Below are 144,179 nucleotides of genomic sequence, written 5' to 3' on the forward strand. Positions count from 1 at the left end.
CAGGCACCCTGAGACTACGGAGATTTCCAGGATACAGGAAACAAACGTTAACCATTACACAGGAGAGGAAAACAAGAGAAGGACACAACAAGCCGGTGGTGGTGGTGTGGGGTAAAAACAGCAACAAATCCCAAATACCTCTCCAAGCAACTTCTCCAACCTCTCCAAGGAACTCCTCTCCAAGCAAGTTCTTCCTTTACTGAACTACAGAGCCATCCTCTGTCACCTACCGTTTTGTTTGTGCTTGTTCAGCCGTGGAGAAATCTGTCTGAAGAAATTAAACATCTCCTCCCAGAAATGAGGTAGCTGCTAAGTGAGAGTACCAGCTTCACACAGTCGTCAGGAAAACGCCTTAGGAATGAGCTGTTCAACCTGCAATGGAAAACAATTTTGCTTTTTTTCTTACCACTGGGCATAAGTCTTCTCTGTCTCTCTCTTGTGCTAATGAAAGCAAATTTTACTGGAAACTGAATCCATTTACAAATATTTTGACAGATTGAGACAGTTGCTCAGGAAAAAATTATGTGTATGCAGATAAAATATAGCATCATGTGAACAGCTGCTGTACAGACCCATAGCCTGTGTGGACTTCGTTTTATTTATGCTTTTTAAAGGATACATGGGTGTCCCTGTAAAACAGAAACAAAGCGAACATTATTCCTATTGGTGATAAATTAAGGAAAACCCTCAGATGATTAATCCTCCAAAATGTGCAGCAAAATTGTACCAACACTGCTTTTGTATACACTCACATGTCTCATTCTGTAGATCTCGTCAGCAACTCCCTTTGAGGCTGTCTCACTTTCTGACTGGAACAGGTCATTATGTGTATGCCTCAATTCATCACCTTTGAAATATCCTGCAAAGACATTGCCATTAGAAGCCAGGGCAGCAAAACCAACTATCTTCCATCTAAAACATGACCTCCATTTTTGTGTCGTATCTTTTTTTGCTATTCCTAACATATTACCTATCTATATAGTTACCTTCCTGTAGGGGCATAACTCATGCTGTACCTGCTTTTTCTGCACCAATTACCGTTAAGACTGTGTAGAAATGTCTGCAAACAAACATTAGCTGAAAGTTCCTGACGCTTTCCCCTAACACTGTCATTGGAACACTATGACCATAAACCCCCCTGCCTATAGCAGTTATAATTTATTTTGTTTCAAATTCTGGACACCTGAGCAGTGAAACAAAGTGTTTCAAATACGAGGATCAGTCTATAAGCAAAGGGCAACAAATTTCAGATGCAGCTGTGGCACCGAGTGACATGAGCACACAAACTGCTTCTCCATAAATGCCAGCACTTACTATAACCTCTCTTTCCCAGGCTCTGTATAGAGAAATCACAATCTGTACAAAGCTGTGATGCTTACTGCATATACACAGACACATTTTCTCACCTTTACAGAACTTGAGATACATGCTTTGACACCCAAATTCACATACTTAATCCAACACTAGAAAAAATAACACCAGTGGGGGAAAAGTAACTCATTATGCATTGGTCTCTGGCAGGACAAACTATCTTTTAATACAGTAAGACTGTAATACATAGGTAAAAATATGCTACTTAACTGGATCACCATTTGAACTGGAAATGGAAGTGCAGGGTGCTCAGACAACAGCCTTGCACAGTCAGAGCTACATTGCATGTGAGCTGCCCCCCGCGTGACGTGATCCATGAATGGGAGAGCAAGCTCAGCACATTTGCTGACTCCTGCCTGGCCCCAGCGAGGGCAGGGGAGGTGATATTCTAGAGCCTCACAGGGCCAAACCTGGTCTTCAGACAATCAGCACTGTAAGCTGCCTTTACTCTTAAACACAGGAAGCCACACAGTACCCAACATGAGGTCATAAACAATTTAGGGGTGAAAGGCATACACTCACCCAAAGACAAACCTCGCAAGGATAACTTTGCTGCTTGGAATAGTGCTGAGAGTTTTTAAAGGGTGAACAATCCCATGGCTAAAAAAGCTGATAATAAAAATAATCTATAAATGCCCTATCCAAATATACAAGATGCCTCCTATTACTTGTTGCTCTCTGAACACGTCTCTTGTCAATTCTACTTTGCGACTGATAAAAAAATATCTAGTGTTTCATAATGACAGGGCACAGCTACTTCAAGGCTGCTGATGAATACGGAGACCTTGAAAACAGCTATGACAGTACGTTGTTTGTTTGCCACATCAGAAAACAAATGCCAAAGCACTTCATTCAGGGTCTTCTATTTATCAACTCCTTAAAAGAAAGCAGGAGCAAAAGACAGGGACTAGAAATAATACTATAAGGAACAATGTTCTCAACATCACTGCCAGTTTACTGGGGAGCTGCAGCTTGTGAACTGGTATGCCACTTGCAACCATGCACAGCTCAGGGAACAGGGACTGTTTAGCCCATATTTTCTTTTACACTGAAAGTTTGGTGAGCAACAGCTGAGCTTTTATTTAAGAAACCTGTTCATAGGCTTGGCCATTAACAGCTGGATTATATCTTTGTATTGTTTGTCTTTTGAAATTGTATTTTAGAACACAATACATTTTGCATTTGTTGCCCCCTGATTAAAAAGCTTTTTTGGATCAGTGTCAAAAGACAAAAATACCTACACATTCACACAGGATGATAAGAAAACATCACAGCAAGGAGAACAAAGGGAACAACAACTGCCTGCGTACCTGGGATTCTGCCACCATGCCAGCACTTATGGGAGTCTGCCTGGAGTGCAGACAGGGCACAGGAGTGCTCAGAGTGGTTAGCCTGTGAACCACAAACCAGAGTTCACCGTCTGGTCCCTTAAGGTGAAAATACTGCAACTTCTAACCTTACAGCAACAGTATCAAATTGATTTTATAAAGGAAGCTTTCTGAACTGTAGAAAATTTTTTTGTATTACTTTGTTTAGAAATACTAAGTGGGTGCATCTACCCAAAATTTCTTCATAATAAAATGTATTGCAACTTTATTAAGATGCTTATACTACCGCTAATTAAGATTAATAGTTTCAGGAGATTCTGAGAAAAGTAACACCTATACTCAAAAAACTTGATGACAAGATCTGATGTGTTAAGAGAGAAAAGTGATTACTCTAATGCACTATAATGCTTGATACATAGTCTCATGGCTCTCCCCTGCTGTGTTTTGTATAATCTATAAAGTCAACAAAGCACAGATAAACAAATCAAAGGTAGGACTCACATGATTCATATTTCAATAAAGAGGAATTAAAATAGATAAAGGCTCCCAGACAAAGAAGAAAAAAATAACATTTAATGTAGTATTTCAGCCCCAACCTCATTAGAACTTTGTGATACTGCAGATCCATCCTCTCTCTAATTATTCCACATAGTAACAGTTAAGACTCACCTGACTTCCATTTATGATTTACATCTACAACATAAAAACTCAGTACTGTTACATGGCAGTTGGATATAGAAAAAGTTGTATTCTTAAATTACATAATTCAGGAGGAAAAAGTATTCTAGGGAATTTGCAAATGTCTTTGCACAGCATTGCTAGTCCCCCACAGGCTGATGCTGTGATGTGGAAGATCCTATCAGTGGGGCAGGATTTTCCACATCTCTTGCATCCTTTCACTGTCCCTGGTTATTAAGAGTTTTGAAAATACTCTAACCACCTCCCCCTTCTGCCCACTCTGCAGGAAGCTTTATACTATCTCTCCTTTTCCCCTTGTCTTCTTTTTCTGTTCCTTTTTTAAAACAAAGACCTTGCTGTTACCAGTTCTAATTTTAATCAGAAGAGTTTTCATGAATGGTGCTTTCCCATCCATCTCAAACACTCTGGTTTTTCTTGTTTCACTGTGCAGCTGTGATTGCCCCAGCACAGTGACTTCTCAGCTTTTTAATGATGAACAGCCATGGGTGAAGGAACAACAAAAGATACCTGAATTGTCAGATTATTTTGATAGAAATTATCTATAAATGTACTCAGACTTCTGGAAAAATAATATATACAAGGGACACATCACAACACAAGACCACAGTTGGGGTGGTGACATTTGTTATGAAACCCAGAGAAGCAAGGTAAATTGCTGATTCTTTTAAACCTCTTTGACTTCATTTGCATGACCTCCTCAATCCATGGGTCTCTTTCCCCCTCTGGGACACACTTCTTTGGATTTTGTGCACAGCTATTCCACAACAATGACTCCAGGCACCCAGAGGCAACTTTATGAGGTAACCAAAGTGCCACTCAGGGAAGGCTGAACACTTCTGCGGTCTTTGGCTTACTCAGACACCATAACGGAGTTCTTGCTAAGCTGGAAAGGCAGAACTCAACAGCACAGTTATAAAAAGCATCAATCTCTCCCATGTCCTATGAAGTATGAATCATATCCATGGCAAAATGAAGTATTTTAGGTGTTTAAACGAACCTTTAATAGAAGAGCAAGAACTCGGACAGCAATGGGGCTCAACCTGAGGAATTTTCTAGGTGCACTTGGCAAGATTCCAAACCCACAAACCCCTGTTCTGGTAATGCACCATATGGGCAGGTAAGCATATACACAGGTTTTTTTAAAAACACGTAAAACAACCCCTCCAGACACACACACAGAGCCAGTTTCTACTGTCCTAAACATTGTATAAGTCACTCACATCAGGGCAAAGCAGACAGAAAAGGATCAGAGCAATTACATGTTAGTACTGTTACAGTCTTTGTGTCAGTGTAAACACCTTCACAAAATGCAGAAGAAAACCCTCCCCCTAAACCAATTTTTTTTTTAATCTATTGAACTGTGGGAGAAAAGAGAAAAACAAACCTGGCGGTAAATAACACATTTGAAAAACATGACATCCCTGTACAAACTGTCTGATGAATGTTTGAGAATCTCTGCCTTTTACTAGAGATCTGCATTTGCAACAAGCCTGAATGGTTGTCCTTAACCTCTCCCTCATCTGATAAAACAGCAAAGTCACTGCATTGAAAATTTCTTTCCATGCACTATTTTCACCTGCGTCCTTCTAACTCATCTCTCTGGATTGCAAAGAAACTGAAGAACTGCTTAAACGAATAGGTGAAGAACAGAATGTGAACACTTTACCAACACAACACGCTAACAGGAATCACATCATGTAGTCCTTTGTTTCTGTGAACATACAGATTTGCTTTGGTGACAGCAGCAGCACATTGCCGAAGCTGCAATGGCACTGACAGCCTTGTGTGGGGCACAAAAGCACAAACACTTTTCCTATGACAGACCTTGACAGTACTGCCCAGGAGCTCACAGCTTTGAGTACTATGAGAACTAGCTTGCTGCTTTTCTGTACAACAAAAATATTAATGGCTACCAGCTGTTGGTAAGCACTTGCCAAAGACATTAGCTTCGTTATTTAAGTGAGAAATAAGGAATTATTTCCCTGCAAGGCTATCTCTTTTCCAGATACAAAGAGGGCGATACACTTTTCTCTTACTCTTAGATGAATTATTTTGTACAGAAAAAAATTCTCTCACTGCTCACATGAATCATGTTGTCAAGAATCACTGAGAAAAGGAAACAAACACTTCAAAAAATACATGTATTTCTGACACTTGGGATATGTAGATGGTTGGTACAAAGATCCACTCAAGAAACTAAATAACAGATGACCAAATCAACCAGGAGGATACAATGGCATGCTGGTGTTCTCATATCTAACCACCTGAAAAACAAATCTGATCTTTTTACAAGGTATTCTACCTTGTGCATTCTTACAGAGAAAAATAAGGCACTTGCCAGCATTATTCTGTAAAGGTAACCCTCCACACATCTGCGACTATAGACATCCTGCAGGAGGGAAGCAGCAAGCCCTGTTGGTGGTGTAGAGAGAAGAGCTATTGCCTCCATAGCCCAGACCTCCACGTGGAAATTTATTTCTGGTTCAGAATCCTTTACCCTACAGATAACCAAGAACAGAGCAGCAAATGAGAAGACTTACATGCAGCAACAAACAAGAATAGACAAAGACTCTGTCCTCAAAGTTCAGGTCAGAATCTGAATCTGCCCGAAGTTCAGCAACATTCAACCCTAGAGTTTTCTTCGAGGCCAAATCTGGGAAAAAGAGAGAATGAAAGATCTCATTATATGTGTCCATTGTATGGAAAAATCTCTTCAACGCGCCATGTGAAATGCTTTATATTTTAGAAATCTATCAGCCAGATCTAGTGCACATTGAAGTTAACAGAAAGCCTCCCACAGGCTTTACTGGGCTTTGGTTTAGGTTATGTGTTTTAATACTTTTTCCCCTACAACAGAGAAGCACAGTAAATTATAGAGGTTATCCTTGCTCTGTTCCCCTCCAGGCTGCAGGCAGCATGCACAGAAGCTTCTTTCCATCTTCTTCCATGTTCATCTTTGATGGGGGCTCCATTAAACTCTCCTGGTTGTTACTGCTCAGAAGGATTTAATGACTGGTGTTCAACCCTGTTAGCACTTAAAAATAGCATTTACGTAAGGAATTTATGCTAAAATGGTCTTATGGCTTGCATGAGAATGTAGAAGCAATAATAATAATAAAACAGATAGCAATGCCTTTTTTAATTCAAACTCTGAGGCAGGCTGATGTCACTACTCATAAGACAAGTGAAAAATCATAATGTCCCATAATATCATTTTCACAATTAAAATACATGGGGAAAAAAGCTTTTTTCCTGTGTTTATCATAACAGAGATGATAAAACCAGAAATGTGTTGTTTAAACTTTTTTGCAAGTTTTAGTGAATGCCAGAAGAAATCAATACCAGCAGTATTCTGTGATCAAACCCCAACCTTTCCAAACTTCTGTGTAATGCCCTGGGGGCCAAGATTCCTGAATGTAATCAAGCATTTTTAAAGGCCAAAGACCAAAACTTTGGTGATTAAATACCCCACTTAGCCCTGGGAGAAGCATTCAACATATGCTCCTTCTGTGGCATTATAGATTAATTTTATTTAGTCACATCCATAGCAGGTTTTATTACTTCTAAGCAGCATCCCCTAATGTATAAAATTGCCAGACAGAGACTCTGAAAATGAGAACTAATATTTGGTGGGAAGAGACATCAGAAAGCCCATTTACTGTTTTAAAGTGCAGTACATGGATGACCAATGAAATAATCTATTCCAAGGCAATTTTCTTCCTTTACTACTGAAAGATTTCATTGCCCTGGATAAGGCGCTCGGTAAAAAAAAAAAAGTGCAGGCAGTTCTTCATGAGGATGCATTAACCAAGGTTTGGGGCATTGGGCTTTTTTAAAAAAAACAACAACCAAAGAGCACACACACACACGCATTTGGGCATTACCAGGTTTCTAAACCAGAGAAGACCAAAGTTTCTGAGTCACATTTTCAGGGAGGAAGTAGAGACAGTGCCTTTGTTTTCTTGCTGTCAAAAAGTATAGTATGATTAAAATATAAAAACAAAGCTTCAAATAGTTCCATAAAGCATGTCCAGTCTCATCAGCATTAGAAACATCGCTCAGATCAAATGTTTCAAGAGTCCTTATGCAAGTCCTGCCAGCCAGGCTCTCAGTGATCTCTTGTCAGCATCATGGGACATGCTACTAAAAAACTGTTCCATGTTTTGACCATTTTCAAAACCCTCTTGCCAACCCTCCCTTGCTTTAAATTCATCTCTACCCAACTGCTCAACCAAATGCTGCCTTCTCTCTCCTGCTCCATCTCATCTGCTGCTGTATCCACTCTTTTTCCGCCTGCTTGGGGCTGTTGCCACAGCTGTTCATACAGCCAAGGAGCAGTGCCGCTGAATTTTGCAAGAGAAGAGCAAGTGCAGCCCCTTGCTTTGTTAAGAGACCCTCTGCATTATTTGTTTCAGAGGCATCCACCTTCACTTTCAGATTTCTAAATGGGAGAGGGGAATCAGGCAAGCAGGCAGGCAGATGCCTATGTAAAAAAAGCCTTTCTTATAAATAAATCTTCCAGATTTTAGTTTACAAACTAGATTAATAATGCAACTACTGGATAGAATTTAGAGAAATTTTGAACAATGGTTTATAAAAATAAGATAATTTACCCTGTAGTATATGAAGACACTGTCTCAGTATTAGTGAGTCTCTCTCACCCTGATAACAGGAATAAGTTGGGTTTTCTTTTTGAACATATCAGGTTCTCATAAATGTAGACTATCATGCTATCACTTTAGTGGCATGGTTTATGTCCTCTAAACATCTGAGCATCTGCTAGGTACTTGAGGATTTATTCACAGGCTGCCACAATGAGGCAGTAGTAAGTTGTGGTGAATGCAGTATTTACAGCACAAATGATGCCAAGGTGCTAACTAGTGGTAATTTGACTTGGCCCATTTTGGACCTCTGACAATCACAGCTCTTCAGAAGCAAGCAGGTCTGACATACACTCATCTAAGGAAAATTTCGACATCCTATTTCCCCATCTATTATGATATTTCTCAGGGAAAACATTAAGAAATTCAAAATATCTGTGTTCTCCTAAAATAGTAGCCCAGGCCAGCTGCTACTGCAGATTGATTTCTAGAAGAAAATATTATATATATTTGGTTTAATGGGGATTGTCAAAAGTATTAGGGCAAAGCTAGGAAGAAAACATATCACTAAGTATAGGTTTGTGTGTTGAGTTACATACTGATTTGAAAGTTAATAAAAAAAGACACCCACACCCATCCCACTTTTTTTCCTTGAGATAAGCAAAAGCTGTTTCCCAAAGAGAGTTTCAGGAACAGGGGAAGCCAATTTCTCTGCTTTCATTCTCCGCCTTTTGGGCCCTGACAACTGTACTTGCCTTCCCCCCATTTTCAATAGATTAATCAGGCTAGTGAATAAAAACAGCTTAGAGATCCAAGTAGGTTCATCCTTTGAGAAACATGATGCAGTAAACTTTCTTGATCAGGAATATTTTTCTAGTAAGATGAGCTTCATAATGAGGTTCCATAAAAAAAGAGGACTTTGAAGCTACTCTCTGCCTCCAAATACTTGTAATTTGACCCAGAAGGCAATAAGTGAAAAATTCCGAACAAATAAATGAAAAAGCTGACACATTTTTCTGAGCGGTAAAGCTTTCGTTTGCTAACAAAAGGCTTGATTCCCACTGCTTTTATTATCTGCAGAATGACAGGCCAACAAAAGCACTACTCAGCAATTGACAGTGTATCAGAATAAGGCCAATTGAGTCATCACTCAGAAAAGAGTAAGTGCTCCAGTGATCTCTCAGGTGGATGAAATGCTGGGCAAAGGACTACTGGACATCTTCTATGGATTATACTTAAGTAATAATTTTAAAATACACTTTAATAATTTTAAAACCTCACTTAAATGCTTTAAATACCTAAATTAAAAAAAAACCTCTTAAATAATCCTGTTTTGTGTTAGATCAACTGCATTTGTGCTTTATGTCTCCATTGTAACAAAAGGAATAGGCAAAATATTAGATAGATAATTTCTGATAACTGCTCATCTGATCAAACTATTGGTACTAAAAATGAATGGCTCCAGAACCTTCATGGGGACGGGTAGGTGGGAAATAAATAAACAAACACTGCAACTTCTGTTACATTAAAAGTAGGAAAATACTTCTGTTGATTAAAAACCTACAGATCCTACAGTTGAGACTAAGCAATAAGTATACACTGAATTAAAGCTGAAATAATTTAAAAGACTACAGAACAGCATTAGGAATCGTGTAAAGCTCTTGTCCCATTTTTTTCTGCTAAACCTACCAGAAAATTAAAAAAAACCCAAAACCCCCAAAAACCCCTATGAAAGATGCAACAAGAAATTGTGGTGTTGTGAGTAATTCCTAAGAGACCATTCTGTCATGTGTCAGGTCATGTTCAAACTCACCTGCAGCTTTTACACTTAAACATTTCTCACATGAAGTTGAAGCCTGCACTCACAGAAGAACAAAGCACTGATCACCCCTTCTCAAATCACAGCAGAGATCATCCAAGGGCAAGCACAGCTCCAGCTCACCTTGCATTAGACTTGGCACCATACCTGGTTGTGTGGCTAACGCTTCTGCCCACTGCAGTTATTGACACCTAAGGGAATCCAGGATGAAGGGGACTGCAGAGGAGGGGAACACACAGAGCAGAACACAAGATTCTCTTTTCCATTGATTGTTAAAAATATTACTTATGCAATAGGTCAGGAACTGGCCAAATACCATCTGATAAAAATAGCTTTCTGAGATATTTTCTGAGATATGCCAATTCATGAAAATAAACATAGCAGCATGAATTTAAATCTAATTTCAGGTTTTATCCTCTCCCTTCTTTGTCTATTAATGCTTATTTTTCACCCTTATTCTAATGAGAACTGTAAAAACATCAGTAAAGGAGGAATCTTTTTATATATATACATGCACACACTGGTGATAATGCCCTGCAAATACAATGATGTTCTAAGGTTTTGTTGCAGTAGCTTTTTACATTTTCCTTTACTCGGACAACCAATCCTTCCTAATGCCACACAAGATAAAGACACACAAGCTGGAAACCCTGCTTTGCAGAGGATAATGCACTTCAGTTGTTCTTCACTCTTGTTTAGTTCTATTCCAGCTTTGTGTAGTCTTGTACCATCTATTTCCATGGCATAATTATACCTGTGGAGTTCCCCAATAGCAGAAATGGGGAGATCTTGTACATATCCTTTCTCTCTGCTGGTTTCTGAAGGATGAGATCACATTTTAATGACTCCAAAATCAGTCCAGTCTCCTCAAAAAGCAGATAAATATTGTGATAGTAGAAAGTCTTAGAAAATTTTGGTTTGCTACTTGTCTTTCAGTGACCATAGAAGACTGCTAAATTACTTTCCTTAATATATCTGATGGCAAACAAAGTTTTGAAGCTCTAATTTTAAGTGTGCAGATGTGAGAATTCAGTTGCAGCAAACATGACTGTTACCACAGGCATCTAAGAGCAGCAGGAAAGGTGATGTACTTGAGAAAACTTTCACAAAACACCTGTATTCGTCTACTTTTAATGTTCCTAATAGCATTCTTGCTTTAGAGTTGTCCTGTGCTAAATAACATTGCTGGGGCTTCTGCAAGTCCCCATTTTACACTAGAAGAAAGAAAAGGTGGCTTTAACTTGCAAAATTCCTGTTGTGACTTAGTAAGACACGAGCTTTTCATCCCTCTCAGCAGCAGGGGGCTCCTGGAAGTGAGAAATGTAGAGTTCACTGACTTCTCAGGAAAAACATTTTGAACGTGCTCTCTGCACAAGGACTTTAAAGGTGTTTGTCTCTGCACTGCAAGACAGGGACTCTGAGATCAGGGCTGGACTTTGAGCACTGGCCTAAAGTTTCTCTTCATCAATGAAAATCACTCACTATGCACTACTGGGATGAGCAAAGCCCTTCTGTGTACACCTTAACTAATTCTCTTCCATCTTTAAATCAGACAGTTCAGAGAAATGCCACTGTTAACTAGGACTAAAACTTTTTTCAAATAAAGATCCTACATTTACAATATAAGTCACATTTACTGTGGAGCTGCTTGTGCCAACACATTCTCAACCCCTTTTCTGCTTTTCACTAGTATCTTTTCCCCACCAGCGCTATGCATTTAGCAGGTAACATCTATTTCTAACACTGCTGATGAAAGCAGCACAGCTACTGCATAAGTGTACAATCCACACATATGCACGCAGGGTGAGTTAGACAATTAGTTGTCAAAGATGATTAAGAACTGTGGGCAGCTTAATTCAGGCAAGTCAAATACTGCTCTAAAAATGCCTCAGCTGAAAACAAAGCTTTAGAATAGGCTGATAAGTGGATGTCATTCACAAACTGTTGGAATTTTGGGATATTTTGTTAAAGGCATTTTAAAAGAGGCAATAAGGACAGTTAACCACGAAGATACTCAGCTCTCGATCCAGACTGCAGCCAGCCATTTGCATATGTAACTAAGTTTTCATGCACAATTGCCCTGTTATTCAAAGTATACTAACAACTGCGATGCATTTAGGGTGAAATTTAATGCTCTGAAGAACAGCCCATGCACGATCTAGGAGCTATTACATACAAGTTTGCTGAGGTGTTAAGTGATACATTTCTTAATAGATGAATTCCACTAGAGTCAAGTATTTCCCTTTGTTGATGCACCTCCAGGTTAATCAGCCCTGAAAAACTGGGTACAGAATATGACATCTATAGAAATAAAACCTTGGCACTGTTTCAGACAGGAATGATTCTATTATTTAAAAAACAACAACAAAACCACCACCAACAACAAAACAAAAACCCAATGCACCAAACCAGATTTTTAATTCCTTTTGTGTACAGGTGGGTTTTCCTCCAAAATATTAAAAAAGCATGAGGATGCTTTCAGACCCTCTTGCTACAGTAAACCTATTCCTGAAATCATACACACTGACCTGTTCAAAATGTGAATTTTTCTTCCATAAGTATTAAAGAACTGTTTTTTAACAGGTCTGCAAGAGAATTAACCAGCAAAAAAGCTTTCTATGGCAAAATATACTCTCAGAATTTCCAATATTTTACTCATGCATTAGAGGTTCCCCTAAAACAAGAGAGAGTTACTTCATGTATTCCAGCACTAGTGTGCCAGTGGCACAGGCTGGGGGGCCAGCCTTACTAACACTGGGGAAAAAAGGGATCTTAACACAATTAAAATATTGTTAAATATTTTTAAGCTAAACATCTTGTGCTTGGATTTTTAAAGAGCTCGGAGTGTGCATCAGATGGGGGATAATCCATAGCGATACAGTTAAAGTGCAGTTTCAGGATGACCTGCCTCCACATCTCCCTCCATCAGAGCAACTTTTCTTTTAAGCTGTCCCCTCTGCTTCTCAAATGCTTTTGAAGAAAGAAAACTGAAAGTTCTTGACAATGCTATTAAGGCAAGTAACTTGTTCTTCCCACTCCCTTCTCCTCATGCCAGTATCCTGACTCACCTCTGGATATATCTGTACACACAGAGAGAAGTGGTTTTGGTCCTCTTTTCTTCTGAAAGTACCTGCAGACACATCCTCATAGATATATCTATTTGACCTTCATGGCTGACACACACCAGGTCTGTCCATGGTCTAATGCAAACTGAAGCAACACAACTGTGTTAGTGTGATCCTAAACCAGTCCTAACACAACCATTTGAGAGAGCAGAGTATTAAGCTAGGCAAGCTGACCACAGCTACATGTTTTTTGCAAGACTGGACGAATCATATGCAGATTTTACTCATGTAAGCATGGGTTCAAGAAACCTTTTAGAGTTACCTATACACAGGTAATGCATTTTGCCTTTACAATGTGGTAAGGAAGGACTCCCCATTTTACTAGTGGGAAGGAAAGTATGGTCAAATTCAAAGATTGACCCAGGTGACACAGGAAACCTCTGGAAAAGCTCTCAGCCTTTTATCAGTCACTTTGGTTGACTGTAGAGCCTCCCTGCTTTCCGTGTATTTCCAGACTACTCTTTAGTATTACAAGCAATATCATGTATTTCTTCGATAACAGCAGTGGAGACTAAGCTGAACATTGTTGATAACTTCTCTTTTATTCTGTTGCTGTCAGTCTGTATAGAGCTTCTTGCCTGGAAAAAGAAACCAGAAGAGACCAGTAAGCTGAGGCCAGCACCCTCCAGTGTCACCAGTCTCCTCCAAGAGGAGTGTCTTGACTGGTCTCTCCAGGACCAAGGGAAAGCCAAACCATCTGCATATATTTTAGTGCTCACACACATTTATTGATCAATCACTCTGAAACCAAGTACAGCCTGTGGCATGGGGCGGTTGGGACTAGGATACATGGGGAAAGAGCTAACCTCTCTCGGTTTAGGATCTCAATTGTAGTAACGTGTTACACCAGCTCCATTTTTTAGCTAAAGTTTAATTTGTTCATAGCTTTGAAAAAAAGACCTGATTCATGAATAGGCACAGGAATATCTTAGTATGATCAATTGATATTTGTATGATATTATTTCTTGCTTAAAGGAAAAAGAGTAGCAGATTTTGATGAGAGGTTGGAGATGTTCCTCCAAAACCAAGAAGTGCATGCACCATGGGTGCAGACAGTATTGGTACTGGATAGAAGGCTGTACTTTGTAATGAATTTTGATTCATTTGTCTGCTTTCATTTCTGAAGTCTTGTTGAGCAGATGTCTCAGACACCATCCAACTCCTTCCTCCTTTCCTGGTCTGTCTATTTAGATTGCAGATCCATGAAACATGAACGTTTTATCCAACAGCACTATAGTACCTTGCATAATGCAAAACTTTTATCTAGAACCTGAAGAGCCACCTAAGATATACAAAAATGTACAGGAGTGAAGGCTACAATGGAAGCTGCTTGGCATGAAGACTGAACAGAATACTAAATGGGCAAATAAAGAAACGTCAAAAGCTTTAAATATCATCAGTTAATGGCATAAATGCCTCCTCCACAAAGTAATGCATACAGGAATGTATAAAATATCCCTCACATCATTAGAAGAGCTCTTATTCAGCTTTCACAGTACTGTACATCCTTGTTAAGCTTAAATGGATTTTTTCCCCATGAATTCAGAGAATTTTCTTTTAGCTCCATGCATAATTCTTGAAGTAATTACACACACAATAAATTAATGAAAATCAAGGAAACTGCCTTGGCTTAGAAAACCAGCTTAATTTGGCATGCTCTGCTGCGTACTTCTAAATGCTCAAAATCTTTCAGGCCTTGCTTAAACCAAATGCCTCCACACTGTGCAAGTAAGCTTTATAAAATAAACAGTAAATTAAATTTGGCACTAAGTGAAGTGTGAAATTCTTAAGCTGTCTCCTAAAAAAGAAGACATTGGGGTCAGATAGGGGCTGCCATCCTCTTGACTCAAAGCACACATGTTTATTTAGGAAGGAAAATCCACCAACAATCAAGTTAGGTGGAAAATAAGTGTTGTTACAAATCTCTCCTGCTCTCTGCAAGAATCACAGTATGTTTTTTAAACTGTTCTTTTGAAGTCCGCTCATTACATGGCTTGCACTGATTCAGGTGAGCTATTTCTGCTTCTTGTCTTCCTTGAACAGGCTGTTCTCCAAGGTGCCTCTGCTGACTTATGCTGCTTTGTGGATAACCCAGAGCTTGCTGTACCATTTATCTGTCTCACTCTGGAGACAGAAAGTGTCAAAGTTTACAGATCACTCCACCCAGTTCCTTTCAGTAGCTATCAGTGTACCTCTTCATATGCCTCCCCTGTAAATGAGCAGCAGTTGTGTCCTAACCAGGAGATTTACTGAGGGGACCTCAGCTTTGCAACACCTTCCCTCCCTACAGCCTGAATCTGCTGATCAAAAGAGCAACTGGTAGGAGTCCTGGGCACTCATGCTCAGTTCTCCACACTGGGAGGATGTCTCACAGGTGTTCAGCATCACAGTGAGGCCAATTCCTTGAAAGAAAAACCCCCAACAAAAAACAAAACACCCCACCCCCAAAAAAAAAACCCAAACCCACAGAAGGAAAGGTAGAAGTCTAATCTATAAGAACACACTATTTCTTGCAATTATAAATGTGCAAAGTCTGGTTTTGCCTAAAAGCAAATACATTGAAAGAGTGGTATAAAAATGGAAATAATTAAGGCTTATCTGTTGTCAAATCTAAAAATATTTGAAATCCTGAACCTCAAAAGACATTATAAACACATATTTAGACTGGAGAAATGAAGTAGCTCAGAAGTTTTGAAGCTCTACCACTTTCAGGACAGAACTTTTTCAGAGAGCTCTGAACTGCATCTATTAACATTTCAAAATCCATGTGAGTCTCCCTGGAGTACATGGAATCTGCTCTCCGTCTGTACAGTGTTTTCTACTTACAGGAGCTAAGGATCTGAGGACCAGACGCTGCACTGGCATGTCCACTTCATTTCAGGAGTCTGACAGTGTGGTATCACTTAAATAATGAAGCACACATCTGGCAGAAGATTGCTGAGGTTGGCTAAGTTTGTACAAGGTCAGTTCATCCTCTAAGCTTCTGTATGCTGAAAATTAAGCAAGAAGTTTACATGGCAACAAGCAGAACCAACTGATCGATCTCAGAGTTTGTTTTCCAAGTAGCATGCCTTTCTTTTTAAATCAGTCTTTATTGTATAAAAATAGAAGGGAATGATATTGTATTGCTCTGAGACATATTTTCTGAAACTTTTCATTAGTTAATGCATACCTCTTCTAAAATATCATCCTTTTCCTTTTATAAGGAAAGTAGAAAACTACAATGCACCATACATGGCTAAGGGAAAAGTACACATATCTCTTCACAGGTCTATCCCACTACTGTGCTTTGCAAGCTATGGGCTAGTCTTAACAAAGGGTGGATAATCCTTGAAGCAAGTGGAAATAATACAGGATCAGGCTTTGGAAATTTTATTTAGTTAGTGCTTTCATTAATTTTCACAGAAGGACAATACCTGCTCAATATGAAGTGTGATATCCAGTATTGTAAGAGAACAACCCTCCCCCTTGGAAAGAATAGATATTGTATATGTTTAATTAGCATGAATCTAGACTCTTTTTTTGATCAAGCACTCTTTCATGTTTTAATATTTAACCTAAGCTTAGGGATGGGATATCTTGGCCATCAGTGATTATCCATTTAATCAAGGACAAGCATTCTTTTTAGAAGAAAATTAAGGAGAGTTGGCAAGAGAAAATAGCCTTAAATTGTCCTTGCATAACACATGACCATATATAGATAAAAAGGGTTAGGGTGCTTCATCTGTAAAGACCACCAAAGACCCTCAAAGACAGAAAAGCATACACAGAAGAATCTGAAGTGGAGCCAAGAAGAGTGACTTAATGCCATTATGCAACCTATGTAGATTAGAATGAATATGTATTAGATAGAATATGTATGGACTTATTGTATTAATATAATGAGGTAGCTGGCTTCAGGGTGCTTGATTTGTTGAAAACCACTGAGCATGCAGGCTTGTGCAACCCTGAAATAAATTAGCAATGTCTCTCTTGAGTGTGTGATTATTGATTCATTGCACATTGGGCAACGAATCTGCTTTTCAGACAACAGTATCTTTACACATTGTTATAATCTTGCTTTACATCAGTCCTGATATAAAGTTTCACCTAGATATTCTTCCTATGTTAGAAGAAATAACAGACATTTTTATAAACTCAGAGTAACAATAAAATGAGACAAACATAATGAAACATTACTTTTATCACTCAATGAATGACAACTGATGGTCCACAGCATGAAAAAAAAAATCTAGCGAGTAAGTGGTGTAGGTTAAAACACAGTTCTAAATGATTTTTCACACTAACAATTATCCAAAGTAGCCTTTCTTCAGCAGTGGTGGAAATCAGTTCTCTGCATCCCAGCTCAGTGCTTTAACTGCAAGCAATCTCTTTGCCTGAGTCTCTGGCATTTAAAAAGAAAGAAATTAAAATACTTCTTGCAAGTTTGCTTATTCTCCATTATTTGAATATTTCAACTTCAACATCCTATTGTTCCTTTGGTGGCCTTTTTTCTTTCTCCATTTGGCAAACTTTGGTTTTTCATTAATGCTCCTGTCAGAGCATGAACCAGCTGCTACGTTCGATGAAGCCACAGAGAAAGAGGAGAGCTCGCCTTTAGATGGACACACATACAAACACTGAACTATCAGCAGGAACACCACTCACTCTCTCTCTGATCCTCTCCTCCTGTTAGCTTGTTCTTCTTTGAAAGGACAACGTCAAGTAGTTACCAAGGAAAGGGGTCAGAATACACCATCACAACTTGGTTGTACTTAGCTCCCCCTCTAATGGTCCACAACTGCAATGCCAGCAGACATCAGGGCTCAATAGCTGAGCTTGTGAGACTGAGGCTGGCTCCTTCCACAGGGTGACTCAATGCTTCAGTCACCAGATGTGATGCTTTCTGGTCTCATCATTTCTTGGCATCTATTTCCTGGGGTTTTGCCCTGAAGTGATGGAAAATCTAGAGGAGAATCCTAACATAAGTGCACAGAGAAATCTGAAACAAGACACGTTTTCCCTTTTAGGCTTTTCCCACAGGTCTCAGCTTTATATTACCATCTTGTGAGAAAGGCCAGACTCCTCTATGCCCAGGATACTGTAACAAGGACTTTAACACTGTAATTTCCCATGAAAACAATGGCCTTTTGAATGAGCTGCCCAGACACTTTTTAGAAGTAATCTTGGTTTTATGAGTCAGTTAAAAAAAACAAAAAAAGTAAAAAGCACCTCTGATGACCATGGAAAGTTCCAATATGTTGGCACAAGTCCATTAGAATGTCAAGTAACACCCCAGACTCAAATACAATCTGAAGTGTCTCTCACCCATGGTGTGCTTTGTTGTTTATCCCTGAGTACACAAAGAGAGCTAGTCAAGATGCTCTTTTCCTATGGGGCTCAAAAGCATCCTATATGTTTTACCACCAGAAAGATGTTACTCACGCAACATGTTACCATGGAAAGGAGCCACTTCACACTTTGCTCACATTGCACTTCTTCCCTTTGTTTTTCTACCTTGAAAACAAGGACACTATATTCTTCTATATGTGAAAAGCACCAAACACGTTCACTTTAGCATCACTTTTGTTTACTCTTTTTCTGTTCAGAGCAGCAAAGATATACTGTCAGATTAATTTGTGCTAACATTTAATTTCCTTCGTGCCTCTAACTTAGTCGGTCATTGACTAAAACTATTATTTTGCTTTCTTATTAGACACACAACCCCTCTTGGCAAGCTTATTGACAGGTCCATCTCTACTGATGTCTTTCCTCACAGAAAAACAACTACTTGGATGGGGAAAAACAGAAAATTACAGGAACAGGCTTGTACCCCTTTTGAAAAGGGGTGACACAATCTGGAGATTCAAGCACTCACCACACACTGCAATAGAAGTCCAGCAGCCTTCCCGCTCCTGAGCCCCACAGCTGTGCTATGGCCTTGCAGCCCTGGAGCCTCCCCTCTTCTGAGTAGGGGCTGGGGAGCTGGAAACAACTTCACTGTAGCAATGACTATCCTGTAAACATCATTAGGATAGGAACTTTGCATTGGCTTCTCCATAGTGCAACCAGGGACCTGGAACTGAAAAAATCAAGGGTTTTGCCAGTGCCTCACCTTTTAAGGCTTCTGGACAGTGACCAACAACCCCTAGGCTCCCCTGTCCATGTCTTCCACTCAGCACAAGAAAACCCCTGGGGCAAGGTCACAGCTCTGCACAGTTACATACCAACAGCCACGAGGTGGCATGCAGAACAGAACAAATTTGTCCTGTCTGGAGCAGCACCAGAAAACTGCAGCAGTACCATGAGGATCCAGAGAAGGACATCCTGGTTTTAGGCAGACATCAAGAGTCTGGACCTCTATTTGAAAACTTCATCTTCTGTGCCTCCCCTGCAGCTCACTGCTCATCTGTCTTGCTGGAGAGTGGACAGTCAGTGCAGCAAGACTGGGCAAAGACAGCAGAGGGGATTATCAGGGTGATGAGAGGGCACAGACCTGGCTTGACAGGAATGCATGCTGAATGGCTGCTGCCACCTCAGAGGCACTGAGAGGCCAGGCTTGTTCCACCTACTTCCTCAAAAAGAAAACCCATTTTTTTATGCTTCTCAAAGCTCTGTTTTGGGAAAAGCTAGTTTCACTTTGAAGCACAGTATGTGCAGACCAGCTGGCCATGACAACAGGGACAATGGAGGTAATAAATGATTTTTTTCCCCCTGAATTAGACTTAACAGCAAGGAAGAAAACCATATTCAAACTGTATCAAGAGAATAAGCCCCAGTTTTCCTTGGTGTCAGGTGTGATAGCCTGCTTTAGCCAAGAATCTCTTGTGCATAGTGTATATGTTTAATTACTCCAAGCTTCTCTTCCCATGCTGGACACTGCTACCTGTAAATCTGAAAAGCGAGAAGATCGAGGCTTAGTACCCTGCACTCACAGCCTACGCAAGTCAGGAGCAGGACCCAGACACCCTTACAGCCAGGCAGAGTACTTCACTACTGGAAAAAGTAGCCATTTCATTTTGCCAAACATGCTCACACTGGAGCAATTATCTTTGTCAATCTCTAACAATAATTTTAAAATTTTCTCTTTAGTATCATCACTGAATTCAAACTGTGATTTTTTAAAAAAACCCCACTGTCCTCCTTTCTAGCTCTAATTATCTGGACTGCATCTACACCATGAAGCGGAATTGTGACAAGAAAGCAATCACTGCAGAGATTTCCCAGAAATTTGCTTTTTAATTGGGTTGAAAATGCCTCAGCTTTCTGCATCACATTTTGAACATAACTGGGTTTTCTATGAACACAATCTATGAAATGCAATATTGTAATTATTTAACTGGGTTGTCACACCACAGGATTCTTTGGTGCTAGGTGCTGTACCTAAATTCAGGCAAAAAGAGCTTCTGTGCAAAAGGAATGAATACTTGAGGGTAAGATGAAAAAAAATACTGGAGAAAGAGATTAAGAAGATAAGCTTGAAATGAATAGGTGTTGCACTGTAAGCATGATTCTGTAATTCTATTGCAAAGAAAAGAAATATCATCTGTTGGTGAAAATCCAGAACTTTCCAGGCTGTTATATACAGGCATGCCATTTATGTCAACTAACTTCTCTGTCCCTTCGTTACTCATCAGTAGAATGGAAATAATACTTAATATAGCTCCCTTATGAAGCACAATTAAATTTTCATAGCGCTTTGCAATCATTTGTTTGACAATAAGGTTGTGGAATACTATTGCTAAAGACAAACTGTGCAATATTTATAGCTAATACAGTATTGGCTAAGCTCATCTTTTCTGCTTTTAAAGTTTTAACTAAGCAATGCTTAATGAAATTTGCTAGACTAACTGCTCATGTTGTCTCTGCTGGTAATGCAAAAGCAAACGGCTGTAAGTACGATACCCTGAAGGCAGACATTAGGAGTTTCTCTGCTGAATCCAGCAGAGAAGTTTCTTGCATCTCCGTTGAATGCCATCATGCTGTGATTAGTTAATCATTAAGTACATACTGCTTTTAATTAACTGCCAACTCTGCTTGGGCATCTGTTCTGAAAATCACATCCGATCGTGCTTTTCCCAGTCTGTGGCTATGGAGCTCTTCAATAATACAGTTGTTGCTCCCTTCTCCAGCTCTCTCTGCTGCCAGACAACTCAAGTCCAGAGTGTCCTACGTGAAATGAAATTTAAATTATTTTTCTTCCAAGGGAATAAAAGTAAATGGGAATTAAATAAACTTATTTACCTCAATGGGTAATAAATGTTGCTACTAAAAAGCAGATCAGACCAATTAAATTTTTTTCTGGAAGAAAGAAAAGGCTGGAAAAATATTTTTATTCTTCAGTATCAGCACACAATTTTATCAGTTAGCTTTTTTTTAAAAAAAACCAAAACACTAATCTTTAACTTTAGAAAATAATCTTTTCTATTTTATAAGGGGCAGAGAGACTGATAATAAATACAACATGTTCTGCAAAATAGTTCATTTGACTTAAAGTGAGACAAAGATACACAGTGCAAACATTCCCTTACAAACACTACATTTCTCCTTCTACATAGGTCAATCTCTGCTGGCTTCAAAAAGCTCCATTTTAAGTGTATTTTAAAATAAACTCCACAGCTTTGGAGCATATACCAGGGAAATAAGAAGATTGTAACAAATCTTAGGTATCACATTCTGTTTTAAAGGTCGTAGGAAAAAAGCAACATTAGAGCAAGGAGAACACACAGTAAAGCTGATAGAAGGCAGAGCATCTTCTGCTGGTGCTGAGAATCTGGTTGAAAACCAAGTCAAACGAGATCAGAGGATGACTGTGGCCATTTGATGGCATGCGATGAAATAATGGCAGACACCATCAGATCAGCAGGGGCACCGATTTTGTGACACTGTATTAGCAGTTTCAGAGACACTAAGAATTTGCTGGGTCATGCTCTGTTCCCCAGCCTAGGCATAGGGGGCTGGACCAACCAAGAGCTATGGCCTGCACTAGAACAGACTGACCTGCCAGGTTAACGACAGAGCAGGTGTTTTATGGCATGAAACATAGCTGTGCCAGTACCTGCCTGCTCTGTTATCATGGCCAGCGCTGGTACAGCTAACCAGAAAGCAATAGTCTCAGCCAATGCTCTCATGTTCCAGGTGAGATGCTCAGTCACACTGTTTATGTGTGCTGGCCATGTAAAGGTTCCTGGATGTATGGCAACACGCTGGAAAAAGCTGGAAGAGTGGTCACATGACTCTTTCTACTTAAAACTTCGCAGTATAAGACAAGGACATGCAGAAACCCAACATACAGTAGAGACGACTGCAGTACAGCAACTTCTCTGCTGCCACTCCCACACGGCTGTGTGCCATCTCAGACCCTCCAGCTCCAAGCTGTTACTTATCACGTATGAATCTGGGCTAGTAAAAGGTAGAATTCATAGTGCCCATTATTTCTATATAGAAATGTATATCAAGGAAAAGGGCACTCCTTGTCAAGTATTGAGAACAGAGAAGAATAAATTATCATTAAGCTTTAAACTTGTGGTTCTTTAAGGAGTGGAGCTAAGAAACTCGTATGAACCTTGCAACATGGAATAAAACACTGCAGTTAAACAATAGCCAGTCTATAGCAGATAGGCATGTAATGATTACGGTTAATGTAACAATCGCTCACCCTCAGATACACATTTTACATAATAACCCTTTTTCAACAAGTTCAAAGTAATTATCTTGTTTTCTTTAAAAATTCCAATGCAGATGTCAAGACGTACCAGCACACAGAAAAGAGGTATTTCATAACGATATAAAAACATGCATTTCTAATTGTTTCCATACTGAACTACACTGAGGGCAGCACTTTTATATATGGAGTTCAAGGTATTCCTGGGAACAGGCTGTTTTCTGATGACATCATAGGAACACTGTCACTCAGGCAACAACTTGCTGCTATGGCAACCACAGCTTTTACAGATGCTGAATGCCAATGAGGTTAAAAAAACTATTTGGAGATTTGCTAGTTAGAAGTTTGCCGATATTTGACACTAGAAGCAACAAAGAGTCCATTGCAGATGCACAGCATTGTGCAGTTCTCAACCTATTATTGGGAAGCTGTGAACAATCAGTTTTATCTTCCAGCCAAGGAGTTCCTTGGGTAATCACACTTTTAGATACATCTTTAAATGCCACTGCAGCTAGAAATAGGCCTGAACACTTTGTGATTTGAGGGGGAGCTGGAAGAAAAGGGCAGCTGCCTCATCTAAAAGAATCCTTAAAAATGTAGGTATTTGGGGATCTGGAGTTTTAATACCCTCAGAGCAGAGACCATACAGACTGTAAAGATAGTCTGGTATTATATGAAGATATGTCTTTGAAAAGAAGTGGGATTTTATTTGGTTTTGGTGTTGGGTGGTGGGTTTTTTTTGTTTGGTTGGTTTTTTTCCCTGACTGCAAAGAATTATAGGATGTGAGATAAAAACATCTAGTTTTGTAAGCAACTGTTATCTATGCAGAGACTACTGTCAGATTAAATCAGTCAGTTAGAAAATGTTTTAAAACTAAAAGCCATGTGTTTGTTTCAGAACTTTATACATTTCACTAACTGCAAGCAAATCTCAGAGGCTCTAGAACATCTAGAATGTCAGATTAAAGACACCAACCTGGCCTGTAACCTGCCCTCTGCAGGACATTAGACAATTTCCTAACTTTAATCACAGATTTGTTCAGCTGGTTTTGTCCCCAGCTGATGCAGCCGAGGCTTGCAGTCAACATTTCCAATAAATCAAATTTTCTGTATTAGAAAGGGTCATAAACACAAACCCAGTCAGAACCCACTCTTAAACTTGACTGAATGTCAGCAGAGTATTTTTTCATTTTGCAGCAGTAAACCTCAACTCCCTTAGATCCTCCAGGAGTTTTACTGTCTGCCAGGCTGGGGAGCTGCTTGGAGTGGCCTGGCATGGGGAGGAAGAACTGGAGGGGGAGAGGAGCTTACAGATTTGCCCTGGGACTTTTTTCCTTGGCAACACCTTACAGTGAAGTTCAACTAAAACTGTAATAAAAGTGAAATTTAAATGTGCACATTAAAAATGCAAAACCTAAGGTATATTGTTTATAATGAGTTTGCTGCTGCATTTGAACTAACTGGCCACTACTGGCATGCTCAGAGGAATAGCTAAAGCCAAATTATAACGCTTATTTGTGGGGTGGTCTTGCCAATGGGATACTGAGAGGCAACAGCAAGCTTTGAGAATCGCTTCTGCTCTGGGTCTATATGAAAGCACCCAACTCCAGGGCAATGAAGACAACATGATTTCTATACACCCACCTACTGTACTTCTATGTTTTTTTCCATATATATCCTACCAGGCATTTCACAGCATTCAGGACAACTCTTTTTTATTCAAGGAGAAGATTAAGGCCATTGCTGGTTTTCACATCCACACATTATCCACCAATCCTGGCTCCTCCATGTAATTCTCCCCCATCATCTGTGAGAACAGAGATGTGGAAGAGGCCAATTACCTTTTGGAGAGAAGGAAATTACTTGCTTATAATTGAGTTCTCTGAGCATGGTGTCCGCTATTAGAGCCACACTCATCCTCCCACCTCCCCCTGAGAGCTGGGGTTTTATTCCTATTTAAGTTCTAATTATTATAATTAGTCTGAAAAGGATTTGGGAGTTAGGGGCTATAATATGCCATATAGACCCCTCAAGGCATCTTTTTGTACTAACTCATTATGACCAGTTCTAAACTTTACCATTTAATCTAGTGATTCAGTACCCAAGGTCAAAACAGCTGAGACCCCCTGAGCATCAATCCACAGAGACTCCCACCTTCAGAGAACTACAATTAAAAGGTAAATAATTCCCTTGCTGCCTTCTCTGTGCTATAAGTCAGAAAACTGAATCCAACCTCAGCCTAATTACTACTTTGGTAATTTAAGCATTTGCAATGAAAGAGTTGGCAAACGCTTTTTCATTCATCAAAACAGAAACACAAGGCCAGCTACAGGTCATTTCAGACTGGATTTGACAAGCTTTACAACAGTCAAGTTGCAAACTTTGCCTGTATCACTCAAACTCAAAGAAATCATGAAGAGCTAGGCTCCAAGAAAGTCAAATCATCATCATAACGTGCATGGAAACAGTATTCTTCACCATGCTAATTAAAGATGCAATCCTTTTCTTTGTTTACTCCATCACAAACCTCCTGTTGAATCAGTACAGTACAAATTTTAAATTATTTGAATCAGGCTGTGCATAAAAGGATTTGAAACACTCAAAGCTGAATTGAAGTATGAGCAAGTACAAATTCTTAAGATACCGTCACCCAAGTTGACAGATTCCTAGAAATTCAACAGATGCTGGCATTTTCCTTAATGACAGCAGCCTCCAGGCCTGAAAATTGTAAAGCAAGGCTTTGAATTTCACAGGAAAGAGCATGAAATGGTATTAAGCAAAGTAGTATGTTACAGAACCAGCAGCTAGAGTCCAGTGCAGCAACAGTACATGGAGAACGAGGCAGTTTTAAATACTTCTATTGCTGATTTTTTTGAAAGATAAGTGAATTACATCTGCAAATCAGAAAAATGCATCCATATTTCTACCAACAAAATACACCATGCAACTTGCTAATTATACATGCCATTAACCACAAGTACAAACCTCAATGGCTGTATTGAATTCTTAGTGAAAAGGTGGCTCTTTGAATCAGAATTTATAAAGTGTAAATAATAATGGGCACCAACTTCCAGGTAAATAAATCCAAGTTCATTAAAAAAAAACAAAACTGCCGTCTAGATGTGTTTTTCTATGGAGCTAATCACAACTTAGTACACATTATTAGAAGACTGTTACAATGCAGAATGTCAAATTTCCATACTGGTTTCATAGTACATACTTACATCACGCTGGAAGATTTGTCAACTCCAAATCTTTGAGCAAGCAAATGCGTCTAGAGGAGGCAAAAAAAAATAAAATGCTGTACTTTTCTCTCATTTTCTGCTAGAACTACGAGTGCCAATTCTTCAGCCTGAAAGCAATCTGAATCTCTGCCCTGGGAGCATAGGCGTAGCAGCTTCAGCACTGTCCCTAGCCATACTATGTCCTCCTAAAGAGCGCACAGAGTTAAGGAGGATAAGTAATCTTTGCTCTGAAGCAGGGTCCACAAAATGAATTCTCTTACTCCCAACCGACATCAGTATCACACTAGGGACAAATGTGAAGAAGTTTGCACTGTTGCTGTCCAAGCTCTGTGTTTGCAGGTGACAAATAGACTTCAATTTCTAATGCTGCTGGTTCAGAAACAGCCTTCTAATTTTCCTTCTAATTATAGGCTACTGTCATATTTGTAGCCTGGCACATTAACTACAGAAGCAATACTTCAGCTGCTGCTGTTTCTTCCTCTAAAACAATAAAGTGGAAGAGCAAGTTGAAGGACAAAGGTGGGAGAGTAGGTCAAATATTGATACCTTAATCTGGACATCAAGACACTCTTGTAGCTGTTCAAGTGGCTGATGCCATATAAGAACTGTGGCAAGTCCCAGCCATCATGTTACTTACAGTTCCTGAAAGTCAGTTTTTACTGGTGACCATTCAGCTTTAACTACATTGTCAGACACATACAGACCTCTGGGGGCATCATTTACGGGAGAAAATACTTTTGTTTCCACCTGTTGACCGAGAAGGCTGTATGTTATGGGCTACTCAAAGGTTCCCAGCACCATATGCAAAAGTTAATTTCCCTTCCTAAAGGATAAGGAACAAAATAATATATTTTGTATTACCGCTGGCAGCAGCAAAACTCCACACAAGGGTGGGGGGAGCCCAGGAGGACACATAGTGCTCCAGGGAGGGTTGACAGCTCACTTGAATCTCCAAGCTGCTTCCCTCCTGAGCTGCTGACCCTGAGAAGTTCAGACCCCAACGATGGCAGTTAAAAGACGTGCAGGCAAGAACCAATCTGCTCTGTGCCTGGGATACAAGTCCGTGATCCCCACCCCCTTCAAGACTACACTTTCCCTTTCCTCTTCAACCACCAGTTCCCAGAGAGATGGCTGCTCCACCTGCCCAGCTCTCAAATGAATCCCTCTGCACTCCCACCTCTCCCCTCCTCATGGAAAGCACAAGTTCCTCTAGTCCATCTCCTTCTTCTGAGTTCATCTCCTCATTCTTCTCTCAAGACATACAGGCTTGTGCTGACAAACAACAGCCAGCTCAGTCCAACCCTGCCTGCCTCCATCCTTCCCCCTCTAAACATCACCAAAATCATGAGTTTGTGGGGAAAGGAGGAGAGTGTGGGCTCCATTCTTCCATCCAGCTCAGCTCTGGTGGGAAGCCAGGCCAAACATGGGCTACTGAGTCCCAGCTCTCTTAAACACCCAAAGGCTATAGGAAGCACCCTGCCCATGCCCATCCTCTGGGTACAACACTGCACTCCCCTCCAGTGACTGCTTGAAAGCAAAGGGTTATTTCCATCCAAGAGAAGTTACATGTGAAATGCCTAGCAGACACATAGACTCAAGCAGACTATAATTATAAATTAAAGGGGAAAATTAAAGTACCAAGTCTTTGATGTGTATTCCTGGCAGGGAACTGTCAATAACAGGGGAAGATGCATTTTTGGGTTTTTTCTCATACATGGCTTTTACAGAAGGTTTTCTTTTAAATCAGAAGACAAACATGGAGGAAGCATGGTTTAGTGGTGGACTTATCAGTGTTAGGTTAACAGTTGGACCTGATGATCTTAAAGGTCTTTTCCAACCTAAACAATTCTATGATTCTACAAATATTCCTACGGAAGCTTGTTTATAGTGTGTTTTCCCAGGCTTCATCCCCTCCTGTACTTAAAGATCACCTCAAGCGGAACTGCACAGATTCCCTCCCAGGTCTTTTCGTGAAGTGTTAATAAGAATCTATACCATGTAATGTTGTAAAAATACTGCCTTCCTCTAACAGTGTGGCTAAATTCTCACTTAATAACAAATACTTTATTTAATCTCTTGGGTCTGATATCTAGCATATCCTACAATCATAAAAAAGTGCAAGTCTTCCCCATAAAACTGCTCTCAGTACATTGTATCCCACAACTGTTAGTTCATTGCTCTTCCAATAGCTCTGGGAAAGGCCAATTGCTATTGATATCTACATCCCAGCGGAAGCACTTTCCTTTGAGCTACTCTGTTTCATCAGGCTATTAGATGACCTGAAGTCCCTGGGAGGCCCAGACCTTTGCAAAAGTATTTTATTCCTGATGTTCCGCCTTCTGAGAGGTGGTTGTGGGTGAATGATTTTTCTACTGTGTCAAAAGATGTATTGGTTTAATTTAACGTATTTCTGCAAACAGAGTCACATTTATTCCTCTCCACAAATAGCTACCACATGTGAACACCACTAACATGCCTCCCTTCTCCTTGTAACCACCAGTAACCAACCTCTCCTCAAAACTGCACATCATAGTGAGTGTGCAGCTCTGAATTCAGTGCTGCAGGACAGCATTCAGGGATGGAAGCACCTGCTGAGGGGCTCCTTGCACCTCCTTATTGCAGTCTGCCTCGGAGTTGCTCTGACTTCCCACACATCTCTCTATCTCTTCTGCCCCTTAATTTATTCTAACTAGTGATGGCAGCACTTGCAGATGATGAAATGGAAGTAAATTCAAGCTCTAACAAGGAACACATGCAAACATAGAGAAAAACATCACTGACTAGACATGAAAGAAGCTGCAAATTCTGCTTTCCTATGCCTCTTCCACACCTAAAGTTTAGCTAATTTTTCTTCTCTAGTAAATAGGGGCTCAGGTCTGACATAAAAATTGCCTATGCTGTACCTTTGGTCCCAATCATACTTGTAACAAGTCTCCAAATCTTGCCAATTGTAGTCCACTCTGAACATACAGAGATTAAATATAAATCATGCTGAATATGTATAAAACTGCTTATTTGTGGAATTTTTAAAACCTCTCTGTACACAGGACCCTAAAAATGGAGAAAATGACACTTTTATCATGGCCAGCAGCCATATGCTATTTTCTAAACACCAAACTACAGGTAGGAAAGCAAATCTGTTGTGTACCACATGGTAGTGAAGACATTCTTCTGTTAAAATGCTGGTTTACAGTGATTCAGCTGCAGATAAGGAGATAATATCTGATTGTATAAACACTGAGAAATTTGTTTCCAGACAGGATGTGAAGTAGAAAAAGTACTTGCTATATTATTTTGAGAAAAGTTTTATAATCCAGTAGCTAGACTGAAGGCTTTTATAGCCCCTCAAGTTTTCAGTGTGGAAAAGACAAACTGGGAACCTTTACGAGGCAACAGAAATAGAAATGCAGCTGCTTAAATTATTGCCCTCTTCAAAATGCTTTTCTACAGTAAACAGTTTTACAGTTGGCCTCAATTTAATGCCTCTGTTCTGGTCACTTGAACATGGCTAAGCCATTGCCCCAGTTGGAGCAAGCTGGCCTTGCCCTGCTATAGGGGTACTGCTCAGTTAACCCTTTTTGTCTGGTTGCCAGGACATTGGTCCATGGCACAACACAGTAAAAGCCAGTTTATTTCTTCCAAATTCTGTAACTACCTACCACCCTCTCTAAAATAGACCATCAGTAGATATTTTCATATAGGACTGTATATATTAAATTTAGGATAACAATGTTATCATTAGGTAACATCACTACCATTCAGTTGCCATTCACCACCATCAGGACTTTTTTGCCTCAGCAGCTCAATTACCTTTGAAATTAACATCCTCCTCTCCTCACTTTTATGAAATCTGGCTAACACAGATTAGAATACTGTAGTCAGGGATGTTACCGGCCAGCTGGACAGTAAAACAGCTAAGACATGGAGAGTCTTCAGTACCAGTGAGTCATTCCAAGCATGGAGTAGACAAAAAATGGGTACTTTGTCTTTCCAACATCTAAACAGGAGGGGAAATAAAGAAAGGGGTGGCGGGGGAAGAGATTAACTGATTTTCTCATATACATATAATCTAATGGAAGAGAAGATCTAACTAGCCATAACGTGTTCGGAATTGGCTTAATAATAGAAATGACACTGGTTATAGCTTCAATTAACTAAAATCATCAAACCTTTGTTTTCCTCACAAACATACATATACTGTCACAAGTAATTGCAGAATGCTAACTTACTAAGAGTTGTGATGCTTCTTTATTAATATCTAGTTTAAGAAGACTAACAGAGTCCTTGACGCTGTAAAGAGCTTGAATGACAACCTGATAAAGCAGAAGGAAAGAAAAATGAAATGATTCCTAGCAAAACAAGATAAACATTTACCTTTATCATCATTTAAGAAAAAATCCATAAATAATAATAAAATCCAGTGTATCTGCCTACCTTCTATCAATGTAAAGAGCAGCACACTGATAAGGTAGGCAGCTTCTAAATGACTATTTATTCTGCTATTCAATTTAAAATACCTACTAATAAGCATTATATGTCTTACACTTACGTTCATCTTGGTTGATAACAGCAAGCTATTAAGTACTGCTTCAGTACAGCTGAATTACTAAAAAACCCTGGTACAATTTACATACATTATCACCACTCAGACCATTTTAGTTTGATGACTCTCAATACCCAAAATGATTTATAACTCTGCAGCAAATGGCTGCTAAGGACCAAACTTTCCTCCCTCTTTTCTCATGCCTGACAGAACAAATTCCTTCTCCACACACCCCAGGCCTGTCTCAGGACTCCTTGACATTTGCTATCTAGACAGGACTTTTAGTTACATACCACCTGCCTACACTAAACATTAAGAATGCATTTCCAACTAATGTAAAGATGCATCAACATTAGAATAAAATCATTATGGGAGTGCTGGAAATAACCATAAGAACCCTTAGTGCTATAAAAGCCCAAACTGCAGAATTAACCTTAAGCTTATAAATAAACACCCTTTACCAGCATGGAAATGAACTGTTTTGACTCACAGACAATATTAACTATGTCCCTTGGTGTGGGATGATCAATTTGGAGCCATTAATGTTGGAACAGAGTTGGTGAGAAATAGCTTCTGTTTTAAAAAAAACCAAAATTTTTACCCTCACTCATTTTTTTCAGACCAGACTGGAAGGAGGTGGCAGACAGTTTGGAAAAAAGCACTTTTACATAAAATTTTCTGAGGAAAAAATATTATTAATTAGACCTCTGCAGATGAAAGCTTCACTATCGAGAACAATCCAAAGTCATGTCCTTTGTTCCCTGCACAGCTTTGAATATTATTTTAAACAGGACAAATTAGAGGATTCCATCCTTACAGCTAAGACTAAGACTGTGAGGGGAGAAGACCATTTGACCTGGGGAACTAAATATTCTGAAAGGCATGTGCTTAATTAATTTTTAATCTGTAAACTGAATAAAGACTCTAGTTTAAAATAAGTGTTTTGGAATTATAAAAACATAGTATTGTTCAGATGTGAAAGAGAGGTTGGTCAGCCCTAATTTACATGCAAAACAATTAATTCCTAATTATGAAACCATGACCAGTTCTTAGATAGGACATTTTCGCTCACCCCCAATTCAAGTACACCTTTGTAGCATTTGCTTCTACTGAGGAACGAACACAAATTCCTGTTTGCTGTTTGCTGTCAACAGCAATTAAAAGGGTGGCTGCCATTCAGACACTGCCAGAGGTGAGCAGGATTTAAAACACAGTAATAAGAAAAAGATAAATTCCATCCCAACTATCCTGCAGTTAAAGCTACAAGACAGGCCTGTAATTTGTCCAAGTAATCAATACCACTTTTTGATATGGGTGAACTTGATTCTAAATTTTGTCCTATTTTATTCCTATTTGATGTTATATTCCCTGGAACAACCATCTTAAGCATTTAGTTTCTAATTATAGGATTTGCTGAAAACTGGTTAAAAAAGGTTTATATGACTATGATTTGTATTGGCAGTAAAAAGTAACGGAAGGTGCCACCTAACTACGTGAACCAAGAGGCCAACACATTACATCGAGGTTCCAGTGAAATCAATTCAGTGACTATCTGCCCAGCTTAGCTTCCTGCAGTTATCAACCAAAAGAGCAGCTTCCAACAGGGGACTTTATAACGCTCGTACCATTTTTGTGAGGCTTGACTTACCAGATGAAGAGACAAATCCATCTTCCTACTACAGCAATTACACTGAATTTGAAGAGCATCCCCCCTCTGCTTTATTGACACAATCCTTTGAATCTAAATGATAGTTTTAGAAAGCATACCTAAGCAGTAAAATATTAGCTTTTCTTCTTTCATTTTAATATAATTAAGAGATAATGTCAACAGAACAGAACCTTGCCAGGAGATAATGATGTCATGCTGACAGACAAATAGTAAGGTGGAAAAAAGAATTTAATGAAAGCATATTTTTAATCCAGTGATTTAAATTACTACTATATCAACTGATTAGCATCTAAGTACAACAAACCGGTGAAGTGACAAAGCTGGTATCATAAATATCTGTCAATTCACATTCTCATTGTCTTTGGAGACTGCCTGTAGCAGCCATGGTGAATGCTTTCCTCCACCTCGGTGGAATGTTGTTCCTTGGCATGTACAGGAACATGTAGGAACATGTACAGGAACAGGAACAGGAGCATGTACATGTACATCTAATAAGTTCAAACAACAGAAACCAAGCATCTGGTCATCGAAACATTGATTTGATGATTACCAAATTTCTGTATTCTTGCATCTGGGAAGAGGAGGACTCCTGGATGGCCTGGCCCTACCTCCTGGCTCAGCAGAGACAGACCAAGTGACCAACCTTTTGAACATGCACACTGACAGCCTTCCACAGGACATGCAGAGTTACCAAAGGGACAGCCCTGCTCTTTTTTAATTATTTTTTTTCTTATTAGTTTTCATGCAATTCAGCCCTGCAATTTCTGAAGATCCTGAGGTTTTCTCTCAATATGTAAATAGGACGCCTTTTCCCTATTCAATATAATAAAACATCCACTACAGCTGCTGTTATCAAGCTCACTCTTATTCCTAAGCTACCACCAATTCAATTGCTTTTTTCACCAATTCAGCCTTGCAATTTTTGTGTTGTTAGGCCTGGTGCTTGTCAATAAATATGACACAAGAGATACTGCTCTGTCGCATGCACTGGGCACGTTCGGCTATGCGAGCAATAGGAAATGCAGCAGGTCCCTTTAAGAAATCTGCCAAATATCTGTGAAAGATCTCCTAGCCTGGTGCTCACCATCATTTCTCTTACAAGACCACTTCTCCACAACATCTGATCCACCACACTGAGTCTGTTCAACATCAGTATGATATTTTTTATTATTCTGCTGTAAGAAAGACTCTAAGACCTACCAGTATCATGGAAAATCAGGTCTTCACACTGAATATTCAGCTTCTGTCATCAAGGACCTAGCAGATTAAAGAAAGTGATGATTCATTCTATCTTCAGCTTTTTGTGCATAGCTTGTACTAGTAATATCAGCTCCTCGACTTTTCAAACCTGTGGGCAAAGCAGTGGCGGGACAGGTGAACACTTAGTGGTGTGGATGTATTTGCATTTCTTAGACACCATATGCAGGTATTTGGGATAAAAGTCTCTTTCACTTTTGAGAAGTGACATGGATTTGCCACTACATAGTCATCTTTCAATATCTGTGGCCTTAGTGGACCTTACATATCGTCCATATTTAGACAGGCACAAGATGGCCTAAAACACTGATGACTAAGGTCAAATTAAAAGAAAAAAGAAACAGAATTCTATACAAAGCAAATTGAGACCAGTAAGAAAAAAAATGCTTAGAGTCTAACATATGAATTATAACTATAAAAGTAGAATCAAACACCGCTAGCACTGTGGTATGAAATACACACAAAGCCAGAAGAAAAGATTTAATATTTGATAGTAGTCGACAAAATGGGAGCATACAATATTAAGTGCAAGGGCACAAGCTAGTATTGGTCTTGGACGAATTACAGGGAAAGTGAATATTAAGTAGGCATTAATAGCACTGCCCTGCTTAGTGATACAATACAGCTGGATCAGGTGCCTGGAGTTTAGGAAATGTGTTTAAAATATTAGAGGAAATACAAAGAGGCAAGAGAGGAATTAGAGGGTAAGATGTGTGAGGAGAGACTGCAGGAGATAAACTTACATAGTCTCAAAGAAAGAAGACTCAGGGGGCCTCAATCACAGTCTATAAATACCTTCAAGGTAATAATATAAATGAAGGAAGGGAATTTTTTGGTCTCAGAAGATAGCAGGACAAGGAGCAATGGCCTGGAGCTAAGGAAGCAGGAGCGTGTGGTAGGTTCCAGGGAACAGTTCTTCACTCTGGCCTCTGCTCCACTGCAGGGAGGAGCAATTGCTCTCCTTCCACTGACTCCAGGGCACGTTGCCCACATACACGCACGTGCTGCACTTGATGCATCCAAGACAGTGCTAATCAGCCAAAGACCCGGGCAGCACCAAGTCGTAACATCAGCACGGACAAAGAGTCACATGTGGTGTGGGCTACCACACTCTGCGGCTGACTCACAGGTCTCCCTCCAAGCATGGGATTGTTAATATGGAGTGATTTTAGCATGAAGGCATTCATTAACCTGGCACCATTTTCCTGAGCAGAGGAACAGCATTGTGTTTCTACATGGCTGCACTTTGCTACACTGGGATTTTTCTCCTTCTTAGAGAATTGTTACAAAGGCTGATTTTGCACATTTTGCAAAGGGTGAATAAAGCTCCAACCACGTATTAGCTACTACATGTGGTGATACGACTTCCTTTTATCCACTTGGTTCACTGGAGAGCAAAAATTCAGAGCATTGACCAGTTAAACAGAATGAGTCCTCATGTAGCTTACCTAGGATACATTCCACATACAAAAACAGTAAAAACAGGACTCCTCCATTTTTCAAGGAACATCTTTCTTTGTCCTGGGAAAATACTGTCCCAACATTTTCATTTTTTGTGCTAGTTTATAATCAAATCCCAATTTCAGGTTCTCTGGCTATTTTCTTATCCTCCAGTCTACTTGAAATTGTGATGGTGGCAATTCACAAGCCCCAGAGCAAAAAAGAGAGCAAATTCTGCAGATGCAGAGTGGCACCTGTACCCAGAAGAAGCCAAAGCACTGAAAACGAGGAAGGACTATGGAGATTGTGACAATAATTTGAAGTTTCTGAAGTGGCTTGACTGGCTGACATGGCTGGTGGCAGAACAAGAAAGCAATCCAGTGAACATAGGCAACGTACAGCAAAAAATAATTATTGCACCAGTCTAAAGTACTGTGCATAGGGTTCAAAGAAGAAGAGTAAATGAAAATGCCTCTTGCTCCAGTCACCCACAAAGAAGTCACTGCAGTTTCTGTACATTAATGGATGGCTTCCCAGCAAATCAGCTTCTTTCCTCTGGACAGGAAGCAATCAACCTCCTCCACTTTCCAGGAAGACCCTTTCAGCTTTACTGGAGTCCTAACATAGCACTTAAACACAGAACAAAACAAAATCCCCAACACTTCATGACACCTCATCTGTCCAATCTGGTTATGTTGCCCTTGCTCCAATGACAGGGAAGAATTTCAAGCAAAGGGATTTGATGTGTATGCTGTAGGCACTGGCGATATTAATTTTATTTTATTTAACAACAGTTGCTCTGCTTTATTCAAAAAACACCATCCCTCCTGCATCAGGATCTCTATCTACCAAGCTAACAAATTAGTCCAGCGTCAGACAGGAAACTAGGTTGCAGCTAACCACAGCATCATTTTATACACACCCAGATCACCCATCTGTAACTTGGTAAGCCACGTTCCTCCTTAAAGGAACGGCAGAAAGAGGTCAGGAGACACTCTGGCTTTGTATCAAGGTGGCTTTTCAAGCTCCTCTATGTTTTCTTATTTGACATCTCCTGAACTTGTGCTTTATGTTTGGAACCTTGCTGGGAACTTGCATCTTTAATACCTCAGCCTGAAAGCTACCATGCCTGTCAGAGGAAATTTATGTTTAAGAATGCCAAAGCTGTTATTAACGACACAGAACTTAAATATGGCTGGACACTTTATATATAGTGCTCAGAACCTTTGGAAAAACAGATATCTCAGTACAGCACTGACATACATGTAAAAACTCCATAGGCAGACTATCCTGAGACGGTAACCTGTGAAGGACTCATTGCCTTGTTAAACATAATCACCTCCCTAAAAGGGTGTCAGGATAGAGCTCCTGGACAGAGATCTATTTGTTTTAAAAGGTGGGTTTAGTGCTACTGTGTCCCCCCAAGTAAATACTGTTGTTATAAAAAAAGATTTGAGCTGCTGCTAAGACAGATATGTTTCAGGGTTTTAAAAACTGTTTTCTATGTTTATAATTGAACACACATAGCAGTAAAAGCTCCGGTGAAGGCTTCCTAGCTTGTATTTGCATGCTGCAAGTTACAGCTTAAATGTGCTGAATTATATATTTGTACAAGCTACCACACCACATATTGACTGAAAGGCTAGGCAGCTTTGTAAATACACAGTGAAAAAAATTATCTGCCTTATTTGCGTGTTGTCAAGAGACTGGAATCACTTCTGGGTAAATAAGATGCAATTTTAAAATTACCTAATTATCTACAGTATCTAACTTGAAAGACCTGTAGCCATTTTAGCCTCTTAGGAAAAAGAGCATACATGTTTTATAATTCTAAAATAATGATTTCTAATAAAATATTATTATTAGGAGATATTACAGCCTTTAAAAATAATTAAATAGTCCAAATTAGAAAGACTACATCAAGCAAGACATACATGGTATCTATGAGAGTTTGGTTGGTAATACCAATTTTCACTGTGAATTGCTTCTGTAGTAGCAATTGTTTTCCTTTAACTTCTTTTTTCCTGTATTTTAAAATAATGGTAGTAAGTAAAAGTAAAATAACTTTTGCTTTGTATAGTGTAAAGCAGACAAAGAAAATCTCTAGTTTTGGTATCTATCAGAACGTGTTACTAGTGACCACTATTAACATTTATACTTAGCAAATCCCAGGGCTTTTCAACACACATAGAACAATACATAACTCGATAGTAGCTCTTAACAAAGGGCAGCCTTATTTTTTTCAAATACCAATCACTGAATATGTGTCTGTCCTAAGTAGTTGCTCTGGACAAAAGACGGCAAGAGAACAAGCAAGCATTTTGAGGTGAAAAACAGCGACCCATTATTAGAGGTCTTTATTATTATGCAATCCTGCTTGCTAACAGTAGGGATCCAGAGACCATCAAGTGGTGCAAAGTGATGCAGAACTATGTCACTGTCCTTTGACATCCATTACTACCCATCCTTCTTCTTGGAGCTGTTTCCTCTGTACATCCAGATTGGATTTTTATTTTAGACACATTTCTAAACTGACATCTACAGTCAGAGGCTATCTATGTCTACCCTCTACAGTGCAGGGCAGATTTCTCAAAATTGGGAAAAAAAGAAAAAAAAAAGAGGAAAGTAACAAAATGGGGAAGAAGGGAGAGGCACAGAAAAAGAATATGGCCCAGTAAGTACTGAGGGAATCTCAGGCTCTAGAGACATGCATTCAATTCTCTGCTCTGCCAAATTCCCTGCATAATGTGAGGAAATCAATTTGTACCTCATCTGTGAAACGGGGATACTCAATTACACACAGGGGGATTACAAGACTAAATAAATAGTCACAAATTTCAAGTGATTTAGACAGTGTAGAAGTAAAAGCCAAGCCAGTACCAACAAAGAGAGAAGCATATTAAGATTTCTGTTCTCCACACACAGAGCAAAATTACTCCAGTGATTTTACCCCCTTCAACAGAAACAACTTCTCTACACCATCAGATTCAACTACCAATTCCAGTGGCACAGAAAGCATCTCTCACCTTGTGTCCCAAATGACTAACACCTCCAGGATGGGCAGCAGCATCAAACAGTTTTAACATTGATAACAGTAGCTTACCCACCCAAGAAGCTACAGCAATGTTTCCTTCCTTGCAAAAGTTATCAGAAATGGGAAAGAAGCTGTTGTCTCCTTAGCTTCCTTAGGCATGAACCAGTTCCTATATCTCCAACTGTATCTCTTAAAGAGCTTGCAAAGAAGAGAAATTTAACCAAAGACCCTAGCTCCAATCAAACCTGAAGAATTACTGAGCTGCAGGGTCAGACCATTGTTTCTGAAAAAGGAGAACATATCCAAGATTTATAGAGGAAAAAAAAACAGGTATAATGGGTGTCATTAACAACTCACCAGCTCCCAACAGCGAGCATACAATGTTATGTGAGTTACTGTATTTAGCTTCTGGAGTTATCCTGGGAACCAACCTACACAGCAGCACCACGTGCTGCTGCTGGCAAATGATATTTTAATGCTAACAGCTATACGGGGTTGCTTCCATTCAGCTACAGCATTGCATAATGATGATAAATGATAATGAAAAATTATTACAACTATCAGAAGTATTAGTAAATATTCCTACTGCTTGGTATTACAAATCTAGAGAAGTCTTTAAGACTGATGTCAAACCACATGACGCACACCACAGTTAGTTTTGCAGCTGATAACTTGAATTTTGGGAGCAAATTCAGCACTACTGGAGCAGGAATCTGTTAATTCTTTAGCATGTAATAAGTCATCAATGAAAGATGTTTAAACATAACCTATGGTAGTATCTTGACAGTAAAAAATAGTTGAGGATTGGTGCAGAGTGTGACAATTTCTCTTTCAAGAAATAAGAGTAATTTATGTCCTCTTGTTCTGTCATTCAACCTCCAATGGCAGAATCACACCCGTGTTTCCAGTGACAGCTTTTAAAATCTTCTTTGAATTAGTGAATAATTTAGGTTAGAATGGATCTCTAGAAAACATCTGGTGGAAGAGAAAGAGCTAAGCACATGCACTCCTATAAAGATTAAACCAAAAACCCCAAACCAACCACTACCTCAACCCCTCTCAGCTCAGGAACCTTAGGAAGCCACGGTGATGACCTGGCCTAATCAGTGATGCTTTCTGCTCCTGTAGTGCCATGGAGGGCGGGCTCTGGCTTTGTGTGGTTACCCAACCTTTGCTTACACACCTTGTGCTTTTGGGGCACAGGTGGGATGCAGTGAGAACACCTTCTAGATAGCTGAAAATGGTTTCCCTTAATAGTGTTGTTACTAGGGACTGTAATCTAAAGAGCCTCTGTACCGGATTTTTACCTTCCAAGAAAGGTTGTTTAATACAAATAAATCATGATTTTTTTTAAAAGTAAATGTCAAATACTCGGCTGACAAAATGTTTCCCTGATCTGCACTGGCAAATGATCAAACTCAGGCATCCCTCTGCATACAGTGCTGCAAAGAATTTCAAGTTTATACAAACTCATTCTGGTCATAGTCAAAATCCTCTAAGCCAATGGCTTAGTTCTGTGCAAAGGTGCATTATTCTATCTTCCATGCCCACTATAAACCATCAGTGAGGTTTGAGGCCTGTTAATGCTTCTACAATATTTTCCATTATTCTTAAAAATCCTATTCCATCAAAGGATAATTTACCCTGCCTGAAAGGTGGAATTGTGTTTTGAGTTTAAATGCTTTTAATAAGGTTTCCCAAATCACACCTTCCCTTCCACTCAGTCTAGTTCTTTTCCTGCTAACATATCATCCCTCATTGAATTAGCTATTGCTGCTCTTAGACTTGATTGCACCCACCGTACTACCGCCCACCCATAAAATTACTGATGCTGCTCAATATACATAGCAGTTGCTACTGCAAGGCCACATTAGCTCCCTCTGTCCTCTCTCCTCTTCTACTTGCAATTTTTCTTCTGATCATGGGTTACAACCACCTGACGTTTCACAGCTCTTTTTTCACCTAGTGACACAAAAAGAGGCTTTATAAGGCACCAGATGACAGATTCTGTGGTGTTTCCTTGGTGGAATGATGAGCAGATCTCAAAATCTGTGACCCAAAGTAGGAATGGGGCCACTTTTGAACCTGATTAGTCTTTGCATCAAAATTAGCTAGTGCAGATATAAGGCACTTCCAAACTTAAGTCTCATATATAGATTGTGTGAAAGGAAAAGTAAATAAAAACAAAATCCATGGTCCATTTAAAAAAAAAGGTAGAAAAGAATTATTTGTATTATTAAACAATGCATTGCTGTTACAAAAAAGAACAGCTCTAATTTCAGCAGCTACCAGAATCAATTAAAGAACAAACAAAAACTTAATATGCCACTGATGCATTTACTTAAGGCTAAACCAGAAATGGACAACTTTGACCCCTAGAGAGACATTGGTGTTATTTTTGGTTTGGAGACCTAAAATCTTAATGGAAAGCAGTCTTAACTACACACAGTCTAATAGTTACAGCCACTGCATTTAACAGTTCATAAGCAATTCCATTATACAAACGTCACTTACAAACTTCCACTTTCATTGCAATATAAGCAACGTCATAGTTGAAACAGGTCAAAAGAGAATGGTAAATACTGGCACGGAAATTAGTCTCTCTGAGAAATGTGAAGTACTGCTGTGTGATGTTAATTTAACTCAGCGTAGTCAGAATTGAAATCACACCCCCCCCCAGCCCTCCAGCAAAGTGGGAAAAGGGTTAAGTTTACACAGTTTGTACAGCGCAGGAAGATAGTGCTGAAGGGAAAAGAGGGAACTCATAAAATCCCCATACACAGAGCTTCATGAAATAGCTTCTCTATGGAGATTCACAGCAAATTCACAGCACCAGATAGCGTAAAATGATCTAAATATTAGTTCAAGCGAGGATGCAAAATGCGTGGTTAACTTAGCTATCACACAATTTCCTGATCTTCTAAAATGTCCTCAAACAGAAAATCCTTTCCAAGCTGTTCAGAAGAACAGCATGCACTGAAAGAGGTCCTCAAATTGGTGTTATAATTAAAAAGTAAAGCTGAAAGCCATGCAGTTCATTAGCAAAATCTAGAAGAAAAAGAAAGTGATTGAGCTAGAACTAACAGAACTGTAACAGAAGACCTGCAGAAGAGCAGCTGGCACATTACTGATTAACACTATATGCTGTGCAAACTTCCTGAACTCTGTATACAGAACTCTGAAGTATACAACATCCATTTCCTCCTTGCTAAAGGAATCCAGTCACACCTCTTCCCCTGTAATTCTCCCTAAAATGTTAGGGGTAAATGCATTCCTCCCCAGAGATAATGATGCCATATTGGAACAAGAAAAAACATGAATGCAGATTAACAGCATGTCGCAGTCCCCATTCAGAAAGGGGAAAACAGGCAGCCCAGGGTTCATGCTGGTACCTGCAGGACCCCAACAGCACCCACGCTTCATCCCCCTCTTGAACACACCAAGACAGTGTGGGCATTCTCTGACTCATATCACAAAAGAACAAACTACTTACCAAATACCTGAGCATTTGTAAGTGTAATAGACTTATAAATTACATTTATAAAAACACCTAATAAACCAGTTTTACATTAGTTAGACCTAGAGCCAATATGGGCCATACAAAGCTATATACAGCTATAAATACCTAAACTTGAAGAAGAGTATAAAAGCATGCATATTTTGAGAAATGAATGAGAATTAAACTCCTTCCTGTGGAATAATAAGGAACTGAAACTATTATTTTGGATGCTCAATCCCAACCGAGCTCTTCATAACACTAGAGAGGCTCCATGCGAGGCTGGAGCACAGGAACTCATAAACCCCACATTCCTGCAGCTTGGTCCTCTACTTGTCCCAAACCTCACATATCCGCTGGTTTAAGCCAGGAACAGGTTGACCTTGCTGAGCTGGCAGGCCACATACTGAAACCTGCCTACAAGGAGAGCACCTGGCAGGCTGAAGGGATGGTGGTTTTAGCCCACATGCAAGAAAAGGCCACCAGGACCTGACCCAGTCTGGTGTGGGCATATGGCTGGGGCCAGCAGTCCCTACCTCTCCCCTTTCTCCAGGGCACCCCAGCAGTCAGTGTGTCAGCTCAGCCCATCACAGCCATGAGATGTAGCTCCCAGGAACTGCATGCCACCTAGCTTTTGCTGTGATGGGGCCTCCATGCAAAGGTGAAAACCAAAACGTTTACCACACTGATGGCAAAATTTTCCCCTGGAATCACACCAAAACAGACACTGGTGTGACCACCCTTAACTCTTTAATGATCGCTACTAGCCTTGAAGACAAATCAGCCTAGACCAGCTTCAGAGGGAAAAAACGATGGAGATGCCCAACTTGAATTTCATATGCACAGTGTGTCTGTGCTACCCTTCCAATCACTCTTGTCCTCATTAGCTGCTGCACTGCTACCCTCTTGTACAACAAAACGACAGGAGCTTGTGATAACTAAGTTTTTCCAGGAAGTGATTGAGTCCACAAGCAAAAGCCAATTCAGTATTGTTTTTCTAAGCTGAAGAAATTGTTGACATTTATTTCAACCAGAAACATGAAAAAGTTAGTACACCCCAAGCATTTGCATTCAAATTCAATCCCCACAAAACACACACAAAAAATATCTGCAAACATTCCAAAAATTTTTCATTCTTTATTGAGATAGCTATTAGTTTGTACTGTAAAGCTGAGTATTTTTTAAAAGTATAGAAATTATATTACACCTAGATGCATATATATATAAAATTTATATTAGTTAAATCTTTGATCTTTTGAAGATTCAGAGTTGTTTGTTGTTTCTTTACATCACCACCAGATGGGGCTCACTTATAGCTGAAATCATTGGACATCAAACAATTTTATATTGCATACACAATGTATGTTATACACTTACATACATTTCTATTGCATGCATTCATTTTTGCAGCATATTTGCACACTTTTCATCTCATGAAAAAATCCACATATGTAATTTACCAATACAACTGGTTATGGATCTTTCAAACTTTTTTTAATAACAACATTAATCTCAGAACTATTTTTACACTTAATGCCCAGTTTAGATCAAGTTTATAGTGGCAAGAGGAGGGGATGTATTGCTCAAGAATTACAGTGTCAGCTTTCTAACTAGTTTCCAGGTTGAGGGGTTCTGTGATGAGGACTGTCTCATTACATGCCTTAGAATTATAGACTGCTTTAAAACATGCTGCATCCAGCTCCAGCGTAATCAATACTATCGAAATAAAATACAATTCTTTGAGCAGTACTTCAAATCTATTAAAAGACCTCCAGTATTGTTTTGATTACCAACATCTCTCCCTCCCCCCCCTTTTTTTTTTTCTTTTAAGGTCAATAAGGAGGAGTGAAACCTCTTGCTGTACAGCCTGGAAATTCAGTCAGGGAAATGCCCTATTTTACTCACCTACTTTCTCTCTTTCTGAAGGCTTTCCTTGCTACATTATTTTCTCCCTTCTTCCCAGTTATACATGAGCAGTAATCCCCCTAGAAAATAACTGAGCTTCCATTTTAAGGAATCAAATTTCTCAGGACAGAATTTGTGAGTGAGGGAGGGCTTTCGCCCAAGTAAGCAGCGCTGGGTACTCTATGCTTGATGTCAATGCAAAATGTACTGTTCTTTGGTTAAGCAGCAACAAGGACCCCCAAACGCCTATGTGATAGAGAGTTGCCATAATGGCAGACAAATAAAGGAGGTAAGAATTGCAAAATGGGAGAGAATAACTTAAAGTCCATCAGACGCTTAGCCACAGTTGTGAGAATATAAAACTAAAATTAAAATGTGTAAATCCATTTAATTATTGATAGTTTAGAGCCATAGACAATACAGTAAATAATTCTGTGACTACATCTTTGAAGACTCCAGGAGCTTGTCAGACCTGGTTCCTGCACAGGCTAATCCCAATTCTGCATTGAAAACTGTATCTCCGTGCAGAGTGCCTCTGGCTACATGGTTTGGCAGCACCTACCTGATTCACATGGTGACCGCTACTGTAGCATGTCATCAATATTTTTCAACAAACATAATCACAAGAGCATCTTTGCAGGCAGTGAAATTTCAGACAGCAATTGATTAGCTATCAAGAGTAATCGGTCTTTAAATAAAATCTGTATGCAGAAAAGAGTCTTTCATACAACATCACCAATATACAGTGACAAAAGTCGGCCCTAGAACAACGAATGTCATGGTGCCAGTTCATTTCTCTAAATGGGTGCCTGAAGTTGAAACTTCTCAGTCCTAAGACAGGACTCAACAGAAACACACAGCGTTCGCAGATCACATCATTTGTTAAGGAGACTGAAAAGTTAAGATTCCAAATAATTGGGCACTTGACAAAAAATATTAGCCTGCTTCTGCAATATTTTATTTTAGTAGATGCTGGATTTTCCTCTGGTATTTTGATTTTTTCCCCACACTAACATACTTCTGAGATAAAAATATCTGAAACTCTAAAGTTAGGATAATATAAACACTATGGAAAACAACTTAAGACTTCATGATGATGCTTCCTAATTTCTGCCTTTTGCAAAATATTGCTAGAATTGCCCCGCTTTTAGAGATCTTTTTTTCCTGCCCAATGCTGGAGAGACTTTTCTGACTGCTGAGCTAGAAGGGAGATCAGCCACGATTTCTGGACAGCCACTCAAACCCAGTGACCCTGGCCCTGGCTGCATGCCTGACTGAGCAGCCCCATCGGGGGAGGCAGGCACAGGAGCAGCGTGCCTGAAGTCACCAAGGAAAGGAGGCAGACGGCTAAGCAGGCACACTCTGCCACAATGGTCACCCAGTCCCACTCCTGGGCTACAGCTACAGCTGGGTAGAGGGAGCCAAAAGCAAAAATATGGAGCAACAAAACAGAAATGAAGGGAACTAAGGTCTGCTACTCCAAAAGATATGAGAAGGAGGGAAGAAAAGGAGTTGCCTCCTGCTCAACCAGCCCTCACAAGCAGGCTGAAGTAGTGGACAAAGCTATTTTCACACAACTAAAGAACAAGAGGAATCAAGTGCACAGAGCTGGCATAAACAAGCAATGAACATCATCACATACAGCATTGGAATATGTTCAGAAGCTTCAGACCACTTGGGTTGTACTTGCTTTTTAAATGTTTATATGTACCAGCCCCAGCTTCCCAAATCTTCCAGGTTCTTCCACTACATGGCCAATATCTAGTTATGTAGGGTAACATTTGTGCTAACACTGACTTGCAAATATTTTGTTTCTTCCAACAGATCCAGGATGAGGAACAGAATGATTTTAAATGAGAAACATGGCCAAAAGTTCCTGTATGATTCCGAGAGTCCGATTCCCCTTACACATTTCAACTTCTTTAATCCTCTGCCTATCCTGAGGAGTTTAACAGTGACTGTCCCCTTCACTAGCAATACTGTTTTATTTAATATGTTGTTATTAGAATAGATTTAGAGGAGGAAAACCAAAAGGTATTCTGCAGCCAGTACAGTAGCAGACAGACATAGCCAAACACAATAAGTACTTAATTGTTCATATATTCAAAACCAAAACTAGCAGCAAAACAGCTGCTATTGAGCAACTTTAGAAGCTGGATGAATTCACTCCACTAAACACCTTCAGTTCATATCCCAGTTTATTTACTTCTGACTTGAGCCACTGTATCCAGTATCAGAAGCACACTTGCATCAGAAGGCAATATTGCACTTAAGTCTCAATTCCTTTCTTCTTTTTTCCTCCAGACTGGCACAATAGAGACCAACAGATACATCTTTGAAATGTGGTTTCTGTTGTGCTACTGGAGCATGCCTAAGCGGTCATCAGATCCAATTGCTCACATTTTCCCTAACATATAAACATGTTTTTCACCTTTCATGCTGATACCATTGCTTCCTTAACCCTATGAACAGTACAAATCAATACTGTTGGGTCCCATGTAATCTGTCACAAATTTGTGTTTCACATTTGCACAACCAAGACATCATTTCTCTCTCTAAAGCCTGCAGAGTCCTGGTAGATAAGGTCAGATCCAGACAGCCATTCTTAGCCCCAACTGCATGCTTCAGTGTAAGCTCGTGTCTCAGATGCATCTGAAAATGGGTTATCTTCTGCTGCAACAGCCCTTTGGTAAGGTAAGCACCAGGAAAATGTTTGACCACTGTTGCAAGGCTTTTACATTGCATTCATAATTTGGCAGTTAAGGTTGGTGGACGTAAAGAAATCTCTGAATTTGCTCATTCTTCTGGATCCAAAATGCAGAAGAATAATGTTGGCACATCAAATAAACTTTAGTAGACTGACTTGAACATTCATTTATTCTTACAGTGCACCAGCAGCTATAAAGAAACATATTAAAACATAAAGCCCTTCCCTGAAGAGCTTACATCTGAATGCTTGACAAGACCATGACAAGCAGTAGGAAGGCAGAGGGATGCACACTGAGAAAAGGAAGAATCACTGTAATAGGATCACATGACAACTTCACTTAGCAAGGGTACAGTTTGCAGACCTATGAGCTTTCCAAGAACTAATTACTGCTTTTGTGGGTGAAAAAATAAAAGTGAACACTTAAGAGTTTTAAATGGTGCTGCATAAACATGGAGAAAGAAATAATGTTTGATGCAAAGTGTGACAAGAAAAAAGTCTCAAGGCTCATATAACTTACAGAGGAGGCGAACAAGAATTGACAGGTCACAGAGATAGGCCAGGGCAGAACTGTAAATGGTTTTGGAGAAGCAAGAACAAGCTGCAGTGTTTCTCTCGGGGCAGAATCTGAAAGGGTCAGAAAAAAAGGTGTAAAAAGCTAATTTCGAGACAACATAATAAAACATTAAGAAGGCAAGTACTGAAATGTGGCATTTGTACTGAACACACTTGACTGTCAACCCAAATGCCATAAAGTTTAACATTTTAGTTTGAACAGATGCTTAATTGTATGCAGTTAATGAACCATCATAAACCAGGAAGATTCCTGATATGGTTGTAAGCAATGTGTTACACTGCATAATGGCAAGCACAGATAAAGGACTCTCAACCTGATTACAGTGAACAAGGTATGGCAGACACAACCAACCAAAGAACTGCTAAGGTCCTGATTTTTAAGAAGCCTTTAAAAGATTTAAGCAGACAAAATTGGTTTGTCTAACAAAGGTGATGAATGTCCTAGAGTACAGAAGGCAGCACTGGCCTTCAGCAAGGTAAGAAATGTGCACTCTATTACCTTTAATGGAGTCCAAGAATAGTTATGGCACAACAAAGTGGTTCAGAAAAGCAGTAACCCTAGAAAGAATTCCCTAATCATGAAGAAGTTCTCTTTAGTTATATTCCACCCACAATGAGAGGCATACTAAAGTTAGGGCTAATCATACCTTTTAAGGGAATAGTGGAACATTCTCAGAAAAGTACCCCTTATCACAGATTACATCTAGTTCTTTTCATTTACAGAAAGAATTGGAGGACATAACTCCTTCCATTATTGTAACCTGTCCTTAGTGTCCTCTGAAAATTTCACATTCAAATCATAGAATCATAGAATCGTTAAGGTTGGAAAAGACCCTTAAGATCATTGAGTTCAACCGCTAACCTGTCACTGCCAAGTCCACCACTAAACCATATCCTCAAGCACCACATCTACCCTTCTTTTGAACACCTCCAGGGGTGAAGACTCCACCATCTCCCTGGGCAGCCTGTTCTAATGCCTGACAACCCTTTCGGTGAAGTTTTTCCTAATATCCAACCTAAACTTCCCCTGGCACAGCTTGAGGCCGTTTCCTCTCGTCCTATCGCTTGTTACTAGGGAGAAGAGACCGACCCCCACCTCTCTACAACTCCTTTCAGGTAGTTGTAGAGAGTGATAAGGTCTCCCCTCAGCCTCTTCTTCTCCAGACTAAACAACCCCAATTCCCTCAGCTGCTCCTCATAAGGCTTGTTCTCTAGACCCTTCACCAACTTTGTTGCCCTTCACCAGTGCTGAGTACAGGGGCACGATCATGTCCCTGCTCCTGCTGGCCACACTATTCCTGATACAAGCCAGGATGCCATTGGCCTTCTTGGCCACCTGAGCACACTGCTGGCTCATGAGAAAAAGTATCTGCTTTGGTTTTACCCATTTTACGTACTGACCCCTTTCAAATTTAGAACAGTTTGTTAAATTAAGGTCATGCCTAAAGGAAAATTTTTAATGACTCAGAGGCTCATGTCATTATGGCCTGCAGCACCAAGAGAAAAGCAAGCATAGAAGCATACAAACAGCCATACAAGCCCTAATCTGGACCTGCCCCCTTCAACAGGAATCAAGCAGATAAAATACAGCAAAGGAAGATACTTTAAACATGTGGAAGGAAAACCAAGAAAACCTATAGCTGCTGCAAACAAGAAAATAATGGAAAATGCAAGATCACATGCTATTAACATATGAAAGCAATGGGCACTTGAATGTCTCCTGGGACTTGAGCCACGGTGCATCACAATACTATTAATCTTTGTGAGGAAGGTGTTGATAAGGTTTCAAGGGCAATGGACAGGTGCAGGCATCTCTGGCTCTTCCATTTCCAAAACTCTTTGCACCTGTGAAGTCAAAACCTTCTTCTAGAAGTTTTTCTTATGGCATAGACACTAAAGGCACGTGATGGCAGTGATGTCTGCCTGCTCTGCACCTCCCTCATGCATAGTCCGTTTACCCCAGCACAGCATGCTCTCTTCACACTCCTCCAAACCCGTGAGCCTACACGTACAACTCTGCTCAGGCACTTTGCTGGGGAGATGTCTCAGCAGCCAACCAGGAGAAGAAAGAGTGCAGGCAAAGAGGTGCACCAAATGTAGCACTTCCAAAAGGCTCCATTAGCCCTCGAAAGCACCTGGGGAATGAGTGGCCTCTGCTCAGCATTCCATTTCCCCTCCTCTGCTAAAGGACAGGCCATGCTGTACTCCCTTTCCAGTTCTGGGGAAAGGGGATGCACAAGGAGGTGAGATGAGGTGGTACAGAGCAAGCTGAAGCCCATGAGAGTCAATTCACTATAGGTTTCCTGGATCAGCAGTTATTAGTTTCGGTGTCACCTAGGTGCCGTTTTGATATCAATATATTGCATGTTGCTGCATGAGGACATTACACAGCACCTCAGGGCTTGATCACCAAGACCTTGATTTTTCCAACCTCAGTTACAGAAAGTATTAGATTTATATCATGAACGCATGCACATTATTAACAACTACATTAATTATCTGAAGAGGAGTTAATCGAAAGGATACATGCTACACTCTCACTGACATTGTTTAATCTTTATGTGCAATATGCATACTAAACAAATCTACAGCTCCTGCACCAAAGAGCCAGAAATCCAGTACTCTAAAGATAAGACTGCTGAAGTAAGATCACTTCTCATACTTGAAGTTCCCATTTTCTGAAATCTTTTATTTTTTTTTAAAGGATCCAACTATGGAAACACAGTTTGTCAAAGTGCTATTGATCTGGAAGTATACCCCTCCTCCCCCTTAAATGAGCTGCAAGGGGGAACTGAGGTGCCTGTTAAACCTAAACCACTTAAATATATTTAAAGGTAACTTGTGACATGAACTTTAAGGAATGGTTGCTCTGCATGTTTCCCAGCTCACAGCTCCTTGATGCTCGCTGCCATGCTGTAGGTGGCATCCAATCAGAGCAGCCGCCACTGAGGGCCAGGGAGGCAGCTGCCGGGTTTTATTTTATATTCCAGCCACAGTGCAGGGAATGTAAGGCAAGTGTGTACAGCACGAATAATGAATTGTACTAATTCACAGAAATTTACTTTTTTTGCCATCACACACTGCTTCTTTTTCTATAGACCAAGACTTCGAAAGTTAATTTTTATGTGTCATATACTTCCCCAGAGTGTAAAGCCTGCCAAAAATACCACCATTCTTCTCCTCTGATAACACATTATTTATGCAAAGGCAGAAGGTAGTTGCAAACTAAGGTAGTTTCAAATGTTACCTTCATAAAATACAGCAAAGGTCAATATTGTTGGCTAAAGCTCAACATTGAACACAAGTTTCCTGAACTCAGGATACTGGTAGGCTTGTTAAAGGAAGGAAATTATTTTGCAGGGCATTTGATTTGAAAGCATGAAGGGAACATGACTGGGACAATGAGGTTTCAGTAACCAGTTACCTCATTCAGCCCTGAAGAAAATGAAGTAAGAGATGTGTGGTATAGAAATATGGTAGCAATTAAACCAGTCAGAAATATATGTGGGGGAAATCCTGACAACTGGCATCAAGAGGTTAACTCTTCTTTTCTTTTTAATCAGTAACTAGTTCTGTCATCTTTCGGTTCAGTGCAAAATCTCCCCAGAGAAGCGCCTCCATTCTTTGAATGTCCATAAGGCAATTAGGTTTTACATTTTTAAAACTGAAGGGTTTTACAGGATGAGCCAATTTATATGTTTCTGTAATAAGAAAAGACTCAGGGCTACTGAAGTATCTATTTCAAAATGGCTTAGGTGGTGCATTATTGAATCCTACAAAGCCAAGGGGCTTCCAGGTCCCAGAGTCTTTAGCAGTCATTTTGTGGGAACTACCTGGGCAGAATACAGAACAGCTTCATTTTTGGAAACCTGTAAAGCAGCCGTTTGCTATTTGAGTTCCTTCTACATGAGCAGTACAGAGCAAAGTAAAGAGAGGTCCTGGCTTGAACACAGGCACCCAGAGGTAGAAGGGTGCTGCCACAGCACTGGGCAGTTATGTTTCTTTGTTCCTGAGCCTTTTTATTGTCTTACTAAATGCTGGTCAGGTCTCAGTCATAAAAACAATCACGTGGATATAGCTGTGAGCAAAACTGGGTGATAGCTTTCAAACTGGAATAGTATAACAGCTCTATCTATCAATTAAAGCCATTCAGTGAACAAATCTGATGATTAACTAGATATGTAATTAAGCCTTTATTATTAGTCTAATTGGATGGTTAGGGGAATTATTAAAGCTGTTAAGATTCTGTGTAGCAAGCTGAGTGTGCAGTGCAGGCAATATGAAATTCAGCTCATTACAAGCAAGGCCAAATGAACATATTTGAGTAGAAATTCAAGACAGCTGCATCCAAGTCTTTCAAAACAAACACAAACAAACCTTAAAGCCATGACTTCAGCTCAGCAGAGCGCTCTATAATGCCTCACTCCAACATGCATGGCAACAAGCCAAGCACAGACCCATTCCCAGAAGGCTGAGGGGAGGGGAAAGCTTTTTCTGTGATGCTGGTTAAAGCATCCTCGGGTCCCCCAACCCCCACCCCCATCATTCCTGACACCAGGATAAGGAGGAACTTTGGCAACAGAAGCACCTGACCAGCTAGGCAGGTGAAATACAACTCCTGAAGCATTAAGAGGAGCAAAAATCTGGTTAATTCCTGAAAGAACTTGGTGCTCCAAATCTGGTCTTGAGAACATAAAAGAATGAGGAGGAAAGTACATGCAGACCACTGTGTAGGCCTAGTAAAACATTAAGCTTTCCAGGACCATTTAGTCCGTGTTCCACTTGTCCCAGGTCAAAGCCTGGACTCAGAACTAGTAACATGCAGAGTTGAGAACCAGGCCTCCCACGTTCCTTACCAACAGTAAATGTCACTCAACTGTCACCTTTCCTTACCAAAAATTAATAGTAAAGAAACTAATAAGAAAATTCCCAGGTTTCCCTGATGATTGAGAAGGCAATTTATGTAGCATGCAGGCAAGGGGAATTATGGCTACAGAAGAGTTATCTCCATTGGCCTCAGTGAAGTAATGCCTTACAGTTGTTGGATCAATATAATGCTAAGTGGCCTGATACAAGTCTGTTGGGGAAAAAAAAAAAGAGAAAACAATAATAAATTTTTTCCCAACAACCAAAGCAAACTCCTCCTAAATTAGTATGTTCACTGCACATGTCATTGATTGCCCTTCCCATCAAAAAAGTGCAATAATAAGAAAGTATTCTAGAAGTACAATTCAAATAAGCATAGATGGAGAACAATTAGCCAAGAATAACAATTGCTGAGGCTGAAACAAGCACTGATCAGCCGTATAACAGCAAAACTAGAAGAGTGCACATCCTTACCAGAGGAACTTCCAAGGACTGCACCTAGCTGAAGTACAGAAGTACACAGTTTTCCCTGGCTTACATATCCTTCTAGACCCAGGTGCAATCTCAGTAGAACAGCAAAAGAGGTCAAAGCTAGTGTTATGTGTGCACACAGAGATTGTGCCAAGGGAAGCCCCTCAGTTCTGTATATCAGCAGCACAAACTTGTAACAAAAATCTGACAACAGATATATAGATATATTTGGGCTACATTTGCCAATAGCCATCTGTTACACCTCCAATTAATGTCAATGGAAAACCCTACCATCACACTCCAGTTGCAATCAAGCTGTTTTAAGAACTCCAAAAGCGAGATGACACATGATCACAATGCTGTTGCACACATACAGAGTATATCTAACTCTCTGTGGAAACCAGCAATAGATCTGATATGCTTTAACACTCCGGATAAGATAAATCTTGTAAGCGACTGTAAAAATGATACAAAACGTTACAGAAGCCACAGTGTGTGTTTTAGATCTGATTTAAGTTCTTCTCTTCCCCTGTATGAGCTACATGCTATTACTACTATGAATGAATTTCATTCAGAGGCAATTGCCTCAACTCAGAATGATGTAACAAATAATACTATTCTCTATGAGAAAGCCTGGTATGGACAGGGTACTGACACCTCCAATTAAGTAAATGTAATGAAAAGAAAGAAAACAAGATATGAGTCTATTAACTCAAAAACTTGTTTTCTAGAATAATACAAAGAAATTGTAATTAAAATATATGGTAACCACAAATAAATAAGCAAAAATTATAGAAAAGAGCATACACTAATATTAAAAATCAAAATCTAAGACAACTCAACTTCATACATGTGAGATTAGTTTTGTGCTGGTACAGATCTCTTAAACCAAAATAACATGGTGAGGTGAAAATCAGTAATTTAAAATAAAAGGGAATGTTAAGTATAAAAACCAAAACAGACTTTCAGTTTCCCTTTGCTTTAAGTAAACATATAAATAAAGATCTTAAAAGAAAATAACCTTTTCTATTATCCATTAAATCACAACAGCTACTTTCTACTTTTATGTGTCAAAATGTTTCCTTATTCTGTAGAGTATCATGCCACAAGGTTTACTTAATAAATAAATTAAAACCATTACCCTGTTTTAAATTATTTACTTCATGGATTTAAAAAATAATCTAAGAACAAAACTTCACAAATAATCCAAAGATTTTCTCAAAAACTTAACCATAATGCAATTTGAGTTTTTATATTCAAATTAGCACAAACATAATTAAATATTACACTTTAAAACCAGAATACTTTGATATCACAAATCATGGAAGGAAGGAGTTCATTACAGAAAGGTACTTAGTCACAAAAATAATACATTAGAAGAGTAAATACTAGAAAGGCACTTGGAGCAGCTGCAGTTCGAAAAACAAAAGTTCAAGGGAAGTATGCTTGCAGGGTAATATGGATAGAGCAGCATTTACACAGAAAGAAACCCTAAAGTATCTCATACCAGTGTCTCAAGAAAATGTCATATTAAGATTTTCAGATGTATGCTACTTCTCATTGTCCTTGATAAAATCTGTTGCACATATGCACATACTCATAGGTGGGCAAACCACACTGCCTGCAAACTTAAACAAGAGAGAGCTGATCTGGGCCAGATCTCCAGATGTATCACAGAATCACAGAATGGTAGGGGTTGGAAGGGACCTCTGGAGACCATCTTGCCCAACACCCCTGCTTGAGCAGGTATACCTAGAGCAGGGGGCACAGGAATGCATCCAGGTGGGTTTTGAATGTCTCCAGGGAATAAGACTCCACAACCTCCCTGGGCAGCCTGTTCCACTGCTCTGTCACCCTCACTGTAAAGAAGTTTTTTTCTCATATTGTGGTGGAACTTCCTATGTTCCAACTTGTGCCCATTGCCCCTTGTCCTGTCATTGGGCACTATTGACAAGAGCCTAGTCCCATCATCCTGACACCCACCCTTTAGATATTTGTAGGTATTTATGAAATCCCCCCTCAGTCTTCTCTTCTCCAGGCTGAACAAACCCAAGTCTGTCAGCCTTTCCTCATAAGAGAGATGCTCCAGTCCACTGATCATCTTGGTAGCTCTCTGTAGTAGTTCCTTTTCTTTCTTGAACTGGGGAGCCCAAAACTGGACACAGCACTCCAGATGTGGTTTCACTAGGGCAGAGTAGAGGGGGAGGATAACCTCCCTCAACCTGCTGGCCACACTCCTTTTAATGCATCCCAGGATACTGCTGGCCTTGGCCACAAGGTCACATTGTTGGCTCATGGTCAACTTGCTGTCCACCAGCACTCCCAGGTGCTTCTCAACAGAGCCACTTTCCAGTAGATCAGCCCCCAGCCTGTACTTGTGCTTGGGGTTGTTCCTCCCCGGGGGCAGGATCTTGCACTTTCTCTTGTTGAATTTCATGAGGTTTCCCTTGGCCCAGCTCTCCAGCCTGTCCAGGTCTCATTGGATGGCAGCACAGCCTTCTGGTTTATCAGCAAATTTGCTAAGGTTACACTCTATCCGATCATCCAGGTCATTGATGAATATGTTTAACAGGACTGGACCCAGCACAGAGCCCTGGGGAACACCACTAGTGACAGGCCTCCATCCAGACTCTGCTCCATTGATCACAACCCTCACAGTTCTGTTGTTGAGCCAGTTCTCTACCCACTTCACTGTCTGCTCATCTGGCTCACACTTCCTTAGCTTGCCTGTGAGTATCCTATGGGAGACAGTATCGAATGCCTTACTGAAGTCAAGATAGACAACATCCACGGCTCTCCCATCATCAATGCAGCCAGTCACGCCATCATAGAAGGCTATCAGGTTGGTCAAGCATGATCTTCCTTTGGTGAATCCATGTTGACTGTTTCTGATAACCTTCTTGTCCTCTACGTGCCTGGAGATGAGCTCCAGGATGAAATGCTCCATCACCTTTCCAGGGATGGAGGTGAGGCTGACTGACCTATAGTTCCCCAGGTCCCCTTCTTGCCCTTTTTCAAGATTGGAGTGACAATCCTTGTGTTACCAATTTTCCCAGACAACACTGGAAAAAAAGATCTCCAAGTTATTGCAATGTTTCAGTTTTTTTTATTTTTTCCAGTAGTTAAACATTTCGTTTTTATAAAACCCTTTGAAGCTTATATAAAATAAGCAACAGACTTGTGTGAAAACCACTGTCACAGGGTTAATTATAAGCAGGTACCGAGCTTTTCCACAAAGAAAATTCTTTTCAGCTCTTTTAGACTCTGAAAGGAAAACTGCAGGCTGATGAAAACCAGTTGGTTTTTTATAACCCCCTAGTCCAGCAACTGGGTGCACATATCTGTACTGGCATATCTTCATAGACCCTCTCAGCAATGGTGCTGAGGGAGCACCACGGTGCATCTGCCTCCAGTGAGTTGCCAGGATTGAACCTTAAACAACTCAGAAAACCCTTCATCATCTTGTAGAATGATAAAACCAACGAACCAAAAGAAAAAAAAAAAAAAAAACACAAAAAAACCAACCAAAGATTTACGTTTTGGTGACAATTCATCATCTCTGGGGTGGGGTAAGTGTTTCTGAGGTCAACCTTCCAGGACACTAACGCAAATTGGAAGTCTTCTGCACATTTTCGTAACATGGCACATAAACCTCGGGGGGGGTGTGTGTGTGGAAATTCTTAGACCACTGGAAAAAGAAGATACCAGTAGTATAAAGATGACATTGTAACTTATGGAATATATTGTAACATCCCTCCAAGACAACGGTGAATCAAAGCTGATATTTTGCTACTTTCTTCCCCTATAAGAAAGATGAAGACCTGTCATTCATCAAAGTCGGCTATTTGATTTTAAAGGAAAGTATTAAAAAACCCTACCACGTAACATTTCAGAGCAACAAACATTTCAAGTGTCATCAGCCAGTTTTTCTCCTAGAATCATCCTTACCTTTATTACAAAGCATGCACAATACAGACTTGTGTAACAACAGAAACAATCACTTGGCATACTTGCACAGAAATGGCATTGCAGCAAGCCCATGCTTTCTGAGCTGACCAAGGGACCACAGGCACAGACAGCCATGTGCTCCCAGATCCAGAAAGAATTCTGTACTGGGCCTGCTGTAGGCAGTACCTACATGTCATTGACAAGGCTGGGCAAGTTCCTCCTGCAGATTTCTGTGCCCCCCCCCCCCCCCATTTAATAGTGTATAAGAGACTGAGACTCCCTAGTAAACAGCAACTTAATTATCACTATCATTATCATTTAGAAAACAAGGATTATAAATTCCATAGTGCATATTTTAGCTTGCACCTACTTTATATTACACAAAAGTTTTCTGAAGTGGAAAATTATTGCGTAAAAATATTATATCCTCAAAGAGTTAATAAAATTTTATTCTCTGTAGAGTTTCTATCAAAATATTCTCAGTGATGCAGATATCCATGGCAAATAAAGCATACAGAACCAATATTTCTAAGGCTGTGCAAAATATCAGACAGGGCACAGGGCCAGCTGGAGAATGCCATTAATTAGAAAATATACATGAAAATTCACTGTCCCAAAGGCTTCTATAGCACTTCTAATTTTAGTAAAGTTGAAAGTGATTTAATTCATTTCAAGTTTTGGAAGAAAGCTGTAGGTGGAAGCAGTGCCTTAAGAGAAAAACAGAAAATTAAAAAAAAATAAGTCTATTTTCATTCATTCATCCTATTCCTAATTCATCTTTTTCCACATAGGAGCCTCTAAAAAGGACTAAGAACAAATAAATTACATCCTTCCACTGTATACTGCTCTGCATTGCTTTCTGCATATAGGTTTGGTCTTTAGTTAACTCCAAACTTGCTCCTTCAATTTTTCCTAAGAAAGCCTAATTTCAAGGTTTTGCTGTAGTGTTGAGAGCTACACTAAATGTCATTGTCAAGGTGCTGCACACTTGCCTGTATTTCTGTCCCATTACACTGTAAGGAAAGCACCAGTCACCATTATCAGTCATACAGATCTCAAAAACAGAAGCATTTCAAGTATACAAAATAACATGCTTTAATCGATGCACATGGCCAGCTTCAGATTTTTCACAAAGTCTGATCAGCATTGTGTGATACACAAAAAATTTTAAATATTTGAACTTCAAAGTGACAAAACAGCACCTGTCTGAATGAATGCCCCTCTCTAGTAACTTAATGCTTTGGAAGTATAAAGAAACAGAAGATCTTGTGTTACTGAGATTGTGACATTAGGAAATTTTGTCACTTGGTATATAAAAGGAAAACATTCCTCAAAAAGCTTTCTGTAAAAACAGCAAACAGTTTAACCAGAGAATAAAAGTACATTTACCTTCTAGGTAAATTTTACCTGCTTGACTAATAATCTACTAGAACTTTCTGTATTTGGAAATCACTATTTGTAGCCATAAAAAAAGCACAAATCATACAGAGCTATAAAAGGGTGAATGGGACACAATAACCTAACAATTACCCTGAGGCACTGAAGGACTGGGACGCTGATGAGAACTGATTACGAGCTCATACCCTTTAAAAAGCCCAGTCTCTGGGCGGGAAGGCTATCAGAGAGATATTCTTCCCCAAAAAGCATGAGAAACTGAGCAGTGAGAATATAAAAGCAAGCCTAACAAGGTAATGCACACTTCTTAAAATAAACCCTTTAAAACTGAGGACTAAATTTATTTTTTATGAAGTAGAATTACAAAAGAAGAAAATTGAAATATTAATATATTGTGTCAGTGCTCAGTATTTCTGAGTATTTCAATAAAACTGTGAAAGAGATGCGAAATCACTAGAAATCCAGAAATGGCTTCTTAATCACTAGATTTGTGTCATTAACTAAATACCAACTATGTGTAGATGCCAAAGGAAAAAAAGTAACATTTATTCAGTCTGCAAGTATACTTAAGAAAGGGTGGTCACAATTATTTTGATTGACTCTACTTCTCAGAAAGGAAATATTGCAAACCTTCAAAACCTAGTCAATGTTAATTACTCATGTAGACAAGGTTTTATTTTGGTGTAGATCTTGAAGCCCCATTTACTTTCAACACAGCTTATGTTTCTCACTCAGGACAGAGCCTTTGGAAAATTTTCCATTGACTGCAGACTCCTCTGGTCTAGCCATCCTGGGACCCTAAATTAGTGGTCCCAGCCTTAGATGCCTCCTGGGAGTTGTGACCTACATCAGCAGGACTAGCAAAGTCTCCTGAGGCAGCGTGTCAGCTGCTAGTTAAACAAGCACTCATCACATCCCTAAAGGAAAGCAAGAACCAAAACCAGGCAGAGTAAGACTGAAGAGGAGTAGGACAACCAAAACACTTTATAGATATTTTGCAGCTGAGAGACTGAAAACTCTCCCCCGAAATAGCACAGTTAAATGCTGGTAGCTGTGGAGGGCTCAAGGTAGGGATTTCCAGGATGCTTCTGGTTTGACTGTGCCATTCTCATCCCAGCCTCTGCATCTAGCACTCTTTTCAATAATTCTTTTCTCAGGCTGAACTCCAGTAAGATAATTATTTTCCACCCCTTTCTTCCCAATGTCTTAACTCAGTAAAGCTAGAGAAGCCTCTGCCCTTGCTGTCTGCTCTGCATCAGTTTTACATCTCAAGAGCAACTGATGACCACTTCTCCAGAAGGCTTCAGTGGAAGCTCAGAATTGAACACACTATTCATTAGGTACCAAACTATATTAAACCTCCAGTACAGAGTTCAAAAATTTAGCTATTACTTGTCATCTTCTAGTTCAAACATTCAGCCAATATGTCAGAAATGAAAAAAGTGTCTATAAAAATGAAACCCTTGTGTACTGAAAAGCTTCTGTCCTGCAATGTGGTGTGCATATATAGGAGAAACTGTTGGAATAAATAGATATGATTCTGGCATCATGTAAAAGAGTACGTTTGCAAATCAGAGGAGGTACATGTACGGTTCATGCATGCATATACTGTTTCTGCTTTGCTGTAAATCCATTTTTTTACTGCAATTCTTACTAACACATGCACAACAGCTCTCAGGATAAATACTTTTAAGGGAGTGTAGTCTCCAAGTCTGAAAGTGAAGAAAATCTAAACATTACTGTGAAAGAAAGACCTTGCAAGGTCAACTGTAGAACAAGAACAAAACCAGCAGCTACACGCAGAGGCATCAAGCTGCAGTATGTGTGGTTCACATGCAGGACTCTAAGGAAACTCTGAGAACAGTGGGTCAAAGAAGAAAAAGGAAGAAGTATTACAGTATCAGCTATGTCATGGTTTTGCAGCTGAGCAGCAAGAGATATGTGAGGATTGCTGCAAATGAAGGGGGGGCGATGGACCCAAAAAAAAACCCCCAAGACAAGCGCTCTGACAGCTCTTGAATACAGCCTCAAACCCATCAGTGTCTTGTGTCTGTTAAAGAAAGGGCTAAAAAGTGCTTAGCAACCACAAACACCAAACACAGCACTGAAAGGTCAAGAAACATAGTATAAAAATAATCATCTAAATGTAAAGGGCAATTCTCATTTGTGGTTTTTCTGCTGAACAGACCCAGCCCTTACTCAAGAACAGTTCAAATAAACATACAGGTCAGCTCCAATTAGACAGTCTCAAGTCAGTTGAAATTCCAGAATAACCTTGGATATTTTGCCTTACTTATTCACTGAAACTACTTTTACAAAGAAACCTATTTTCCTTAAAGATTTTAAGAAATCTGGTGTGTAACATGGTGAGGAAAAACAGAATTCAGGGATATTCCCTAGTGTTTAGCAGCAATAATACTTAATGTTTCTATGTAAAGCCGTCCAGACCTATGTCAATGTGCTTCAAGAAAGGCAGCAATGGGCATAACTACTGTGACGTGAGAGTGCTGCACAGAGATACAGAGAAACATGCCCAAGATCAGACACAAATACACAGAGAACCCAGGTCTTCTGACTCCAAGTATGGTGTCACATGGATCAGGTCTAAGCCATGCAAAGGAGCATGTCTTCAAATCAGCACAGAGCAAGCTGATTCCAAGCACAGGGAATAAAGACAGCAGCATGTTGTCCTGTGTGAAGGTAGAGCAATGCCTCTGGAGCACAGTGCTGTGGTAGCATACCTATATTGATTTGGGAACTTGAGTTAGAAGTAGTCTATATGCCATGATGTAGAGACAGTATGCTTAGAGCCCTCCCCAGTCACACTGCACCAAACCACACTGACAGTCCCTACCTCCTTGCTACCTAACAGAGACACTGTCCTCATTGTACGTGCAGTGACAGAAGTTACTAGTAGTGGACAACACTCAAAATATGAAAAGAAGCACCCAAGAGATCCATGCTATCCATTTTGAAAACCTGAGTGAAATAGTTTCATTTGAAAGAAAGAAAAAAAAAAAGTACCCCACCGTTCTCAATGACTTCAACATTCACTTATTAGTTCAGCATCATTTACAGAAGATATTTCAATCCATGGGGAGTTTTATGCCCTGCAATTTTTTTTTTAAGGTCTTGATCATCTTCCTCCCTAGCCTTTAAGGTTAAACAGCTTAAATGCAGCTGTTAATCATCTCCCTTGATGAAGTTAATGAGTATATCACACCCTCACCTGAAATCCCATCTCCTGAGAAGGAATCCAATGCAGCACCCAATTCAAGGCTGACTATGTAAAACTATACCTAATTTCTGCCCCATGTTAAACTTCACAATCCCCCAGTCTATATACTCAACCTTTGGCAAAAAAGAAGGTAAGAACAAATGAATGGGCAATTATCTGTGTAGATATGAACTATCCAAGTAAATCTGCAAGACCCCTCCCATACCCAGAATTATATTCCTCCTAAATACCAACTACTTCTATCCTTCCCAGGGAGAACCTAATCTGTTTCTATAATTTACCCTTACTGATTATTCAAAAAATACCTAACTTCTGGTTACATGTTTAGCTGTGAGCTTAGAAAACAGATAGTCCTTTCACAAGACTCTGAAAGTACTCCAGAAATACTAAGTGAATAAGTACATAATTAAAAAAAAGGCAGACAGGCATTTAAATTCACATGAAAATACATAACTAATTTCCTTGTAACACTGTGGCCAAGTAAAAATTAAAATTTGCATTATCAAACAGGTGTACAATATCTGCATTAATTACATACCAGAGCAGCCTGATTCTAAATTATACCAACTTCATAGCCATACTAAAAGAGGGGGTTTTGTCATGCCTGTAAGCATTAATCAGTTTTGAAGCTGTAACGTGTAAATATACACACACACAAATGTACACATAGCTATTTATGACATAACCCAAATTATTGCTATTTGGCCAGAAGGGACAGTGAGGATGTTTTAGTGGGCAAGATGACACACATGCTGCTTGTGTGCAAAAGCCTTACGTACTACAACCTTGGCCCTCTTATATTTGTTAACACATTTTATTTAGTGACAGGAATGTGTACATATTTGTAACAAACAGATTTGGAAGCCCTTTTTTTTTTTTTAAATTTATAAGTCTCTTACATGAGGTCAGTACTCCTCATACATGTAATAGTCATACAACTAAATAGATTCCTATTAACTAAATAGATTCCTAGATGACCTGACTAAGTTCCAGAGACCGCATATACACACGCGTGCGCAAAATGAAGATAAGGTAGGTTTCTTCTGTCAAAGACGTATTTGAGATTAATGGCAAGCTGGCAGACTGAACGGGTTCCACTGCACTGAGGCAATTACTGTAGTAGGTAAAGCAACTGATAAAGATTTATTTAGTGCAAGACTGATATTCATTAATCTCTTTAAACCCAGCGTTAAGTTGTTTAAAGTACTGTAGCTCTTCTCCGGAAAGGTCTGTTGAATTTGAGACAGAAAAGGCAGACCTGCATAAACGCGGTGCAGGTCTCCACGGATTATGACATTTCTATACCTCCACAGGGAGGCAAGTATTTTAGATTAGTTTGGTTAGCACTGCAGATGCAGCATGCTGATTTACTAAACTCTGATGCAAGTTCCAAAAATAATTAGCTTATCAAAGATCCACTTTCCTTCCTTTCTTTTATTAGTGTGCTAAATATGGCATTGTTGCAAGGAAATAATTCATTTCACTAGCATTCAGACACAAAGCACAGACTTGTCAAAAGTGAGTCTTTTTTTAACAAGAGTTCATTCTCAGTGCTGGCTTCTTTTGAAAGATGCTTATGTTACGTGACTAACTAAAGAAATGTCATTCAGCTGTATGACTCCTTCCATGCTATTTAAAAAAAAAAGAATTAGTAAGCATTTCTGAAAATCAGGTTATTTTATTGGTCCAATATCATCAGAGCAAGCATCACAACAGACGACTAAACAGACACATGGCACACAAGCTCTTTATGCACAAGGTTTGAGGTACCACACAAGAAACTTGTTGAATGGAGAAGAGGCAAAAATTTCATACTTCTATGGTAGATGTTTTGTTAAATATTCGTTTAGGGGGGCTTTCTTCCAAATAAAAAAAATTGTTTTGATTTGTCATACAGAAAGTACTCCCTTTGAAACAGGTTCCTTCAGTGTTTTATGAGAATTGTTTCACAACACATCAGTAAGAAAGAATATTATTTCAAGAACCATGGTCAAGGTTCCCAGATACTACTGGCGTGCATATAAATAATCAGCAAGACACCCACTACTCCACCTAATTTTTTATCTTCAGAAAGCATATTAAAATGATTTATTTCTAGCTTGCTACTCCTAGTGAATGCAAGTCAACCTCTCCTTACCTTGCCAGTGACAGGGATATCAACAGAACCCCAGGTACCAGCTCCCCAGTGAACTGTGCCTGGGGCAAAATCAGCTGCAATAATTCCAGCAACTGGAAATAAAAAGGAATGTTAACAGTAGAAGCTAATCCAGCACACATTGAAGTTACATCAACTACTTACACTATGTAGCAGATAAAAATAAAAATCACCAATTCTAAATGCAAAAATGCATTCCATGAGAGCACACAAAAGCAGTGAAACACATTTTAATCAATTTCAATTAGAAGATATTTCAAGTCTATATTAAAACTTTCTCAAACTACTAGAATCGTGCAGAAGCAGAATTATAAAAGAGAAGTTCATGCATAAAACCAGAGCAAGTCAGCAGGTGTCATCTTCATTTTAATAGCAATACATCAACCATTTGTTGGTGGTGCTGGGTTTTTTTTGTTTGTTTGAAAAAAAGGTTTCATGCTGTAGGCTTACTTAACACAAGTTCGCAAAAATAATGGGGTTGGTCCAGTGTTTCTCTAACATTTTTTCACCCATACTCTTCCTTAGCTCTTCCTTGCTTTCCCTCTCTCTATGTGGCCTCTACAGTTTCATATCTTCATTGAAATGCCTTCCAGAAATGCCTTTTATTCTAGCAACATGTGATGGTTCCATTGTGCTGACAGACTTGCCTTTTCCAAAAGAGCAAAAACCTCTAGAGACTGGGGTTTCTAGATCTGAATGCTTAATTTTATATTCCAGCCCAGTAAGTGCAAGGATTCAAAAATACTGGATCAGGTGATCAAACTACAAGAGCTAGTTACGTTGAAATGTTCCCTCGTTTTCCAATGCTGTTGCAATATTAACATCAAAATATTTTTTAAGATCTGTATTGACATTTCACATAAAATTAATATCCAGCCTATCAGTAACCCTACCCACTACTCACAGAACTCTGTGCCAGTTGTTAAATGAAACCAAAAAGAAAGGATATCCTTATTGCATTAAACATCTGGTTTCCAAAAAAAAAAACCCCAGAAACAAACTGACAACCCACAACACTCCAAAACAAAAAAAAAACCAAGTGAGCCCTGCACAAACACCACCCCCCCCAAAAAAACCCCAAACCAACCCAAACTCAAACCCCAAAATCCCACGCTTTACCAGTCAAACAACAGCAAATATTCAGCAACCACCAGTTTCTTTTATCCCAGTTATTACTTGCTTTGCTTTCCTTGGCTATAAGGTAAACAAACTACCTGTTTCAACAAACAAAATTAAAAGAAAACCAATACCAAAACACTTTGCTCTGAATTTGGGCGGGGGGGGGGAGGAAATCTTAGCATCACATACATCACACCAGTGTTACAGCTAGATTTAACTGACAACTTAAGTTTACATTCAGCTTAGAGAATTCCTAATCATTATATTTTTCACAAGTCTTCTATGCTAATTCTGATATTTGAAGAGGACCATTATTAGTTTCCAGGCCAAAATCTAGAAATAAATTTATCTGACTGAACAAGAGTTATAAAAAAGAAGTATTAAAGTCTCTAGTGAGACAAATACTTCCTCCTCTTTCAGGTTATTTCTTAAATGCTAGAAGTATAATGTATATCAATGGAAGGAGAATTATGTCTTTCATGTCATCTATATTCAGTTTCAAACTGTATCTCCCATAAAAACAGGATTATAAAAATATTTCCATGAAATAACTTTACTCTATGTGATTGTTACCGAATCACAAAATATTCCTGCTTCTAAGTAATAGACAAGCAAGGCACTCAAAATTTTCACAGTCATCATTGCCTTCTAAAAAACAATATAAAAACAAATTTCCTAGACAACTTACTGATCTACATAACACAGGGCTCTCTCCTACCTTCTCAATACCAATGACAGGGCAGCTTTCTTACTTGAAATACCTCTAATATCATGATTAACTGTAGGTAAACAAAACATCAAGGCCAAACAAAACCTAAAAACTATTTTTGCAACTATTTTCATCAGCTCAACAACAACAAAATATCAAACCCCCAAACAAATGTATTGCACCCTCTCCTCACATGTATTCACCCCAACATCACATCTGTGCTCTAATGTGTTTGTCCTTGCAAATGAATACATGAAGGCTCTCCTTTTGTTCAGGACAGCTTGGTTTCACAGGAAAGGTCTTGAAAGGGATTGCCATGGAATGTACACAGGCTGTGTAGTTTAGCTCTCCTCAGGGTTGTAAGGTCAGGAATGAGATTGAGATGGTGGAAAGCAGATGCAGACCTGGGGAAGCAGACACTGAACTCTCTCTGACCTATTCATCCCACTCAGCAGAGCAAAGGAGGCAGTGAGTGCACTTGTGCCACCGAGCTCAGGGTGTCCCGATGCAAGATTCAGACACTAGGTGCATGAGAGGGCTAAAGGGGACTGCATTAGAGATCCTGTCTGAAGAGGACTGTTTAAGCCTGGCTAACAAGGACAAAGTGCTCTGGATCTATGCTTTCTGCAGATGGGTACAGAGCAAACAGCAAAAGCAGAACTTTGCCTCTTGTCCTGTCACTGGGCACCAGCAAAATCAGCCTTGCTCCTACTTCTTTGCACCCTTCCTTCATGTGTTTGAAGGTACACTGGTAAGATCTCCCTGAGCTTTCTCTTCTGCAGGCTGAACAGCCCCAGCTCTCTCAGACCTTCTTCAGACGAGAGATGCTCCAGTCCCTTAATCATCTTCATGGCCCTTTGCTGGACTCTCTTCAGCAGCTCCATCCCTCTCTTGCATACACTACCGGCAAACACAAGAAGGGGAGAATTCATGATGCTAGAAAGTTGTTATGAGAAATTAAACATGGTCATGTTACTCATAAAAGGTGAAATCATCTGTGAATTTATTAATATTCATTAAGAGTGCTTGCCAAACCACAGCACCAGACAATCACATTTTCTGTGTGAACCAAATCATTTACAGAAAAGCTATTTTAAACACTGCCTATAAGAATTTCCAATATTTTCATGTCCCAGTACCTCTCATGTCAGGCTCCCTCAGTGCCCTTAGTCAAATGATATCAGCTTCAGAACAAGAGAAAGATTTTAACAAATACATTTTAGAAATCTCAAAGTGATTAAAGTAGTTTTTCTATGCATAGTAATGAGATGGTTTTCAGGTTTGCTCTTAAAGGGCTCAAAGCAAGTTTCAAGGTATGATCTCAGAGCAGAAAGTGACATGCCCACTGGAAAGCTGGTAGTGCCCCCTTTACATTATTATGCAGAAGCTTAATGTTTCTAACCTAGTGGATTTTAAAATACCTGACTTTAAACTCATCATTACCACTGAAACTGACCCTAGGCATCAGGCCAAGGTACTTTAGTTGGAAATTTCACCCGAGGAAAGTGGAAAACATTTAATAGTAGGTAGATTTTAAAAGCCTAAATAAATAGAAATTAATCATTTAAAGGCAGAGCTGAAGGTTAAAATAATCCTAAATGACAATAGTAGAGTCATCACTCACTAAAGGAGTCAAAAGTTTTTGATGACCATTTTTCATGTGGCTGTGTAATTAGTGATATTTCTCTGCTGCACAGGTATTAAGTATTTATGCTAGAGAGAGGTATCACTGTGCAACTATATGTAAAATATACTTGATCCCAAGATTCAAAGGAATTGAAAAAAATCTTGTTGCTAGAATTAGTTATACTTTCTTGGTACAATTTTTGGTATCCTTTATTTAAAAGCAATTTCTTGAAAATGCTGAAAAACTAAAATAAGAAAAGCCTAAAAGATCCTAAGAAAACCAGGACAACCAAAGGCTTTTAGGTCTAGCTGTCAAGGACAACTGATATCATTAGACTTACATGAACTCAATTTGAGTTACAGTAGGGAAATCATGTTAGGAAATATGGGTCAAGTCATCATGCAGTAATAAAGCTGTTACCTCCAGACTCAGTTTTTGAAATATTATTTAAAACCTGTCATAGTTTAGTATTTCTAACATTACAGTCATAATTGAACACTGAAGTATGCCAGTGGTTATAAAGGGCCACTTAAATATTTATTCAGATGTTTCAAAGAAAAAAAGAACCTCAATGCCCTCTAGCAAAAAAACCTCCCACCAACATGTGAATCTAAATAATGTAACAGTTTAGTCCTCAACCATGTTGACCATAAACATAGGTGGCAGAAAAAAAAAGAAAAAAAAAAGGAAAATGTCTTATGCATACTGAAATAGGATAAAGAGCTTAAATGTTGTGTGGGTGCAGGTGCAGACCTGGACTGGTATGACCACTACAGCAAAAATAACAAGGACCAAAGAGACAAAAATAATAAATCCCATGTAAATATGATTTACAGTGCCAAATTCAGACAAGGTGGTGAAGTGACATAATCAAGTAGATACAGCGCTAAATCTAGGGCACTCAGTTGGTACCATCACAAGCTCAGTATAAAAATTAGGTTGCAACATTCTCAATGTATATTCTCATTTACAGTTTAGGGAGGCATTTCCAAAGCACTCTGTGTTGGTGTAACTACTCCCACTGAAGTCACGAGGACCTTAACAAATGACTTCTAAGGAAGCAGGGTTAGGCTGAGCACCTTTGAAATCTCACTGTAAATGATGCTTGTATGGCATCCTTAGGATTATAAGCACCTCCAAGGGCTTAAAAAAAACCCAAACAATTAGAAACAAAGTGCTCAGTAAGAGCTTGCAGAAACCCTTGGATATTCAAACCTGCTTAGCTAAGAAGGAGAACATGCACATATAAACTAGCCCCAGTTTTTAATAACTGCTGCTCATATGAACAAACTGGTAGTTAAAGATTATCAAAAGACAGCTACAGAGGGACAGCCAAGAGCTCCATACGCCATCCCTACAAATCTTCAGTCCTCTTGCCTATTCCCAGCTCAAACACTACTTCGTCCCTCTTGAAAATTCATGCTTCGGCTCTAGCTTCTTTCTTACCCTCTCACCCCTGCATGGGGTGGACAGAGCAGCACTGCCTGCAGAAGCCGCTGCACAGCAGATTAGGGGACAGTCACACAACCCTGAAAGGAGGACAGGAAAAAAATATGATAGTGCACTATACTGCCTGGCCACGGCATGGGTTTAACAGGGATGCAGCCACAGCTCAAAAGATTTAGACATGTACAGAAAGCTTCTGAATACTCTAAAATTAGGGATCAGAAATGCTGACATTGTTTCAGTCAATCACAGGAATTAGCTGAATTAGTGTATCTTTTTGTATTATTTTAGTTTTGTACTTTTAAACACATGCTAAATGTTACATCTTTTCCAGGTTTAGTATGCAAGCACACGCACAATTGTTCTATATGTTGCTCAAATTTAGGCCTCGAAATAATAGTTAGATCTTTTTCAGGAGCTAAATACAGTGGAAGCCAATAAAATGAATAATGCACTTTTTTTAATGGATCAGCAAAGTAATATAAATGGGGCATGTTAATTCCCAGGCATGTGAAATTTTTTGTCACTTAGGTACCCACAGGGAATAATGTATGCATCCTTGATTAAGAAAATATTTTTAAATTGAATTTGCATATTTTACTCATTAAAACTAACCCTGACACAATCCTTTTTGGAGGTGCCATGCCCTCAGGTGGGAATTTACAAAATGTCCACCTAACAGGAAGAAATACTGAAACAAAGATGCACATGTGTTTTCTAACAAGAAAAATAATGTGCGTTCTGGACAGTATACGCCTTTGGTTTACAACGGTCTTTGACTTTGCCTAGTACAATCAAAACCAGGTTAGATTTTATTCTTCTTCCTTTAAAGGAGACCTTTATTCAAGTGCATGAAATCAAGCTAATCCAAAGATAGCATAGTAAATTCCAGCACAAGATGACAACTTAAAAAAAATTAAATAAAAAAAAAACAAATTGCAAAACACAGGGTCAAATTGAGAGAGAAAAATCTTTCAGTAAAACTAATGTCTCCATCATGTGCCATTACAACCAAATACACACACCAGTGAACTCACATTCAGTCTTCACAGCTTTCTTCTGACAAGTCCAGCAACTATGAAATTCTGAGTTTTATAAAACCAGATTTTAAAAGTGTTCTTATTAAGCCAAGTCAAAGTCAATATTATAACTCTGGTCTCTAAAACATTCAGAAGCACACATACTAATGAAGTTTTTTTTAAAAAAGGGCCATTTATATGTCAAAACTACATCTTGCCAAATTTCAGGGTTCTCCTGGCCTCCGTCTAGAAGCAGAGAGGGTAGCAACACTGTAAATAAAAAAAGTCCCAAGACCCTTTGCATAAAAACCCTTTCTCTTCCACATCTGGGCTCTGCTCCTCTTAAACCAATGCCCACAGGTCTTGGTGCCATGTACAGGTGATGGCCAGAGCCAGGCAGCAAGGCTGAAATATGAAAAGGCATATTAGCCCACAGTAGTACATTGTTTCAAGATGGAACGTACTCACCCTTACATACTTCATAGAATGTCCTTAGCCTTCATGATAGAAAATATAAAGGGACATACCAGGGGGAAAAAAAAAAAGGTCTTCAAGGAGCCAGAGATCCCTAGATCTGGCCACGCCTCAGTGCCAACATGCACTGTCAACCTGTCAACTAAAAAGCAGAAGAAATAGGAGGTTTCAGAGAACAAATAACTAATAAAATATAAAATGTAGATTATACACAGTGCTTATGCAGTCAAGGACCTTAAATGCCCGAAGGCCATCTTAACAGTAACCTAGCACTTTCTGGGCAGCCAACGCAAAGGCCAGAAGCATAGCATGATGGCTGCCTATACCAAAGAAGAGAACACTGCTGCAAGCTGTTTTCTGGGAATTAAAGACATTCAACTCCAAATATGCAAGGACAGCCTGCATATTCACTATTCACAAGCATTTCTGAATAATCCCACACATTCTCATCCACACACAGCCCTCTCCAAGTACATTACCCGTTATTTTAACTACCAAAAAGAAAGGAAGGAAAAAAAAAGAGAAAGAAAAAACCTGCCATGGAAGATGAGATGAAATTGCAGGCCACCTCAGATGCTTCTGAAGTTTACATTTTAAAGCTCTAACTGTTTTACTATGAACTTCCTAAAGAAAGAAGTGGTAGCACTCCTTAGTACTGTATCAGCTGTGTTATAATTTTACAGGCCTGACAGTGCAACAACTGTACTAGACAGAAACTAGGTAGACTCTTCAAATCACATCATTTATCAGATCCTCAGTCTTAAAAAACTGTCAGTTTAACAGCTTATTTTATAGGGAGGGCTGCAGATTTCAGAACTCCTTACAAGCAACACAGCTGAAATGTCATGTGGGTTTCAAATATGGTAGAATTCAACTTGACTACCAGAACGAGTCAGCACTGTGTCGGTTACAGTGTGAGTGCTAGAACACTATTTAATTCACAGGTTGCAATCAGACCCATGCAGGTGGGCTCTGGCAAACAAAAGAGCCCCACCATAGCTGCTATGGCTCTGTGAAGTGACAAACCTGTCATGCATCAGATGAGATTACAGAAATTGGGACTAACTCTCAGCAAATTAACTAGGACCTCCTGGATACCTTATGCAATTCATAAAAAAAAAAAAAAATGAAGAGCATCTATTAGCAACATTTAAGAATTACCTGAAGAGTGCAACACTGGCCCTGCTAAGGATACTTCAGTTTCACAGCCATAGTATGAGTTGGAAAATCCACTTGTACTATCCTCATGGCTGTACTCTACCAATTATAGCTTGTGTCAACTGCAACTAGCCCAAAACTTTCTCATAACTTCTTCATAGGCCACATCTCCCTTTCGGAATTAAATTCATACTGAAGTTCATGAACATGATAGTGTTCCCACAGTGCTGGGTCAGCTGCCCAGATCCCAGAAGGCCTACTGCAGGACAGAGGAAGTATTTCTACTAAGTCTGTACCTAACTCTGTGCCTCTATAGCTAATTTGGCTGGATATATTAAGATCACAATGGCAAAGCCAGGAGGGTTTCATTAGAGGCAAACAGCTGCTTCTTCCACAGGACACCTTTCAACTGAAATACATAGAGTCCTTTGGGAATATCTCTGTTTGTATTACAGGTTCTCAGTTGCAGTTTAGAGGTTAAAAAGCTCTGCAGAGTTAACTAGCTGTTTATACCAGTTTAGACAGAGCAAGGTAATCTTCACTTCTTGTTTACTACAGCAGAGATAGTATAAATACCATATTTTTATGTGTATGTGTGTGTTTTATACATACATTGCTGCAGTTCAAAGCTTGCTTTACTTTTCCATAGAAGTTTTCACTTTCCTGTAATACACACCTGCCCAGGATTTCTTGTTACATTTGTAATAAACACTTACAATAGAAGGATGAAATAGACTTTAGAAGTCCTACCAAAACATTTATAAAAGGAAAAAGAAGCCACATCAATGCAAGAAATCATCTCCCACAGGATCAAAGGCATCTCTGCTTTAATCTGACAGTTTCCCTGCAATGGAATGGAGTACACTGCTGGTACATCACAGATGCACAACACCTGAGCTGGCAGGGAGGGGAAGAAAAACGCCTAAAAGAGGGTGTGATAATCAACTGCTGTCCTTAAAATGGCTATCCCAAAATACATACCTGCTACACATGAAGACCTCCTTAAGAGTGCAGTGCAGAGTTTAAAACAAGCATTTTCTCAATGAAAACTCCCAGACTACACAACTGCTGCACTAGTGTGCTGGTTTTGGTTGAGAAGGGGTTAATTCTCTTCACTGTGGTGGTCAGGGACCTTTCCAGCTTGCCGTGCTCTGCTGTGTCGGCAGAAAGCTGGGAGGGGTGGGGCCACAGCGGGACAGCTGACAGTGAGTGGCCAATGGGATGTTCATTTCATACCATGTGACACCAGGATATTAAGGGAGGCATTTGCAGCTCAGGGAGGTGTGGTGTTGGGTGGTGAGTGGCTGTGTCATGTGTGGTTTGTTTTGGTGGTTCACCCCCCTTCCCCCACTGGGTTTTGTGCCTCTCGTTTTCCTTTGTATTGCATTTTTTTGTTGTTGTTTCTTTTAATTATTAAACTGTTCTTATCTCAACCCATGAGCATTACCCTTCTGATTCTCTCCCTCATCCCACTGGTGGGGGAGGTAGTGAGCGAGCGATTGTGTGGGGCTGAGCTGCTGGCTAAACCACAACAGTCTTTTTTGGTGCCCAAAGTGGTGCTCAAGGGTTGGAGATAATAACAGCTACTGGTCACAGCACCATGTTGTCCTTTTTGCAGTTGGTGTTAAAGATTGGTGTTGGTTTGTTTAGTCTGCTGTGTTCTGGTGTGATTAGTAACGTTTTGCCTACAGGATTTGTTATACAAACACTTGTTTTCAGCTTTATCTGGTATTTGGGGTTTTTGCTGAAACAGTTACTGTACTTTGGATACCACCTTGTTGAGGCAATTAGCAATTATACCTCTTCTTCCATATAAAGTCTCTCAGAGGAGATACAGAATAGTATCATTGCAACTTTGTTCTGTTATGTCTGCCTCTACTACAACAATGTTTTTGTATCTTGAACATCTTTGAGTGGTTAAGGTACACTTGTTAGTTTTTGGGCATGTTGTTTTGGTTTTGACTAAGCAACTTAAGAATATCACCCAGAAATCTGCCTCGAGGCTTGATAGTTACGAGTGGCAGGGCATGTGGGATAGCATGGGCAAATACCTAGGGCAGTGGGCACCCCCAGTGTTTTGGAATTTCACCCCTGAACAAGTGCAGAATCCTGAAAAACTAGTAGAATATTTGGAGAAAGTATGTTGTTACACTGGGAACTCCAGAGAGACACAGATAACTGCAACATGCTGGGGCCTGGCCCATGCGTACAGAGCCCTGCTCAACAGTATTCAGTGCTCCCAAGGGGAAGAGAAGGTCTCTGGATTGAAAAGCAAAGTGACTGGCACTGTGGTCACTCAAACCCCCATGACAAGTACTGGAGCTGGCTCAGAGAATCAACCTGTACCAGTATCAGTCGCCCCCATACACAAGACAAAATATTGGAGGTGGACGTCAACTCGTTTAGAATGGGATGATGAAGAAGCAGGGCAGTCACGAGGAGAGGAGGGAGAAGTAATAAATGAAATAGAGACCACCTGATCCCTGTCGTGTTGCAAGAGATGCAAAAAGATTATAGCCATCGTTCAGGTGAGCACATTGTCACCTGGCTGCTCCGATGCTGGGATAATGGGGCCAGTAGCCTGGAACTAGAGGGAAAAGAAGCCAAACAATTGGGATCCCTTTCTGGGGAAGGGGGTGTTGACAAAGCAATTGGAAAAAAACCGCAAGCCCTCAGCCTCTGGAGGCGACTCCTGTCTGGAGTGAAGGAAAGGTATCCCTTTAAAGATGATGTTACATATTGCCCAGGAAAATGGACAACTATGGAGAAAGGCATCCAGCGTCTAAGGGAATTAGCTGTGCTTGAGGTGACTTATGGTGACCTGGACGATCAACGGTCATCCAAAGATCCAGATGAAGCTGAGTGCACACCACCCATGTGGTGGAAGTTTGTACGGAGCGCACCATCTTCGCATGCAAACTCATTGGCAGTGATGTCCTGGAAAGATGACGAGACACCAACGGTGGCAGAGGTGATTGATAGACTCCGGGATTACGACACAAATATCTCTTCCTCTCTCGTCTCTGCTGTGGAGAAACTATCCCAAGAGGTCCAGCAACTCAAAGAAGATCTATCCTACACCCCACCTCGACAGAGTAGTGTCTCAGCTGTTAGGAATAAGCATCCTTTGGCTCAAAGGAGGGGATACACACCACCGGCCACACTATGGTTCTACCTGCGTGACCATGGAGAGGACATGATGAGGTGGGATGGCAAGCCTACCTCGACCCTACAGGCACGAGTACATGAACTGCAAGGAAGAACAGTCACTCAGGGAGGTTCTTCCAGGAAAGCTGCTGCTCCAATTTCCAGTGAGCAAGTCCCCAGACAGAGGAGTAGAAGCGCAGATTTTATTTCTAAGTGTAATAGAGGGACTCCTGATTCACATTTACAGGAAGTTAGCTGTGACTGCCATGATCAGGACTAGAGGGGCCCTGCCTCCAGCCGGGTGGAGGAAAGGGATAACCGGGGTTACTGGACTGTGTGGATCCGATAGCCTGGCATGTCTGACCCACAGGAGTATAAAGCTTTAGTGGACACTGGCGCACAGTGCACCTTAATGCCATCAAACTATATAGGGGCAGAACCCATCAGCATTGCTGGAGTGACAGGGGGATCCCAAGAGCTAACTGTATTGGAGACCGAAGTGAGCCTAACTGGCAATGAGTGGCAGAAGCACCCCATCGTGACTGGCCCAGAGGCTCCGTGCATCCTTGGCATAGACTACCTCAGGAGATGGTAGTTCAAGGACCCAAAAGGGTACACGTGGGATTTTGGTGTAGCTGCCTTGGAGATGGAGGAAACTGAACAGCTGTCTACCTTGACCGGTCTCTCAAAGGACCCTTCTGTGGTGGGGTTGCTGAAGGTCAAAGAACATCAGGTGCCAATTGACACCACAACAGTGCACCGGCGGCAATATCACACCAACAGAGACTCTCTGATCCCCATCCATGAACTCATTCACCGACTAAAGAGCCAAGGAGTCATCAGTAAGACCCACTCACCCTTTAACAGTCCCATGGGGCCAGTGTGGAAGTCTAATGGAGAGTGGAGACTAACAGTAGACTGTCGTGGCCTGAATGAAGTCACTCCACCACTGAGTGCTGCCATGCTGGACATGCTAGAACATCAATATGAACTGGAGGCAAAGGCAGCCAAGTGGTATGCCACAATTGATATCGCTAATGCATTCTTCTCAATCCCTCTGGCAGCAGAGTGCAGGCCACAGTTTGCTTTCACATGGAGGGGTGTCCAGTACACCTGGAATTGACTGCCCCAGGGGTGGAAACACAGTCCTACCATTTGCCATGGACTGATTCCGACTGTACTGGAACAGGGAGAAGCTCCAGAACACCTTCAATACACTGATGACATCATCATGTGGGGTAACTCAGTGGAAGAAGTTTTTGAGAAAGGAGAGAAAATAGTCCAAATCCTTCTGAAAGCTGGTTTTACCATAAAACAAAGCAAGGTGAAGGGACCTGCACGAGAAATCCAGTTCTTAGGAATCAAATGGCAAGATGGTCGTCATCAGATTCCAATGGATGTGATCAACAAAATAGCAGCCATGTCTCCACCAACTAGCAAAAAGGAAACACAAGCTTTCTTGGGCGTTGTGGGTTTTTGGAGAATGCATATTCCAAATTACAGTCTGATCGTAAGCCCTCTCTACCAAGTGACCCAGAAGAAGAATGATTTCTAATGGGGCCCTGAGCAACCACAAGCCTTTGAACAGATTAAACGAGAAATAGTTCATGCAGTAGCTCTTGGGCCAGTCCAGGAAGGACAAGATGTAAAAAATGTGCTCTACAATACAGCCGGGGAGAATGGCCCTACCTGGAGTCTCTGGCAGAAAGCACCAGGGGAGACCCGAGGTCGACCCCTAGGGTTTTGGAGTTGGGGGTACAGAGGGTCCAAAGCCTGCTATACTCCAACAGAAAAAGAGATATTGGCAGCATATGAAGGGGTTCAAGATGCCTCAGAAGTGGTTGGTACTGAAGCACAGTTGCTCCTGGCACCCCAGAGAGAATTGAGTCAGACAACAGGACTCATTTCTGATATAACCTCATAGACAGCTGGGCCAAAGAGGACAGTATTGAGTGGGGGTATCACATCCCCTATAACACACCAACCTCTGGGAAAATCGAAAGATACAATGGACTAGTAAAAACTACACTGAGAGCAATGGGGGTGGAACATTCAAGCACTGGGATACACATTTAGCAAAAGCCACGTGGTTAATCTGCCAATTAAGCTGGCCCTGCCCAGTCAGAAATCCTACATACTGTGGGAGGGGATAGAGTCCCTGTAGTGCACGCAGAAAGTATGCTGGGCAAAACAGTCTCAGTTCTTCCTGCCTCAGGCAAAGGCAAACCCATTCGTGGGACTACTTTTGCGCGAGGACCTGGGTGTACTTGGTGGGTGATGCGGGAGGATGGAGAAATCCGATGTGTGCCTCAAGGAGATTGGATTTTGGGCAAAAACAGTCAATGAACTGAACGGCACAATGTGAACTGCTATATAATATTGTGTGTCATCTCTGTGTTGTATCAATGATATCAGAGTACAAGCCTCCCAATCCATGGAAGATAAACTGTGAAACAAGCCAAGTGCAGCAGTGATGGAACGATGACTGACTCGGTATGCAGCAACCCAACACCACACACACCATCTCTCCCACCCGGAAAGACTGGTACAACAGATGGAGCCCAGAGTTATGGACTGGGTGAACTCAATGGACATTTTAATGGACATTTTACAGGGAAGGTCCATGAACTAAGGGAATGATGTCTGTGTATTATGTTAAAGGATGGGAAGGGGAGGGGTGGTGGTTGGTAAGGTTGTCTTGGATGGTATGGGACCTGGGCATGGTGTAAATGGTATGGAATAAGGGGTGGAGAATGTGCTGGTTTTGGCTGAGAAGGGGTTAATACCACTGTGGTGGTCAGGGACCTTTCCAGCTTCTCGCCCTCTGCCGCGTTGACAGGGGGCTGGGAGGGGCAGGGCCATGGCTGGGGCAGCTGACCCCGACTGGCCAATGGCATGTTCATTCCATACCATGTGACACCATGACCAGGATATTAAGGGAGGCATTTGCAGCTCAGGGAGGTGTGGTGTTGGGTGGTGAATGGCTGTGTCATGTGTGGTTTGTTTTGGTGTTTCACTCCCACCCCCCCCCGGGTTTCACACCTCTCGTTCTCCTTTACATTGCATTTTTGTTGTGGTTTCTTTTAATTTTAATTATTAAACTGTTCTTATCCCAACCCACGAGCGTTACCCTTCTGATTCTCTTCCCCCATCCCACTGGTGGGGTAGTGAGCGAGCAACTGTGTGGGGCTGAGTTGCCAGCTAAACTGCGACAATTAGGTTGAAGATTTCTTCCCTCCTCCTGCAACATACCTCATACAGCATGTGCCACAAGCTATAAAAACCTGATATTCCAAAGAACAGTTTCATAAAATGTGTAAGATCACTGGAAATATCACCAATATAAAAGAATTGCTGAAAACACCTTTTACATATTATTTCATATGTATTACAAAAATCCAGGAATCAAACCTGATTTTTCACATACATAGACACAGAACATAGAGGTTTTGCTGAATCATTGTGCTTGATTCTTAGAAGTGCCCTTTTAAAGAGGGACTCTTACTAAGTATATGCAGCTTAACCTCAATTCTGAAGTTCTACATTTCTCCATACCATCCTTAGAGTATTAAACAGCTTAGTTTGAATAAAAATGTGCGACATTTTCCACCTGGCTGAAAGACTGAAGGATTTAAAGCATTTTATTTTGATAAATTTAAAAAAGGAACACTTAAAATAATTACCTGTGCTTACTATTTTCAAAAGCAGGAAGTCAGTTATGATGAAACTTAGGCAAATAATAAGAGAAGTCCATTCTTGTAAAAAAACCAGGAAAGTAAAAAACAATGCCAAGAAATAGCACTACATGGTACCAGACCATTCCTGTCTAACCCCTATTGCTATATTGTGGAGACACTCATTAGCAATGGCATACTAGCAAGTATGGAGCCCATCATCTACGGAGCACCTTGCCCCAAAAGATGCTGCATGGCACATGAAGCACCGCTGCCTCCTGTTAGGATTCCCCAGCAGCGCTACTAAAACATCCTGCTCAATGCCACTATACCTTGCCAGCAGGACCCACTTCTACTGGCAGGTCACCACTCGTCAGGAAGAAAAGTGGCAAAATCAGATGTCCTTGCATGCAGCCAGCTCAGCAGTATCACTAGTTGAAAATATTTAAAATTTGTTTATAAGCCTCTTAGAAACCATTTACAACTTCTATAAATCCCACAGCAAATTTTAAAACATGAGTAACTACAAAAATTTACATCAGCCACAGCCCAAAAAGTTGCATTTTTAACATTTTAATCTAATTCTTATGTAGACTCAGATGACAAACTGAAAGCAGAGATTCCACTTCTTGTTATTAATGATTTATAAAGTCTGATGGCCCAGATAACTAAAATTCATCTTTTCTTGTACCTCTCAGAAAAATCACCTCACACATGCTGAGAGGACAGAAAACATGAAATCTTTGATCAGCTTCAGTACTGGTTTCAGTTAAGAACACAAAATCTTTTTAATCTTACAGAAGTTATGTAGTTCCAGCCTGATTCCTTAAAATATTTATATTCTTAAATTGCCAACTCTCATTTGAATGAATCTGTTGAGTTTTAAAAAATAAAATCTGAATTACTCAATTTCAAGTACATCATTTTGCTGAATTTTAATTTAACAAAATCTTCATTGACATTTTCTTGTTGCTCCTGTTTGCTGTACATGTAGGACATGTCCTTTATAAACAGGTTTACTACAAGTCTACAATCACTTTTACAGGAAGCAGGCTGAATGAAAGGAGAAACACACACACCAGCCCATCCCTTCCCCAGGAAAGCAGGTCTAAATCTAATAGCAGTGCAGGTCTGGTCCCAGGTCAGCAGTTCACCCAATTTAAAATGTCAATATTGCAAAAAGTTTTTATGAGAAACAGAAGATTTTTTTTAATTGCTTAAGGAGTCATAAGCACTTCAGCATTGATACTGCCAGCCTTCTAGGTGCTAAAACATGGTCTGGACTCAATCTTTGATACATGTTACACCATTTGGGGGATTTAGAGTTAAGTTCCAGCATTGTATATAGCACAATGTTAAATCACACACAATGCACTATAAGCAATCCTCCACTGGCCCAATCTACTAAAATGATTTATGCACAGAAAGTTTAACTGTGCAGCAGGGAGACTGCTGCACATTTGCACCTTCACAAAGAACCCTTGTCAAGCAAGTCACTAGTATAAATGCCATTTGGGCAGGTTTTATACTGGCATGAGATTTAGAGCTTCGAAATAAACCCACCTTCTTTCAGTATGAAAGGACAACCAACATATTATATGGAAAGTATGCAGCTTCTTATGCACAAACATATAAATACATTTTATGGCAGTCACATAAAAAAAAACCACAACAACAACAAAATCAAACCCACCAGCATTAATAAAAGACCTGCCATAATGCAACCTGTTGTTACTCCTCAGAGTGATTAAAATACGACTTCACCATGCTGAAGTGTCTCTCCTCCCCCTCACACCAGCAAACACTTTCTTCTGCATTTGTTACACATTCTCATTTCTATTATCTGTCTAGCTGTCCGTCCTTAGACTGTCATCTGCTTAGAACAGGCACTTTTCCTTCTTGACCATTCAATGAGCACTGCAGTTGGTGATACCATGGACAAATATAAAATGAACCTCTCTGAAAGAGACAACTGTAAGAAGGAATTCTATTGTATAAAACACATGTTCCCATGGAAGAGAGCTAAGGTACTTAACTGAACTAGTTCTTACTGAAAAGACTATTCAAAATACTGAAACACTCCCCTGCGCTTTGTTTGCTTGCATGGAGACATACACGGTGCATTTTTAGGGGCCTCATCCTGACAGCCTTTCAGAAGCACAAGCTTCCAATGATATTTTAACAGGAAATGTGACTCGGAACTGTTTGGGGAAACTTAATCAATGCCTTTAAAAGTAAGTCAACACCAGAAATGGGAGTTGGTTTGTGATTCCTCCTTAAAAACCCGGTTATAGAGTAAGGGAAAGATTTTTAAGCAAAACTGTATTTCATCTTGCAAAGGGAACAGTGCATGAATGAAAAACAGGGGCTACAGTTTGACAGTATCTCTACAGCACCTGCTTTCTGCCCTGCTGTAAATTTAGGTAAGCTTGCAGCATGCAGTAACATTGAAATTAGAACCTGTCAGAAAATACTTTCTATATTAGTTGCGTTAGTGCCTGCAAGTTTGGCTTTTCTGCTTGAGGATCTCTGTCTACTTTTATAAAATTTGTCAGAAAAATTATTTCCTTGAAACTTCACTAAAGTGGCAAAACAATTTCACAATTAAAAACCTCATTAAAAACAAAAACCTCAAGTTGTATTCAGGTAGAGCTGTGAAGATGGTATGCACAGTTTGCTGCGAAGCTCTACTCAAACCCCCTCAAATCCAGTACCCTTTTGCCCTCAGCATTCACCTTCTCCCCTGTTGAAATCAAGAATGCAGGGTGGATACTGAAATTAACTAGTACAGTAAGTGAACTGCAGAATTAGTGCCAGTCTAGCAAATTAAACAAGGGAATAACCTAAATTTTTTTTCCATTTTTCCTTTTTTATTTCCAACAAATTAGAGGGCTCCAGTAGATTTTATCAAATACTGAGCTCTCCTCTCTCTCTCTCCAACTGTAAAAATGCCTTGAACTCCCAAAAGAGCATCACCATTCCTTAGCCCTATGTAGTTCTCTTTCATTTACCCACTTCCACAGCACCATTTTCAAAGACTTATTTTAGCTAAAGGGAACAAAAGTAGAAATCCTGAAAGGAGATGTGCAGATTTTTCCAGAATTTTTACTCTGCCCCCTCCACCAACTGTCCACAAGACCTCAACTCCCCTGCTGGGATATCCTTTATGGATGACTCCTGAGGCACTTATAGATTAAAACAAAGGACGAGCCTCACAAGTCTTCCACCACAACGCAAGCCACAATAGTTTAGTCGCCCTCTCTGAACACAAAAGAGAAGCCTAGCCTCACCTTTGAAGTTGTAAGCCTTAGTCCAATTCCAGAAAACAGCAGACAGACATGACAATATATTATATAATTTATTTTGTGAACTACACATAGGCACACACATACTATGTGCTCTGATTGGACGCAAGCGCTAAACATAGGTATCAACTACTAGGTTGAAAGTGTTTTCTTTAAAAAGTAGTACTAAACTAAACAAACAAAATTTAGAAATAGCCTCATGGAACAACACTGTAAACACTTAGAAAAATAAGGGAAATGTCTCTCTAATGCATAAGCCATTCAAAAATGGGCCCCAAGCGTTGTGCGAGGTTAACTACAATAGAGAGCCTGCAGGCTGCTTCAGAACTGCACAGGCACTGAATGCAAAAAAGAACCACAGCACTTCCACGGTGGCATCAATTCCAGTTCAAGCACAATAATAGGGCAGAGTACAGTATTCTTCACTTGCATCACAAAAGGAAAAGTTCAGCGATCTCAAATTTTGTTGTGCCCTAAAATGGATGCTAAAAAACCCACAACAAAAAACTACAACCCTATTTTATACAGGGTTCCCTCCCACAAATTACAAACCTCTACTTTATACATGCAACTGATTAATGTATTGCAAATCTTCCTTCCCTAAGATATAATTTTCTTCGCTTTCAAATAAACCATAATTTCCAACCACTCCCATGGCACAGTTTAACCTAAATAAATCCGTTCAGGTATGCTTCTGTCATCAGTTATTTTCCAGAGTACTAAATTCTAACGATGTATTATGGAGTGAATTTTGTACATAGATATGATGTTAATTGGTGATACAAATAGAAGGCCAGTTTCAGTGATAAATGTATTCTGGTGAAAACTGAAACCTGCAGCTACTTCTCTACAACTCTGGAACAAGACCGTATGTTGTGTCAGTAACTCTGCCCATAGTGGTATCTTTAGAAGAAGCCATCACTGGTACCTGCTCTGTTTTGATGATGCAGCTACACAGAGTATGTCACCCTGGAGTACCCTGCACATGTAAAAGGAGAAGATTTTAAAAGATGACAAATCTGACCATGTATCAAGCTGATCCTACATGCTGTGCCTCTAGAATGGCAATATGCTTCAGGATCAGGAAATAGCTTGCTAAGTCACAAAAATGCAGATCTTGCCAAGATGACAAGTGAAGACTAATAAATAATGGAATGTCTTTTACCAAGTCTAAGTTATGCTATAGAGATGCAAGTGAGGCATCTCTTTAATCTGCGGAAAAGCTCATCTTTATGAAAGAGGCAGAGATTATTTCTCCTTTTAGCAAGGAGTCCACTGGAAATGGGAGTCCTGGAAAACAACTGATGAGGTATGGCCTGATGGAAGCCTCTGATCATTAATTTGCAAAGAATCCCGTAGTTTGTTTTGAAACACCCTGTAAGAAAAAGCATATCAGTGACTTTATATCCACGTGCAACAGTTTAGCACATGGGATGATGTCTTGATATAGCCATACATGTGTTTTTTAAAGCTAAAAAAGCATTTTGGCCATTCGCCCCGAGGTCTTAGATGAAAAAGGACATAGACTTTCACTCAGTAACACCTGTGTTGAGCTCTCTAGATCTTAGATGCATTGGAACGTGTCTCAAGAAAATTACAGTGTTTAAATCAAGACTTCAAGTGACAGAGAACCTACTGGGGCAAAATGTTCCAATGGTTAATTACACTATGTTCATTACGGTACATAGGGCAAAACTACTCTGCTCAGGAGACATATTACAGTCACTAGAGGACAACAACCTAATCTGCTAGCTCCAATTTACTTTGTGAAAGAAACTCAGGCTAAAAAGACAAGGCATACACACTCTTTCTTAAAGCAGGAGGTGGCATATTATATTCCACAAATGAGCGTAACCTTCTCTTATCTCCTTCTGGCCAACATATCATCCACATCTGTTTAAAATATGCACCCCTTCCTGTGTAACCCAACACAAAGTCTCAGGTTTGAAAAGACTGTAGAGTTCATCGTTTCAGACAATGCAAACAAATGCTTTCATCTGAAAATACTGAATAGCATGCAAAATAATAATCTAATAACCTAATGCAATGCAAGTCCTTAGGAGCTGAAACACAGCAGCTTTTTAGTAATATGAACTGTTTAGGGCAAGAAGAGATTAATATTTTATCCCAGCTGAATTTCATGGGGAATTACAATACGAATGTAATTTCCCAAGCTGACTAACAAGCCAGGCCTGTGATGAGGTGTAACACCTCTTCTGTACGTGAAGCAGCCTCAAATTTATAGTTAACACACATGTTAAAGAGTTCAGATTCACATATCATCCAAAGTCAGCACTCCAGCTACACACTGGCTCCTAACACTATTCTTGGTGCTGTTTATAAGCAGAGTACCATACAATTTTGTCTTGAGCATCATCTAAATGCTTTGCACAGGACATTTATCCTATGGGACATCCCAGATGCTTATGCTCATCTTCTAAAATCTGGCAAGATTACAGGACAATAGCATGTAGGATGTACAACAGAAAAGAAATTTCAACTGGCTGCGTAAAATATCTATTCAGACTTTTTAATCTTTAGTTTCTACACACTGTGTATGCGATATGCATTAACAATTAATATCATCAATTCAGCAGCATTGTGTTTATAATATAAACAGCCTCTTGTTGAAACCTTGAGACAAACAGATATTTTATATAAGATATTTTGATCTGAAAAAGCCCTCTTCAAAAGAAAATTAATACTTACACAGAACAAATGAAGTGATTCTTTCATATTGCTAATTTTCAAACAACAGGTTTACTTCCTCTGAAGCTTGTTTTTAATTAAAAACCACTTTTCTGTCACAGGCACATATGCATTAATTAGAAACACTGTATGAAAAATACATTTTTGTTTGATTTCTCTGTAATCATGATATATGTCTTCCAAGAAGTTTTAGCGTTATGATTACAAATAAACATTTAACCTAACAGAGTACTGCAATCTCTGTACTGAAGCCTTTTTCTACATTACAACCATTTACAGTGATGCAGGTTTATGCATTAAGTTACACAAACACATACTCTTAAATTACTTTAAGAGAGTAATTCGGACATAAATTCATTCTAAAAAGCTTTTCATGCACATTTTAGGATATTCAGCACAACATAAAATTCACTCAGAAGCATGATGCAAAGCACTGCACTGGCATCAAATCACTCCAGTGGATCAATATAGTTCAAAGAGTTTTTCAGAGGGAAACCTCACAAGGATCATGTAAACTGTAATCTTCAGCCTGTGCATCTGTTAGATAGCCCACAGCTCTTTGCATCAGTTTATTCTTATCCTCTTCTTACTATTAACGCTTCCAGATCATTAATCACCCTTGATGTTCTCATGGTATTACCACACTGGGGCCCCAGGTGTTTCCTTAGCTACCTGCAAACCACCATAACCCCAAACAAACCAGCCTCCAACAGCTCAACACCAGCACAGCTCCACTAACCAAACAGAGGCAACTGTAAGAAAGAGGATGTGGCTTTTGAACATATTTCTCAGTCTAATGAGGGTTCTGGCAGAGCAGGATGAATGAGTATGATGGTTTTCTCAAAAGGAGACATCTTAACTAAGCTGCCTACCATTATGCAAGGGGATTGGCACCTTATAGCACACAGTGTAAGTGAGCAGGTAAGATGAAATGCAATCTGGGATACCAAGCAAAAGGCTCATTGCACATGATCCTACCCCTTATGAGATGGTAACTTGCTGTGTGCTCACAGGTGATCTGGAAGAATTTGTAATGCCACGTGAACTGTCAACTCACTGATGTTGAGCTGCAATCCACTAACAATCTGTAGAGCATGGACATACAAGCTTTATATTGGGGTGATGACACTGAAACACTGGTACCAGTGCCAATGTCTATCACATTGAGCTGTAGTTTACACTCAAAGAAAAAAAATCCTAAACAACCCCATGGGAACAACCCACACATGGGATGCTATCCAGTAAGCATCAAAGCACACCAAACAGAAACATTATGTGCTTGTTTTGAAAGAGTATATTCTGTTTACCTATTCAGTTTTGCACAGAGGTCTAAAATTAAAGGCTAATTTCTTGGCTGGGAAAGGAGATTGTCAGAAGAGTGTCGACCTCATAAAACAGGCTGTCATGTATCTGGAATTTCTCATGTGTAAGTTTTTTCAGACAGAAAAGCAAAGTCATCCTGTATTGTAGATTCAGCTAAGATTTCCAGATATCCACATGATACATACAGCCCAGGAAACACCAGACTTGCTCAGATACATTTTTGTCCAGGTGATCTGAATATGTGCAACACATCCAGTATACCTGCAGCATACAACATTTCTGACACAATCAGGTCATCAGTAATGATTTGTCTTTAAAGTCCTAAACACATAAGAAGGCTTTATTCTAAGAAGAGGTAACTAGGTGTGCTGGTTTTGGTTGAGAAAGAGTGAATTCTCATCACTGTAGTGCCTGTAGTAGTCAGGGACCTTTCCAGCTTCCCATGCTCTGCTGCAAGAGGCTGGGGGGGCGGGGCCACAGCCAAGACAGCTGACCCCAACTGGCCAACGGGGTGTTCATTCCATACCATGTGACATCATGACCAGTATATTAATGGGGGCAGTTGGCACGCAGGGGTGGTTGTGGCTCGGGGAATGGCAGCATCGGGTTGGCGGGTGGTGAGTGTCTGCGTCATGTGTGCCTTGTTTTGGTGGCTCATTTCCCCCTGCCCCTGGGTTTCACCTCTGATTATTTTCCATTCCATTGCTTTATTGTTGCTGTTGTTGTTTTATTTTAATTATTAAACTGTTCTTATCTCAACCCAGGAGCTTTACTCTTCTGATTCTCTCCCCCATCCTGCCAGAGGGGGAGTGAGTGAGCAGCTGGGTGGGGCAGAGTTGTCAGCTATACCACAACACTAGGCCATCCTTGATCACTGGAGGAATGATCCTGCTCAGCAACTTTTTCAAAGATGAGATGTGTGGAGAACAAATTACTTTGAAAGGCTATACACAAAAATCAAATTATGTGCACACTTCTGTATTTTGTATAGTTAAGAGTATTCGGGTTAATTTCTTCTCTGCAAATTGGGTGTTTGCTGTCCACATCAGATCATTATGTGGAAGTGTAAAGAATGATTGATTAATACAGTTACTTGAAGATAAACCTGAAAACTAATGGTAAGACACTACTGGTCATGTACAGGAAGTCAAGGGAAACAACTACATGAGAATAGCTTGCCCAAAGTGTGAAGCAAACTGAAGCATCAGCTTGCTGGAGTAAGAAATGTGCCACCACTGCATGGACAGATTGTGCTTTGGGTCAGACATGCCAATGTCAGCATAGACAGTAAAGACTTCTTCTGACTAATAAATAAAGCATGTCTGATTTTAAAAGAAACCTATCCTAAAGCTGCAGAAAACATCTGCTGGATTCACTGGTCCCAGAGAAGCAATATTTCAGATTCCTTTGGATGCAATGTGGGAACCTCAGTAAGAAATGTGGATGGTAAAGCCAGAATTCAGCTTTGGAGGGGGTAAGTTCCAGGGTCTCAAATTAAAAAGGAAATACCTTTGTGATAGACATGTGAAAGTTGGATGCAAACATTGGAGATATTTAACACAAATAAAATCTACCATCTGATAATGATAAAATCTGTAATACTTCATATCAATCCTAGACAATATATTCCTGGATATCTCATAAATCATAGCGAGTGCCATGACAATAGGCAATTTTACAAGTTGCTAAGCTTCTGCTGAGCACAGAATATCTGTATTAAATAAAATCTATGCATTATAATCTATTTTTAAAAGCATTTATCTCTCTCTTTGATAAGTTATTTTTTTTGCACCAGAAAGAAATTATTACCTATCCTTCTCCTCACATATCCAACAATGTAATGAAAGGGAAGCTACAGTGCTGATCTAGAATTGAGAAGTTCTGCATGAACTACATTTTAAAACAAATCTGATTTCAGTCTTTATCTATTTAGGAAAATTTTATGTATTTCTTTACCACATATAAGCTAGTAACCTACCTTCCATATAATACACTGCAGAGTTATCATTTTAATGAACTGAAAGGACAGCTCAAAAAAACCCAAACCCCAGATTTGGGGAGATACCATAATTTAATAACTCAGATTATAAAACATTAAAATTATTATTGTAATTATTACACTCTTAGCTACATAAAGTTTTCACAACAATTTTCAATTAGAAGTCTATATTGAACAGGAAGCCAAAGTAAACGGAGCGTGTCATTCTGACATTTTACTTAGACCTGTATAATTTTCAAAATTCAAAAGCAGCTACAAAACAGACATCTCTACAGGAAAAATAAAAACAAAATAAAAATTCCCCATGGCTAAGATCCAGCCATCAGACATAAATTCAAAGAATCAAAAAACATGCATTTGAATTGCTCCTTTACAAGTGGCCAGTAAGGCACTTTGTGAAAATTACTGGTTTTCAAATGATATTTAAGTCTGACTTCGAGAGGAAAAACTCTTTCAAAGAATAATAGATATTTTTTTATTCTATCTTCAATAGTCAGATTTCCATAATATGAACTGCTTGATAGTCACTTTCCCTTTAAATTATTTTTTAACCATACAGGCAGTCACATCTGATTTCTGATTCTCCTTACCTTACTTTTCCTTTCAATTACTTCAGTTCTTAATACGAACAATAAGAGCGCTCATTGCATGTCCTCTGTGGGACTCCTAGAACTTAGATACTCAACAGACAGGTGCATAGATAAGGATTCAAAGTCTTTGTTCCACTGTCCAGACAGAATATGTTTAATCTTTTTTCTACCTTTTCTATGCCATTTAAACTTTAACCTAGTAGTAACTTTTACTGCCTTGATTCACAATTCAAAGGTATAAAGATGAAAAGTCCTTGCCTTGGAACGTAGCTTGAAAACTTCATTCTTAGTCTCTATTTCTTTTGAACTTCTTCTTGTGGTTTTTGTCTTTATTTTTCCAGGGTGCCAACTTTACAGTATAGGACTTGCCAAACCTAACAGCAGGGCTGCTTGGAAAGAAGAAAAGTAGAGCAAATTTGCCCAGAATCAGCTCACCTTAATGGAAAATATTTAAATTACTGACCAGGGTTGATTAGAGGATATTCAGTCCATTCGCCCCCCATCTTTTTAAATATGCCACTAGTGACAGACTCTTGCATATAATCGTAAACATACAGATTAGCCCAACAAGCATGGGACAAAGACCCAATATAAAAGTAATAGAAGAGCCACGCCCTGTACAGCACAAAACACATCATGATTAATTGTACAGAAATAATAATTTACAGTAGCAAGCACGATATATAAGTAATGTAGCTGGGTACCTAAAAAGAAGCCTTTTGAAATAGCTGAGATAGATGTTAAAGTATATTTGTTTCAGAGCAGATAAATATACAAATTTCTGGAAAATTCAAATACCTTCCAGGAGTGTGAAAGGTGGTGCTGCCATATGTCACACTGATTCAGTCATGATTCGGTGATCATGCTGATTCAGTAATGCACCAAGCTGCTAAGTGAGGTGCCAGAGGTATGGATATACATGCTGATCTGGCACCCTACTCCAAGGTAACTAGCCACCAACCAGCTCAGTTTGCCAGAGGTCACCTCTGAGATGCCATCTTGCTATTTCAAACTTTGTGCGGGAGCTATCCTAAAAATTAAAAGGTTTCTCTGATTCTTAAAATGTACTGCCTTTCACCTCTCTCTTGGTTTAGGGAGGAAAAAAAGCAAAGTTTGAAATGGTGTATAAAGCCTGTTGTCTGAACTGCTTTTCAAAGCTATTACCTAGAAGAGCTCACTTTTGTAGCTCCTTTAAGACTTGCTAACAAGACTGTCACTCAGCTATGAAAAGCAGCATTGCCTGCCCACTGCTAAGGGAAAAAACCCAGCAAAGCCAGAATGATGCTCTGCACCTCTCCCAGCATCGATCCCTGGAGTCCAATAACCATATCCTGCAGTCAGGCTAGGTGAAGAGCAATCTGCACTTCTGGGCATGGGGCTCACCCAGGTGACCATGCAAAAATAAAACCAGCTTTATATAAGCCAAAGCCAAGTGGTTGCGTGTTCCTTGGAATAAGACAACCTGCAGAGATGGTGATCCAGGTTGGCTGCAGAATTTTCTAGGGCCCTACAACACTTTCAAAGACTGAGCTACATCATTTTCATCCATACAACACAAACAGCATTCACATATTTACTTATTATGCAAGGATTTTAATAAGCACAAAGCAAAAAGATAGTTGTGTCCATCCAGCACCCTTTAATCAATTACTATACTTTCATATCAGGAAATGATATCCTATCCCCCCTCTTTAAGGAACTATCACTACATCTAAAAATCATATATTGTGAAATCTAGCCCAAGTATTGCTTAGCATCTTATTCAAACTACTACTTTGTGAATAAAAACTGAAGGTCAGTATGTTGTTTCAAGAAAATACCCATTGCTTATAGATGATAGCACATCATTCAAACTACTTCAGAGTTACTACAGCACTGTTCTTTACTGAAGTTATGTGTACAAATTAAAAAAGAGATCAAATGAATGCCCCCTTCAACAAGGTGAAAGCCATTAAGAAGGCAGGATTATAGCATGCAGACTGTCAGGTAGCAATGTGATTACCAACATAAATCCTAGAGCTATAAAAACCATTTAAAGTAATTATGTAAAGGATATGCCCTCACAATGCTATCATTTAAAAACCATTTAACTCATCATTTAAATTTACTACAGATGTAAACTCTTTTCAAACACAGAACTGATGTCCATCACTGCATTCTCCATGCCTTTAAAAAAATTTCAATTTTAATTTGTAAAGCCATACAAAATTCTGAAGTGCTTCGTTCACCATTCAGTCTAGATTTATAATCAGGCAATAAAAAAAATTAAAGGGCATACATATACTGTACTTACCAACTTCTGTCATTAAAAAAAAAAAGCCATCAGTAGAGATCTTCTCTTAAGCATGAGGGACTTAGAGAAGCACCACAGAGAACAAACAGTAGCTCTGGAGAAGTCAGAAGAACTATTCCAGCTATCTCAAAAATCATAAGTCTTCAAAAATCTATTCAGAACAATTTAGAGTAGGACTTAACTCTGTCTTCACTGAGGGGAGGTGAATCAAAATTTATAAAGAAAAGGTGTGAAATATCTGGGACAATAACAGGTTGAAAAGGAAGAATGCTGCAAGGAGCTGGGCATACACTAGATCTTGGACCTTGCAGCGCTGCATGTTCAGGCATCCTCCACAACCAGGTCATCAATTGTGAGATCCTCAGACTGCCAACTCCTCTCTATGTTCGTGCTTTTTGAAGGATGGTAAGGGCTCTGAGTGTGTTCTAACCTCCTCTTTCTTGGTCCTGTTATTCAAATACCCAACAAGCAGGTGATGCTTGGTGAACTAAAGCGATTCCAAGCACCATTTCTCTGGTTAAATGCTGCTTCTCTTACTGCACTTCCTGGCTCTTTCTTATTTTTAGGACTCTTCTACATAAATTCCAACAAGAGAAGTTATTTGGAATATAAAATACAATAAATTGCAAAAAAAAAAAAGAGAGGGGAAAAAAGGGAGGGTTACCCCTTTTTTTGTTGTTACTCTTGGTACTCAACATTGAGCCAAACAATTGGTATTTTTAGTACTCAGGTACCCACAGACCTGACTGTAACCCATAAATCAGAATGCCACATTTCCTATGAAAACTTATGTTAATTAGTTTCACTTAGTTTCCTTTTCATTTGTAACTTTTAGCTTGATCTGAAAAAGCTGTTCTTAGTTATTACAAACTAATATACAGTCCATACAGACTGTACAGAAAATGGGGTCTGAACATTCCTCATTTAGAGGTATACAATTACCTGAGAAACATGGAAGTTTATACAAGAGTATTGAATGAACTCTGGAAAAAGACCACAGGGACATTTTCAATGCTCTAGGATGCCTATAAAGAAGGCCTGACAGTTTTTTAGTCCCGTTATCTATTAGACTTATACCTGAAAAAATTTTAGGTATGTTAAGCCTATTCTTCCCTGGTTTTCCTGCTTGATTTACAGGTGATATGCATTCAAATGTATAACAAATAATACCCAAAGATATGCTTAGATATTTTATGCACAGATGTGAATCAAAGAAATCAACAAAACTCAGATTTTTAAATAACTTATTCCCTTGGGCATACTCAGTCTTTATTTTTGTTATGCTCATGCTGGCACCAATTCTTTAATTTTCCAGCTTTCACACTCTTCTCCAGATCCCCTCAAATTCTAACACAAAAGCAAAAGGAACATCTGTGACAAATCTTACAGGGATTTTTTACTACATAAAGAAATAATAAAAGAAATAAAACTATCTTTAACCTTATTGGACCCATTTGAAAATAAACTTTTTTAAAAGTTAGTTACAGGGGGAAAAGAGTCACTCAAGTAATACAGTCACTTCTAAAGTAATTCTGAACATTGTAGAAATTTTTAAACTGTATAAATCTAAGTAGAACCTTGAATCCAGTAGTCAACATACGAAAGCTAACCCTGAAAATATACATATTTATTTGTATTTAGAGCCAGATGTGTCTTTTTTTAAAATAAATTGTTTTATTTGGTAGTCTTGAGACATCATATTGGAATCAAAGAGTACAGCATATTTTGTCTAACAATGTATCTCATGGCAAGTGTTCAACAGATTAAAAAAATGCTTCCTTTACCCTTCTTATGAAAGTAAGTGAAAAGTCCTGATCAATATATTCCCACCCATATTCATCCAAATACCAGACACTGTATCTCAGGCACAATCATGACTGCCTTGAATACAGAGCAAGTCTGAAGTTGCTGTCAATAGACTGATTATTTCGTAAAGCTAGGATATAGATACATGCACCCTACACTTTACAAACTGCCACCAGCAATATTGATTCTGTAGATTTCTTTCAACAGGTTAGTGTTCATTCTGGCTTCATCTGTGACTTTCTGCAGGTTTTGTTGCTGCGGGCACTAAACTCACAGAATATCCCAGCTGGACGGAGTAAAACAGGTATGTCCTGTACTTTTAATTCAGAGACAGATATTTAGCCTTTTACAATCTATCCTCAAAGGTATAGCAGAATCACAGTTGCCTTGTAAACTTACAACTGTTACTGTGTTTTCTTTGCATCACCTTAGCACACAGCAAAAGTGATGCTCAGGGCTTAACGCGTTGAACACCAACACACACAGAAAAAAGAGACTGCCTCCCTGTTAAAATATCAAGTGAGTGAGACAGCCAGGCAGTGACCAACGTAGTTTCTCAATTCCTCCAAAAACACTTTCACAAAACCTGCATAAAAGGAATGAAAACCATATCTTAACCTCAAGATGATTTACAGCCCCTACATATACAACAGAATTGGGTGGGTAGTTATGACAGCACTTTCAAGGACAATCACTGCTATTTACCAGTGTGCTGAAACTATGTTTAAAAAATAAAAAAGAAGCCATTGCAGAGGATCATGAAGTTATCTAAAAGAGACTGCAGATTTAGTACTGTTAATCTGGTTAAATTGGGTAAGAACTGTACACAGAGACAATTCAATCTCCTCAGAAGTAATCACTGACCTGAAAAATTACAGAACTTGAAACAGCACCTTCTGCTGTCCTCTTTTCTTTGGTGACGTACACATTGGAACTAGTTAAAATTCTGTAGGTTTTCAGATGTTAACTAGATGTAATATACCATAATCCATAAAATGTAAACTGTGGGAAGGGTAAACAAAAGGAGATATATACTGCCTTTGTCTCCACTAAGCATCTACTATTGCGCGCTAACTACTAGAACAGACAGCACCTTTGGTCTGAAGTTGTAACTTATTTTTTAAAAGTGTATGTGTGTATATATATAATATATATATTTCTGTGTCCTTAGTAATGCTGAAACCAGGTGAAAGTGTTGGTGTGATCAGCTGTGGTCATTATTCCTTATCGAAGGTTACTTACCTGACATAACTAGACTTAGAAGCATAACCAACAGACTCAGTCCCTCATCCTCATCTGTTAGTGATGTATGTTTCTGATCTCAACCAGGAGATTGAGTTAGGGAGCAACCTCATATATAGTCACACCTGACATGAAGGGAAACTTTCCCTTAACAAATATATAGTGCTGATCAGCAGGGCTTGCTGAGGGTGGGGACTTTTAGCAAGCAGTTTCAGCTGTATTTTTGTGATTCATTAAGTCTGCCAACTGCGGAAGGAACAGTTCTCTGCTCCTTGCTATGGTCAGTGTACCCTGACTAACAGCTGCTGCAAATGGATCAGACAGAGAGAGGAAAGGAAAAAGTCAAAGGCAAAGGACATCATTGCCTTGGGCAGCTTCTGATGGGTGGCATTCAAACAAAGCATATGGAAAATTGTAGAACAGTTGGGCAGAGGTCATAAACTGATAACTGAGATTAAATTTCTCTACTACTACAAAATTATAGTCCCAAAGAACCCTATTGACTGCCTTCTCTGCACTTTTATTCTCTTGGTTAACGTGATCAATGTGTTTAATACTTCTTAAAGTCTACGAATTGTAGCTGTTCTTGGAGTAAAGCCAGACTGGCCAGTGTGGGTGAGCTGGAAGGGCTGAAGACAGTTTGCTAAGATTTTCACTCATATTTCACAGACTAGTTTAGTTAATTATATTGCTCAGCAAGGCTTTTTGATGAAAGATTTGATACATCTGACATAAGAGAAAAATACACAGCACTTGCACCCAGTTCTGGACAGCTCCTGAAAAGGTTTCTAACAGCATTCACCGTAGAACTTCTGGTTATCTCCAATTCCAGCTCTTTTTTTTTTTTTTTTTAAACAGAAAGCATCAGTTAGCATCCATTAACAGGATTTAGGTGTCCTTTCAAGGTGAACTGCTCTGTTAAAAGGGTCTTCTATTATGCACGGCTTATAGAATCTGTGCTGAGACAAAATTTCTCTTTGTACACAGAATAATTTCTGTTGGGCTCAATGGCCTCTCCAAAGGGGCAGAAGGAATTAAAGAAAAAAAAAAAATCCTTCCAGATGTGGATTTACACTTACTGCTTAATCACATGCAGAGTAAGTAAAATGAAATTAATTGTATTGTGGTTCCATTCAGATGGATCGGATGATACAGAAAATCAGCATTTATTTCATAATGTTGCATACAGAAAGCATTTATATGATACCTTAGGTGTGACTCTTTCCAGGGTCACTTTAAAGTGCAACCTTGAGTATATAGCTATTGCTTTAAGTTGGAGGTCTAGCACCTCTTGGGCACCCCCTCTGGCTGCATAGGAACTCAGGATTTGAACAGAAATGTCCATCCCAGAAGCCTAGGTCAGCGGCTGGCAGCAGAAAGCCCAGTGCTGGCCATGTCAGCCAGAGCTGGAAACAGAACCTGGAAAGATCTTCAGAAGAAAACCACATGGCATTAGCCCTTTGCATTCCTCAAGTGAGGAATGCAAAGAAAGGGCTTCCTGTTTTGGGGAGAATTATCTGGGTGTAAGACTTTACTACAATATTGATATAAAACTTGATACTTGACATTCCCTGGGACTATTCCCAGGAGGAACTTTTAATTTCTAGAAAACTGGCATAAGCAGTAGTCAGTAGCATTTAATAGTGCAGCTCCCAAATTTTAAGAAACTAACACTTTTCCATAAAAGGAAAGAGATTAAGCTTTCAGTTTTGCCTAGTATTAAATGAGCACCTTTATTAGAGACAATCAGCCTATAGTTTCACTAGTTAAGGAAAAATATAAATCATTACTTTTGCATTTCTAGTTATGTTTACTACTAGGTAAATCTCACAGCTTTTTAACCACCACTTAAGTAAGCTAGCTATATAACACCTGCCCTCTCTACTTCGCACTCCAATAAGGCCATCAGGATATTGGGGCTGTTTACTTTATAGCTGAAGCTCAGCTGCTTCTGTCATGGATGAAGGACACCCTGTATGAGGGGTCACACAGCTGTATGACTCAACTGTATTAATGTATAAAGTGACTTAAGCCACCTTAGCCCAATAGCCTTTCTTGCCATTCATGTCAGCAGCACACAAGTCCCTTCATGTAGAAAGGCATATCAAGAGTTCTAACAGCCAACATCCTTGGTTATACCCAAAAGGAGTTACAAACAGCACAATGAAAAGTAACATTTTAAGAACAAAACCCATGACATCTCAAATCTAGTACAGGTATCCCCTCCAAAACTGATGTAACCTTTCCCTGCTTAGATTTAGAAATTTAGTGGCATGTTATCATAACATCGTAGAGTCAAATTAAATGTTGGTTTGTTTTTTTTTCCCTGAAGGATAACTGAAAATAAAACACAATGTTCAAGATTCTCTTCAGGAAGTCAATTTTCATTTTAGAAGGCTGTATTTATAGAGGATGGTATTATTTGGTGTTCAGGGGTACTTTTTTTTTTTAATCCAGCCTTTGTTCTTTATCCATTTGTCACACGGCCATGATCTGAAGTGTTAAGGACAGAAAGACTTAATAAATTTCTTCACACTAATTAGCAAGAAGAAAATGCTACAAAAGTAGTTCTACCTTGAAACCAGTAATTCTTTAAAACTAAGAAAAAAGTGTATGGACAGATAGTGGTGAGAACAAAGCTGATCTTAAAGAAATATTCTAAAACTTCTAGACTCCTGAAAACATAAAACAATCAGAGATGAGAGAAGACCAGAAGTACAGATAAAAAACATGACGTAAAAGCTTAAGCAAAGAGGATGAAGAAAGGTAAAATATCAAAAACTAAGTCAACCTCAAAGTAGACACCCAATATAAAGTAGAAATACTAGAGTTTAAGTAAGACTTAGCAAATGTTCTTCTAAAGAAATGTTTTGTAACTTTAAGGAAGGTTTGCCCATTTAGCTAAAAGCCTTTTATGTGTTACTCCATTATTAAGGATTATCAAGAGAATTACAGTAAAAGCTATCTTCCTCTCACTTGAAAAGTTCATCTACCATACGTGTCCTTTAAAATTATTACAACTTTAGGTCCTTTTATGAAAGCTTAAAAAGGTAAGACTGAAAACAATACTGTACAGCCTCTATTACAGGATGCATAAAAGAAATAAACAGGACATGCTTGAATCTACCTTCTGTCTAACCAACTTAAGATACACTGTAAGACCCGAACTAACTCAGCTTTACAATTTTTATTGAAAAGACACTGATAAAGTGTTATAGAAACTAAGAAAACTACGCAATAAAAAAACAGTTTCATGCAATAAAAACTAGCCATATTTAATTTCAAATGCTCTCCCTTGATCTTTGCATAAGAAACATTATACTTCAGTTTAGGTGCTAATGTTGTATTGTCTATCACTTCAGTTACTGAGCTGCAGAATACAAACGGATAATGTAAATTGTGAAACAGCTCTGAATTACAAGTCCAGTTATCTGGAATGTGATACAGAGCCAAGCTCAACTTAAGACAGAACTGTACAAATGACTCTGCACTCACCATACAAGACAGCAACCTAAAGACTAGCAGCCATTCACTGCTCCTAAGGACGAATAAAGCACACGAGGATGAGTAAAACCTATGGAAACAGTGCTTAGGCTCCTTCACAGCTACATTCCCTTACACAAAAAAAGGAGAGCATGCTAACTGCTATATTACTTAATAAATTATCTTTAGGAGTTCCTTTGGTTGTCACTCTGCCACAGTGCAGCCCATTTTCACTGTGCAGTGTGATTCCTCAAGCTTTCCTTACAAGATGAGTAATTTCAAACATAAGGCTCAATTCAGACACTTGCAAACCACCCTCCTCTGAAGCAGCAACAACAAAAGACAAACCTTCCAATGGAAGCCTGTATTGTCCTTCGTTGCTCCTCTTCACAGTGGGCCTGCATGTTCTGGACAGCCAAACCAATGTCGTACTACATCACTAATATATAGACCCTGATCAAGGCAGCCTGAGCTTTGCTACCCAGCTCCCAAAGGCTGAATGACCACCACTGCTAGGGACCCAGAGGTTTCAACTTCTGCTAGCTTGCCTTAAACACAACACCAGCAAACACAGCCCAGAAAGTTGTATTCAGCAGTGCATTTCTGTATTTATTTGTAAAGCCTTTGTCAGAATACCAAGCAAGAACATCCAAAGCAGCAAGCCCACAAAATCCTGCAAATTTTGGAATTAGCAATACAATGAAGATCTCAAGATCAGCTTGCACTGCACACCTTTGATAGGCTGTAACACACATCAGCCATAACCTACACATCGCTTCCACCTTAAGATTGCTCAGAAGTAATTTAACAAGCAACCTACATGCACACTAGCCTACAAAATGGGAGTAACGCTTAGAGAAGTGCAATGTCAAATTTTAGCATGCACCTTAATTGCAAAATGCTTAATCACTTTAATTCCAATAATCTTTCAAAATATCTTTCCTACCAGTTTCAAAGGAGGACAGACACGTTTTCCATTAGCCAGCAAATAGAGACAAATAAAAAATTCAAAGCTAAAGCATCTCAATGCACAAAAAAGACACAGATAGGTAGCTAGAAGCATGGATGACTGCCTTAAGGCTGGGAAAATCTTCCTGAGGCTTATTCATACCCAAAACTACTGCAAATGCTTGTAAAAAGCTTGAAAGAAAAGTTAACTGTTTCATTTTAGGTGCTGTTAGAAGACTGCAACAGAAACAAGCCAAATGCCCCAAATCATAGTCCATTACCATAATTCACAAGGCACTCTCTAATCTGTGATCTTCCGAATAATAAACTCAACTGAACAGCCATTCTTTGACAGACACCATCCTATGCCCAAAACCATGGAGGTTTTGGTAACAGCAATATTGCTGAACTCCATGCAATTTTTGAGAGCTGTTAGAGACAAAGAGAAGCATTGCTTGCCACCAAGTTACATACGGTATTCTAAATTATTTTCTACTGTATACAGGAGATACAAACAAACCTTCTTATTTTTGGTCTACTTTGATTATTAATTTATTTTTGTTCACTTTTTACATGCTTAAAGATGTTAAAATATATCTAGCAATGTTTCACCTGACATCTAGCACATGTAGCAGAATCCTATTCACCTGAAGTGAAATAAAAAAAAAAGTTGGTTTTTTTTAAAAAAAAAGGTATTTGACATAACCAGAGTGGCCTTGTTATGCCAGGAAAACCACACAAAAAAAAAACCAAACCAAAGTTTGACCGAAAACACCCCTCAAAACTCTAAAAAGGCAGTTTAGCTCCAACAAGGATTATACAAATCCAGGTTAGCAAATAGTGCACACACAGGATGAGGTCCTGCTGGCAGATTTACAAAACTCCAGCAAGGGGAAGAGCAGGAGAATGGTGGCTGCTGGAAGGGTACTCCACAAAGACCATATGCCTCTTTGTTGCAAGCCTCCTCCAAAAAAGCATCCAGCATGCCCTACAATTCATTTTATGGAACCACTCAAGCCTGTACTGCTAAATGACTGTGTGAAGTGGAAAAGGAACTGGACTACTTATGAATAACTGGCTATGCCTACATTGTTTGTATTTAGCCTGGCAAAAAAAATTTGTTTGGGGCATTTCGTGAATGTTTGAATACTTGCTAAAGCAACCGTTACTGCTGAAAATACCTTGTTTGTAAATGCAGTAACAGCCATATGTTCTAGTCATACATGACAGTGAAAGCTGATAATTTTTTAAACACAAAACATAATCCACACAAGTAACAGAGCTCTCTAAATTAAAAAGCTCCAGCACTCCTCTCAGCTAGGAGCATGTGTATGACTAGTGACTGCAGCTGCAATGGTGTGCACATGCACACACACATTGGTATGGTGGGGGAAAAGAGGTAATAATTGGGTCCTACTGACTCAGTGTGTGAGCTTTTCCAACCTTGAGCAAGATCTCCATGGGAGATAGCCACCACAGAGCCAGATCTGTGGACTTCTGCGCCACAAAAGTAGTGGTTCTTTGCTGCTTAACAGAACTCAGTGAGATTAAGATAAAATGCTTCCTCTCTGCATGGTTCTTTTAACAAATGAAGGATTTTGCATGTGACAAAAGACAGTTAAACCATTTATTTCCTCTTTTTATTTCTTCTGGTAAATGAATAGAATTATTTTAATATTAAAAAACTATACTACTTGTGAAAGCAATGAGTATGCTGCAGTAGACAGCAACTTCTGAGAAATTAATACATGCAATTAGTGAACAAGCTGTTAGTTGAATATTCTCTCCCCTTACAAAAGAACACCAAGAAGATTGTCTTATTTTCACCTTACTTGCCAGCACTGCACATAAAAGCCGCCTTCTCACAATGGGATCAAGAAGTCTGCCCTTGAAGAATCTAGTAAGCAATACGGTGTGCCATATTTCAAAAAGAAAATTTACATGGTATATAAAACAGCAGAAAGGCATTCCAACTCAAGCCTTCTCCAAGCAGTGACATGCACTGCAAAAACTCAGATATCTTAGGAGAAAAAATGCAAGGCACAGATAGTCTGACCAGTGGGATTTGTAGATTTTGCTTCCCTTAATGTGAGCAAGAAACCTTCCTCATCACCTGCAGCTACAGCACCCACTTTAAGGTCTTTGCAGCAGACTACAACAAATTGAGGGGGTCTGACTGATACCATCATCAGTGAGCACCTGGTTCACAGAAGTTAACTAGCTTTTTATTATAATAATAGAGCCAAGTAACATTTGTCACATAAGCACTATCATGATGGGAAGACTTTCATATTACCTGCATGCCTACGTCAGTAAGGATACTGGATTTTAAGGAAGAATCAGGAAACACATTCCTATGGAAATTACTATATACTTCTCAACAGAAGGCAGGAAGCAGAACTTCTGTCGGAAAGAACAAAAAAACCAATGTAATAGCAGCCTCATTCAGGGTTTGTGCACTAATCAGATTGTAGTGAAGGGAAACAATAAAGGTATAGCACATTAGATGCTATGAGATATTTCAGAATTGATTTTTTCATTGCCAAATTTATTGTCACGTGAACAACCCCAACTAGAACTGCTGCTCTGAACAACTACAATGAACTGAGATTGCTACATGAAGTTAGGTGATAACACTTTAACCTCAATTTTGAGGATAGCATCTGATCTAGTCTAGCAGACTAGATGGCAGCTGCATCTGGCATGCCAACAGCATGCTCATGTTCATCCCTGGGACTCTAGGACTAAAATTTAACAGCTTCCCTGTAACCTCTTACACCACCCTGGTAAACCAGATGTCCTACAGAGGCACAAGTGGCAACAGCACACCTACTCCTTGGTGCAATCCTTCCTGGAGCTCATCCTGAGGCAGCACAAGTTTCACAAGTGTTCCCTACTCTTAATGCAAGCCTGTGCCTTCAAGGAAGGACACAGAGCCAGGGAATTGCTGCTCATCCCCAGTGATTCCATTTGCGTTTCACAGCAGTCTCACAATCCAAGGAAGCTGCTGCTTGTTGCTCCAGAAGTGCTGAACAGCTCAGCTGGTCAGGGAGTCAGGTTGATTTTTATCATTTGGTAAAGCAACCTTCTCATTTCTCCAAACTCATGTGGTTTTTCTCCCCCCTTAAAGCAAATATTGTTATAAAAACTCAGTAGCCAAGCCTATAAATTAAAGTCACCGTTCTAAGATCCTGTATTCCACAGCATGTAACTGCTAAACTTCAAACAGACTGATGGAAATAGTCTACCTGCTACAGCTGTTCCCAAGAACAAGGGACTGCTGGGAAGGTGGAGAGGATGTGACAGCTTCCTGGTAAAGTCATTAAATCTATTTGCCAGGAAGCTCCATAACAAACGTTATGAAGAACTTGAGAAGCAATAAATGAGGCTTGCAAAAGCAACATTAGCATAATTCAGTGTTGTTGCTTTGTATGAAACAACAAAGGCAGTTCTGAAGGCAATGTAACCAACAAAAGCAAAACACAGTGGCTACTGGTAAAACTCACAGCTTGAAAGAAAAATTAGAAATTAAGTTTCCAGACTTGTACTGTTTACATGACATGGCTGGAAGTGGAAGACGACAAATAAATCCACAGACACAAAGCATTCTTGGGGCACAGCTGACAACGGATCCTAGACCCCTTTTCACCTTGATATAGTCAACATCTCAAATTAAAAAAAAAAAAAAAATCACAAGTGGTGTAATTATCTCAATATCCCCCATCGAAGGATGCTCTTTTGCCTAGTTTAAAACCCAAAATAATTTTTAGTTTGTTACAGACCACTTGATTTCAGGAAACAGAAATTCTGCATATTTTGAAAGAATGCTTGATAAAACAATACAAATAGTGACTGCTTTGTTTTTCTGTTATCATGAAAAACAGTTAATTGCTCAGTCTCATTATTCAGGAATTTATACCACACTCATCCCTGTGAATCTTAACTAATCTTAACTGTCCCAAAACAGGTAGCAATATCAAAAGAGTGAAACATTAACTCAAAGATGTTTTTTGACAAAAAAAGAGACAGCTGTCCTACTTTTATGAGAGTACATCAAATGTATCACCTCAATTTGCACTTATTTTGTGTACATCACTTAAAGGTGTTAACAAGGAGAAAGATAACGGTATTTCTCTAAAAAAAGTTAACATTAGAAATGGAGAGAAGTTTTGGAAGTGAGAAGTTACATGGAACCCATATCACCATCTACTGAATTAGCCTGAATTTAATTCAAGGACTGTGATAATAAGACAATCTACATGCTTAGCTACCATAGGAATGATACTAATGGAATTACCTCGGAAATCTGGACACACAAAATATATTTTAGAGGCTGTTTCACAGTGAGGTCACCCAGTACTAAAGCCTGATGAACTAATTTTCCTAAGAGATTTCAGCTCTCTAGTTTACAGAAGATTGTGTCACATGAGAAAAATCTCCTGGGAAACTTGGCCTTAGGAAAGAGAATGTCAGTAGGTGAAGGTTGCTAAAGTTGTGCAACTGGAAGCTCAAGGCAACATGTTGATAGCATAAACTGTTAGTGAAGCATACTTGGAACAAACCGTATTAAAAGACCTAAAAAATGCATCATGATGGCCATTAGACAGCTTCAACATGTTACATCTCAAATCACAAAAGCAGGCTAACACACAACTTCAACCTTCCACAGTAGTTTTTAGAAATACAGATGGTATTGGTGTTAAGCACTACAAATGGGACGGTCTGAAGATTTTTCAGAATGGCTCCAGGAAGTCAATAAGCAAAACAAAAAAGGAAGAAAGCAAACAAGCTAATACAAAAACCCCACCAATTTGCTTTAGTTGTTAGAGGACATTTTTTAAAGTCACAGGGGGAAAAAAAATTAGAAAAGCTGTAGGAAATACCTTACTTTTTTAAAAGTCTGACAGAATCAGTAGGGGATGCCTGTAACTAATGAGAAAATGCAGGCAAGCTAGAGAGGAAGATCAGGTCAGAAATGCCAGATATGATGGAAGAACTGTATGATGTGACAGTGGAGGCCCTGGAGACAACAGACAAAGACAGAAAAGGCAGAGAAAGAGGCAGCGCTCAAGAGATGGTGCTGAGAGAGAAAAGGTTCTCTAGCAGAGAGAAGGAGGGGGGAAAAATCTGAGGACCCAGGGAGAGCCAATATATAAGAACCCAAAACTGTTTGCCAAGCCTATTTACACTGATTTAATCACACAGAGCTGACAGATCTCAAACTAGGAGCATAGTGGGGAGGGAACAGTGAAGATAACAACAGGCAAGAAGGTAGATGGTAGATTGCATAAGTTTTGAAAGAGCTTTTGCTAAAGCAGTTTTAAAGAAAGGTGGCCACCATATGCAGCAGAAATCTTGTGAAGGATGAAAGGAAGAAAGAGCTAAGCTACAGATCATGCTGATGCCAAACGGACAATGAACATGGAGAAAGCGGCCTCAGAAAAGCTAGAGAAAACACTAAATCCAAAAGAGAGGGATAAGAAAGGCCACCCAAGAACATGAGGAATCAAAGTACTAAAGAACAGCAGATTAGAGGACAGAAAAGAGACTGTAGATCAGTGGCCAGAAGCAGAGAAATATAATTTTACAATCTGTGCAGCCTGAAGGGCAAACAGGCAATACAGAGCTAGAAAAAATATTTAGTTATAATACTGTACAAGAAAGGAAATCAAAGTAGCATTAAGAATGTCCATGAAACAGCCCTGCCTTAAGCTCCAAATGAAATTAATTTAAAAGTTATTTTAAAAAGGAGTCAGGGCTATCATCAGGAAAAAGAAAGTAATATTTAGTTGATTTTCCACCTATTAATTTCTTTTTAATAGGGAAGCACCAAACTTTCAGCTTGCCTTCTGAATTTCAAACACTCATGATGTTCTTCACAGATAGTAGAGCATGCCAGCAGAAGTCATACAGCTACTCATAATTAAAACAGCGCTAAAACTTACACTAAGGTAATAGACACAGGCTGTATTCCTCTTCACTACACTTTCCAGCACCAAAACACACACAGTTGTTTAATCAACATTGAGCCAAAACCAAATTAACAAACCAAACCAAAACCCAAACAAACAAAAAACCCAACCCAAAACTGCCCATGTTTACCAACTCTTACTGTGGAGATCCCAGCTTTGGAGAGAAAGGAGGGTTGTTCAGCATAGGGTCAGAAAGTCCCACAATTAAATGGGGAAAGGGTGTACTTCTGCTTTAGAGAAGTTAGCATTTGCAGCAAAGCAGCCAAAATGCAAGCATCTCTCATTGACCAAAATGAATTACAGAAATCAATCAGAACTATTTTAAGGCATGCAAAGAAGTGGGACCACAGTAAAACAAACAAAACAAAAAAAAGCAAACACAAAACTCCAGAACAAAAAGCCCACAAACAAACAAAAAGTTAAAGGGAACAGCTGTAATATGAAGCATGTTAAATGAGTCTTAAATATTTGAAGAAGAGAGAATTAGGCATCTAAGGGTGTTGCAGAGCTGGTTTTGTTGTGAAATGTTACTGCCTCAAATACAACAAAACCATTGTTAGTGTATAAGAAGGTAAAAAAACCTAAAAAACACAGAGGATACAGAGGAAGGGATGCTTTTGAGCAACAAATGTTTACAGAATTTAAGCAGTTACCACAAAGAGATGGATGCTTTTGAGTTCCATCAAAAGTATCCAAGTGGAGCAATTCCAACACCCTTTCTCTTACAGAGAGCATCACAAACTGCCCATTATCAGCACTTCTGTTCACCTGAAGAAGAAATCCTCAGTGTGAGCAAGGTCACTGCATCAGGCCTCTCCTGAATGACGATGCTTCCCCCCAAATAGTCTGAAATACTGATTCAGATGCAATTTAAAAACAACTTAAATGACAAACATAAAAATATACAGCAAAGGATTTCAAGACAAGGTGATGGTGACAACTACAGTTCTGTGCTGCTTGAGAATAACCTAAAGCACATAGCTTTAACACTCTGCATGTCATGCAATGGATATTACAAAGGAAAGGGGGAAAAGCTGTTCAGCAGTTTTGAGCTCTACAGCTGAATGCCTGGATTCTGGCATGCTGTCGCGGTTTAGCCGGCAGCTCAGCCCCACACAGTCGCTCGCTCACTCCCCCACTGGTAGATGGGGAAGAGAATCAGAAGGGTAACGCTCGTGGGTTGGGATAAGAACAGTTTAATAATTAAAATTAAAAGAAACAACAGTAGAAATGCAATGTAAAGGAGAACAACGAGAGGCGCAAAGCCCCGGGGGAGGGGGGGAACGAACCGCCGAAACAAACTGCACGCGCTGCAGCCTCTCGCCGCCCGCCGACCCGACGCCGCGCTGCCGCTGCCACTGCCCCCCCTCAATATACTGGTCATGGTGTCACATGGTATGGAATGAACCTGCCATTGGCCAGTCGGGGTCAGCCGCCCCCACCATGGCCCTGCCCCTCCCAGCTCCCCCCCGCCACACAGCAGAGCGCGGGAAGCTGGAAAGGTAGCCGACCCCCACAGTGAGGAGAATTAACCCCTTCTCAGCCAAAACCAGCACATTCTCCACCCCTTATTCCATACCATTTACACCATGCCCAGGTCCCATATGATGCAATACAACTGTACCAACCACCACCCCTCCCCTTCCCATCCTTTAACATAATACACAGACATCATTCCCTTAGTTCATGGACCTTCCCTGTAAAATGTCCATTAAAATGTCCATCGAGTTCACCCAGTCCATGACTCTGGGCTCCATCTGTTGTATCAGTCTTTCCAGGTGGGAGAGATGGTGCGTGGCGGTGGGTTGCTGCATACCGAGTCAGTCATCGTTCCATCACTGCTGCACGGCTTGTTTCATAGTTGATCTTCCATGGGTTGGGAGGCTTGTACTCTGATATCATTGGTACAACACAGAGGTGACACACAGTATTATATAGCAGTTCACATTGTGCCATTCAGTTCATTGACTGTTTTCACCCAAAATCAAATCCCCTTGAGGCACACATCGGATTTCTCCATCCTCCCGCATCACCCACCAAGTGCACCCAGGTCCTCGAGCAAAAGCAATCCCACGAATGGGTTTGCCTTTGCCGGAGGCAGGAAGAACCCAGACTGTTTTGCCCAGCATACTTCTTGTGTGCACTACAGGGACTCTATCCCCTTCCACAGTATGTAGGATTTCTGACTGGGCAGGGCCAGCTCGGTTGGCAGATCCCCTCCTGTTGACTAACCATGTGGCTTTTGCTAAATGTGTATCCCAGTGCTTGAATGTTCCACACCCCCATTGCTCTCAGTGTACTTTTTAACAGTCCATTGTACCGTTCAATTTTCCCAGAGGCTGGTGCGTGATAGGGGATGTGATACACCCACTCAATGCCATGCTCTTTGGCCCAGGTGTCTATGAGGCTATTTCAGAAATGAGTCCCATTGTCTGACTCAATCCTCTCTAGGGCGCCATGTCGCCAGAGGACTTGTTTCTCAAGTCCCAGGATAGTGTTCCGGGCAGTGGCGTGGGGGACAGAATATGTTTCCAGCCAGCCAGTCGTTGTTTCTACCATTGTAAGCACATGGCACTTGCCTTGGCGGGTCTGTGGGAGTGTGATGTAGTCAATTTGCCAGGCCTCCCCATATTTATATTTCAGCCATCGTCCCCCATACCACAGAGGCTTTACCCGCTTCGCTTGCTTGATTGCAGCGCATGTGTCACATTCGTGGATAACCTGTGCAATAATATCCATGGTCAAGTCCACCCCCCGATCACGAGCCCACCTGTATGTTGCATCTCTCCCTTGATGGCCTGAGGTGTCATGGGCCCACCGAGCTAGAAATAGTTCCCTTATGCTGCCAGTCCAGATCCACCTCAGCCACTTCAATCTTGGCAGCCTGATCTACCTGCTGGTTGTTTCGATGTTCTTCAGGGGCCCGACTCTTGGGGACGTGAGCATCCACATGACGTACCTTTACAACCAGTTTCTCTACCCAGGCAGCAATATCTTGCCACAATGTGGCGGCCCAGATGGGTTTGCCTCTGCGCTGCCAGTTGCTTTGCTTCCACTGCTGCAGCCAGCCCCACAAGGCATTTGCCACCATCCAGGAGTCAGTATAGAGATAGAGCACTGGCCACTTTTCCTGTTCAGCGATGTCTAAGGCCAGCTGGATGGCCTTTACCTCTGCAAACTGGCTCGATTCACCTTCTCCTTCAGCAGTTTCTGCTACTTGTCGTGTAGGACTCCGTACAGCAGCCTTCCATCGCCGGTGCTTTCCCACAAGGCGACAGGACCCATCAGTGAACAGGGCGTATTGCTTCTCATCTTCTGGCAGTTTGTTATACAGTGGGGCTTCTTCAGCACGTGTCACCTCCTCCTCTGGTGATAATCCAAAGTCTTTGCCTTCTGGCTAGTCCGTAATCACTTCCAAAATTCCTGGGCGACTGGGGTTTCCTACTCGAGCCCGCTGGGTGATCAGTGCAACCCATTTACTCCACGTAGCATCAGTTGCATGGTGTGTAGAGGGGACCTTTCCTTTGAACATCCAGCCCAGCACTGGCAGTCAGGGTCCCAGGAGCAACTGTGCTTCAGTACCAACCACTTCTGAAGCAGCTCAGACCCCTTCATATGCTGCCAATATCTCTTTTTCAGTTAGAGTATAGCGGGCTTCGGACCCTCTGTATCCCCGACTCCAAAATCCTAGGGGTCGACCCCGGGTCTCCTCATGTGCTTTCTGCCAGAGGCTCCAGGTAGGGCCATTCTCCCCGGCTGCAGTGTAGAGCACATTTTTTACATCTTGTCCTGCCCGGACTGGCCCAAGAGCTACTGCATGGACTATTTCTCGTTTAATCTGTTCAAAGGCTTGTGGTTGCTCAGGGCCCCATTTGAAATCATTCTTTTTCTGGGTCACTTGATAGAGAGGGCTTACGATCAGACTGTAATTTGGAATATGCATTCTCCAAAAACCCACAACGCCCAAGAAAGCTTGTGTTTCCTTTTTGCTAGTTGGTGGAGACATGGCTGCTATTTTGTTGATCACATCCATTGGAATCTGACGACGACCATCTTGCCATTTGATTCCTAAGAACTGGATTTCTTATGCAGGTCCCTTCACCTTGCTTTGTTTTATGGTAAAACCAGCTTTCAGAAGGATTTGGACTATTTTCTCTCCTTTCTCAAAAACTTCTTCCGCTGTGTTGCCCCACACAATGATGTCATCAGTGTATTGAAGGTGTTCTGGAGCTTCTCCCTGTTCCAGTACAGTCTGAATCAGTCCATAGCAAATGGTAGGACTGTGTTTCCACCCCTGGGGCAGTCGATTCCAGGTGTACTGGACGCCCCTCCATGTGAAAGCAAACTGTGGCCTGCACTCTGCTGCCAGAGGGATTGAGAAGAATGCATTAGCAATATCAATTGTGGCATACCACTTGGCTGCCTTGGACTCCAGTTCGTATTGACGTTCTAGCATGTCTGGCACAGCAGCACTCAATGGTGGAGTGACTTCATTCAGGCCACGACAGTCTACTGTTAGTCTCCACTCTCCATTAGACTTCCGCACTGGCCATATGGGACTGTTAAAGGGTGAGTGGGTCTTACTGATGACTCCTTGGCTCTTTAGTCGGTGAATGAGTTTATGGATGGGGATCAGAGAGTCTCTGTTGGTGTGATATTGCCGCCGGTGCACTGTTGTGGTGTCAATTGGCACCTGATGTTCTTTGACCTTCAGCAACCCCACCACAGAAGGGTCCTTTGAGAGACCGGTCAAGGTAGACAGCTGTTCAGTTTCCTCCATCTCCAAGGCAGCTACACCAAAAGCCCACGTGTACCCTTTTGGGTCCTTGAAATACCCTCTCCTGAGGTAGTCTATGCCAAGGATGCACGGAGCCTCTGGGCCAGTCACGATGAGGTGCTTCTGCCACTCATTGCCAGTTAGGCTCACTTCGGCCTCCAATACAGTTAGCTCTTGGGATCCCCCTGTCACTCCAGCAATGCTGATGGGTTCTGCCCCTATATAGTTTGATGGCATTAAGGTGCACTGTGCGCCAGTGTCCACTAAAGCTTTATACTCCTGTGGGTCAGACATGCCAGGCTATCGGATCCACACAGTCCAGTAACCCCGGTTATCCCTTTCCTCCACCCGGCTGGAGGCAGGGCCCCTCTAGTCCTGATCATGGCAGTCACAGCTAACTTCCTGTAAATGTGAATCAGGAGTCCCTCTATTACACTTAGAAATAAAATCTGCGCTTCTACTCCTCTGTCTGGGGACTTGCTCGCTGGAAACTGGAGCAGCAGCTTTCCTGGAAGAGCCTCCCTGAGTGACTGTTCTTCCTTGCAGTTCATGTACTCGTGCCTGTAGGGTCGAGGTAGGCTTGCCATCCCACCTCATCATGTCCTCTCCATGGTCACGCAGGTAGAACCATAGTGTGGCCGGTGGTGTGTATCCCCTTCTTTGAGCCAAAGGATGCTTATTCCTAACAGCTGAGACACTACTCTGTCGAGGTGGGGAGTAGGACAGATCTTCTTTGAGTTGCTGGACCTCTTGGATAGTTTCTCCACAGCAGAGACGAGAGAGGAAGAGATATTTGTGTCGTAATCCCGGAGTCTATCAATCACCTCTGCCACCGTTGGTGTCTCGTCATCTTTCCAGGACATCACTGCCAATGAGTTTGCATGCGAAGATGGTGCGCTCCGTACAAACTTCTGCCACATGGGTCGTGTGCACTCAGCTTCATCTGGATCTTTGCTTTTCAATCCAGAGACCTTCTCTTCCCCTTGGGAGCACTGAATACTGTTGAGCAGGGCTCGGTACGCATGGGCCAGACCCCAGCATGTTGCAGTTATCTGTGTCTCTCTGGAGTTCCCAGTGTAACAACATACTTTCTCCAAATATTCTACTAGTTTTTTAGGATTCTGCACTTGTTCAGGGGTGAAATTCCAAAGCACTGGGGGTGCCCACTGCCCTAGGTATTTGCCCATGCTATCCCACATGCCCTGCCACTCGTAACTATCAAGCCTCGAGGCAGATTTCTGGGTGATATTCTGAAGTTGCTCAGTCAAAACCAAAACAACATGCCCAAAAACTAACAATAAGTGCACCTTAACCACCCAAGGATGTTCAAGATACAAAAACGTTGTTGTAACAAAGGGACAGACATCATAGAACAAAGTTGCAAAGGTACTATTCTGTATTTCCTCCATATAAAGTCTCTCAGAGGAGGAGGAAGTAAAATTGCTAATTGTCTCAACAAGGTGGTATCCAAAGTACAGTAACGGTTTCAGCAAAAACCCCAAATACCAGATAAAGCTGAAAACGAGTGTTTGTATAACAAATCTTGTCGGCAAAACATTACTAATCACAGCAGAACACAGCAGACTCAACAAACCAACACCAATCTTTAACACCAACTGCAAAAAGGACAACATGGTGCTGTGACCAGCAGCTGTTGTTATCTCCAACCCTCAAGCCCCACGTTGAGCGCCAAAAAGACTGTTGTGGTTTAGCCGGCAGCACAGCCCCACACAGTTGCTCGCTCACTCCCCCACCGGTATATGGGGAAGAGAATCAGAAGGGTAACACTCGTGGGTTGGGATAAGAACAGTTTAATAATTAAAATTAAAAGAAACAACAATAGAAATGCAATGTAAAGGAGAACAACGAGAGGCGCAAAGCCCCGGGGGAGGGGGGGAACGAACCGCCGAAACAAACTGCACACGCCGCAGCCTCTCGCCGCCCGCCAACCCGAGCCTCGCCGCATCCGCGCTGCCACTGCCCCCCCCTCAATATACTGGTCATGGTGTCACATGGTATGGAATGAACCTGCCATTGGCCAGTCGGGGTCAGCCGCCCCCACCATGGCCCTGCCGCTCCCAGCTTCCCCCCGCCACGCGGCAGAGCGCGGGAAGCTGGAAAGGCAGCCGACCCCCACAGTGAGGAGAATTAACCCCTTCTCAGCCAAAACCAGCACACATGCATACAAGATGAGTGAAGAAATTCAGCTCCACTTCCTCACCCAGTCTTACACTGGTGAAGATTTCTCCTTGATCAGACCAGGAGAGTTTTGTAACAGCTGGTTATGCCTGTATTTTTGATATTTTGCACCACCCAAGTAGTACAAGCTGATGTAGTATATTTTAAAAAAATGCAAACTAATCACCCATTGGACTGTTGGTTTTGTAGATGATTTCTCAAACTGTTTGTTTTTTCTTTTTATACACAATAATACACAAGCCAAGAGCAAATTCTGCCTCAAAGTTGTTTCTGTAAAGTCTCTAATGCAGACACCAACTGCTGTGTAACGTGTGTATTCTCCTAAATGTTCATGAATTCAAATTGACCTCTCTCATACATTCTGTTAACCTTAAGAGTGACAAAAGTCTTCCTAGTATAATCAATCCAATGTAACTGTAGACTACCACCAAAGGGATGGTTCTATTCCCACACTTCCTTCCCACAAGCACCAGTAGATTTCCAGCTCCTCCCTTGCATGGATGTGGACACTGTGCTATCACTAATGAATTGTTCAGTTCCCCTGCATGACAGAAGACTATTTCTGTTTAATTTTGGGGAGGCCAGTTTTCCATCAGATCAGCTTGCTGAACCAATCCTCCTCCCTTCTGTAGTCACACCATCACTAGATTTTATGCAAAAGGACAGGCAACGCGAATAAGTAAGCAGAATGGGAGCAGAAATAAGCAGTGCAGCCCCTTTCACCAGGAACCTGCAGTTACTCCAAGCGAGGTGAAACAAGAAATGACACTGGAGTACGAGTGCAAAACTCTGTAATGCTAGGATCTGCAAACTGAGTCACTGCTAAGTGCATTATTAACACACTTCACTTGCAGTATCCCACTGAAACATCTTTCCTCATTCCTTTCCTTGAGGAACAAACTGCATTTTCCAAATGCTGGCTCCACTTTACAGTGTGTAGTTAATAGCAGCATTAATAAAAAATATCAATGGCATGAAAACATCCACGAAACAAATGCACAGAAAAGCACTTTTAGTTTGTATTTATTTGTCTACCTCTGTCCAACTTATATTCTGACACAAACACACGATAGCTGCATGAGTAACTTATCACTATTTCCTGGTTATTAAGACTTGTTCTTATTCCCTAGTTAAAAATGCAATAAAGTACAAATATATCTACATTTGTGGAGATTTTCTCTGCTATCTTACGATGTACAACTTAGACCAACTAGTCATACCACTGTTGTCACTTGAAGTGAGAAAACCCATCTCTCCCCTGCAATAGGGGAATACAAGTCACATAGCCAGGTGCACATTAAGTGCTACCAGGGCCTACCAACAGATGAGCAGAATTACCTCAGAGCTGCAGTGAAAGACCAGTGACAAAATACAAGCTACCTGAAATACAGAATCAAAACCTCTGCAAAGAGCAGGACTAGCATGCAACAAACACCTGGACACCCGAGTAAGAACTAGCTGTCCCACACCAAAAAAGAATATGCATGTGCACTAGGAATTCACATTACAAGCCTCTACACATCTCCAGTTGGTTTGCTTTGCCATTCTCACATAGGAACATATTTGGGTTGACAGAAAAAACATGGTCTCTTTTGAAAGGCTGTTTTGTGTCACCGTGAAAATCTGCTGCATATATTGTTCCCTGTAGCCATAAGCCTCTAACAGGAACCTAAATTTACTGGGTAAGCCCAAACAGCTACAGTACAAGACACAAGCAGAGGACAACCCCCGTCACAGAACTGCCGCCTTGCCACTTCAGGCAGAAAGGCTCACATGGAACCACCCCCAGGATGCTCAGGGACAGCCTTGGCATAAATATATACATACACACATATAGGCACACAAGTAGCACCTGCTTTTAATACCTAACTGCCAAACACCACAAAAGCTAATTTGTGGCTAATTGCTCCACATTTTAAACTTTCTTCTTCTCCTGACTATGCAAACTCCTACAAACTCTACCTCAAAAGATCACCTCTTGGCCATAACAAGAGGTCTCCTTACCAGATTCATTTTCCTTAGTCTTTATAACATACATCCTTCATTTCTGCCCAAAGCAAATCTCTCATTCACATTCTGACCAACCCCATGCTTCTTCCTTGTGTAACCTTCATCTTTCTTCTCCCAGTACACATCAGCAGCACTCATACTTTTCTGTATTTTCTCCTTCATCCGTACTAGCTATTAAGGCAACTTAACCCTTCTAAAGATTATATAGCAGATTTATTTTATTGATTCTTGATCTCACCTCTCCCTCTCTGTATCTCTGACACTTCTTTCTGGACATCCCACCATTACTTTCAGTTCACTAAGCTAAAAATCAGACTACTTCTCTGTCATTAGGTTTCTTTTTTGCTGTACTGCATTTACTGCTCTCCCTAGTAATACAGACCGTCTGCTTTGCTCATCTTCTTGATTTCTTTCAATATTAAAAGTACAATTACAAAACATGCTAAGAACTGTCCTGCTTAAACTATGGGAACATAGTAAACTTTTTATGATTATCTCTGAATCCAGGTTCAGCGACCTCACTCCCATCCACCCTACCTCTGACCCTACCAAACTATCCCTTATTGCTCTTCCCAACCTTTTCACTCCTGGTTTATGCCTCTCCTCTCCTAAGCCCAGTACCACCTTTCAAACCCTTCCTCTGCATTCATATCATCCTGTATACTCCAAATATCATCTTCCTTTTCCACACAGTTGACATGTACAGTATCTGCTCTAATGTTTCAAGTATTTCCCTCCAGAACCTCACCTTGTTAGGTGCTTTCCTACTCAACAACTGCTCAAAAGTGAAAATAAAAGCTGCATATTATTTATGTTAAAGTTATTTATCAGTCCCTGATTAAACAGAGCAAATACAACGTACAACTGAGGTGAGTGTGGGCTCATTAGGCAGAACTGCTACAGTCAAGGCAAGCCTGTCCCTATCATGACCATGAAACTTCAGCCATGACTTGAGGACCTTGGATGGAAAGGGCCTTTCACACTGCATACAGCTCAGTCCTCGACGCCCCCGGGAGGGCGGCTGAAGCAAGACTTTGCATGACAATTAGTAGGTGTGCTGGAAACTGACCGAAATCAGCAACTCGCTTCCCACCACCACCACCAAGCCAGCAGTGACTTCCAGCCATCACCTGCCTGGACATGGCTGGAGGCAGCAGGTATCGGGGCTCTGGAGAGAAGGAACTGCAGGACTGAGTCCCGCAGATCCGGACCCCAAGAGATCTGCTCGCCGGGACGCCTCTCTGCAGGCGCCGCCATAAGCGGGCCTTCCCTCACGGCCCGGCCCGCGGTCTCCCCCGCACCGGAGCCTCCCAGGATGGCACACAGCCTCGCCGGCAGGAGAGTCCTGTGCGGGGTGGTAGCATCACACCGGGGCGGGGGCGGAGCCCGCTGTCCCCCGGAGCCCGGCCCTGCTGCTGCTGGGGGCGCTCCGCTCCGCCTCAGCCGCCAGCGCGGCCAAGGCGGCACCTCACCCCCCTCTGGGGGCGGCCATGGCGGCCCGCTTTGCCAAGCCCGCGATTACCTCCTCCCGCCGGTGCCCGGCGTCCCCCAGCGCCGGGGAGAGGGACGTGCTGCCTGGCATTAATCCCATTAGTCAACCCAGGTTCTGGGTTCGCGAGTGCTCCACGGGAGCAGGGTTTCAGAGAAGCCTGTGGCTATGCAGCAACAGTGGCATGGCTGCCTGAGGGGGACTGGCAGCTCTCTTTTGGCAGCCCAGTGCTTCAAGACATGGTGGTTGAGGAGATAACCACACTTGCCACAGGAAGGGGGAACATGCTTCTCACTGCAGGTCAGGTCAAATGTGGTCACTCAGGCCTGATAAACAACCAGCTCCTGCTGGAGCACTCGTTCTCCTCAGTGGCCTCCAGCTGAGCATTGACCCCTTGGGTACCTCCCATACAAGGGTGTGAGGAGTATAGTGTTTGACTGGCCAGGTGTTTCAATGAAGATGAATGCAAATCAAGCTCTCCCAGACTCCAGAAAATGTAAAATGAATATATTCTTTTAAGTGCCTTCCAACCTGGGATTCTGTGATACCTTATATTTACTCCTCATTCTTGGGGCCATCTTGTACTGTGTCTATCTTACATGTACATGAGCCCTAAATACCCTTGGTCTTGGACTAATTTTTTTCAGTGTTACAGGCCAGAAACTCCTACTTTATTTCAGTGGCATAGTCCTCTGCTGTCACCACAGGGAAATGATACAAATATAGTTTAAAAACTGATCATTAATAGCTTCTAACACAACCAGTGCTTTTCACCTCCTTCTGCAAGTATTAATTAGTGTATTGGGGGATGCCGAGAAGTTCAGGATTCCTAAGACTACATCTTCACTATTTCCCAAAGCTGTAGGTTTCAAGAGAGAGGGCGCAGCAAACCTTCATGTTGTCCATTTTGCAGACTGCACTGCCTATCCTTCCTTTTTATTGTAAGGTTCCTTCAATTCCTGTGGACGTCTGTAATTCTGTTCACCATTAGTTCAGCCAACTGCCACACCTTCCAGTGTAATCAGTGTCACTCCAGCCTCCGCTTTCTTTCTCGGGTTTCTCAGCCCTGTTAATCTGAAAACAGATGAGAAAGAGAGTTAATACTGACACTGGGAGCATCATATTAAAGGTGTCTTTGATCTCCATTCACTTATGGGAACAAGTGGCAGCTAGCTTAGACCTTACTGGTCATCTTCTCAGATCACCTACTAATGATATAGGTGCTTGACAGTTTTATTTGCCCTGAGATGCTGATCAGCCAGCAGGCCAACCAGGCCAGCAATATTACTCCTGGTGTGTTGTGGGAATGCAGGCTTAAGTCATTTTGTAGAAGCCTGTGCAAACACGGCAGTAGTGGTCCAGCCCCGATACTTGGCTCTGTTCCCTGTGTAGAAGAAATTGTCCATTTCTGGTAAAAGAATAAAATATATAGGCATAAAAAAATTGCCTTGAATTTGATCCCTTTTGGATAAAATCATCGAGACCTTGGGCTCAGGTCCCAACAGTCTGTATGCTGGACCTCTGAACTGAGAACTGAGTGGGCTCCTTAGGAAGCAGGTTGTTCCCTGTTTTCCTTCTAGGCCATTAGCTATTCCTTTGATTAGTTTGCCTTCATCCCCCAGGGTCTCACATTTCTTTTCCGTACATAATATACCATACATTGTATTACTCTTAGCTCAGTTTTAGAGTACTGTAGAACACATTTTTCTTTCTGGGCGTGTCCAATATGAGCTCATATACTTCAGGTGTCTTTTTCTTCCCCTGATCACTGAAAATAAAATATCACAAGTAACCTAATATTTTTGGATGCATCCAAATCTTTAAAAGCTGTGGTAAATCCTAACATCATGGAGATGGGTGAGAATTAGACCTTGAGTACCCACAGAAAACAAATGTATGATTACATCTTTTGCAGTTCTGCGCTCCAAATTAGCCTGTCAGGTTTGCATGTACTGCTTCTGCTGACTTCAGTGGGAAATGCACATATGAAACTAACAGAATAATCAGGCCCTGAAAATTTGAGCTTGTGTTCCCAAGCATAGCTACTGCATTTTTAACTGATTCAGTGTGAGATGCAGCTGTGACCCTAGAGCAACAGCAACAGCTGGGAGTATGTGCTGGCACCCAGAAAGCTAGTGCTGTCTTTCCCCATGGGATATACTGCAATCTCCAACCTGCCCTGCTTGTATTTAAAACACCAACTTAGATATAATATAAAGGAAGTATTTCTGTTACCATGACATTGAGCAAGAAAATAAACATTACATTCCCTACAAAAATGAAATACAAAGTAACAGAGCATTTTAGCAAGTCTAATGGCAGAAGTTGGAGCCATCATAACACGTTATAGAAGACAAATGAAAAGGTGGATTTTGATAGCTTGAATAAAAGAATAAAATATTGTATATTTTGCATACACAAAAAGACAAACTCTAGATACTCTTGTTCCAACCAAGTGTTAGAAAAACACTATTTTTATTCTCATTTTAATCTGTTTTTGAAGTTGCTTATTTTCCCCTGAATTCCCCAACTAAGAGGTAGGACTAGATGTAAAACTTAGTAGGTACTTCCTAGAAATCTTCCAAGCAGAAATTAGATTATTTAGATAATAATAATAATAGTAATAAAAATAAACCCAAAACAACAAATAATTCAAAGCTAAAACCCATCAGCTATTATCAATATAATGTTGCGTTATTCGTGGAAGAAATATATATTCAAGTATCTCGTACCTGATATAGATGGTTCAGCATCCCAATTCTTCAAATCCAGGCTGACTAGCCACTCATCTAGGAAAGCAAATAGTTACGTAGATTATCCAATCTAAACCTGAAGACTACATAAGTGGTTAGTATTACACAAAACTTGGTGCAAAGAAAATTCAACCAATCATCAAAAGAAAAATAAAATAATAACTGCATTTCAGACACATACTTTAAATCAAGCTTCCAGGATATATATAACATCGTCTTCTTTATTAAAGTAGATAAAGTTGCTGATTTAATATTCAAATTCCAGTCTTTATTTCTGTACTTAAAGTCTTTTTTGTAACAGATGGTGGAGAACATCCAATGATAATTCAGTAGAAATCACTCCATTCATCAGATACAGGAGTTACACTGACTGCTGGGCTCAAAAATGTTGCAACATTTATGTGCATCTCTCTTCAGGACAGCAGTGAAATTCTAATTCAATATTTGTAACTTTAAGGATCTGACCTTGCACTGGTGTATTATTTAAACATATCATGCATGTAAGTCCCATTTTATACAGTTTTAATTTTGATCTGAAATAAGATGCCTTCCTAAAAAAAATGTGAAAAGGTTCCTTTCAGTTCAGAGTACATCTGTAGTACTCATATGCCTGCCTGTTTGTTATGTTATACTTAGCATAGATGTGGGGGCTTCTTTTCCCTCATTTTACAAGATAGCAAGCCTTCCTGGTACAGATAGGAGTCAGGCATGTTCTTTTCAGCAAGTTCATTACCCACTTACTCTGCCCAATTCTATGAAGTAAAATCATGACCAACCAACTTAACATTAATTATTTTGTGAGGTTGTCCATTTTAGAGCTGAATTAGTGAAACGCAATTGAACTGAGCCAAAGGCTTGGACGGGGCTGCCATTTTTACATTCTCATCAGGGAAATGATGCTGTAAACACCCATACTTGATTCACATGCATGGTCTCTTGGTTGCCTACAGTAATGCCCATCTGTTCAGATGGCATCATGCCCACTCAAGTTGCTCAAGGGAATACATGCTGGGCAGTGATTGGCTTAGGTAAGTATTTTTCAAACTGGGTCGGTGTCGACCTCCTTTTGGAAAGGCCCAAGAGGAAAAGGAAACAAAAAGAATTTTCATTTTTTAATTTTAATAGATTGTTTTCATTTAACATTCAGCAAAACCACCACCATCTATAAAACATTCAGTAGATGGTTTTGCTAATTCCTTGGTACCTGTGACCCCAGCAAAGAACAATAAATTCGACTATATTCTTATTTTTTAAATAAATGAGTTTAACCTGTTACAGAGTCACAGTCCATGTAACATTAAGACCAACTCATCTGCAGAAAAGAAACCTGTCTCAGCAGGCATTGCCACATTCTCACAATTGAACTAATTTCTTTTGTTAATGAAGATTGGTCAACACTCAAATATCTGAATTCATAGGTATTCTTACCATAAGCCATAGCTGAATTTTGTGGGCAGAGAGAGAGGTGAGCAACACTATGTCCCATATTAGTAGCCAGATCAAATTAATGTTATTGTACAAAAATGCAATTCCAAAATATACATCAAATACAAACGTGCACAAAGATACATGTTTGATGTGCAGTATTATGAAAGGATTAATCCCTTTTTTTTCCTGAACTGGAATAATTTCCAAATATAGCCCTTTACTTCTCCAAAGCCAAATAACTTTGCTTTAGTGAAGTGCATTGTACAGTGAAGCCATTGTCTGTCACATTGCTTTATCAAACAAGAAGGGAGGGGGGGAACATGTCACGCTTTCTTCCTGCAAGTAAACTGTGGGGGTTTTTATGTAAAAGAAAGCTACCATTATTACAAACAAAAAAAAAAAAAAAGAAAAGAATCCAACTCCTTTTCATTTGGGAGACAAAAGCCTTTCAGTGCTGCGTTAATGCGCTCTGACTACTGTTTTGACACTGTGTCAAGATGCTCCTGCTCTGCTCCAAGTCTCAGATCACAGTTGGAGTGTCTTGATACAGTGTTGAATCAGTAGTGTCAGCAAGTCTCAGAGCAGAGTCAAAAAGCCTCAATGTAGCCTCAGACCAGGTAGAGTCAGAGAGACCTTTCCCCTAAACTGAAGTCGGCAGAGGGTGCTCCATTTTTTATTTTATTTTTAATTGTTTGTTTTAGCACATTTCAGCCTAGCTGCACCAGGCTCATGCTTTTAATTATTAGTCTTTCTGCACTAAGGTATCAAAGCTAGATCTCTCCTAACCCTGAAGAGGTGTTAAAAAGCAGCATGGAATAATGTTAATATTTTTTTGAAAGAACAAGTCTAGGCACGGGAACTGAGGACCTGTGCTTTCTCAGAGAAGGTGGCACTGTAGTGAAGGTTTGTTAATGGGCCAGACCCTGCTTTGGCAGCACCCCGTTCTGCTGTGTGATAGCACCGCTGTGCTACTGCAGGGAAAAGTGCAGGGAGCCTGGGGCCTGGGACCCTGCTTTAGCTGCCAATGCACCATCCTCTGCTGTGGGCGGCCCAAGTGGAAATGCAATGTCCTCTATCATAGCCACTGCCTATATCTGCAGTGCAAAGCCCTGGCTTCCCTCACATCGATAGGAGCCTTCTCAGCAAGTTCACTGGGTGCACAATTTTTTTTTAATTAAAGCAGAGCAGATTGACACAACCACTCTTTTCAGCAAGGTGGTGCCATGTGCAATCAGCACAACATAACTGGCATGGCAGAGCTGCACTGTAGCAGTCTGCACAAGCTCCTGCACAGCCATTGGAGTGAGGACAGTGACACATACGGACAGGGTGCTGTCCTAAGAAATAGGGATGGCAGTCTTGATGCAGTGAAGGACATTGGCCCCATGAAGAGACTGGGGGGGCTGTAGAGATTAGTGTTATACAAGGAGGGTGTTAGGGTTTGAAAACTTTGTTAATGACTGTGAAAAAAAAAACAACCCAGGAGATAGGTTTAGCACCTGAAAGTTTGCCTTTTTAAATTTTTTTATTATTATTACATCACTTAGAGAAGTAATGTTCATTCTTCCTTGTAAACCCTGCCTCATAGCTTTAGATCATCACTAATACAACAGCACAACTTGAAAAGCTAAACACCACACTAAGGCATCCCTCAGATGGTATCAAATGAAGGGACATTCTAAATAAGCATGGATAGAGACTGAACAAAACATATTAAAAGCATGGGTAGAAAAGGGGATTGGCGAGAGGAAAACTGAAACACCAGTAAAGACCAAGGAGCAGAACATGATGCTAGCTTCTAGCACTGTTTGGTAAAAAAACAGTTATTAAAATAAAATAAAAATGTTTTAAAGACTGAATATGCAAACTATTCCTGGGCTTCCTCCTAGAAAAGATAGCAAAAGTGCACAGATCCCATGATTCCAAGCATTGCTTCCAGAATAGCTGCATCTGGGATGACCAAGCCACATCTAAGGCAACAGGCTCTAAAGCGTTGAATGCTGAGCACTGTACCAGGTGTCACATTTTGGGATGAGATAGATGTCATTCCCTAAAAAGGCATTTGAGAAGGAATGAAAAAAGGTCAGGGATTTAGAAAGGAAATAACTAGACTTGAGAGGCTGGATTAGAAAATGTAAATAGGTAAAAGCCAATTTTGCTGTAGCTTTACATCTGAATATGTAATCCAGTCAATTTTGTATGCTAACACCAGGGGGGTGCACAGATCAATGTATATAATTTAGATTAAATGACCACTGCAGAGTGAGATGCATGAGCTTCTCACAGTTGAGCCAAATTTATCCCTGATATAAAGGCAGTGATTTCACTAGACTTTTGGCAGGGATACACGTGCTCGTTTATATGGTCAACACCTTCTCAGTAACTTGTCACTTATGCAGATGCAATGTGTACCCACCCTCACACAAAGGTGTCTTTAATATATTAGTTTCTTCTTCCTTGTTTTGACTGTGCTGTTATTTACATAAAATATTATTAAAATACAGTTAAAACAGTTATACAACAAAGCAATAAATGTTGAATATCATAGCTAATAGGAAAATTTTAAAGAAATGTGTTTCAAATTCTATTTTTGAAAGCTGTGGAACAAAATGGCAGTAGAGACTTCAAGTCACAGGAAACACAGCAAAATGAGAAGTGGGAACAGCAACTTACCTCCCCACAGAAAACAGAGGCTCAGCCAGTGTTTGCTACGTGCTTTGAGATCCTTGGCGTAAGATATTATTTAAGGTGCAAAGTACTTATATTTAAAACAAACAAAACTCACTGACTGTTGTGGTGACTTTCTTGCAGGCACTTTCACAGCAAGCAGAACATGGCGTTACCTTCTTCTCTGCCTGGGCTGGCCCCGTGGGGCCGTTGCACCCTCACCAGCTGCAGAGGAGCTCTCTGACCTTTAGTGACCATTTGCTTTCACCCATGGCAAACAGCGCGTCTGCCTCAGTGCTCTCTCAGCTGTCTCTGGAGGTAAAAGAGAGATTAAAGATTGCATCATCCAGACACAAATTAAAATCTTTACTACCAGGTTACAAATCTGGTAGAAAGTCTCAGAAGAGAATGAATTATGTATTTGAACACTTAAAATTTCCTTGCCTTTATTACAGCATGGGGTCTGAACTCTGCTTTCTTCCCTGCACTTTATTACATGGTTAGAAGTCCCACAGTAGGGAACTTGCAGCTTGAATTTTGAAGCACCTATAGTGTCATACTTTTAATATTTGTCACCAACAGTGCCGACAGATAAAAAGTGCTGGCTCCCCACAGCATAATATGCGGGATTTTCAATAGAGCTACACAACTGCTTTTGCTAAGTGCTTGCGGGGCTCACAGTGCCAAATCCCGCAAATTGCTGCATTCAGGACACTTTGCAGGGCTGTACCAAGGCAAGTGGTATTAAAAAAGTTAGTTGCTTGCAGGAGGGACATATGCCTAAATGGCTGATATCTTTTTAGTCCTAAGCAATTTTCTGAAGACATTTCTTCAACTCAGTTCAATAATTCTAACACTTAAGGGATGGTAAAAACTTTTTGTGTCACATACAATTTATTCTGTGCATTGCATACAGTTTTAGAAAAAAAAATCTTTTACAAGCAACAAAGTTTGCTGGCCGAGGAAGACCCAGGAGTAATGTAACCAATCATGGTGACATTCTATTTATGGATTACTGGTTCCTCATCTCCTTTGTTGTCTTTAATTTGTTTTTATCCTTAATTTATAGGAATATCATTGTTCATATCCCAGCCTCAAATCAGTATTATGGTGCAAAATTAGTTAATGTGCACAGCAATGCTAAGTGTGTAATAGTTACTCCTTAGGTGTCAGGGGATATTTTGTATCTCCTGTCTTATTCACAGGTCAATTAAAAAGCTGATTAAACCCAAAAAGTCTATGATGATAATTGTTGGAAACAGACTGGGATGATAATTGATATAATGACTGCTAAAGGAGTCATTGGGATGTGTGTCTCTCAAGAAGCCTGACTGGCACTTTAAGAGCTAGCTTCATCCTGGGTGTTGGTTGTTGACTTTAATGGTATTGCTCCAAAATCTGATTTGGATCAACTCACAAAACATTGCAGACAAGACAAATAATTTTTAAAGGATGTCTCTGCTGAGCTTTGGTGTCTCTCTTGATCTACCCTATTCAATGTCAACTCCTCCAGTACAAATTCTGCCTGTACAGCTTGAAGTATAGCTATAAGGTGGGAATTCACTGAAGGTTTTCTATTTTTATAAATTTTTTTCCAGCTTAGCAGGAAAGAAGTTCTATACAATAACTAGAAAATGTAGGCCAAGACCATCCACTGCACAGGAAATTTCACTCAGAAGGTTGGACACCCAGCGAGGTCCTATTCACAGATGTCTCTTTGTATTTTTCTGCCTAGAACCAAAGAAGGGGATTCATGCCAAAACCCTGCAGGATATGGAAATCTATCAGCTGTTCTGTGTTTCTGCATGCTTTTCAAAGTGGCTTCTGATTTGGGGCGCCCTAAATTAAGATCCATGGGCTTGGGCTTTTAGTGGTTGGGTTTTTTTGTTTGGTGTTTTTTGTTATGTTTTGTTTTAATAAGGACTCAAAACCTGCAGCTTTGCTTCAAATAGGAGTCAGAAACATTCAGTACCTTTGAAAATCCCCTGACATTTCAGTCCTCGTACTGAGGACCCAGAAAAGCAAAAATTTAGACCAAAATGATTTCTCCAGGTTAGTCAGTATTAGAGAATAGTGCAGAAGTCAGAAAACCCTTGCTGCTGGTTCTCAGTCCACATGCACTGCTTAGGCTTGGAAAGGCTAGAAGGTTATAAATCTTTCAGTGAAAACAATTCCTGCTTCATACCATCAACATTGCCTAAAGACATCTGTGTAGGGCATCTCTAGAGGAGGCTCCCATTACTAGACCTATGCAGAAGAATAATGAGAAACTTGCATCCAGTTTGAAAGACATTAATGAGTCTCTTGGATACAAAATATTTGTTCTATACCCTTATGGGCAAAGTAACATACAGCTGAGCTGGGGAGCTCTGGCTGAATAGGATGCACTGATAGGTCATGGAAAAGGAACAACACACAGCTCTGCAAAGAAAGAATTGGTTTCTCAGGCCCAATTTGCAGTTCTGGTGCTTACATGTGTCCGAATTGTTTTGAATATATATTTTTCCAGCACCTACTACTTCTCTGTTTGTTCCAGTGGGGTTTCACATGCCATGGAGGTATTCTGGATTCCTTGCTGGTTCTTCTTTCCCTTTCTATTTCTATTTTCAATAACATTTTGAGAAAAAAAACAACCCAAAACCAAAAACATTTTTCAGCAACTTAAATGAACTGTAGACATATTGACTGAATGTTCCTTTCCCCTCCCTCCAGATTTCTCTCTTACACACAAACATATTTCAGGGTTTGATGGTTGGTTTGTGGTTTTTTTTCCCTCTCCCTGACCTTGGTGCATCATTGAGCTAATGATGCACAGTCAAGTTACCCAGTATCATTAGATTACGTAAGGCTCTGATCCTAGTGTGCCTTACATATGTGAACATTTAACTTCTTGAAGTCAAAGGAAATGCTTGTGTACATATTTGCAGTGCAACATGAAAGAAGATGCGCTTTTCTGGCAATTCCCAGAAAGCAAAGAAGGTTGGTGTATTCTTTGATGTAATGTATCAGTAACTGGAATTACTCTGCAAAATGAAGAATAGAGGGCCGGGATGACTCTGGGCTTAATTTGCATTTTAGGGTGCTAAACCCCTCAGTAAGAGAAGGGGAGCTAGCTTTCCTGTTTACTAGTACAAGTACATCATATCTAACAGCAAAGATTGCCTCCCCTCCCAAAAGGGGTGCCAGGTATCTCAGCTTTCTCTTTTCTTATGTCCTTTCATCAGATAATCAATTTGCAGCCTTAAAAAAATTTATACGCACAGAACTTCCCATTCCTCTTTTGCCTCTGCCCGCTGTCAGACAACCCTTCTCAAGCCACACCAAAACCTGCAGATTTGTCTATGTCAGACTTACTCTTACAGTGCCGTACAAGCACTGGCAGACTGTAAACCCGGTGGCCAATGCAGGTACCACTCCTGGGGGTGTGGGGAAGGGTCAAGGCAGGGAAATGTAGAAAAAGCAGAAAGAGGGATCTGGAATTTGAAAAAAATAATCCAACTAGCCAGGGAGCAGATGAGAAGTATACATGGCAGAGGGCTATCGCCAAAACTCCAGGTTTATCTTGTAACAGGAACAGCTGGTACAAACCCACAACAGCCAGGAAATCACATACATGGCTTGCTCAGAGGAGAGCCTCCCTGACACTGCTTTGCACTGGCCCTGTGCGTGCACCCGTACACACCTGCAGCTTCAGTGCTGAAACCAGAGTGAAAGGTGGGATTTTATTTAAACACAATTGCTCTTGGCACCATTACAGAAATTATCAGGTCAGTTACAGAAAGAGAGGCAAAACTAATTAAGCCCATGCACTGCACTCACTGGCCCTATCACAGTCAGGTGTTGCCCACCTTCTCCTTTCTGTCTATCCATGTCTTTTTCCACTGGGCCTCATTCTGCTTTCAGTTGAGGCCTCATCCTCCAGGTTTGAGTGTTTTAGCGTTAAGGATATACACTGTAATATAACATATTGTATATTTATTAGGAACTATGCAACACTTGATCAAGTCTTAAGCCACAAGAGCCCTCACAAAGAAAAATGTTTCTGGGTCCTACTTCGGGTGAGGCTCTGTCATTCTCCATTAGCAACCCAAATTGTTTCTGCTACATGAGGCTAATGGAAGCTCTTGACCATTTCTTTAGCACCATTTCAAAAGCATTAGCTAAGCTCGTTTGCACACTTTCTTAACCCTCCCTCTATGGCAGGCTTGCACTGAGATACTTTGTGAATAAACAAAACAATGTACAGTAGAAGCTGTATCTTTTGCAATTGGCATGTATATTTGATAGCTTTCATGCATAGAAGCCAATTTCTTGAGGAACAGTGCCTATAAATTGCAACTGGAAGAAGATGATTCACTTATTTATTGCATTGCTTTCAACCAGGAAAAAAGATGTTCGTTCTTTCTCCCTCCCCTTTAAATTAAAGGCCGGGCAAAGAGCCCAGCACCTCAGGGACATGGCTTCGGCACATGCAGCTTGGAGGGCTTGTTCGCTCGCTTGTTTATTGTGAGCGAAGGATCATGCTAGGGCCAGGTACCTGTTCCAGTCATGTAAAACTGAAGATATAGATAAATTTTTTTAAGTTCAAAGCAAGATTTTAGTTGGTACCAAAAGATTTTAGGACTAAAGATTTTTTTTCAAAAGGCTATGCCTCTTTTAGCAGAATTTCTCACACATGGAGGAGTCCCGCAATACACTAGCTCTAGATCTAGTCCCCCTTTCCTGAGGATACCGTCTGTGCTGTTCAGGGCTTTAAACGCCAACATGCATTTGGGAACATCTGGAGAAGCAAAATCCAGAAAAGCTAGCCTGTATGTTCTCCCACAATCCAGTAAATACTCTGCATTGCCTCTCCAACCTGCTCGAGCAGGTTGACACCACTGTGCTATAAATACAAAGTAGTAAAAATGAGGTATGGGTAAAATAGTGAAAATACTTTTGTGACATTTCCTTACCTGGGGGCTTTGACATCCCTAAAGCCCTCAGAACTAGGCTTGAAGTGTGACATTTCTCATAGGGCAGCTTGTGAAATCCACTCAGGAACAGGGTGGCAAAAACCCCAACAGGCAAGGCTGACGCGAGGGCTGAGCGGTGCTGAGGCTTCTGCCTGGCTCCTGCCTCTGCCCCAGCTGCTGGTGCACCCTGCTGGTCAGCCCCGCTCTCTCATCCAGCAGAAAACTAACCCAATTCAGAAAACAAACAAACAAACAGGTTTGATTTTAAAAAAAGCCCCAAAGAGACTCAGCAGCACATCAGCCTCCTGGTTGTGAGAGGACGCTGAGGCAGACAGCACCACTGGCAGGAGGGGTGCCTGGCAGCTGTTGGGAGGCCAAGGAGCCCCTGCCCTGGCTCAGCCTGTGGGATGGCGGGTCTCCACCTCCTTGCACAGCGCGGGAAGGAGTGTGCCTCAGCAGGGCTCAGCCATTCCTGCTCATGGCCACAGCTGAGCAATCCCCCCTGCCCTCCCCACCCCACTGAGGCAGCACAGCCCTGCGCCAGGCCTGAGCCTTCTCTCCCCTCCACTGAGGTGCCGGGCGAGGCACAGCCAGGCCCCAGTGCTGGCTGCCACTGTTGTGGCAGTGTCCCCAGGCATTAGCCCCACTTGCAGACCAGGAGGCCCCATGTTGCCCCTCTGTCCTCCCAGCTGGCAGGAGGCTGTGGGGGGCTCGGGTCGGGTCAGCCATGCTGCACAGCAGAGCAGCTGCCTGCCGCAGGGACACAGATGGCCAGGGATGGCAGAAGGAAGGGGCGAGCCGCAGAGAGCAGTGGGGCAGCGTGCCACCAGTTTGGGGAGGAGCAGCAAGCAGGACAGGCAGAGCGGACAGAGGTGCAGGGCTGTTCCCTGCCAGCGCCCCCAGCCCCAATGAGGGGCCTGGCCCTCATGGGAAGTGCTGCACCAGCCAAAGCTTGGCCCTGGCCCCCTCCTTCCTGGCTCCCCCAGGACATAAGGGAAATGCTTTGCTTTTTTCCCTCAGAAAAGGACAATCTCACGTGGTTAAACTGCATCTTGTTAGTAGAACAGTGAAGACCACACTATGTTAGCAATCTTGTATGTGATGCAGTAATTAGCTTATCTTTCTCTTGGGGTGCTTGATGTTTCTCCTTTGCAGAAACCTACCTGTAGACGGGCAGTCTCCCTCCATCACCTAATCTGCTAAGCCTCAGGAAATTAACAATAATTCACAGATAAATAGATCAAAAGGCAAGCCCTGGCTGCCATTTACAGGAGGGGGACCTTAAAGTTGTGAGGATGACAGCAATTTCATTAAGACAGGTAAAACTAAGCACAAAGAATTTCACAAGAGCCAAAATTGGGGAGAAAAGAAAAAAGACAAAGCGATGAAGAACATGTCACGCTCCCATCAGCTCCAACACCTGGTGGCTGCTGCAGCTCCCACCACCTGGGCTTCTATGGTCATACGTGTATTAATCTCACATGCTTTCGTCCATGACAGCACTTGCAGGGCGTTGCTCTTATCCAGGCTAACTACTGCCAACGTACAACAGGGCTACAGTGTTCCCAGACCTCTGCACCTCTGTCAAACGTAGCTAAAGCCAGTCAAGCTGGTCTGAGGTGGTGGGGAGGGGATTGCAGAAACCTCACTGCTTTAAGGTGTGGGCCAAAATGTGGAGACCACTTATGCAGACCAGGGGAAAAGCCTTCACTGCCCGTACCAGGAAGTGATTTCTGCATGTTAAAAGCCAGACAAACACACCAAAAACCAATCTGCTCTTGACCCTCGTAGGAGAAAGCAAGATGTACACTTGGGACATGTGATGTGCAGATTCACTGCAATGGAAATGGCTGCCAGAGGGTGGTTCCTCTATTAACTCCTCTGAAGGGCAGGAAGGTTGCAGAGGGACATCCCCCTCAGCCCCCATTACCCCTCTGATTTTTCCCTTTCATGTTCCCTCTGAGCTGCTGCTCAGTGGGATGACCTTCCCCAGCCCACTCAAAGATGCTCCAGCACAAAGTGACCAGTCACTTACTCCCTCAAATGATACCCAAACATTTGTTCTCTCCCTTTCTTTCGGAGGCAATGAGCTAAGCACTTGCTTTTTCCAACAGTCTAAGGCACCAGACCAAAGGTGGTGACCTCTTGCGGAAGGTGGTAGATCAGACAAGTATCTACAGAAGCATTGAATAAAACAATATGTAAAGCTGACTACATATACAACACATTACCTGTGGGTACTGGTTACTACTCCTTGACTAAATGTTTCAGTGCTCTTTGGATGTGTGGATACGTGGTGAAGTTAAATGCAGAGATCATTTAATGCATAAGGGCTAATAGACTGGACTGTAACATTTGCAAGTCCTTTGTTAATCCGTTGTTAATATTAATTTATATTTCAGTATTTGCCTAAACTTGAAGATATTAAATTGTCTATACAACATTTCTTTACATATTTAAAATTTTTTTCACGGTCTCCAACACTGTACTGGCCCTAATGCCACTCAGATCATAAAGTGACCTTTTGCCTAAAGCCTATCCTCAGCAAGAATTTTGGCAATTCTGGTTTGCACTTACCTGTGAGTCATCTGCATTGCCCGTGCCTTGAGCAGCCTGAGCCAGCCCATGCCTGCAGCACCACTGGGCAGGAGCTGTGAGTTACACAGATAGGCAGGGAAATGTTACAGGGATTACTGAAGGGTTCGCCATCCCGTTTTCACCATGTTGTAGCTGTTGAAATATCAGTGCCTTTGGAGCCAACATTTCTGACTGTTTTCCAACACCTTCTGTAGCACTTCTTGGCCACTAAGAAAAAGGGGGTGAAACCACATACATGTACCAGAAGCTGTGATTGTATCTTTCTCCACCTGCAGTTAAGCTCTGTTAAAATCTCTCCAGGAGATTTTAATGGATACAGGAACTATACACTATGCTGGCAAAGCACTCCCTGGTGTGATTGCAGCTATGCCAGCAAAGCTGTGCTTTGTCCCAGTGCAGGGCTGCTCTGCCCCCAGTCCCAAGTGGGACAAGTGGCACAGAAAAAACAGTCGCACGGCAACCAAGAGACAAAGGCCTTGTGTTGCGCTGCAGAGCTCTGCCACCCGGAGCTCTGGCTGGCACGGCCCTGCCTGGGGAGCCTCAGGCATTGGAAAAAACAGTCAGACAACAGTGCTGCACCCTGGTATAGGCTAAGGACTGACTCTGGGAGCTGCAGGTGTCCGGTGTGTTGCAGATGCAGCTCCATGGCAGGAGCAGAAGAGCGGATGGCTCTCCCACTGCTTCCTTACAGTGGCTTTCACCCCCACACCCAAACTGGATTTCTTTGGTCCCTGAGAAAGCAGTTCCCAAGACAGCACCATCCCTCGCCATGGTGTGTGCTGTGATTATGACAATGACTGTTCATATGAGCCTGGTTATACCAAAAATACCAGAGCAACCCAGCAGATTTATAGCAAGTGTCCCTGTGCTTTTGTACATATTATCTTAGAAAAGAAAATTTTAAAAAGCAGAATTTGTCCATTAGTGTTCAAATATTACCCAAATACTGTAAGATACTGGAGCACCTGTAGAAGAGAACCCCTACTCAATTTTTTCCCAGCCCTGAGATACCGTCCAGCCCCTTTCTGCAGCCTGACTTGTGCTGCTGCTCATGAATGAAGTTCATACACCAGAAGTGATGAGGAAGATGGAGCAGGACCACAGCCCGCACTCTTGTGCTTTGGGGTCCCCTACCTATTAAAGGTAGGGTGGAAACCAAACTATTCCTTTCCTCCACCCCTGCTCACGGTCTGGTCAGGGTTCAAGGCAGATGCAATACGCAGCTTAGACACCAGCCTGCTTGGCGCTGCCAGGCTAAGCGTGGACCCCAGCACTTCAGCCCCATGCCCACATTTCCAGTACAGGTGGGGAAAATTATGCAGCTCAGAATAGGATCCCCACATGGGGAGTTTCCCATCTCAGAACAGTGAATATACACCTAGTTTTAACTAGTCAGCAGGGAGATGCTGAGACAAAGGCATGTATTTCAGTACAGCACTACTAAAGCAGCTCTCAGAGTTGCGTGGAAACATCAGTTCACTCTTGGGTTTCCCAGCACAGATCCTTTTCCTGAAGATAGAAACCTATATCTTCCTTTTCATTTCTGAAGACCTGCGCAGAAGTAATCAAGCATCATTCCAAACCCATTGTCAGGCAGAGTCTCCCTTTTCAGTATCTCCATTGTGAGAACCTGCTGCCTTGCTTTCGGCACAGAGAAATGGCACAGGAGCTGTTACCAGAGCAGCTGATGTATGCTCCCAGCTAGCTTTTCTTGCAAGGGCATGCCTATGAGCCTGTACTGCAAGGCACTTCCATTTCCCATCTTAAAATGTTGCCTGTAAGTTAGGAGTATGCATACACTATGAATGAGAATAATGAATTGGCGATTTAATTAGCTAATTTTTCAGCCCATAAACATCTGTGCCCTGGTTTATGGAGAAATAATCAGGTAGAAAACTAACACTTTTTCTAGAAATGGATCATAGTAGTACAATAATTTTGTTGCATAAACAGTGAACTAAAAATTACCTAGATAAAACCAGAACTGTCCTCTTTGGAATTAAGTAATTCCTAGTTTTCTTACATCAGGGTGTATTCATTTATCGCAAATCAAAATTTTGAGCCTAAACTCTGACTGTCCATGCAATGCTATTTTGGCAGAATAATTGGCAGAATAAAACCCATATCTATCATTTGCCCCAAATGGGACAAAACTTCATTTTTTGGAGAAAGTTGAAACTATTCTCAAGCTAGAACTTGCACCTGCTCTGGTGCTTCCCACTGTAGGGATGACCCTACCTCTGTTATACCCAGTAGCCTTCCCTCACATGTGGTATGTCCCACTGTCTTGAAGGAGCTGCATGTGTGCACCACGGCTATCAACACCAGCAGGATTCTAAATGTTGACAACATCGTCTGCAGTGTCAACAAGCTGTGCCCGTGCACTTATTAATAAACTCGCTATATAAACTAATTTGGGCATTGACTACACATCCTTGAAAAACATTTTTCCTACAAAACATCACTTACATGCTCCAAGCCCAGACACAGTGCAATGGCAACCAGTTGTGCTCTAGTTCAGTGCAGCAATTTTGAAAGGCTCTAACTGTGCGTGTTTCTATGCCACAGTCTTGCAAAGCCTTGTACATTGCGGGAATGGGTAACCACATCATTTCAGCTGTCACAACTGCTAAACATCTTCCATGGGGATTATGATTCGTTCAAGCAGGAGATACCATGAGAACTTCATCTCACTAACTTTCCAAAGATGTCCATGGTCCTTAAAATGACTGTTTCTCTGAGTGGAGATATAACACTTACCTCATTACATTACCATATGATATGTTTTAAAAAGAAATCCTGCTAATTAGCTCTGCTAGGCTGCATGATGGCAGTTTCAAGTGTCAGAAGTATGGCAGTTACATAGAGCTACAATACCTGTGGGCCTAGAAGTTCACATGCTTGAAATACAGAGTCTCCTACCAGGGTCCCCAAGGCCTGATCCCATATTTGTGCATTTGTATACAATCCAGAAAGCTATTTTTTTAAAAAATTGAAACAAAGAAGCACAGAGATAGCGTCAAGGCAGCTACAGACCAGGTCCCCTCCTTTCTTGTTGACTTGAGTAAAAGTTGAGTATTATAAGCTAGCAACAACTTTTCATGCCCAGATTCATAGTAGATGTCCTTACCTCACCTCAACCTACCATGGGAGCCTGGGAGGTGCATCCAGGAGCGAGCACAACACCAGATGCAGGAACTTGACTTTCGTTTCCTCCCAGTCTTCCTTCCTCCTGGAGTGCAGAATGCTCTCTGCTGTCAGGTGAGCCCTCGCTTTGTGATTTACACACATCAGCCGGCGGTGGTGATGCAGCGTGTACTGACAGACAGACAACCGCTGACACTAAGCTCATGTATTCCCTTTATTGAACTGTACTAGTTATTGCAATCAGATTAAGTCACATTTATAAAGCAGACCATCCAGTTGCACTGAAACCGATTATATTCATTACATAGTTTTAATCACTGTCCCGTGAACTGGCAAATCCAATCAAAGCATTAGTCTTCCGTTAAAAAATTAAAAAGAAATATTCAGACAATAGCCAAGCAATCACATCACAATACAGAGTTACCTAAAATTGCAATTAAAAAGCAGTTAACAAAAAAGAAAAAAATCACACCTAATCTTTAACTATCAATATAATACAAGAAGCAACAAAAGGCAACAGCATCAAAGCAGATTTATCTAACACTATAAATTCAGTCAGAAGCAGAAGCTCTAAAGTACGCTAGCTGAAGCAGGACAATAAAAAATACTGAGCATGGAATACTTTTAATCTCTTCCATTAATATTCATTTCCAGCTGCTTATAATAGCAGCGCCTCATGGCCAAATCATTAGAGTTTTACATCTGGGTTGCAAATGACACTTTGATTGGATGTAATGTTCAAATGGTCCTCCCCACTGTGCCACCGTCAAGTCTTCTGCAGAGAGGTGTCCTGTAGTGCCAGTGGCTCACTGTGCATGCTGGCTCAATGTGTGGTTCTGGAAAGACGAAAAAAGGAGACATGCATGAGGGGCAGAATAATAGAAAGCATGCCCATACCCTCCTACTCAGTACCATTTATGCAGAGCTCAACATAAAAGCTTCTCAATTATTACAAAACAAAATGCAAGAAAGAAAAAGTACTTGTAAGTAACAGCTGCCAATATGACACATTTGCTTTGTTCTGACAGATCTGTTAATGCTGGCATGAACTTAGAAAAAAAAATGCTATAAGCCAAGTACAGCCATGAGGGTTTCTTTTTTTATTCAATACATATAAAGAAAGTAGTAACACTTCACAGGCAAAAACTGCCTTTAGGGATTCCCTTAACTGTAACAATTAAAAAAAAAAATCTGAATTGCAGGGGGAACCCTTGCCATATTTTACTCTTTTATTCTCACTAGTACCGAGTGCAAGTACTGGCAGCAAGAGACACCAGATTGTGACACACACTTCTCAGTCCAAGAAATACTTTGCCAATAACAGCTGAACCGCCAGTTCAGGCACCAGGGTAATATACCCAGCAGAAAAAAGGCTGGACATGTAACCCAGAAGTTAAATCTCTTTAAAGAATAGACTTTGCTCTACACATTTCTTTCAGCATTTTAGAGTCTTTTTTGTTCCCTTTTTTCCTTTTGGTGGATTTGTAATAGCCTCATGCCATCCCAGTATCTCGCATTAGAGGATGCTGACCTGTCCTGCCATTTTGTGCAGGAGCCAATAAGTCGTGAAGGCAAACTTGGAAGCTTATTTTTAGTGCAGTACCAATTCACCTACGTTTTGTGTGCTGACTGAAACCCAGTCCTACATATAAAGTCAGCTTTATTTCTGTGATTATTCAGCTATTTGAGCAACTAGAGAGAGATGTACTTCATGGTAAGCTTTTCTTGAGCTGGGTCCCCAGCATCCCCAAATATAAAAATTCATTTGCATTGTTCCAAGCCTGATCAATTTTACTAGTCTCCATCTGCCTAATAACAGAGCCGGGCAAATCCGCCAAGTTGAAGAATAAGATTTTAAACATGAAATGAATTTTGAATCCAATTATTTATTTACAATGACAAAGCTTTAAAATAAAGCAAGATATTTTAACTTTTCATAAATCATCTGGTCCTTCTACACTATCCACAGCTACATCTTGATCAGGAAAAAGAATGGTCCTGTGCTTTATCCAGAGATGACATCTCCCTCATGAAAACTGTCTGTGGCAAGAGCTAATGGGCAGCCCATGATGCGCGTGGGGCCACGCGGGCAGAAAGCACTGACCCCATTTGCAGGCACAAGCATTTCTGGACTGTGCACTCCCAAAAAGTGACCACCAGGTGTCAGAAGTGCTGCTGAGTTCCTAAATCATGGCAAAAGTTATCCGCGGTAATGTGGCGGGCGGGCTGCGGGGAAACTCCGCACAATAAGGGTCAGGCTTTAACGTGCCAGAATGTTACAGAGGCAGCTGCCATACACCCGGAAGGAGCCCTTGTGACATTAAATACAATCGACTGACAAAATCGCAAAATAACTGGCCCTTATTCAGCATAACACTATTCCTCTGAACACACCCCAGCCTGTGGTGCCTAATATATCAGAATCAAAAACCAGAAACACTGTTCAAAGACCTGGAAATCTTATCAGGGGTTAAAGGGATAGAGGGCATAGTTGAATAACATCAAGTGAATTGTCAGTTGAAACTACTTTGCTTTTAGACCATTTAACATCACCAAACATAAAATCCAATGGTTTTTTTTACTTTGCTATACATGGAAATTTTCCTGGCCTTAAGAAGGAATGACCTTTGCTGTGCTGGATGTTATTCTCAAGTCAGATAATGACTTTATGGGAGAGGATGGATGGAGCCTTACAAACACAATGTCAGCACTGACAAGCAGCTTGTCCACAAAACCTAACTGGAAAAGCATGAAGATGTCAAAGAATACACAGGCCACTCTGTGTATTCTCTCCTCAGCATTTTAACAATGGTCATTTCTTGTGCACTTCATTACAGTTCTATTTTTAGGTCATCCTGAATATCAATAAAAAAATCGAAAGGTTTGCCATCTTCAAATCAAAAGAAAGGCTATTCATGGTAGACAAATCCATACTTATTTAGGCAGTGTCATTTAAAAGATAATGCACAATCAGCACTAAATGCATGACGCATGGTCTAGTCAGGGAACATGATTTCAAACTTGTGTGGCTGCTGCATTGATTATCCCAGGCAGGTCAATAAAGGAATGGTATGTGGCTCTAAATCTGATAATGAAGCTTTCATTGTGAGCCCTCCCTCCTCAAACATAGGTTAATAATATGTTCTGAATGCTCCTAATACAATTAATATACTGGGTTTGTGAGCAGAGTTTACACAAGAAAGAAACAGATTATACTGAAAACCTGCAGCCATTCAGAGCTGGGTCAGTAGGAGCTGACAAACTAGCGTGCCATAGGGCTACCAGTTAAAAAAATGAACCATACATTTTTCATATGCAAATCTTGAATTTGTCTTAATATCTTGGGAATATATCATTTATTCCCTTTGCATGCATTATTGGCAATCAATATGCTGACTAGTCCCTGGACAAAGCAGTTAATAACATTTTATACAGGACCTCACAAACATATCTGTAATGCCTGCGGACACAAGAGCCTGTGTGCACCGAATTCTCTCCCCATGAGAGCAGGTCCTGCACAAGCCATGTGCACAAATGCATAAGTCCTGCACACCCAAGTGCTGGTGAGCACCAGACCACCAGGTTCCTGCACGTGCAAATACCACATAACCACCACTGGGGTGTATTCAGAAGACCCACAAAAGCCTGACAGTATCCTCTGCAACCAGTACGGGTTTCTCACCTATTAAAATGTATTTCAGACCACACAAATATGCTTTCCAAAAAAAAGTCTGGCAACCTGTCTCCTATTCCTAGTAACTGTCATGTCTTATCTTCTTGCTTTTACTCCCTCTGCCCCATGCGTGTGCAGCTTATTGGAGCTCTGCTTTGCAGATGTCAGAAGGCGGCCGAGATGTTCAGTGCTTATGTCTCTTCTCTCACAGGTGTGTTTTGCATATTTGACCCATGCTTCATCGAATAACTTTATTAGGCATATCTGTGTGTGCCCACAGACAAAGAAAATTTCCCTGGCTGACCAGAATTTCACAGCTACTGAGAAATAAGTAAATCCTGGCATTGAGAATGCCCTGACCCTTAGCAGAAACAGCTTTCACCCCGATGCTATCCTGAGCTGTTCCAAGCAGCAGAATGAAACCATAAAGGAGGGAGCATTTTGAAACATGTTATATGACAGGAATGCTTCTACCCAAGTGGCCTAAGGAAACTTCACCCACCTTTACAGGAGGGTGGGCTGGCAGGAAACAGCTCAGGCATGATTTTTCAACCCTAGAAGTTATAGTTTAAAAAAAAACCCAAACCAAAAAAAACCACCAAAACCAAACCTTAATGGTGATTTCCAAAGGAAAATATAACAGCCACAAAAATGAAGCCTCTCCAGGCATGCTTGTGTGTGTGCTTGCACATGCCTACCTGCTCACAAAGCCATCCATACACGTATGCATTTGGGGGCTGGCAGGAGGCAGGACATAATTTGGAAGCTGAACAGTAAAAATGGTTCTTCACAGCTCCTGTTAGGCCCCTGGTTTATGCATGGCTCACAGCTGATACCCCACTGAATACATCATTCTGAGACATTATTGCAGCTGGAAACTCTACAGCAGCACTAAGTCACCTGTCAAGATCAAGTAAGTCACAGCTTATTTATAGGATAAGGTTGGAAAAATTCTTCTTCTCTTTTCTTAATAAACATGCAAAATGGATAGGAATTCCATTAGCCACATCAGTGGGAAAAATGCAACTACCCCAAGCCTCAGGGCTGCCACAGTGTTTAAGTGGAATTTTCTACATGCCGCACAATCCCCAAATGAACTATTTGCGGACGTGTCTGTGACCAAGGAACTGGGTGATGGGTTTTGCAGGAAATAAAAAGATTTTAAAGAATGGCTGATTATTGTCCATGCAGATACTGACTGCTCTCCAGATCATCCCTGGGGACACCCCCTGCCTGTCCTCTGAATGCAGATCAAGCCATTTGTGCAGGACATCTACAATGAATATTTATCTGTTTTTCTACATGCATTGGTATGAAAACACTGGCATGACAATCTCCATTTTCAGAGCACTGTGTCAAGAAAGAAAACATCAGGCTTGAAAGATGATCACTTACAACAGTTCAAAGAACTCTTACAAGCTCTATAAAGATCGAGAGAAAAAACATATGCAAAAAAAGCAGCACATGATGGAGCAAAGCTCCAAGCCAGGCAGTCAAACTGGGAGTCTCCCACACTGCAATGAGGTTCACTGCCAACGAGTCACAGGTGTACTACACAGGAGCAGGTGAAAAAATAAAATGCAACTGTGAGGAGTGTGATAATGGTTTGGGGTCATAATACATCCAGTCTACAGTGCTATTGTGCATCTGTTACGCATTTAGATATTTTGTACCAGCCATTTAGAGGTATACTATCTATGTGTGTGAACATATACACCTAAAATACCATATGTTATACAGAGGTTAAGGAATGGCACAACAAAGCTGGTGATGCCCACCACCCTCAAGTGAAATTCATAAGCCTTCTGCAGTGTTACACAGAGAGCGGGGCTCTGGTGAAAGGTTAGAAAGAATCTCTCTCCCCTTCCAAATCCCATTAAAACAAAGAGATACCATTCCTCAAATCATCTGAATTGGAATTATGGAGATAAGAGATTCACATGACAAACAGCCAACATGAAACTCAACTGGTGATCAGCCATTGTGTGTCCTGTGTGCATGGGCACGCCAGGTGTTGGGAGCGGATGCACACAGTACTTATTGCCCACACGTGGCTTCTCCAGAGCTGGATGCTCAGCCCATGCCTCCCTGGCTGCCCCCACAGCTCGGTGCCTTGGGACACCGGGGTTGATGTGGTGCTGCAACACCACCCAGATTGAAAACACCAACCCTAGACTGCAAACACCAGCCCCATGGGTGATGCATGAACACAGCTGCCTGATCTTGTAACATGGAAGGTAATTCCTATTAATCCCTATATTTTTCCCAACATGCAGGGGGTCCACCAGACCCAGGCAAGAGCTCAGGTAGTTTCTCTCCTTGCCTCACCCCACCTCCCTATCCAGGTTTCTGCCACCCCTTCAGGCACCGTCTGGCTCCAAGCTGGGGCTGGGGACACCTTGGGGCTGTGCCCCCTCCTCCCCATTATCTCTCCTTTGCCCCTTATGGAGCGGGGCTGGGGGAACAAGAGAAGCGATTCCCTCCATTCAACTGTCAACACACACAGCTTGTCAGACAAAAACTAAACCTCAGATACAGGCATGGACTTGAAGCAAAGGTTCAAGTCTCACATTTGAACACGTATATATAAAAAAAGACAAAACAAAACCTCCAAATTGCTATAAACAGAAGTTAGAGTGTCCAAATATTGATGAAATGCCATCTGCAGCATTCTTTTTTCAGACAATGTTTTGCATCTTTTGAATTCAAAGTGGTCAAAAAATCTCTCAGCTATTATTCATTATATATCCATAAGCGCACACACATTCGTGCACAGGTACTATTTCCCACTAACAGAAATCCATAAAGATGATAACCTTTATGCCTTGACTTTATAAAGGGATTACTTTAGGCAGAGGACACAAGACAACCCTTGCTTTAGCCATTGGAGATTATGCTCTCTACAGAAAGCTGTGAGCCTTAAATTGGTGCTGTTCTAATCCTAAACTGGAGAGGCATTCAGGGGATGCCGTGACCCAGCAGAACAAAAGGAAAAAACCTCAAATTTTTTTTTTAAAAACAGCACACTAAGGGGGAGGGGGAAGGGAGAAAGCAGGAAAAAAGGAGAAGCAGCTTGCTTTACAGGATAAACCCATTTATTTTTAATTTCTTGTTGCTACTTTCCCTTTGCTATAAGACTCTAAAGGAAAATCACCTTTGCACCCCCTTGCAGTTTGTGTGTGCTTATTTTTAGAACTGTTTGACAATTATCCAAGGGTCTAAGACTAACAGATGGCCTGTCTTAAAGCCTCATATGTTCACTAGTTTGCACTTCTGACAAACAGTAAATGTACTCAAGAGTGTGCCATAAACAGGGCTGAATGAATACTCAGAACACAATTTAGTTAGTGCACTTCATTAAAACTGATAGTGGTAACCAATGTTTCCCATAAAACCAGGTGTTAATTCCCCTTCCAGTTGTTTCAGGTAACTTCTACCCAGTGACATTTATATGTTTAGATCCTAGTTTTTCAGGAAATATGGTATTATTTCTTCCCTTTCCCCTGGTATTTCACCCACCACGTAAAATGCTTGTTACAAGTGAACTCCAAGTTATCATGGTACTCAATAAAAAAACGTGTCAGGCAAGACAGGTTCACATGTCCCTTCTTTATTTGAAGAATCCCTTGAAATGGAGGTAGAGGCAAATGAAAGGTGGCACATCCTTTGTGAAAGGGAACAGCTGCCTGTGTTGCTGCTTCCTTCATCTCTGAGCATCTGATAACCTGCCATGCGTCAGTCAGTCCCTGTGTCAGCACACTTTGAGATGGCACTTCAACAAATGCAGTGAGGAAGCTATCCTTTACAAGTTATTGAACCAAGAAAAAAAACCAAAACACTTTGTCTAAGAAAATACGCCTGGAGGTTTGATGTCAGCTGAAAAGCAAAGTTGCCTGTTTCCAATGAAAATATCTGCATCTGATTTACTCTGATGCTTGCACATACTTGATTACTCCAGGGCCAAATGCACCTTTCACTGGTACTGGGGCAGAGAAATACTCATCTGTGCCAGGACAGAGCTGGCCCTGGCACGCTGGGGGTTTCTGGACCAGCTGGGGAAGTTGAGCTGCCCTCCTTGGCACCCACTCACAAGGAGGATGCCCTGAGCCACCCCCAGAAATCTGCCCAGCTCTTCTGGTGACCAGGACCTGGCACTACATCTGGAGTCAATGGGAAGATTCAGAACTTGTAAAATATTTACAGGGAAAAAAAGTTGCTCCACACATAACCAACTGAATGCTCTCTGCCTTTTTTGTATAAATCTTTTTCTGTGGCTGGCATGTTTCTATATTGAAATGCAACTGCCCAGGTGTTAGTCTGTAAAACCCAGGCAGACCCAGAAGCACCCCCCACCACCTGCCTTTGTTCTGCACCCTGGAGGCTGTGCACTCTGCTGCCGTGCTGTATCGTCCCAACAATATACGTGCTCAGTTTTACCTCTATACTTATACCCCTTCTGTTAATTTTAACACATTCTTAAATTTTGATAGGCATTTCTGTATTATTCTGGGTTTGCAAAATTGCCTTTTTATACAAATACCTTTCTTAGAGTTCTTTTCCACAGAGCCAGCCTTTTTTCAAATAAAAAAAAGGAATTTTTTTTGTATGATTTATAAATTTAATTTATCTTCTAATTCAGGTTGTTTAGTCCTAATCAGACTTTGACAACTCACCTAACATGCTTTCCTCTTTCCACTTGAGACTAATAATTCTGTATCATCAGTATTCTACACCTGCCATCTCTTTCTATTGTTCTCTAAAAACTCAGAATAAACCAAGGTGAGCCTATTAAAAGTGAACTCCAAATGTGAGGCTAAGCCCAGCATAGCCTCTCGTATTTGAGTAAATGCCTTACCAAAAAGTCTATACTTCTTCCAAAAACACTGGGTAAAATGTTGCAGCACAAAAGCAAACTGAAGCCTTTGGGAAAATCTCCTTACCACGGCACTTTGGAAATAAAAACCACAGGAGAATACATTACTAAGAGATAACCAGAGTCTTCTGTTAGAGAAACTAGCTGTAAGCACACCATGATTCAGTGAGGCACCCAGTGAAACCAGGAAGCTAATAATACCTGTCCTGAGGGACTGCATGCTCCTGAGAATTTCACTCAGAAATGCAAATTTATCAGCGTCCTTGTGACTTGTAGACTTGTAGATCATGCAGATGATCAAAATAAGCTGAGGGAAGAACCTGACACTTTTTAAATGTAAAGGGACAAATTTAATTACTGTTGTCACAACTGCATAAAACCAGAATATTTTTAGAATTCTTCCACTCCTCCCTCAGCCCCACCATTTCTCCCTGACTAGATCCCAGAACCGTTGCTGATCCTGAGAGTAGAAAAGGGCTTGCAGAATTCCAGCACGCCACTTTGCCAACAACACTTGGTGCTTTAACCTTGGCTTGGCCAGCTTGTGTTTTTCTGGGGAGCTGCTCCCTGCAGGGCCCCCGGTGCTAGGGTCACCCTTGCACCTCCATGGACATAGTCACCCACCTGGTGTGCAGCAGCATGCATGCCCTTTGCCCAGCTTTGAAGTAACCCTCCTCCAAAGCTGTCCTAACGAATGCGAACACCTCACTTCCAGTCCATTTTCAAATCTAAGCCACATGCTAATTGGAAAAAGCATCTCCTGCCCACGGGTACACTCCTTTGCCCATGCTACACCAGACTTCAATGCACAACCCAGTGATGACCTGTTTTTGGCTACTTAAGGGTCCTACTCAGGGAAGCAATGTGTTTCAAAATCATTTACAAGAGGACAACCATTTTCCAGGAATCCTTCTTAGATATTCCTCTCAAAAACATGATTTGGTGATTTATTTGAAGCCTATCTGAAGCATATCTTGTTAACCTCTCCTTGATCTAAGGCAAATCACATTGCAGAAGCCAGTTAATTGTTCATTCCTGTGAGGACTGGCATCATCATTATAGGACCCTTTGTGACTCTTCTATAAACATGAAATAATTTCCTGATTTGGTCTTGATTATAGGACCAGGACAGCATCCTCTCACACTCTTTTTCCCCAAAAATACTTAGAGCAAAAGGGAAATGCTTTACATAGTACCTTTAGCAGTCACCAGTCAAAATGCATAGACAAAAGCCTCACTGAGTGACCATTTCCATGGGACTATAACCCAACAAAAGCCAGGAAATTCAAAGTTGAACCCAAAACTGGCTTCTTAACTTGCCCTGGTGTTCTTTGGTATGGCAAGGGCCACTGACACCATCTGATTTTTCGTAGCTTTTTTTCTGCACCAGTTAGGTATTCCTGGTGTTAAAGACCAGGTATAAAACAATTTCAGCCCTAACTGTGAATTTGTCCTGGTTTTAGCTGGCATATAGTTATACCAGCTAGAGTGAAGAAAATTAACTCTATCCCAGCTAAAACCATGACAGTATTTTAACATGAATATTAATGGAGACACATCTTGCACTCTTCACTTAGGCAACATCCTCCATTGAATCCTGGCACCTGCAGATGAACCAAGTTCCTTAGACCTAATAAGCAAGTGTGGACAGATGGACTTCATGCGAGCTGTGCCTACCCACGGCTAGGCTACAGCACATCACAGTCCTTTTATTGGTAGTTTTTTTTAAAAGCAGCAACTAAAGTAAATTTCCCTCTAATGGAATACTGATCTGACAAATTGTATTGCTTGTGTTATGGATACACTTTCTTACAGGCAGATAAATATTCCTGGCATGTGGTGCCCACATACTGCTTGGGCTGACAAAATGGCTGGTCAGTGACCTGTTGCCTTGGACGTAATGGCTGTTATTGCTGGTTTCTAATTTCAAAAGGGGCATAAAAATCCTCCAATGCAAGTCTCTCTGCCATAAAATAGCAAGGCTACAGTTTACAGAAGTACTTTACATGCCTCCCCATTAGCGTACATGCCACCAGCAGAGCACAAATCTGCAGACAGGATTGTGCTCAGCCCACTGCCTTGAGGAATTAACCCCAGAGGAGCTAGTAGCATGAAAGAGCCAAGCAGCATTTGTTCCCATAAGTAAAAGAGGGGCCAAAATATCACCAACGTGAGCCATCTGCTCCAAGACATCACAACACAAAATAGCGAGGCAACATCGCTGTGCTACATGTGTGAAAACAACCGTAACTGTTAAAAAATGGGATTTTCCAGCCAGCACTACTCCATTACCATGGTGTCACTGGCCTTAGGAAAGTCTGACTTCTAAACAGCAAGATGCTACATTTTAAACAATCATGCTTTCATACAAAGACTAAGAGCATGTGTCAGCCCCAAAGGAGGACTAATTTTTCAGAAGTACGTATGTTCTAAACCTCCTCTCTATGCCCTTTGGAGACACTGTAATGTAATGCACCAATGACAGATATGCTATATGCAGTCAAAACTCAATGCCCATGGCAATTTATTCAGGTTTAACTGCGCAGCAGAAAAAAATGAGAAGGCTCACTGGTCAGGCAGGACTCTCCCTCAGGGCTGGCGCAGTGCCAGCAGTGCTTTGACTGTTTCTGCACGGTGCAAAGCCAGAGCAATTTGATTCTGCAGACATGGTCTGCGCAGAGGCAACCTGAGGGTGTCCATACTGCCTGCCCAGGTCAGAAGACACACACAACGCTCTGCAGAGAATCAGCTCAAGCACAGCTTAGTTGATAAGCTCAGGATGGCTGCTGCCAAATATGGCTGGCTCATGTGGAGTTGGGGTGACAGACCCTTGCTGAACCCAAGCTGACCTTACACAAATCTATGAGCTGTCGCTACACTGATCCCATCAGCAGTCTTATGTGATCCCATATACAGACTTATCCCTATCATCTAGATTTTTCCAACAAAGCCCATCACCTCATGAAGGATGCACAGTTTAGTATATTGCAAGTTATTCTGTTAACGTGAAACATGAAGAAAGAAAAGAGCATTAGCAATCTGTCCGTTAGCATTTACTGCACAAGTCAGGTCACTGCATATGTAGACCCAGCCTGTGCATCAAACATTCTTGTCCCGTTTTCATATAACATAAGCAGAAACTACAGAAAAGGCACAATCTGGAAACAAGCTGTATTCTAAATTATTTTACCTTTCTTCCTTTCCTCTCTGATCAAAGGGAGATATATACTCTCAAAATATGATGTTAAAGCAGAGTATTACTTTTGCAAACATTAGTGTATGACTGAATATACTTCTCTGAAAGCAACTTCAGAAAGATTGACCAGCAAGGCTGCTCCAGTGCTGCTGGCCCCTGAAAGAAGGCTGGGCTGAAAACACCGACAACCTTCCTGACAAAAGCACGGATGTGCAGGCAATGACAACCCTATACACAAGCCCAGCTACAGAAAGGCAAGTTACCAACTGACTTTCTAACTATTCCTTCTCCTTTTGTTCTTATCAGGCCCCATTTTTCCCTAACTACTCACCACACTTGCTCCAGGTATCTGACCTTGCAGAGCAATAAGAACAGGTAAGGCAGTGAAGAGAGTTTGCAGGAATCTCTCTCATGCTCTTTAAAATCACCCTGGGAACACTAGCCTTTGGGGTTGAGCCACAGGGCATGACCCCCATCCTCAGCCCAGTCTAGCAGCCAGGGCTAGAACTGCTGCTCCTGCTGCCTTTCAGTGGCTGAGGAGATAAACCCTAGGATCACACCCTAAATCTCTTACTTAGCAAATCAGAGGTACACCCAAGGCCTTTCAAATTTCTCCATGAAATTATTTTTCAAATTCCTTCTAACAGTAAAAGTGATGGGGGCTCTGCCAGCACCACAGTAGTACGCAACAGCAGTACAGTATCACTCCAGGATTTCCTGTCTGGAATTCAGGCTTCACGTCTGAAATACAACACACACACAACATTTGTATGACTGAGAAAACACAAGGCGCTTGCCATACATTTATTATCTTCTTGGGGAAATGATATAGAGAACAAAAGAGACTATATTTACTCCCTCCCCAGCTGCTTTTACAATCTAATAATTTATTTCTCCTGGACATAAATCTCAGATTTAAACAAAATCCCCGAAACCTGAAGATGCCACATGGTAGAGGCTAGGGCAGTATTTCTTTCTATTTTGGAGTCGGAGTGCTTAATGCATTGCTCTGTTAACCAGCAGCCTTAAATTTTGGGGGGAAAAAAGAGACAAGCAATTAGGCTGTGGCAGGCCCTAGATGCAAATACAGGCAACTGTGATTACTACCTTCATACACAGAGTTAAAAATATCTGGTTATTGAAAATTATTTTCTCAGTCCATGGGGGTTTAATCTAGGTTTAGGCCGAGATGTTAATTTTTTTCTGCAGCAACCATACTAGGGGATTCTTTTATGCCATTTTTCTTACACAGTTGCTTTATATCATTCACGTTTCTGAAAGCTGAGGCACTTTCTGTGATGTAAGAAATCTCTGTAATTAGAAACAACCATAGCCTCTTTCAGAAAAATAAAACAAATAAAACACACCAAAACCTTCTAGTCAGCAGCTAAGATAGCACTGCTCTTAAGATAAATGTAAAAATCCAGGGTATATATTCATCTTAACTGTTACAAATATATCCATCTGTTCAGAGGCTAACTAGTGACTGAAACTGATGAATCCACAGAAAGGTAATTTTCAAGCCCACTAGCGTCTGTTCACTTGTAGTAATAGAGTAAATGCTTTTCAATAACTATGCTGCTTTTGAATGCCAATTTCCATTTAAGCAGGTTCGAGTTCTCTCTCTCAAAAAAAGAAAATTAAAATAGCAAATGCCTTTTCTTTCCAAAGGTCAAACTACACTTTTAAAGAACAAGTTACATTTCAGCAAGGCAGAGAGGACAAAACTCCAATCAGATAAATGGGCTGTGTAATGATTAAGAACCACAGCTGCCTCAGGTTTTCTGAATGGGCTGTAGGATAGAATTTGGTGTAAACAGTCTGATGTTGAAGCTTATAT

General features: G+C 40.8%; 1 protein-coding gene and 2 long non-coding RNA genes across 6 annotated transcripts in view; all 3 read right to left on the reverse strand.

Annotated features, from left to right (window-relative positions):
* Positions 1-237: 237 nt before the first annotated feature.
* LOC142061043 (uncharacterized) lies at positions 238-103,188 on the reverse strand. Its single transcript, XR_012662028.1, has 3 exons — positions 100,900-103,188; positions 753-859; positions 238-372 (listed from the first exon to the last, which is right to left on the reverse strand). It is a non-coding gene; the product is annotated as an uncharacterized LOC142061043 (long non-coding RNA).
* A 10,347-nt stretch (positions 103,189-113,535) lies between these two features.
* Positions 113,536-120,192, reverse strand: LOC142061044 (uncharacterized). Its single transcript, XR_012662029.1, has 3 exons — positions 119,904-120,192; positions 115,782-115,838; positions 113,536-114,817 (listed from the first exon to the last, which is right to left on the reverse strand). It is a non-coding gene; the product is annotated as an uncharacterized LOC142061044 (long non-coding RNA).
* A 10,606-nt stretch (positions 120,193-130,798) lies between these two features.
* Positions 130,799-144,179, reverse strand: part of ZNF423 (zinc finger protein 423) — a 234,545-nt gene continuing 221,164 nt past the window's right edge. For all 4 annotated transcript variants that reach the window (XM_075101562.1, XM_075101561.1, XM_075101564.1 and 1 more), the window contains one exon: positions 130,799-131,433. In XM_075101562.1, coding sequence (XP_074957663.1) covers positions 131,404-131,433 — 30 coding nt within the window. In that variant the 3' untranslated portion in view covers positions 130,799-131,403. The remainder of the gene's footprint in view (positions 131,434-144,179) is intronic.

The sequence above is a fragment of the Phalacrocorax aristotelis genome, chromosome 8, assembly GCF_949628215.1.
Source record: "Phalacrocorax aristotelis chromosome 8, bGulAri2.1, whole genome shotgun sequence".
Classification (NCBI taxonomy): domain Eukaryota; kingdom Metazoa; phylum Chordata; class Aves; order Suliformes; family Phalacrocoracidae; genus Phalacrocorax; species Phalacrocorax aristotelis.